Source organism: Zalophus californianus, chromosome 11 (genome assembly GCF_009762305.2).
Source record: "Zalophus californianus isolate mZalCal1 chromosome 11, mZalCal1.pri.v2, whole genome shotgun sequence".
NCBI lineage: Eukaryota > Metazoa > Chordata > Mammalia > Carnivora > Otariidae > Zalophus > Zalophus californianus.
The window spans coordinates 89,263,362-89,407,540 of NC_045605.1; the positions used below are offsets into that span (position 1 = coordinate 89,263,362).

Consider the following 144,179-nt stretch of genomic DNA (forward strand, 5'->3'; position numbering starts at 1 on the left):
GGGAGCCATCTTTAAGAAGAACAGAAAATTATAAATTCACATGTAGGTATAGGACATTGCAAGAGACCAGTGCAACTAAAGAGACCTGAATCTTAAGCATCAGTAGCTTTATGATAAATCTGTCCCTGATTCTGGCAAACTAGAAGCAAAAATAGTTATTTGCACATACATCTGTAATGGAATAAGAGTTGAGACCTTCATTGTTATCCTGGGGTTTAGGTTCTTCCCCCTAAGTTGGGTAAATTGAAACTGTTTGTACATTTTAACAAGAGGAGCTACAAATATCTCTGTTGGGCTAATTGAAGAGGACTCTAAATTTACCATATAGAAAACACCTACCTTCTACATATGAGCAAAATAGAGGAGTATTCCAAAGAAATTTCCTTGAAGAGAATACATGAGACAGGTTTTGTGTACTTTCCTTTCATTCCTATTAGTGAAGGGCAGTGTTTCCTCTTTTCTCAGGCCAAGCGATTTAGGGCCAAATGAAAAACATTCAGAGATTGGGTCATCTACAATGGGGGAGACTTCCACACTGAAAAAATTATGAAGACTGCTTCTGCTAGAGTTAAGTGCAAGAAAAATCTTGAGAGTAAGACTACTTCTTCCCTGCCTGAAAAAGCCCAAAGGAATTAAAGCTAGCTGGCATATCTTCTGATGGTAGGGGCAGAAGAGAAAATTCTACTGGAAATGGTCTTCCCTTTGAGATTTTGGTAAGATGGAGGATGCATGTGTGTTTCTCATGTAAGCTCAGTAGATGGGATTGTCATATTGAAAGGACTCTGGGTGTTGAGGTGAAGGTAACATGGGGGAAGAGACTGGAGAGTTTGAGTGAGGTCAGCCATATAGTACATCACAAATGTCACAATGGTGCAGAGTGAAGGCTCCAGTGAAAAGTCTCCAAGGATCTTCTAATGCACATTCATAGAAAAACCAACATTGAGATCTCTGACTTTACAATCACCAAAGGACTACAACCAGTATTAAGGAAGTAGAAAGACTTTGTTCATTTCCTTCTCATCCCTTTCTCTCTTCTCCCTTACCTCACAAAGTCTGTCAAGTGGAAAGATACCATGCCAAAATCCTTTCTTGTTGCTGGTTCCCCAATATTTGGTCAATCTTGAGCTGGGGTAGGGGAAAAATGTTTGAATTGTGGGAGAGGTTAGTTTTGATTCAGATTATATTAGACTTGTTAAATGCTGAAAAATAATACTCTTCTAACACCCAGAAGTTATCAGAAAAACAGTCTATCTGTCAAAGATATCCAGGAGAGGGAATAGAGAGAGATCTCAGAGTATATTTGAAGGCCCTGGTGGTTAAAAAAGAAAAAAGAAAAAAGAAAAGAAATTGTTCTCTGACTATATCCTACCAAGTTCAGTATATTTACTAAACCTGTTAGACATCCTTATTTACTTCTATAATATGTTTTGTATAGCCATATAGCATTCAATTGCACCCAGTTTTCTTCTCCAGTGAAGCTATGCTCTGTTGTCATGCTGTTATGATAAAAACTCATTATATAAATATATCCTTATAAAAGCTACTATTGGAACGAAAATATGTGAAATTTTAGAGTGTTTTATTCGCTGTGTGAAGCAAATCTTCTAAAAGTCCTTCCATTAAGGAATTGAAGAAGTATACTTTTTCTCTAGTACATTAAGAAATGATTAAATTTGCTGATGACACCAAGTTTCATTTCTTTTCCTTACCTTAGCTGGTGCAAGTTTTGCCATTTTCACCAGAATTATATTGCTGTGAGTCCCCAGAGATTTCAGATACACTGTAGGGTAGGCTTATACATAGAAGGTGGTGTAGGAAAGGGTTATATTTAACAACAACAGAAGAATCTATTTTATGACAGAGGTTCCAAAAATATTTACTACTGTTTATTGTTCTTGTATGTGAACAGCATTATAGAAATGTAGCTTTTTTGGGCACCTGAGTGGCTCAGTTGTTAGGCGTTTGCCTTTGGCTCAGGTCATGATCCCATGGTCCTAGGATCGAGCCCCGCATCAGGCTCCCTGCTCGGCAGGAAGCCTGCTTCTCCCTCTTCCACTCCCCCAGCTTGTGTTCCTGCTCTCGCTATTTCTGTCTCTGTCAAATAAATAAATAAAATCTTAAAAAAAAAGAAATATAGCTTTTTATCAGTTGATATTTTTGATTCTTCATTCATTCAAGGAAAACCAATTATTCAACATTTTGGTTTTCTATTTAAAGTTTCAATTTTTTAAAACACAAAACTCAAAGTGGAATTTATTTTAGTAGTAACCGTTATCCTTTAGTGTCATGAATTTTGTGTGCATTTAAATATTCCAAGGAGAAAGATTTTATTACCATTTTAAAAAAAACTTATATAAAATGTTACCTTATGAGGCATTAGGATGATTTTTACAAAGATGATGTTGATCCACCCACAATACTTTAACTGATACTTTTATGGACCCTTTATTCATTAAAATTTCATTCATGTATATTATCTTACTTTATCCCCATGGCAACTTGCTAGTAGCTGGTTTTAGGTACGTTTTGTACATTTGATATTTGATGGAAGGTTAGATAAATTTCTAAAGGAATGTGTAAGCTATCTGTAACTAGAAAATGTGTAAACTATATGTAACTAGAAAATATGTAAGTTATATGTAACTAGAAAATAATAGAGCTGTTTCGAATACTAAATCCCATGGGCTTCCAAAACCGAATCCCATGCCCTCTCTATTTCACAATCACAAATATACCTGCCCTCGAGAAACTTGCTTTAAATGAGGAATATTAAGCAAGAACACACATTCAAAGCCAGCTATTAAATAAAGGTTATTGAGATTTATACAAAAAGAAAAATCTGGGTAAGTGTTGGTGATCTTTGGTAGTAGGGTGAGAGAAAGTTTCGTAGCATTTAAACTAAGTCTTGACGAATATGTTGATTTCTTAAAAGTGAATAATCAACTAGTAACATTTTCCTGCTACAGAACAGTGAGGAAAAGTCTAAGAAACTTTGTTTTCCCAATCTGTGGATAAAACATTAGAATTTGGACTGTTTAAATTAGCTGGAATTTGCAGGGCATACATTGAAAAAGAGCTGTACAGAGTGAGTACTTCAGAGGTCTCTAAGGTCATTCATTGTGGATCTTGGCCATGAGCTAGGCTATACATACACAAGGTGAGATTCCTTTCTAGCCTCAGCCTGGTAGATATTCCCTGAATGATGAATGATGACGCTAAATGTCCTGCACGGCTGGGACTGGAAGTTGTACCATTCTGAAAGACATTGGTGTTCCAACCCAACCAGAATGGAAAGACCTCACTGAGCACCTTGGACATAAAATGCAGGTCTTAGAAAGGTCCTTAGTAGTGAGGATCCCTTACTACAGTAAGGAAATTCTCTAAGGCCAAGTTCCAAATAGCAATAGGCCTGTATTAACAGAATATAACCAAGCCTGGCAGGATCAAAAGGACCAGTCAGTAATTTAACCAACTGTGGAAAGAGTGAAAATACTTTTTAAAAGTGGCATAAGTTAGGCTCCCTTCAATATATGATGTGATGTGAAGCATAAAATTTTTAAAAATTAGTGGATAACCAAAGAAGCAGGAAAATGTAACTCAGTGCCAATTTTAAAAGTAATAAACATGAATTATGGAATTAGCATACAAAGACTTTAAAGCACTTATTAATATATTTAAAGACCTGAAATAAAAAGTAATTGGTCACAAAGAGTGAACAGATGAGATGGCAAGAGTTTGAATAGTAATAGAAGATAATAAAGAACTAAATAGAAATTCTAGAATTGAAAATTATATCTGAAAAAAATTAAATGATGAGATTATTAGAACCAGAGTCAGGAAAAGAAAGGGGTATTAAACTTGAGACAGATTCAATACAAATTATTCAACCTCCAGAATACAGAAAAAAATGTTGGAAAAAATATGAACCAACCAAACATTGACTCAGTGACCTGTAAGTTAATCTTGAACAGTGTAACCTAGTGTAATTTAAGTCCCAGAAGGAGATGAAAAAGGGAATAGTCAATGAAAATACTTGAAAATCTATTTGCTGACATTTCCCTAAATTAATAAGAAACATTAAGTTATATATGAAAACTTGTTGATTTTTAATCCCAAGAAGGATAAATGCAAAGAAAATCATGTCACAGTGTACCATACTTAAATTGCTGAAAACTGAAAATAGAAAATCTTAAAAGCAGACAGAGAAAAAGAAACATTAGATATAGAAAAGAACAATATTATAAAGGATTACTGGCTTCCCTTCGGAAACAAAGGAGGTAGAAGTCAATGGACAAGCATCTTAAAAAGTGCTGAATGTAAAACAAGAGTCAGCCTAAAATTCTACAAGCAATGAAAATACTCCTTAAGAATAGAAAAAGATATTTCAGATAAAAGACAGCTGAGAAAAATTGTCACTAGCACATCTGTTTTTCATGAAATGAGGAAGTTTTTGAGACTGAAGAGAAATAGCAAATGGAAATTTAGATCTTCCAGATGGAAAGAACACAAGATGGTAAATACGTGGGTAAATAAAATTCATTTTTTCTTCTAATTTTTATAAAGAAAACTGGCTATCTAAATTATATTGCAGAATTTATTTCATAAGCAGATGTAAAATATATTAAATCCATAGCACCAAGAATAGGAGGATAATGAGATTTCACTATTGTCCTATCATTTTATTTGTAATTGCACAGTACTGAATCTAGGAAACCTTGGTAAGTTAAGATACATATCATCACCTCTAGAAAAACAACTAAAAATGTATAAAGAGATACAGCTAAAAAGTCTATAAAGAAGATTAAATAATAAAACTTATTAACTCCAAAAAAGTCAGGAAAGGAGAATGAGAGAAATAAAATCAGGTAGTACCACTGCAGAACCCATTGCAAGTAGTTGAATTAAACCAAACCATATAAATAATGACATTAAATGTAAACAGACTAAACATTCTAAGTAAAAGGCAGAAATGGTCAGACTAGATTAAAAAAAAGCAAGACCCAACTATCCTGTGGTCACAAGAGTTAGTATATACTTTATATACAAAAAAACAATTAGGTAAAATGTAAAAGAATGGAACTACATACTAAGTGAACACTAAACATAAGAAACATGATATGGTTGTATTAATAACAGACAAAGCTGACTTAAAGAGTATAACAAAAGATAAATAGGAACCTATCAGTTACAAATCAGTTAATTCATCAAGAAATATGTAGAGCCTAGGGCCACCTGGGTAGCTCAGTTGGTTAAGCGTCTGCCTTTAGCTCAAGTCATGATCCCAGGGTCCTGGGATCGAGCCCCACATCGGGATCCCTGCTTGGCAGGGAGCCTGCTTCTCCCTTTTCCCCCCGCTCTTGCTCTCTCTCTTTCTCTCTCTCTCAAATAAATAAAAAATCTTAAGAAAAAAAAGAAATATGTAGAGCCTAAATGTCCATAAATCTAATAACAGAACTATAAGCTACATTATATACTATAAGATACATCCGGACAGAATTAGATGGATAAGACCAATGCAGATTTTAACACCCTTTTATTAGTAATGAATAGGGAACTTAGATAAAAATATCAATGGTGATACATAGTGATACTTAGTGACAAATCAAACATGAAATCATATAACTTGATTCAATTTATACAAAGTCAAACTTAATAATTGTAAAACACATGTTCTTTTCAAGTGGGCATGCAAAACAGCAGGATGGACCGTATACTGGACCATAACATGAGTCAAAATACAGTCCAAAGTTATCTGGTCTGCCTGGGACAGTTCTGTGAATAGAACATTAGGCCACTATATAAATATATCAGGTCAATCAAACTGAGGAAAAATTGCCAAGTGTGCTAGGTCTTGATAAGAGACGTACAATCTTTAGGATAGAAATTAAGCTCTGAAGATTCAACAGCTTACCACATCTGAAGATTCAACAGCTTACCACATCAGTCAATTTTTCTAGGGCCCCAGTGGTATGGGGCATGCCAGGATGTCTCCTCCAAAGTAAAAGGACACCTTTCACTAGTTTACAGAGTAGGGGCTAAATTCACAAGTAAGCAAAATAAGTTAGCCATCTGACATCAGCTGTTTTTTTTTTTTTTTTCCCCATTGGTCACCTCAGTGTGGTCACAATGGGTACATGAAAGGAGTAGTCATGATGGCAGGAATGGACGCTATATAAAGACCCGGTAGCATAGGCTTCAAGGCTGAGGTAGCTATGCCTGCTGCTAAATATCTAACTGCCATTAACAGAAACCTGCACTTAGTTCCCAAAATGGTACATTCCCTTAAGGGATGGTCGCTTGATTGCTTTGGAAAAGACAGCGATTCATCTTGATTAGAATCAGCACATATTTTGGGATTGGGTTTTTCTTTTCTTCTCCTGGAGTTTTCCCTAGCACCATTTTCTGAGGATTTATGTTTGCTTCACCTATGAGATTACACATAAAATTGCATTAGACTAACAGACCTGCTTTATAGCTACATTGGTTATCAATTGTGGCATAAAAACCCCAAGTTTAAGTACTGAGTGATAAATGAAAGCAGAAATACAACATACTAAAACCCATAGAATGCAACAAAAGTGGTTCCAAGAGGAAAGTTCATAGCAATACAGGCCTACCTCAAGAAACAAAAAGAAATCTCAGTTTAACTTCACATCTAAAAGAACTATGAAAACATACAAAGCTTAAAACATACACATTTATTACATAATTTCTTTGGATCAAGAGTCCGGGAGTTGCTTAGTTGGATAGTTATGCTGGCTACAGTTATACTCAACATGTCAGCTGGGGCTGCATTCACCTAAAGGATTGATTGTATTTGGAGATCCATTGCCAATTTATCTTACAGACCTGGCAAATAAGTGCTTGTTCTTTGTAGGGGATCCCAATTCTTTGTCACTTGGACCCTGCATAAGGCTGCTTGAGCTTTTTAATTTAAAAAAGTTTTTTATATTTTATTTTATTTTATTTTATTTTATTTTATTTTATTTTATTTTATTTTAATTTATTTAAGGATGACAATTTAATATTTCATCTGGATCTAGAGTGTTTGGGCTGTTTAAGAACTCGACAAATGCTTCCCCTGGAACAAATGGTCTAGTAGAGAGCAAGGTAGATGAAGAATGTTATATGAAATATTTCTGAAAGTCACACACTATCATTTCCACAATCTCCTATTGTTTATAGAAATTAGCCCCATTTGCTGTGACAGAAGACTACACAAAAGGATGTGTACATGGAAATAAGAATCAATATATACACTTTTAGAAGTTGGCCTTCATAAGAGCCAATATGATAAGGAAGTGGCCACATACTATGGGAGCCATTGGTCTGTCACCTACAATATTCCACAGAAGTATAGGTCCACAGTGGTAGAGTGATGGATGGAATGGTCTTTTGAAGGCACAGCTGAAGTTCCCACTTTGAGATCTTATGCTACAAGAATAGTGCTCCATCCCGCCATGATGCAGTGTACACCTTAGTTCAATGGCCTTATGTAGTATTCCCAAATAAGTAGAATACGTGGGTTTGGTTATCAAAGTATACAAGTGGTAGTAGCCCCATTTGTCATCAGTCTCAGTGTTTGGTGAATTTGTACTTCATGTTTCCACAAATCTAGCTTTTCTGAGTCTAGGCTATCTCTTTTGTAAAGACTTTCCTTTCCTTTGACTTGTTTTGGTCAAAAATCAGTTCACTCCATGTGTGGTGCCCTTTCTAGTCTCTCAGATCCATTCAATTGATCCGTGTGTCTATCCTTATACCAGGGATTTTGATTACTGGCTTATGGAGTAAAACTTGAAACCAAATAGTGTAAGTTCTCCATCTTTTTCTTCCACAAATTGGCCATTCTATATCCTATGCATTTTGGTACAAATTTTTAGAATCAACTTGTCAATTTCATCAGCTATCAGTTTGGATTTTATTAAGATTGAACTGAATCTACAGATCAGCTTGGAGAAAATGGACATCTGTCTTAGGTTGGATTCTCTGTGATATGGGCTCTGACACTGATATTTGTACCCACGAGGGTATTGGTGAGTTCTCTTGAGAATAACGATTCTTTAGGGATAGAGAAGCAGGTCTGGACAATGAAATAAATTCACCCATGACACATATTCATCAGAGACCTCAGTCAATTGCATGGGGAGCTCTGAAACAGGAACAGATACTCAGAATTGCCTGTGATAAGTGCCACATCGTACTAGGTCCACATTGTTGCCAAACATTGTGGAAGTTGTCAGAATAATAAATACAAAATAAAATAATATGAATTAGAGCTAATAAGTACTGAGTAGATCTTTGTAACAACAATTTTTTAAAAAACTTTTACTTCCACATTGGTAAAAATAAGTTAATTAACGATTAACTAACCATCATTTAACCAGCTTTGCAATGTATATCTTTTTCAAACTTCTATTTCTTCTATTTCTTTTTTTAGATATCAGTCCTCTTTTTAGCTATTTAAGAACTGACTACTGACACATAAGTTTGCAGCTGCTTATGAGTTTGCATCTTCATTTTCAATGTAAATTTTCTTACTCTGTTTTATCAAGATTCCAGGAGAATAAAATATACCATTTCTTTTCCAAACAGGATAAAAATGTATTGAGTTCAAATGGTTTAGAAGGGATTTACCAGGGAGATAATCACATAGTGTGTTTTACGTTTTGCTATAAATTCTGTGGTCACAGCATATTAGGGCAAAGTGCCTACTCAGCATTAGTAAAAGTTTGATGTTGTCACTTTACTCATTATTATAGAATCTGGTAGATAGAATGTATTTCCCCAGAGAGCAATCCATCCCAAGGATTGCATCATTGATGATTTATTTCCATTTATGGTGGTGGTGGTTGTACCCAGGGCCTGCTTATTTTAACTTATCACAATTGGAGGGGGCATTCTCTTTGCTCCTGTAATTGGAAAATACCCTGTCCCTCATTCTTAAATGCTGAACTCATCCTTCATGAAGTTATCACTTTATCTCTTTTCCTCCAATACTTCTCTCTTGTGAATTCCAATATATTTGTTGATAAATTGCTTTATTCCCTACAAACTGGTTGTAGGCATTGTATACCAGGGATGTTGTTTTCTAATTATTATTCTCTCTGGTGCCTAGGAAAAATACTACAATGTGCTAATGAATTAATCTTATCCAAAGGAGCTAAAAGGAGACAAGATAGAAGAAGAAAAATATAAACTGCTTTGATAGAGTATAGTTTTTTCCCCCAAACAATATGTCAAAAATGCTGGGGTTGATATTTTTAAATTGAGTCTATTATGATAGTAAAATTGGTTTAGAAATATGTGATAGAGGTGGTAGAGAGTCCTGATGGAACGTTGTAGAAAGAAAACTTAATATTTTATGAAGTAACAAATGCAGGATGTATTTTAATGCAGAATATAGCAAACAATATGTATTTATCAAACTATGTTCAAATGTACTCTAATCAAATGATGTAAGCCATTAGGTTAAATATTTTCAGATATCTGAAAATGCAACATCAGCATTTTTTTTTTTTTTTTTTTTTTTTACAGGCAAAGATCTTGTCTATAGCCATTTCATTAAATGCCTAGGGAACAGTTGACTCTTACTAGATTTGCCACACTTTCTCTAGAAGGCTGAATCTCTAGCAGTGGCTGTGTTTCTCCATGAGTAGAACTTCTGGACCCTGACCTTCCTCCATTGTCTTGGCCTCACTGAATTGTAAGAACTATTTTGTCCACTTGCCCCTTCATTCATCAGCATAAAAACAGCTTCTTGCTTTGTCTAACTATGCCTATGTGTTCTCTTAATCTTCCCTACACCTCTGTAATTAGTCTGTAAGTTAATGTCTTTTCAATACTGGCCTTGTGTATCCTTCTGAGACACTAAATCAGAAACCAATTTTACTGTACACTGAAAATTTTCTCCACCCTGAAGGGGATATATTTCTACATTCCATGTTCTCATTTTCTCTAACTTCTCTTTCCCTGAAAATATCACCGTGGAAGCTACTTTTTTATCCAGTTTCATCTCTTATGGAAAGAGACCTCAGGGCCAGAATTTGAATCAGTGTGTCACCTAAAGTTGGAAGACCACAAACTCCAAATTAGCAACATGTCACATATATTGAAACACACTGAAATAAAAGTTGTAGTTACATGAGAGAAGTTCTAATGAATAGGCAAAAGCTCATGGAAACCCCAGAATATGACAACTGAACCTTATCAGTTTCTTCATCTTTGCAAAGATTGCAGGTCTGAGCATTTAAACACCACTGTCTCTGTTACTTATTGCTGTCCATCCTTACCTATGAAATATAAAGCTTTCACTAAACTTAGTAGTTATTAACCATTAAACTTTAAATAACTTAAATATGGGATCTCCTCAAAAAGTTCATTTCTAAAGGAGGTTGGATTTTCTATTCTGCCTTCTACTTAAGCTGTAAGTGTAGCAAGTAGCAAGAGTAACTTGCTTCCCATACTAACCTTTCTGTGGTGACTCTTTTCAAAAGTCACTGTGGATCCACTTAGTTGCTAAAGGGAGCCATAGATTTTCCCTGTCTTCTTGGATTTGTTATTAGCCTTGCTCTTTCACTTTCTTGAAACTATCTCCCCTATTTCCTATCAATTTGCTCATCTTGATTTTATCCTTTCCGCTGCTATCCCCATACACGTCACTTTCTCTTGCTCCAGACCCTTCCACTGCGTAGTTCAGACTGTTTCCAAACTGACACTTTCAACTACTACTTCACCTTGACTTACAATCTCATGGAAATGACTCTCAAATATTTACCATGATTAAATGTTGAACTCTGATTTTGCATTTCTGTCTGTCTGCTGGGCATCCATTTTTGATGCCATCAAATAACTTCAGCGTACACTCATAAGGTAAAAGGATTGCATTGCAGCCTCTCACCACTGAAATACAAACTTCAATCCCTTTCTGACTGCTTAAGTTTCACACATGTAGTACAAAGGTGGAAAAATTACAGCCCATGGGCCAAACCCAGCCTGCCACCTGTTTTTGTATGGCATATGAGCAAAGAATATTTGTTATGTTTCAAATAGTTGAAAAACATTGAGGGGAGAATAATACATCATGACGTGAAGTTTTTTTATGAAATTAAAATTGCATCTACAAGTAATGTTTTATTGGAATATGGCCGTGTTTGTTTACATGTTTGTGGCCCCCTGTGTCCTATAATGTCAGAGTTGAGCAGTGCATCAGAGAGAACATGGGCTGCAAAGCTTAAAATATTTAATATCTGGCCCCTTCTAAAAAAAGTCTGCTGACCCCTGATTTCGTGGATGAAGCCTGCTTCTCCCTCTCTCCCTGCTTGTGTTCCTGCTCTTGCTCTCTGTCAAATAAATGAATAAAATATTTTAAAAAAAGAGTAAACTAATGGAGCTAAATAGAAATCTTAGGTACGCTCTTTGTTAGGTGGAATTTCAGAGAAAGTTACTTAGTACTAATGAGCCTGTTTTTTTCTCTGTGAAATAGATATGCCAACAGCCAAGTTCTTTTATGAGGTTTATTTCATCTCAATCTAAGACTATTACTGTAGGCTTTAAATTACTTTGCCATTTTTTTTTTTTCAAATCAGCCTGGTGAAACAATGACAGATAAACCTATATTATGGTAACATCTCAGGAATATTTCATAACATCTCTGTTGTTCAAGCCTGTTTCAGATTTAAGTGAAAGAATCTCAGCTTGAATTCATTTAGCTAGACAAACATTATATTATATAATTGCATATATTTTTAGAGCTTCCTTTTTAAATTTTATATATACACACACACATGCAGTATATAAATAAGCATATATGGTGTATAACGTATTATCTATATAAAGTGTATTACGCATATGGTGTTATAAAATTGACTCCTTTAAAGTGACGTTAGAAAAATTGCCTTACCATCTATGCTACTTACAAAAATAGACTTCAGTTTATTTAAAGGCCTAAATGTGAAAGTTACAACTATATGATAATAGAAAAATGTAGGAGAACCTCGGCAATTTCCATTCTTATAATTCATGAAACAATTTTATTCTAACTCTCCCCTTGCACCTACATCAGGTCTTTATCAACACAGGAACCACTTTCTGTATGAACAACAATTTTTAGAGCACAGTAATTATGCTACCCTCGAAGTTGTTTTAGATACTTTTTGCATTTTATTCCAAACCATAAGTACCCATTTATCTAAGATGAAGACAGTATTTTAATTTACCCTCCATTTTTAAATTTGTACTTTATTAGCCTCAAATTATTTCTTGTTAGTTTTTGTTTTTCATCCTCCTGAATCTCTTTCTGTATGAATACACACATACACCCATCTGTCTCTCTCTAATGTATATAAAATATACATTCAATGCATATATTAGACATAGTATGAAATAACTTACAGCAGCAAGAAATAACCAATAATAAATTAGATAATTGGTAACATAGATCTTAAAACAATATTTGAGTTAAGATACCTCTCTCTCTAACTCAAAAAAAAAATATTGCTTTGTAATCTCTTCATGTTTCCAATTATCTAATTGATTACTTCTTCCTGTAAGGTACTCCATAATACATGTCTAAAATATTTACTTACCCATATCCGTATGACAGACATTAAGGTTGCCACCAAATCTTTTTCATTACAGTGTTACAGTGACCACATTTGACTTTTCGACTTAGCAATTTTTGTAAGAGTATGTATGCATGTCTGTATTTTTGTGATCTATCCTAAAATTCATACGGCATCTCAAGGGATTACAAAGAGTCAAAACAATCTTGAAAATAGGAACAAAGTTGTAGGTCTCACACTTTATGATTTCAAATTTACTACAAAGCTATAATAATCAAAAATTGTGGTACTGGCACAAAAACATATAGATAAATTGAATAGAAGAGGAAGCCTAGAAATAAACCCTCATATATAAGGCCATGACCATTCAATGTGGAAAGGACAGTCTTTTTAACAAACGGTCCTGGGAACATTCGATATCCATACACAAAAGATGGAAGTTGAATCCTTACACCATATGTAAAAATTAACTCAAAATGGATCTAATATTTACACAATCAGGTTTTTCAGATTAATACAGTTTATTAAACTATTTTTTAAATTAAACTATTTTATGTTTACATGTATAGAAGGTTCACAATATTTACTATATATCACTTGGTATATACATGGATTGATAACTCACTCTCTTGGCCCTCAAAGAGTTTACAGTCCAATAGGGAAGATGTGGGGGAAAAAACCAAACCAATACTAATATCTGTATGTATATTTATCGCATATAGGATATGTAAGGATAGCAGTGGACTTACATCTATGTAAGGTACTATGGATCACAACCAAAAGACAGTTTTAAAAGCATTCTGAAAAAGCATATAGATTATATAATTAATGGTTCTGACATGATATGTTTTAATTTAAAATAAATATGGAGCTAACATAGTTCATGGCAGCTACATAAATTGTATAGTTTTAGGTTTTAGGTTGTTGTTAAATCCCTTATCATCTCACCAGTATAACTTTTGACAAAGGCTATGGAATTCATTCAGAGGATGGAGAATTAATCTTTGGAAAATTTGAATAATATAATGAGTCTATAGGAAAAATATTTAGCTTTTAAATTGTCGTAAGTTAGATGTTTATTTATACTTGCTTAGGCTTTTTTTTTTTAAATTAATGTCCTTTCCCTTTTCCATTTAACTTCTTCACTATAAGAAATGACTACTCTGCCCACTCCCTCTCCCGACACAAAAAAGGCTATTTCCACCTGTACCCATTTTTAATTGAATCTGTTATTGACTTAACCTGCACTTATGTGATTTCTCTTTTGTGTTTTATTCAGTAATTATCAAAGGAATGATTTAAAGATGCAGGTTTTACTGAAATGTGTAAGGATGAGTGTTTTATGTAAAGGGCAGCAATCTTTGTATTTCAGGCTCCTTTTATTATACTAAAATTCAGGATCTATTATTTAAATGAAGTTGACAGACAACCTATTCACCAGCTGGTAATTATAGACTGCGAATTTGGAGTTCTTGTGGCTTGATCTCATTGTATACTGTTTGAATAGAATATATCAAATGAAATGTGGGGAAATGCAAAAGAAATAAAATTGCATACACAATTAAAATACAAAGATGATATTTGCATCTTTTGCTTTCTCAGAACCTATCATGTTTCTTCAATACAAATGTATTGAAGAATTTGTTCAAAGTATTCAGTAGTTTACAAATGATTTAGTGAATCAGAATAAAGGCAATGTTCTCCTCCAAGATACTCTCACCAGCTTCATAAAAGGAAGTTTCAACTCATAGAACTCTTAATAATAGAGTATTGTTTCAACTATATAGCTTTAGATTATATAAAGTTTCTTGGTGAATGTAACCAGTGCTTTTCTCTGCATTATGAAGCCAGGAGTGGGGGTGGGTAATGATATTAAAATCCCTTTATGTTTTACAAAATGTTATTATATACATTTATCAACCATCTTATGTGGGTGTCTGGGCAGGTATTGTTAGTTCTCTGACTCCCAGTTAAAATTTCTTGCACACACTAGATTACCAATCTTTTGCTTCTGAAAAATATAAACTGTGGTAGAATCATTGGAATTATCAAATGGTCTGTAAATATAGGCCTATTTGCCTCCCTAGTTTGTGATTAAAAATACTTCAAAGGGAAAACAGAAAAAATATGCTACTCATCTGCCAAATATATTTATTGAAAAAATAGTATATACAGTGATCAGGTGAACATTTTTAATATTAACCCGGTTTCTGATTATGCAAGGTCTGTCTGAGAAGGAAAACAACTGTTGTCATTTTCCAAGACAGGGTCTGGGAAGATAAGTTGCCACATAGATGTTCCCACAAAGAAATTAACTGGATAAAGCATGAAAGGGAAGAGAAGAGACACAAGGTTAGTGGATTCTTTAAAGTTAATGGGTAAGAGCTGGAGTAAATTCTCCTTCAGAGTTCAAACTAAACCATTCCAAGAGAGTGAGGCAAGACCACCACTTTCTCAGAGCATTTAAGAAGGTCAGAGGCAAGATGATGGAAATGATGATGGGAAGGAGTGTGAGACAAGTGTACTTGTGTTTGGGGACATTAATAGAGCAGGACCTTCGGAGTCACATTGACCTAGGTTTAAATCCTAGACCCGCCACTTTTCAGGAATGTGAGTGTCACAGCAGGTCAGTTTTCAACCAAAGCCAAATCAAACCAAACATAAAATTCTAAAGTGATATACCAGAGCAACATGAAGTTTTCAAGGGAAATATTTACACACAAGTTCAGGGTTCTAGAAAGTCCTCAAGGACATAAACACATTGGGAGAGAGGACAGAGAGAGGATACATGAGGGCTCTTTCTTTGGAGAGAGTTGTGTGTGTTCTGTGAGTCTCTGCCACCCCAAAGCAGAGGTATAAGCGTACCTGTCCCCAACCTCAATTCTGTTGAAACAGGCTTCTATGGGACCCCTTGGAGTGCTTGGTATGTATTTCCTGTAATTGTAGGGGAGTAACACGATGGACTCTTATTGAGGACTATAACGGCAAGAGGCTGTAGCTATCAGCTTGAGACAGGAGAAAGAGACTGAGAGATACTTAGAGTGATGAGTAATGCCAGAGACAAGAAGGGAGAAGTACCAGTATCAGATATGTGTGACTTGGAGAAAAGAGCCAGTGTGAAGTCATTTAAAACACTGACCAAGAGAACACAAAGAGGGATGATGGGACCCCAAGAGAGAAATCCTGAGTAGATAAGTTGCCAAAGGCCAGGGTTTGAAGGAGGGGTGGCAATCCAAAGAAAATCCTTATTCCCATGCAGCAGTGTATCATCAGCTGTTTGGGGCAAGGTGGGGATGTGTTGATTCTGAGTAACATGTGAAGGTGATCGGGGAGGAAAGCACTCTGCGCTGAGCACCTGCCAGGGGAAGGGGTTATCAAGCCTCCCCATAGCAATGTCTTGTTTAACAAGAACTGTCCTCTGCTTTTACCTGTCTTCCCCAACATACCCCATTGTGTACCCCACTCAGGAAACAAACACATTTCTGTTTCCTGAGATTTTTAAAGCCATATGTGTATGTAAACAGTGGGCTGCCCTTTACTCTTTGCTGGCACCAGAAGAGTAAAGACCAGCGCTGGGAGTTGATGCGCCCGTGCCCCCGCGGATGAGAGGCAGCCCTGGGCCCTGGGTGGGCGTGTCCACAGCAGGAGCGCGCTCCCAGGCACAGCTCCGCCCCCGGGAGGCCGGGCCGCGCAGCCGCACTCCTTCTTGTACGCTTGGTGCTGCGCGGGTCGCTGCGTTCCGCCCGCCACGCAGCCTGGACTTGAGATGAGCCGCGGAGCGCTCAGTGCCAGTCTTCGGCTTCAAAAGAAAAATTCTCCAAAGGATTTTGCGGCAGTAGCTGGGCCCCTCAGGGTCACACACTTACTAATCTTGAGCAAAACAGGGAACAATGTTTACTTTAACCCCATGCACCTTCCAGAAAGCCCCACCGTGACTCTCCAGATCAACAAGTACACGCTGGTTGGTGATGTCTCCTCGCTACAGTGACATCACACGTGTGAGCAGCTGTTTACCCACCGTCTCTCCTGGTGCTCAACAGCTTCGGCCCCCACAGCATGCACATGAAGCTCGTGGCCACCATGTGCCAGACGCGGTCCCCCTCCATCAGCGTGCACAAACATTGCCTTCTCATCAGCCACATCTCCACTCCCGGGAGTTGGATTCCCACCATCATAGCATCAGAGTCATTCCTGTGGGTGCAAGTCGTGGGATAATGAACGGTGTTCAGGAGAAATTCCCTGACACGAGCCACCTGCAGGACATCGGTGATCTGCTGGCTACCGGATTTTCAGAGAGTGAGGCGGAGCTCGAAGGTGAGCACGTGACTGAGCTGCCCCAGGCTGTTGCCATAGTGGCTGAGCACCAGGCGGCTCACAGAGATCCCATCTCCGGCGGCGCTGCAGCTCATTGAGATCGAGGAGAGTGGCAGTTTCTGCCCAAGAGGTTGGAGGAACACCAGGCCACCCTCAGGCAAGGAAGAGAAGCTGCAGCTTAAGGCCCAGAGGCAGGCCCAGCAGGCCCAGAACGGTCCAGGGCAAGCACGAATGGTGAGAGGCCATGCCTGGTTGACATGAAGGGCATGGGCAGAGGCCGATGGGACAGTGATGCCCAGGATCCCGGGGGCCCGCGCAGGAAGCAGAGGAGACTGGCCAGCAGTAGCGGGAGGACGAGGAGGGAAAGCGAGAGGAAGGGGTGGGGTGTGCAACTGGATATTTCTGGCAGTTGGCGGGTGAGGAGCTTGATGACAAATTGGTCCTAAAGATGGCCAAGAGGAGAGAGCCCGCCGGGTCCCAAGGTTAGAAGCATCTGGCAAAGTGGAGTCCTCCAAAGACCATTACTAAGAGCATTTTTACACTTTTGTGAGTTTTTTTGTTTTTGCTTTAATCGGTGTCTTTTTATTAGGTGACAGTGCACTTGCTAGTGGGAGGTAAAATGACAGATATGTAGGCAAAGTTAGGGGAGCGCAGAGGTCGGGCATGGGTCCTAATGGCTCTCTATTGACGCAGTGAATTCTCCTGGATGGGACCAATTAAAAAGATAACTTTCCAGGTGCGTTTAACCATGGGACCTAGAATGATCATTATGGGTATTTAAGTTATCAACTCACTATGTGACTCCAAAAGTCTACTGGATCTTAGGATTTAAATCCTGTAGCCCAAACTAGGATCTCTACCAACCAGGGGCTTGCTTTTTGCTCCCATAGAACTTTATAAAATTGAATTTCAGGGTCATGCTTAGTGTTCTATAGAAGGATTTTACTGTAGTTACAAAGTAAATAGGAAATATAATAGAAAATTCAGGTAGAAAAGTGTTAAACTGTATAGTGAGGTAATTTACAAGGAGATAAATTGCTATAGGAAGATTGGGTCTATAAAGCATTTCCAGTAAGCTATGATTAATTGTTTTAGGGATAAATTCCTCTTCTCTTAACAGAGTGGTAGTAGTATGTGTAGAGGTCTTAAAATATATTCGCACTCCCTAAGGGAGATAAATTATACTACGTTTAATATTGAAACAGAAATAGAAAGTAGTAAATCAATAATGAATTTATATAGAAAAATATTTTATTTTCCATTAATTTTTATGGAAGTGTTTGTATGACCTGCGAACATGTTATCCAATTGGAATGACAAGTGTTTGTTTTTGTACTATTTTGTTTTGATTTTTAAATGAACATTAAGAGATGAGAGGATTTTAATATTGATTATGATTAGGAAATCGATTACAATGCTATGTGTATTAGCTAATGTTGAGTCAAATTACCTAAAGTCTTTGTTCAGTTATAATGATATTTAATTATATTGAGGAATTGCTGCTTATCAAATATTTATTGAGAGCCTACTATGTACCTGGCACTGTTGTAGATCCTAAGAAAACAGTAATAAGATACAAAGGGCCTTCCTGATAGAAAAATTGGTATCTATATATTATTCAAAAGTAAGAATAAATTAAGTTTAAAGGGACATAGAGTGGTAGTTTGCTATGTTAGAGAACTCAGGAGAGGTGTCCTTGAGAAGGTGTCTTCTGTCTTGAGTGAAGTGAAGGAATAAGTTATTTGATTATCTGGGGGAAGAATATTTCAAAAAAGTAAACAGGAGGGGCAAATACTTTAAGATACAATTTTTTCTCCAGTTCGGGGAATTGTAAGGTCAGGTTGACTCAGTGATCGAGGAGGATATTGGTAGGAATGAAGCCGGGAACATAGGGGAACCAGATCGTATAGGTATTTGTAGGAGACCACTGAAGGATTTTAGAGCAAGAGTGTAACATAATCTTATTTACATTTTAGAAGCATCTGCTCTGTGAACAACAGTTCATGGGAGGAAAAAGACAGAAGCAGAGAGACCAATTTAACAGTTATTTTAGTTATGTAGGAGAGAATGATGCTATGAGGGACTAGGGAAATTACAGTGGAAGAGGTGAGAAGTGGTCCTTTTTCATATATATTTTGAAGTGTCAAAAACTATGCCAAGTTCTTTATATATAATATCTCACCTCACCTCAAAACAACTGAATGAGGAAGACAGACATTATTTTCATCCCCATTTCCACAGGATGAATCTGTGGATGGAAGATGTCAAGTAACTTTCTCAATGTTGCTGCACTAGTAAATAGTAGAATTAAAAATGATTAAACCTGGACTTGGCTGTCTCTATAAGGTGAGTTTTTGCCTATAACATTACACTGCCTTTTATTTAACCTCATCTACAAAGTAGACCATGGCAATAGGACAGCAATAGAAAAATGACCTCAAATGTCAGGCATCCTTGCAATAAAATGGAACTTTTCTATTGATCTGGTTACTTTGTTGCTCATGGATTTCCTACGCCATCTCTGAATAAAAGCTTTAGTCCTGAACTGGAGATGGGAAGATTCTAGGAATTGCAGACAATAAGCCTATTGATAGAGAAGGAAAAAGAATGTCATATATCCTTCCTGCCCCCAACACTCCACCATGAGAACAAGGAGAAATTTGGTTTTATTTATTTATTCTTTTTAGATTGAAGAATATATTTCCTCGGTGAATTATTTCAATTAATGATCAGTTTGTAAGTATAAATGCACCAAACTTAATGGTGGTTTCTGCCAACTGACTTTAAAAATAATAAATTTACAATTTAAACAAATTTAGAGTTGTACAACCTTCACCCTAATCCAGATTTAGAACATCCTCTCATCCCCCAAATTAATCCCTGCTCCCACACCTAACTTTAGGAAACCATTGATTTTCTTTCATTCCCTATAAATCTGCCTTCTCTACAAAATTCATATAAATAAATCTTACATTGTAGTTTTTTACATTTGGTTTCTGTCACTTATCCTGCTGGCTTTGAGGTCATCCAAGTGGTAGCATATATTGGTAGTTCGTTACTTTTTATGGCTGAATACTGTTACATTGTATACATTGTATATGTCTACCACATTTTGTTTATCTTTGTCAGTTGATAGACATTTGGGTTGTTTCCAGTTTGGGGCTATTAGGAATAATGATGCTGTGAACATTCACACACATGTGGATCTGTCTTTTCATTTTGCTTGGATAGATTCCTAGAAGTGAAATTGCTAGGTTGTATGGTAAATAAATGTTTATATTTTTTAAGAAACATTTTCCAAAGTGGCGGTATCATTTTAATCTTCCCACAGCAGTGCATGATGGTTTTAGTTTTTCAGTATTCTCTTTAACGTGTAATATTATCTGACTTTTTCATGATAGCCATTTTAATGGGTGTATAGTTGTGTCTCTTTATGAGTTTAGCATTTTCCTAATGATTAATAATGTAAGCATATTTTCAAGTGCTTTTATTATTCATATATCTTCTTCTGTCAAGTGTCCATTCAAAGATACAAAATCCTTTGCTGATTTTTAAATTGGGTTGTCTTCTTCTTACTGAATTTAAGGATTATTTATATATTCTGCATATAAGTTCTTTATTAGATACATGATTTTCAAATATTTTTCTCTCAGTCTGTGGCTTGACTTTTCATCTTCATAATGGTATTTTTTTAAGCAGAAACATTTTTAATTTTGATGATCAGTTTATCAATTAATTATTTAATGGATCATGTTGAAGTATAATAATTTTTTTTTGCCAAAGTCAAGATCACAATGACTTTCTTTTCTTATTTTCTAGAAGTTTGATAGTTTAATTCTTTTTTTTTAAAATTTTTTATTGTTATGTTAATCACCATATATTACATCATTAGTTTTTGGTGCAGTGTTCCATGATTCATTGTTTGTTCATAACACCCAGTGCTCCATGCAGAACGTGCCCTCCTCAATACCCATCACCAGGCTAACCCATCCCCCTACCCCCCTCCCCTCTAGAACCCTCAGTTTGTTTTTCAGAGTCCATCATCTCTCATGGTTCGTCTCCCCCTCTGACATACTCCCCTTTTCTTCCTCTCCTATTATCTTCTTCTTTTCCTTTTTTCTTAAAATATGTTGCGTTATTTGTTTCAGAAGTACAGAACTGTGATTCAACAGTCTTGCACAATTCACAGCGCTCACCGTAGCACATTTAATTCTTACATTCATGTCTGTGAGAATACTAGATCCATTAACATGGTTGTCTTTAGATTTATTTAGATCTTCTTAAATTCCTTTCAATAATGCTTTATAGTTTTAAGTGTAAAAGTTATGCACTTCTTTGTATAGTAAATATATTCCTGGGTATTTTATTCTTTTATGCTATCATAATAGAATTACTTTCTTAATTTCATTTTTGTAATATTCACTAATGTAATTGGCTTTAATATATTTATCATCAACAATAATAGTGAATCTTGCAATCTTGATGACTTCATTAATTATTAGTTTTATTGATGTTATTGGATTCCATAGGATTTTCTATGTAGACGATCATGTCAACTGCAAATAAGATAATTTTACTTATTCTTTTCTTTTGTCAGCCATGGTAGGAACCTTTAGTACAAGGTTAATAGATGTGGCAAGAATGCACATACATGTTCCTCATTTTTGGAGGAAAGCATTCTTTTTCACCACTTAGGGTTATGTTAGGTTGGGTATTTTGTAGAGATTATCAGGTTGAATAAGTTGTTTCCTATTATTCATAGTTTGCAGATGTTCTTCATCAGTTTTTAATCATCATAGATTCGTTTTTTGAATTGCTTTTTCTGTGTTTAATGAGATGGTCATGTGTTTTTGTATTTTATTTTATTAATATGGCGTAAAACGTTATTTCTTTTTATTGTTAAGCCAACCTTACATTCCTGAGGTAAATAGCATTTGGTTATTGTTATACACTGCATGTTTGTGTTATCCCCAAATTCATATCTTGAAACCCCCAACGTGATGGTATTTGGAGATGGGGTCTTTGGGAGGTAATTAGGTCATAAGAATGGAGCCTTCATGATGACATTAGTGTCCTCATAAGAAGAGACATGAGAGAGCATTTTTCTTTCCACCATGTCAGGATACAATGAGAAGAATGCCATCTGCAAATCAAATAAAAAGGATTCTCAGCAAGAACCAAATGGACCAGCACCTTGATTTTGGACTTCCCAACCTTCATAACTGTGAGTGGTAAATTTCTGTTTTTTAAGCCACCTAGTCTATGGTATTTTGTTATAAGCAGCCTAACTAAAACAATTATAGTGCATAATAGCTTATTTAATTTACTGACATTTTATCAAGGATTTTACATATATGACCAAGAGGGATATTTTTCTGTTCTCTTTTCTTGGGTTATCTTTGGATTGAATAACAAAGTAATGCTAGTCTTAGAAAATGGGTTGGTAAGTGATTCCTCTTCTTACATTAAAAAAATAATTTGTAAAAAATTTATAATAATTCCTTCCTTTGTTTGATAGAATTCACCCTGAGCTTTTCTTTGTGGGAACATTTTCAATTACCAGTTTCTTTATATTTTATAAGTATATTAAGATTTGCTGTTTCTTCCTAAGTCACTTTTGATCATTTCTTTGTACATTTTCCTGCTTCATCTCAGTTATATAATTTGTTGGTATAAAGTTATTCACAGTAATCCCTTACATATTTTTGTTTCTCTAAGGTCATTAATGATGTTTCCTTTTTTCTTTCTGGCTTTTGGTAATTTGCGTTTTTTGAATTCTTCAAAAAACAAAACTTCAGGTTTCATTGATTTTTCTCAGTTGTTTATCTGCTATTTCATTGATGCCTCTTCTAATACGTTTTAGTTCTTCGCTTCTAGTTGTTTAGAGTTTAGTTGCTCATGAGTATCTAGTTTCTTAAGGTGGAAACTTGGGTTATTATTGAGACCTTTCTTTCTATCCGATATAAGCCAAATGACTATAAATTTCTCTCTAGGCGCTGTTTTAGCTGCATCACATAAATTATGGCATATAGTGTTTTCATTTTCATTAATTTCAGAATATTTTCTGTTTTACCTGTGATTTTTCCTTTGATCCATGTAGTTAGAATAGTGTTGTTTAATAATATTAGGGGATTTTCCATATTTCTTCCTGTTGTTGATTTCTAATGTATTTATTGTAATCAGATCCCCTGACACCAACTCTTTTTGGGTTTCCAGATCCAATTCCAATATGTGCCTGAATGTTCCCCCCTCCCCCCCGCCCTGATACAACACCAAGCAAACATTGGACACCAGTGAAGTATCCAAGAATTCAACTCAGTTGTTACCCTACCTGAGAGAGCATCAGATTCCACAGCTTAAGGGTTCAGTTCTATAAGACTTTCCTCTACCCTGAACCCCCACCCCCTTCAGATGCTAGTTGCAAGCCCTAGGTTGTTATGTGTGTTGACAGACTGGCTACAGATTAGAGGTTCTGACCTCCTCCTCCTTAGGTTCTTTTAATTTGCTAGAGTGGCTCACAGAACTCAGGGAAACACTTCAGTAGTTAAATGAAGAGATGCATAGGGTGATGTATGGAGAAAGGGTACAGAATTTCCATGCGTTCTCCAGATATATCACTCCCCCCTCCCCTCATCTCCACATGTTCACCAACCCAGAGGCTCTCTTAACCAAGTCCCCTTGGGTTTTTGTGGAGGCTTCATTGCATAGTCATGATTGACTAAGTCCTTGGCCATTGGCTAGTTCAACCTCCATCCCCTTCAGGGGACTGAAGGTTTCAACCCTCTAATCACATGGTTGGTCCTTCTGGCAACCAGCCCCTGCCCTTGGGTGGGGTCCAAAAGTCACCTTCATTAATACAAAAAAAAGACACCTGCTTCACTCTCAACACTTAGGAAGTTCCAAGAGTTTTGGGAGCTGTAAGCTAGTAACTGGATGAAGACCAAATACATATGAGAAATATATTTTGGTCATCTGAATGAATACGTATTCCTTAGAAATCACAATATTCTATAAGATAATACACTATGTATGATTTCAGTACTTTTGAAAGTAGTATGACTTGTTTTATTGCCTAGCATATGGTGTATCCTGGAGAATGGTCATAAAAAGAATGTGGATTCTGCTGTTGTTGGGTGGAATTTATTATAGATCTCTGTTAGGTTGATAATGTTGTTCAGGTCTTCTATATGGTTTCTGAGTTTTCTGAGTAGTTCTATCACTTACTGAATAAAGTATCAAACTTTCTCATTATTTTTGTTGAATTGCCTATTTCTCCCTTTAGTTCTGTCCATTTTTTATTTCATATATTTTGGGCCAGTGTTGTTAGGTGCATACATGTTTATAATTGTTATCTTTTCTTGATGTATTGATCCTTTTATCATTATGGAATTACATAACATTTCTTTCCTAATGTCTGTTTTGTGTTATATTAATATAACATTCCAGATCTCTTATGTTTACTGTTGGCATGATAAATCTTTTTGTATAATTTTAATTTAAATCTACTCTTTGTCTCGTCATTTCAGGTAAATATCTTGTAAACAGCTTACAGTTGGTCTTGCTTTTATTTTTCTCCCCCCATATACAATCTGACAATCTGTTCCTGTTGATTGGGGTATTTAGACTATTCCTATTCGAAGTGATTATTGATATAGTTGAATTTATCTTTGTCATTTGTAATTTACCTTCTAGTTTCTAATTTGTTATTTATTTTTTCTCTGTTACTCCAAGGCTGCATCCTTTTGTGCTAAATAAGTATTTTTTAATGTGGAATTTGCATTCATCTGTTGATTTTTCAGTGAATTTATTTGGTCATTTTCTGATGGTTGTTTTAAGGATTATAATATGCATATTAACTTAATCACAAATTACTTCAGATTAATACCAGGCCAATTTTGGTTAAATTATCAAACCTTATTCCAGTATACATTCATTCCCTCTCCCTTCCTTTTGCTGTTATTGTCAAATATGTTCTATTTATATATATTCTGAGTCGAAGCAATACAGTGTTATCACTTTATATAATCTTTTGCCTTCTGTAAAAGTTAAGAATGAAGATAAAAGCATATTTATATATTTATATAAATCTACAGAAAACAGATTTACATTTCTATTGTTTATATTAACTCATATGTTTGCCTTTTCCTGTGATCTAAATTTGCTTCTGTGGATTTCATTTGCAATCTGGTGTCATTTTTGTCAGCCTGAAGAAATACCTTTGATATTTCTTGTAAGGCAGTTCTGCCAGCGAAAATTGTCTTATTTTTCATTTCACCTTATTTTTGTAGAATTGTTTTGCAATGCATAGGATTCTTTGTTGACCATTTACATTTTTTCCACCACTTTGAATATGCCATACCACTACCTTCTGACTTCCATTGTTTCTTTTTTTTTTAATGATTTTATTTATTTATTTGACACAGAGAGAGAGAGAATAAGCGGTGGAGCAACAGGCAGAGGGAGAGGGAGAAACAGGCTTCCCGCTGAGCAAGGAGCCTGGTGTGGGGCTCCATCCTAGGATTCTGGGATCATGACCTGAACCAAAGGCAGACACTTAACTGACTGAGCCACTCAGGCGCCCCTCACCTTCATTTTTTCTGATGAGAAACAATAATATTGATGCTCCTTTGTATGTAATGAATTGTTTTTTCTTGCTGATTTCAAGATTTTGACTTTGCCTTTAAATAGTTTGAATATGATGTCTCTAAATATGGATCTCTTTGTATTTATCCTGCTTAGGTTTTTGAGGTTCTTGGCTGTGTAAATATTATTTTAATCAAATTTGCAAGTTTTTAGACCTATTTTATCAAATATTTTGTTTGCTTCATCTTTTCTTCCCTGTAACAGTGATCAGTCTTAGTCAGGAATATGCTTGTCTCCTAACCACATGATATCAAGCTAGTAGACATGGTATGTTGACCACCCCTGCCTTCACTCACGTACCTCTGAGAAGTCACATCCACTGACAGTGTTGCTGGGCATGGGTGTCACCTGTCACCCCAAATAAAGTAAGCCCCCTTTTCATGCTGTAGAGACTCTGATAGTCCTTGTGTCTTAACCCATCCTGGCAGAACCGCCAAGCCAAGTTGGGAGTGCAGGAGAGAATGGGAGCATGTCCAGGCCAGGATGCCATAGATCTCCACTCTTCTTGCTTAACGTCCAGCTGTTTTTAAGTCATAAGTACTTTGCAGATTGTATTTTACTTTTGATTGATTTCTGGAGGACTGAAGTGGTTTTCTTCGTTTTTGTTTTATGTTTTTGGTCTATTGTTTGGCTATATACTTGCTTTTTGAGAAGAGAATTTGCCATTCTCTTCAATCGGTCATAGCCATAATTCCTGCCACTCTTAAAAAAAAAGAAAAGAAAAAGAAAAAAGAAAGAAAAAACCCCAAAACCAAACAAAACCCACTTTATTTTGGCCAATTAATTAACTGGCTTAGGGTGGGTCTGTGTATCAAAAAATTTTGCCTTCAGACTGCATGACACACTGCTTTCTGAAGTGAAGGGGCTTTCAGTTAGGACATTTTGATATGAAAAGTTGTCTTCTCAGTTTTTTTGTTTGAATACAATGCAAAACTTGTTTAAAATATCAAAAACTCAAGGCTTGCATAATATACTGTGGAAGCATAGATTCTGAGAAAATTTATCTTTAATACATATTAAAGAAGTTATTTATTGTTTTTGTTTTGTTTCCCCTTCCATCTCTTGTAAAGAAGGAGGTTCATGCCAGGCCAAATTGAACCTTCAGCTGCTCAAAACTTTGCTCTGCTTTCCTGACTCCCCATCAGGGGATATCATTACCTACAGCAATTTAATTATGATACTCTTTACTCAAACCCTGCGAGAACTCAGAAGTGGGTTAAATTGGGAAATTTGATAAAAGAACAATATCTTGCTTCAATAAAATGCCTCTTTATTTAATGGGGCAGGATAAAAACTAACATGCATTTTAAATGTCTTCACCTGTGTCACTAATGGCATCATAAGTTGCTTAAATGAAACTATTCTACAGTTCTGGTTGACTCAACTATTTCACTAAACTTGGCTTGGTGGAGCCTTCTCCTAAACTAGAGTATTATGATTGAGAAGCAGTAACAAAAAACAAGCTATTACTTTCTGCCTGAAAATTTATAAGAGATCTAAAAAAAAAGGTGTTTATAAACTTTATAGTTTATCTTTATATCTTTATATAAGATATGGTATATATAAAGATATATACCATATCTTTAAAGTATTTGCATTTATGTTTTGTTTTTATTTAACCGTAAAAGACAGTTTAGCTTTTCTAACTACTTATACCCCAATATGAATTTTTGTTACCTTCCTTTTAGTATCACTTCAGTTTTACCTGGGTTTATACTTGCTAAAGTTATTGGCTAAATGTTCTTTCTTTCTTTCTTTCTTTTTTAAAAAGACGTATTTATTTGAGAGAGAAAGAAAGAGAGAGCAAGCAAGCAGGGGGAGGGGCAGAGGGAGAGAGAGAATCCTCAAGATCCTGAAGCAGACTCCTTGCTGAGCGTGGAGCCTGACAAAGAGCTTGATTCCAGAACCCTGAGATCATGACCTTAGCCAAATCAAGAGTTGGCCACTTAGCTTACTGAGCCACCCAGGTGCTGCTTTGCTACATTTTCTTATCTACTTTGTATATAGGAGTGGCCATGAAACTTAGCTTCAGAGAGGTAAACCAACATTCCAAATTTTACACAGTAATTTCTTGTGGAGCTGGGACACAAAACTGTACCTTCAATGTCTAATAGAAACTTTTGCTGTTAAAATAACTTTCTAAGCCATCCTGTAGGGATAGGTTAATCTCTAGATTAGCCACAGTTAACTTTTAATATGGATTTCATTCTTAGTAGTCGCTGATCCTATAGAATTTTTTCTTTTAGCTCTTTATGAACAAAATGAAAACCATTCTAGGTAAAGAGAGTTTATTCATATACATTTTAAACCTGATCACATTTGGGTGATGTAATAGTGATGATCTACAAATGGCCAAAGAGGACTCACTATTCAAAAGGTCATAGAATTTCCATCCATCATAAGATTAAATAACAGAAAACAAAGGTGCAACTGCATGTAATGGGTCATTCTGAATGCTGGGTATCCAGTAGAATCAATAGACCATTAGTTCGGTTTTGACCCACAAATGAAAGAAAGAAAATTGACAGATCATAGTTTTCTGATCAACCACTGAAGAAAAAAAAGGTGGACTTAGGTTACATATGGCTTCTTTAAAATGATCCAATATCAGGAATCATGAAAGCAGACATTTTTATTTGAAAGTAAATTTGGTGTTGTTATTGCTGTCATTGTGAGCTTAGGTTTCTAGCACTACCCTCTACCTTCAAATCGTGTAGGATGGAGGAAGCTGTTTTGGTGGATGAGAAGTGAGGATGGGCATTAAAAGACATGGGAGTGGAGGCTTCTGGATGGACCAGTAACTTAGTCACTTCAGTGAGGTCACCGAATCTTTTTACTGAACCTGGTTGGATTTTTTTTTTTTTTACCTGAAAAATGAGAAGAGTTTCATAATTCATCAATTCTAATGCCTACTCCTCCTACCCCTATTTTTACCCCCTTTAAATTGGAGCACATCTAACAATAAATACCACCTCCTGAGTGAGGGCATGTTTTCAGTCTTAGTTGTACTTAAAATGATGATCCATCTTTTAGTTGATGGTGCCATTAACCTGATCAAACCACCTCAAATCTTATAGAGAAAATCTATTTAAAAAGTTAAATGCAGGATGCCATTTTAAGACATTATCACAAATACTTAGGAATATTAAAATTACTTCAGCTTTTGGGGCACCCGGGTGGCTCAGTCATTAAGCATCTGCCTTACACTCAGGTCATGATCCCAGGGTCCTGGGATTGAGCCCCGCATTGGGGTCCCTGCTCCGCAGGAAGCCTGCTTCTCCCTCTCCCACTCCCCCTGCTTGTGTTCCCTCTCTCACTGTGTCTCTCTCTGTCAAATAAATAAAATCTTTTAAAAAAATTGCTAAAATTACTTCAGCTTTTAAAAAATGACCCTAAACAAGTACTTAAAAACACAAACATTAAACATGCTATTTGTTTAATAATGCCAGACTGTATTCTTGAAATAAAACTTGATTCTCCATTTGAAAAGGATACACAATCTATTGGTGAGTGGTGTGGAAAGAAAACTGAAAGATCAAAATTAAGACATATTTTGGGGATGCTGATCTTCAAGGACAGAGAAGGAAGTTAATGTCTAGGCAGAAAAAGCAAGTTACCAAGGAAGAGGAAAATTTTAAGTTAAGTTTCTTTTCGCAACAGCATATATCAAAAAACTGCAGCAATGTACATTATCTTTTGCATGAAACAAAATATCACGAATAATTTAAACCCAGCCAAATTGTCTTTATTATTTAAATAAAGCCAAGGGACAGACATTCTCAAAAGGCAAGAATTAAGCAATTATATCACCCATCCATTTTTCTTAAAGGATAACAAATCTTGATAATGAAATCCAGCCCACAGAAGAATTAATTCATAATAAGGAACTTAGGACTGAATATATGTGAAAGGGACTGGCACTGAGCATTTAGTCAATTTTAAATAATGATTATACAAGATAATATATGTTAAGAACACTGACAGTGTAAAATTTCAATATAGTTAAGAAAATTGGAAGGAGAATGAAGTTCTTGCTCATCTTTCATAGCAGAGTCAGTTAGAGTTTAAAGTTGATTAAACTTGTAAAGTGAAGTTAAAAACTATTTCAACCTCAATATTTCTCACGGTTCTTAATTAAATTTTGTATCAAGATATTCTAGTAATACCTTTTACTGTTAAGACACACTTCTTTAAATTTAATAACTATTTTAGTTTAGCTAAAAGTCAGCATTTTTATTACATATGTTAATTTTAATTGAAATTAATCTCAATATTTAATTTTTTAAAGTACAGATAATATGAATTCATGTTCACTAATGTCTTTATAAATAATAATCTTGTGGTTCTATCTACTTAGCCTGATAGAATAATTTACAAGATCACCATATTACACATATAAATAATATAATATATCATACATATAGAACCTCACCATCCTGAATGAAGTACGCTGAACGCTGGCAATTGTTATTTCTCAGTGGTAGGATTTAGAGTGATTTGATACCTTCTTCTTTACTCTTTTTTTATTAAAAAAACCCTAAGAGCATATCTATTTCTACATTTACAAATGACAATAAATTTAAATGGAAGTTTGTATACATTTCTAACTAAATCCTATTCACCATTCACAGGCTGCACCATGCTTTTTTGCAATCTGCTCCTGCCTTGTGTGGCTATACCCTTTTGAATGCTGCTGGTCTTAGCTGCATTTTTCAGTTTCTTTACTCAGTCTTGAGGAGTCCATACTAAGATGTGGACAATCTCTTGCTTTGCATTCTTCAAGTTACTACTCCTAAAGGGCAACTAAAAATGCCTTTTAAAAAATCCAGCATTAGTTTATCAACTGGAACATCAGTTTTGCATAGTCGTTAAGATCATGTCCTTTGAGGTCACATAACTCTTGGTCACTCAGGGCACTGCCAATTACAAAGTATGTGACCTTGAGCTACCTAGCATCACTCAGACACATTTTTCATTTCTATAATATTGACTTAATGAAAGTATCAAGCTCACAGGGTTATTTTAAAGATTACATTATGTAGCATTTGCAAAGCACTTAGCATAATGACACACATGTAGAGCTTAGTCGGCAAAAGCCATACAAATAATCAATTGCCATTGTCCTAAATTCGGCAGAGGAGATATACAGGACACTGTGGGAGGACATGGCAGGTCCGAACCTGATCAGGAAGTTCAGCAAATATTTCCAATGCTCCGAATCATCCATCCACAACAGCATTTCCACAAATTATCTAGTGTAGTAGGAGACCTCTGTGAATTTCTGATGATGGTAAGGAAAAATGGTTTCCCTTATTACATTAGATTAGAAATCTGTTTTCTGTTCTTACAAAAAAAGAAAAATCAGAAGACACCATGTGAATTTGGAGGAATCACTTGCCTGAGAGTAGCTCATTAGGTAATGAGATGTCAAAGAATCTTACCTGTATCATAACTTTTATGATAACTTTAAGCATAAAAGTGCTTTCCCCCTTTTTAAAATTTTTAATAAGAAGTGAAAGAATTTGGGGGCGCCTGGGTGGCTCAGATGGTTAAGCCACTGCCTTCAGCTCAGGTCATGATCCCGGGGTCATGGGATTGAGCCCCACATCGGGCTCCTGGCTCAGCGAGGAGCCTGCTTCTCCCTCTGCCTCTCTCCCTGCTCATGCTTTCTCTCTTTGTATCTCTGTGTCTCAAATGAATAAATAAAATCTTAAAAAATAAGAAGTGAAAGAATTTGAAAGAGAACTGAAATATACCCTGAAAAGTTTAATCTACTACCCAAAGGAAAAAGATTACCAAAAATTATTGGCATCACAAACAAACAACATACATACTGCGCTGAAGATACTGATATTTTTAATTGTAAATCCTGAGGGCTTTTGAGGTATCAGTGAGTTTTATTTTCCTGACCCAGAAACCTGTATTCAATATACTTTCTGAACTATACCTTATGTACAACAGAGACCCTTCTACCAACTAACATATTAGGAAACACTTACAGTTGTGTTAATAACACCAAATGCATCCTCCTTAGCCCAGGACTAAAATGCCTGCTCCTTCCTCTTGTTGGAAAAATCTTTCTGCTCTGCCTGTGCCACAGAGGGTCAAAGAGGTATTTCAGAGGCTCTGCAGGTTCCTTCCTAGACAACTATCTGGGAATGGCTGTTAGAATGTGAGTGGAGAGCACAGCAGATCCTCCCAGGCATTCACGGCTTTAGAAGGGTTGTCCTAAGCCCCATACTTTAGAAAGTCTAAATTGTGTCAAAGTGACAAAATGTTGACTTAGGAAGTGAGGTGGTTGGAGAAAGGTAAGGGGTTGAACAAAGGAGATACTTAAATAATTTGAAAAATCTGGAAGTCCTTTCCACCAAAGCACCACTAAATCTGTGGGGCAAACAGAGTTAGTCCAGCACCTTTTCAGACCTCAGACCATCCTATGTTTTGTTTTGTTTGCTTTTGTCTTCAAATCTTTGTTTAATGACAGCTTGAAGGTAACCACCCCAGCACACATATGTTGGGGGGAAATGAGGGGCCATAGTGGCTATTGCTCAGAGCATCCTTATGTAAGGAATGAAGAGAGTAGCTGCACCTGGGATGACAAGTATTTCTTGGAGTACCCCTCTGTGCGCACACAGGTTGATGGGTATAGCAACCGACCATATATATGTGAAAATTTTCAGAACTAGTTTGAATCTATCTTATAAATATGTTGAAAGAGCAAAAATATCATGAAGAGTCAGTTTATATCCACCCTCCACCCGCCCCAGATGGCACCATCGCTGTAATTGCTTCTCTTGCAAAACGTTTTCTAAGTGCCAAGTTATGCAGGGAATGAAGCGTTACCTAGCAATATGGCCAACTTTCAATTATCCATGGCAATGGGAGACAGAGATAGTAGAGATAATTAAAATTCACAGACTGTCCCCAAACTTGAGTTTAATCATTTACATCTTTCTCCTCTTGCACTAAGCTTGTTGGAAGCACTACCTAGAGATGATGTCTTTTGATTTCGGGTTTCATCTCTTTTCATGTCGCTTGTTCTCCAAACAGGGAAAACAACAGAAAGCTTTATTTAATCTTTCTATCTTCAGGGCCTAATAACAAATTTGGATCATAGTGGATGTTAAAAAATATCGAACTGTTAGACTGGAATGAAATGGCTGCAGTTTGGTATTGTGGAGTGAAAGGATCCGTCTAATTCCTGAAGTGGGAGCTGGATATGGTCTTTCCTTATTTCTGCAGGTGAGATCAGCCAGAGTTTCATAGTATTCAAAGAATGCAAATAGCTTTCCTTCTCAAATTATTATACTTAAACTCATTCATTCAGTCATTCACAAATGTTAAGTGTTTACAATGTGCTGGTCTTTGTTCTGAGTATTGGACATTCCCCGAAGAACAGGGTAGTTAAGGTTCTTCCCTTCATGGAGCTTAGATTCTAGTTGGAGAAGCCAGATTAAAAGCAAATTAAAAATATATATATATTAGTGGAATGTGTTAGTGCTGTGAAGAAAATACAAGGAGACACAATACTGTGTAATTTGGGCTGGGAAGCATTCTAATCATGCTTCTAATCATAGCATGATTAGAAATTCCTCTCTGTTGATATATAAGATAGACCCCACTATGCCAGAGAAAGAGCATTCCAGGTAAAAAGGATTTAAGCAGAGAAAGAATTTTAATCTTAGAACAAATATCCAGTAGTATAAAATCTCAACTCTTACATCACTTCTTCAAATGGATCAGCTGGGAGCCAAGAGAGTTATCCTTCTTTCCTGATTCTCAAATAGGAAGCTTTAAAATGCTAATCCCTAGGTCTAAACAAGTGATTCTTCACTGTATTTAGGTCATAGATCTCATTTGCGTCTCTAATTGAATGTGTGGCACACATACATGCAAGGTGCATTCTTTTTAAAGTAATTCTGGACTTCAGTGACAACAGGTCATTTAATTGTTGGAAACTTAGGATATTTTATTCAGTCATTTATTGAATGCCACTTTTTATTCGGTACTGTTCTCAGGCACTAAGGTTAAACACAAAGACCTACTTCTCATGGAGCTTTGTCTATAGCATAATTTTTAGGTGGCTTTACAAATGCCTGTGACCTTATTTTCTGCTCACTTCTTTTCAGGCCAAACATTTTAGTGATTGCCACTGCCAGGAGCCTGCTAATATGAGAGATAAATATAGTGTTCTTCTAACTTTGAGCAGTTATCTTGCTATTTTATTGTCTTGCCAAGAAAGCTGTACTCATCTCTATAATTCTGGTATTCAAATTAAGGTAACTGAGTCATACCCCCTCCTTGAGATTGTTGAAGTAAGATAATGTATGCTTTTCGTCCCTCTGAGCAGAAACAAGTTTATCATGGAGGCCACCAACTAGTGACTCTCCAGTGGTTTTCATGAAATTCTTTTCTTTTTTCTTCATTTGCCTCTAGTCACATATCCTAGCACATATGAGAGTTGGGGCTTCACCAGAGCGCAGAGAACAGTGGTAAGATGATGCTTTTAACCCTGAGGAGTCTGAGTTGATGATCTGGAGGAAGTTCCTCCATTTCCACAGTAGGGGGCAGACCTGAAGCCTGGCTTTGAGAACCAGGTGGAAAAGTCCACAGCCCTGCCCTGTTTGTTCATAGGCAAAAGACAGAGGCCCACCACTCTCACTGGTGGCAATTGGAGAGCTTCCTCAGGATGAAGGGTATCTCTACTCCTTTGCAGACATGGAGTGGGCTGCAGAGGCCTTGATGAGGACGTACCCGGGATGAAATTCAGTTTTTATTGTCACTTCCCCGTGTGTACCATCGTGTTGAAGGTCTGTGGAGAGGAGACTGGTTAGCACCATCAGCACCTGGAGTTTTTATGATTGAACAGATCTAATTTTGAAGCTCATGTACTGTAGACATAAATTCTCAAAGTGATTGCTACTCATCAAGTCCAATTTATCTCATCATAAAAATTGTATAAGCTAAAATATTAATAGCAATTTTCTAGGTTTGGGCCTGTCTCCTCCCAGTTGATGATTTACTCACCACCAATAGATTCAGTATACTTTTTTTTTTCATTTGACCACTTTACTAAGAAATAATTGATGTATAATAACCTGCACACATATAAAGTGTACAGTTTGGTAAGTTCTGTCATAGGTATATCGCTGTGGAACCATCACCACCATCAAGATAATGAATGACTCATCCTCAAAAGTTTACTGATGCCCCTTTGAAATCAGTCCCTCCTGTCACACCTCCCATCAGGCAACCATTGATCTATCTGCCTCCTGTAACTACAGATTAGTTGGCAATTTCTAGAATATATAGAAGGAATCATATAAGTATGTACCTTTTTTTTTTTTTCTTTTTGGTCTAACTTCTTTCACTCAACATGATTATCTTGAGAAACCTTGATGGGTTGCTAAATGTATCAATAGATTTTCATTTTTTATTACTGAAATATAATTTACATGCCATCAAATTTACTCCTCTTAAAATATACAATTCAGTGATTTTTTTAGTGTATTCAAAAGATTGTACACTTTCTAATTCCAGAACTCCATTGTCTAATTCCAGAACGATTTTATCTCCCCCACAAAAAAATCCTATACCCATTAGCAGTCACTCCCATTTTCTCTTCCCCCAAGTCTCTGGCAACCATTAATTTACTTTCTGTCTTATGGACTTGCTTATTCCAGAAATTTTACATAAATGGATAACACAATATTTGGTCTTTTGTGTGTGGCTTCTTTCAGTTAGCATAGTTTTTTCAAGGTTCATCCTTGTGGTATTTATCAGTGTTTAATTCCTTTTTATGGCTGGGTAGTACTCCATCCTATGGATATGTTACATTATATTTATCCATTCATCAGTTGATTGTCACTTAGGGTTGTTTTCACTTTGGGGCTATTGTGAATAATCCTACTATGAACATTCCTGTACAAATTTTTGCATGAAAATATGCTTCTGTTTGTCTTGGGTATACATCTAGGAGTGGAGTTTCTCAGTCATATGGTAATCCTATGTTTAACCTTTGAAGAACTGTCAAACTATTTTTCAGGTGGCTGTACCATTTCACATTCCCATCAGCGATACATAAGGGTTTCAATTTTTCTATATCTTTGCCAACTTTTTATTGTTTTTTTTTTTTTGATTATAGCTATCCTAGTGGATGTGAAGTGGCATCTTTTTGTTTTTACTTATAATTCCCTAATGACTAATGGTGTTGAGCATCTTTCCATATGCTTATTGGCCATTTATGTATTCTTGGGAGAAATGTATATTCAAATTCTTTGTCCACTTTTTGAGTTTTTTTTTTTTCATTTTGGAGCTTTTTATATGTTCTGGATACAAGACTCTTATCAGATATATGATTTGCAAGTTTTAACTCCCATTTGGTGGATTGTCCTTTCACTTTCTTGATAGTGACCTTTGAGGCAGAAAGGTTTTTAAATTTGATGGAGTCCAACTTGGCCTGTTTTTTTTCCTTGGTTAGCTTGTGCTTTAGGTGCAATATCTAAGAACCCATTGCCTAATTCTTGGTCATGAACATTTACCATGAACATTTACATGTATTTTGTTCTAAGAGTTTTAAAGTTTTATCTTTTACATTTAGGTTTTTGATTGACTTTGAGTTAATTTTGGTTATGTTGGGAAGATGTCCAACTTAATTTGCCTGTGGATACCCAGTTATCCCAACATCATTTGTTGAAGAGACTATTCTCTCCTCATCAAATTGTCTTGGGGCCCTTGTCAAAAATCATTTAACTATGCATATATGGTTTTATTTCTGAAATCTCAAATCTATTCCATTGATGTATATGTCAGTTCTTATGCCAGTACCCTAGTTTTGATTATGAAAAATGAACATCGAATTATGATCAATTGGTTGGTACAATAGCCAAAACAAATGGAACAGCAAGAAAAGTATTAAGCAAATGAATGGCTATTCAGAATATTCAAAAGTATTTTTCCTTGAGGAATTAAAATGCATTGTTGGCTGAGAGTCAGAAAAGAGAAAGTTATGAGAATGTGTTTGGAGTCTAATTCTACTTACAATTTTATTTTATTATAAAGTTCCACCTTTTGATGTCTAAACTGTAATGTGCTTCAAAAACAGACATGTCAGATGCTGAGGTTATTAATGGACCTTTAACTTACTCATGGGTTATAGGTTCACCACGTTAGTCACAATCCAGTGGGCAAACACAGAGATACTTTCACCACTGGAATTAATCAGCTTCTCAGAGATAATGAGTTGTATTCCATTTCCACATACCATAAATCAAACTAAAATGATGATGAAGAAACACTGATTTGTTTACGGTAGTGTTCTGTTGGGGAAGATGTGGCAGAGGATGGCAGGAAGCAGCCACATCTGAATTTTTATACATGTTCTCTTCAGCTTTTTTGGGGGGGGCACTGTTGAAATAGAGCATGATAATTAAGTTCATGGGAGCTGGCTAAGATCGGGCAGCCAATTCACAGGTGTGGGAAACATCTGAGTCAACCCCTTGCAGTGGTGAGGGTGCCAAAGTGAACACCTGGCTGCGCATAGGAGTTGCTTTGTCTGCCAAAATCGTTGCTGTAATGATCAGCAGAATGAACAGCAATCCAAAGACTGAGCACAACTGAACACAGAATGAAAAGAGGACCCTGAGGATAAGAAATTCAAGATTGGGAGCTAAAGGTTGGAGCAAATGCTATTTAAATGCAGCAAACAAAATAACTTTTTTGATTACTGTTGTCAAGGATTTTGGGCCTTGGAGAATCGTTGATACTTCATTAAAAAAAACATTCCAAATTCTTGTGATAATACAGTGCTTTGTTTATAATATTATAGTAGCAAGAAATTTTAAAGATCATTTAGGTTAAATGGATTGTCTGATATTTGAATATCCCTATAGCTAGGAACTGAGCTACGCATGGGTGCATGGAGGTGAATGTATAGTGTTCACTTTCAGAGAATTCATAATGCAGATAAACTGTTGATATAGCCCATTTTGGTAAGTTACAGTAGTAAATGTATTACAGTTCTATACAGATTCTGTTATAAGGGGCAAATATAGGAAGCAAAGTTAAATTAGAGAGCATAGAATGCCAAGCAGGGCTTTGCACAGGAGAATATCAATTGTGAAGGACAGAGTATTTAGGTAGAAGGTGGGGGAGGCATACAATAATATAGCATGTTCAGGCAACTATATGAAGATATTCCATTTGTGGGCATAGCACCTTTGCATATGTTTTTTAAGTCCTGTCTCTCTTTTGGCTGTTCTTTCTACATCAGCTGAATAGGGCCAACTTTCTAGAATTTCCACTATGTAGCCATATTTAGATCACTCCCTAGGATTATAGTGCTTCAATTTATAGAATTACACTTGGTGAGTATGGTGGATTATATTATCTAATAAAAATTCTTCCTTTCCTCTCTGCCCTTGCTTCACTTAAAGTGGAATATTCATCTCCATTCCATTTATGTTGGGCTTGACTTTATGACTTACACTGACCAATGGAATTTAGAAGGAAAGGATACGATGCCAGTTTTGAGTCATGTCCTTAAAGAAGCAGGTTGCCACTCATCTCTCTGAAGCTCCTCTGATCCATTATGAGATAAAAAAATCTGCCAAATCACGAGCATGAAATAAAATGTTGTAAGCTACTGAGATTTTATGGTTGTTTTTATACAATTAGTACTGTAGCAAAAGCTAATAAAGCAACTGTGTTCATTGTTAAAAGCTATTGCAAACTAGTTATTGTTGCTTCAGATGAGGAATATGAATTTCAGTTTTTGAAGCAACCTATTACTATAAAGATTACAGGATTAAAAACCAAATACAATGAAAACATCTAAAGAGTGGAATAATTGCTGCAAAATAAGATCATGCCATGGTCTTGTGGGACAGAGCCTTTCAATGGCAATATGAGGGTAATGTAGAGGATTAAAATTTAAAAAGGTAATAAGTAAAATTAATAGGATGAGGGACCCACACAATATTGGGCTTTGCAATAAAATTTTTGTGGTGATATATGACAGAAGCCTAATTCAAAATACTTTTCCTGGCTACACTATATCAATTTTTAACACCTCTTTACCTTCAGCAGCACCCATTATCCTATTCTGCTTCATTTTCTTTTTCTGAGCATGTGTCCTACCTAACACACTTTAAATAATTACTTACATATATATTTTTAACTATCTCTCCACTAGCGTATGAGCTCCACAAAGTCAGGGCTTGGTCTGTTTTGTTTGTAGCTGTGTTTTTATTATCTACAATAGTGGCCAAGCAAATCATATGTAATGAATATATATCTACTGGAAATAAAAAAAGAATAAATGGCTGAAGCAAAAAGGAAATTACATGTTCAGCTAGAAAAGATGCACTTTACCTAATCAAAGAAAAAAATTACAAAGAAATAAATTCCTCAGAGGAATCAGAAAATGATTAATGCCTCTAGAATACCCTCTCTTTGTCCTTTTTTTTCCCCAATACCACGTATCTCTGCCTCTTTGTTGTGTATGTGTATGTGAGCACATGCACATGTGTGTGTATGCATGTGCATGTGTTGGTCTTATTTGCTCCTACTGTAGATGGTCTTCCTCCATGCAAGTAGAAAATATGGCCACTAGTGTTTGAGAAATACATGATCTCATTGCAACCTCAGAAGGAAAGAGAATGCTTCTTCCTCCTGGACATCTTCTGTCAGTCCCTAGCAAGGCATATGTTTTTAGGTCATTTGTTCACTCTTTGTAAGAATTGCTAAAATGGGAGAACAGGTAGTGTTATTGGAAGGCCTGAAACACATTCCCATCAATGAAGTTGGCAGGGTGAGGTGGACAGGTATGTTTAGTAGTATATAGATTGGAGCTGTAGCCAAGTGAATGAGGGCAAGGTAATTCTCTAAGTGAAAGGAAATATGCTGCCTGAGCACTATGGGTTCAACTCCACTTATAGGTGAAGGGAGATTCTGCAACCTATATCATGGGTAACTAATTTTAATCAATAAATATGCCATTTCTCACTCAACCTGGGTATGGCCCTGGAATCTTATCTTATTGAGGCTTGATATGGACTCAGAATTCATTTCTGTGTAGACTTTCATACATCTCTACAATTTGATTGATTTTAGACCTTCGTATGAAGCCCATTTTGTATTAGGTCCTAAATAATTGCAGACTACCAGAAAAATGTACAAATAATGAGTTTGGAAATAAATGAAGTGTCATGGCTAATAGATCTGTCATAGAAGAGGTAATTCTACTCTAGTCCAAGGAATGGGGGTATGTGTCAGCTCTGCTCCGAGGTCGACAGATATGGGTAATATACCAGGTGGGATGTTGTTATTTCTAAGAGCCACAAGGAGTAAAACTCTTCCTGAGGATGATAATGTGAAAAGTGAGCAAGAAGGGGTTGCTTAGCAGCCACAGCTTGAACAAGAGTACCTATTCAGATCAAGATCTAGAGATTTAAGAACAACCTTGGTAAAATTGAAGGTGAAATCAGGGAATCCAGGGATCCACAGAAGAGAAGGAATTGGAAGATCGATAGGATATTGAGTAAATTCCCATGAAATTGCTGTGGCACAGTCTGGTTGATCTTTTAGAAACTCCAACTCAGGGCTTGTGGAGAAGCAGCTGAATCAGACATAGAATCCCCTTCTATTCATATTGGTCTAAGTCAGTATATTTAGGTAGCAATTTTCATCACACAACCTCAGTTAAAATAATGTTTTTCTATTTTTCAACTTCCAGTAAATACACCATTTGCATGATGGGTTTGATTCAAATGATTATTTTTTTGGATGTCAGCTGAGGCCACTTCCAAGGCCCCATCCCAGTCACTATCATTACCATTTAATACCTACTCATTGCTTGAATCATTTTCCTTGGGAGCTCTTTTCACAACCTCTATTTCCCAGCCCCCAAAGAAGGAGTCCACTTGAGAAATGGGTTTCTCTTCATTCTGGTTCACCACCATCACTTTAGCCCATATAAATTACCTATACTAGCAAGTCAATTTTAATTCAATAGTACATAAATATTATCTTCTTCCTTTGTAAAATTCAGAGCTTGTTATTTTTTCCAAGTGGCAAGCAACAGTGAATGTAATCTGGACAAATGTAATTGTCCTAAAGGGCTCTGAGGGTATGCGGTGACCTACATTAGTAGAAATGTTTCATCTATTGAAATTCACTGATCTGTTTCAATACATCAGTTTGTGGGGCTCCTGTTGGCCATAAGCCTTTATGTTTCATGTTAAACACCATATAAAAGATGCTGGTGGATTGGACTCTAAAACATTTATATGCATCAGTTAGTTAATAAACTTATATAGAATGAATCATTAATTTCTTCAAAATAGATGGTTTTTATAGTTATATTTTACTTAACAGGTAGGACTTTCTCCTGGTTTGCAGGTTTTATCTCTCATTAGTTAAATTTTTTTTCCAAGAAAAAAAAAAAAACAACAAGCAAAGCAGCATTCTGTCTCTTTTCCCTCTTCCTAAAGCAGAGGAAATTTGAGTTAAACATTTTTTTTCTGGCAGTGAGTATATATAGTGTAAAGATTGAGTTACCTTTGGCTTAGATCCTTGCCCTGAGGGTTATAACAAATCTAGATTTTGTGGTCATTTGAGAGAAGGCTCTGCCTGGCCAGATTAGCATGAGGGTTGTGGGCTGGAGATGATTTTGTTAACTGTTTTTAGCACCAATTAATCATGTGAAGTTGATAGATCTGTGTCTCACCAGTGTACTGAGTGTATTCAAATGCCCTGACCTTATATTAATGATGTGGTTGGATTTGGTCAGTGGTTGCTCCAAATCCAAATTTTGTAGAAAAAGTTAGCAAAAATATTTGCCACTACTTTCCCACATACTTTGCACTCAGAATCTAATATAGGCATACCTTGGAGATACTGTGGGTTTGATTCCAGACCACTACAATAAAGCGACTCAAATGAATTTTTTGGTTTCTCAGGGCATATAAAAGTTATGTTTACACTATACTGTGCCCTCTTTAGTGTGCAATGACATGTCTAAGAAACATATAAACCTTAATTAAAAAATACTTTTATTGCTAAAAAGTGCTAATCATCTGAGCTCTTAGTGAGTTACAGTCTTTTTGCTGGTGGAGGGTCTTCCTTCAGTGTTGATGGCTGCTGACTGATCAGGTTGGTGGTTGCTGAAGGTCTGGGTGGCTGTGGCATTTTTTAAAATTAGACAGCAATGAGGTTTGCCATGTTGATTAACTTTTTTTTCACAAATGATTTTTCTGGATCATGCAAGACTCTTTGCTAGCATTTTATCCACAGAACTTCCAAAATTGGAGCCAATCCACTCAAACCCTGCTGTTACCTTATCAAATAACTTTATATTTTGTTGTCATTTTACCAGTGTTCACGGCATCTTCACCAGGAGTAGATTCCATCTCAGGAAACCACTTTGCTCATCTATAAGAAACAACTCCTCTATTTAAGTTTTATCATGGGATTGCAGGAATTTAGTCACATCTTCAGGATCCACTTCTAATTCCAATTCTCTTGCCATTTCCAGCACATCTGCAGTGACTTCTTCCTCTGAAGTCTTGAACACTTCAAAGTCATCTATGAGGGCAGGAATCACTTTCTTCCAAGCTCCTGTTCATGTTGGTATTTGGATCTCTTTCCATGAATCCACAAATGTTTTTTGTTTTTTTTTAAAGATTTTCATTTATTTATTTGAGAGAGAATGAGAGAGAGAGAGAGAGCATGAGAGGGGGGAGGGTCAGAGGGAGAAGCAGACTCCCCGCTGAGCGAATCCACAAATGTTCTTAATAGCATCTAGAATGTTTCTCAGAAGGTTTTTAATTTACTTTGCCCAATCTGTCACCACCATCTATAGCAGCTCTAGCCTTACAAAATGTATTTGTTTAAAGATTTATTTATTTATTTAAGAGAGAGGAAGCAGGGGGAGGGGCAGAAGGAGAGAAACAGACTCCCTGCTGAGCATGGAGCATGACTCAGGGCTTGATCTCACAACCCCGAGATCATGACCTGAGCTGAAATCAAGAGTCCAACACTTAACTGACTGAGCCACCCAGGTGCCCCTCAAAATGTATTTCTTTCTTTTTCTCTTTTTTAATTATAAGCAACTAATGAATCATTGAACACTACATCAAAAACTATTGATATATTATATGTTGGCTAATTGAACATAGAAAAAGATATATATTTCCATATTCCTAAATAAAATTCCTACACTGCTAAAAAAAATCAAAATGTATTTCTTAAGTAAAAGACGTGAAGGCCGAAATTACTCCTTGATCCATGGGCTGCAGAATGGATGTTGTGTTAGCAATTGTGAAAACTACATTAATCTCTTTGTCCATCTCCATCAGAGCTCTTGGGTGACCAGGTGCATTGTCAATGAGTCATATTTTGAAAATAATCTTTTTTTTTTTCTGTGCAGGAGGTCTCAACAGGGGGCCTAAAATATTAAATAAACCATGTTATAAACAGATGCGCTGTTACCCAGACTTTGTTGTTGTTCCATTTATAGAGCATAGGCAGAGTGGATTTACCATAAGTCTTAAGGTCCCTAAGATTTTCAGAATGGTCAGGGAGCATTGGCTTCAGTTGAGTCACCAGCCCTGAACAAGAGAACCTATTTTTTGAAGCTTTGAAGTCAAGCATTTACTTCTCCTCTCTAGCTATGAAAATCCAAATGACACCTTCTCTCAATATAAGACTGTTTTGCCTGCTTTGAAAATTATTGTTTAGTGTAGCCACCTTCGTTAATTATCTTTGCTAGATCTTCTGGAAAACTTGCTGCTTTACCTTACACTTTTATGTTATGGAGAAGGCTGCTTAAACCTCATGAACCATTTTCTGCTAGCGTCAAACTTTTTTTCTGCAGCTTCCTTACCTCTCCCAGCCTTCACAGAATTGAAGAGTTAGGGCCTTGCTCTGGATGAGGCTTTGGCTTAAGGGAATATTATGGCTGGTTTGATCTTCTATCCAGATGACTAAAAGTTTCCCCATATCAGTAATAAGGCTGTTTCACTTTCTTATTGTTCATGTGTTTACTGGAGTAGCACTTTTAATTTCCTTCAAGAATTTTTCCTTTGCCCTCACAACTTGGCTAGCTGTTTGGTACAAGAGACCTCATTTTGGCCTCTTTTGGCTTTTGACATGCCGCCTTCTGTAAGGTTAATCATTTCTAGCTTTTGATTTAAAGTGAGAGATTGGCAACTCTTCCTTTCATTTGAACACCTAGAAGCCATTGTAGAGTTATTAATTGGCCTAATTTTCAATATTGTGTCTCAGGGAATAAGGAGGCCTGAGGAGAGGGTGGGAGATGGAAATGGTTGGTTGTTAGAGCAGTCAGAACATGTACAACATGTATTGACTAAGTTTGCCATCTTGTATGGGCAGTTTGTGGTGCCCCAAAGCAACTACAATAGTGACATCAAAGACCACTGATCAAGATCACTGGAACAAATATAATAATAATGAAAAAGTTTGAAATATTGTGATAATTATCAAAATGGGACACATAGACACAAAATGACCAAATACTGTTAAAAAATGGTACCAATAGATTCGCTTGATGCAGGGTTGCCAGAAACCTTCAGTCTGTAAAAAACACAGTATTTGCAGAGCACATTAAGGGAAAGTGCAATGAAATAAGGTATGCCTGTACCTGGGCTATCAAGATCATTGGTAGCAGTTTCTGTTTTTGCTTTTATTTTTCTCTCTCTCTTTTTTTAGATTCTCTGAAAGAGTATTCTACACATATCAAGTTTGTTGGAAGTATGGCTTGGGCTTCTCCTCATCCTTCTGTTTTGTAGTGTTATTAGATAAGAATATATTACAAAATAGTGAGTCTAATGGGGCAAAATGTGAGCTTGATTACTGGCTATACTGGATTGGGTGGAAGGGGGAGCATTTGTTTTTCTTGCTTCAAATCCAAACCCTGGGATATATAACTTTGTCTGTTGATTTAGTCAGTGGTAGGGAGGAACACTGGAAGAGCTAGAACATAGAGCATGCCTAACACGCCTAGCGTGCCCAGGTGGAAACAGGTTTGGGAGGGCCAGAGGCAACAGGCTGGATTATACATTAAGACTGAATCTAGCAGGACTCCACGCACTGGGAATATGGAGCTTTTAGATTAGCGTTCTTCTTCCCATGAGGAAATGCCAGAAAAGGGAGAATAAATAGAAGAACCAAGATTTTTTTACCCAGTGTTATCACACTGTAGGTGATAAGAGGAAATATCCTGAAATCTTCAGGGAAATGGCTGTGTTGACTCTTTCTGTTTACATATAGGTAAGCCCTGGCATAAAACTGAATGCAGACAAAAAATAAGGATAAATTTGAGATTACACGACTTAAAGATATGCTGTTCTTATCTAAAAGTAAAATCCATAATGTTTGGTACTGATATTTGGGTTAGCTGTATTGATTTTTGAGCCATAAAAGGTAATACTTCTGCATAATTGGTGTTCTTAAGTAGTATAAAATATATGTGTGTACAACAACTCTTTAGAAATCTTTGCCTAAATTAGTATTTCATGGCTATTTGTTCAGGGTAAACCTCAGAAAACATACCTTCACATTTGAGTACAACTTTTTTTTTTTGTCACCACCATTACTGAAGTTGGAAGTAGAAAATGAAGGAGTTGCATCACTCTACTATGTTACATTGTGCTTCTAATAATTCTCATTTTTGATATAAATATATTTTTAGGTTTGAGATACAACTCAGGGCAAACATACTCAAAGGTAGTAGCTGTTTATTTTTATATTTAGTGGGAATCACATATCTGAGAATTGTTATCAGCTTTGGATCTTTTCCCTAGAAAAATACACATTACATACATACATACGGAAAATTCAACATATGTTTTTATAGCGTTTATGGATAATCCAGGAGCTCACTCCCATTCCTCAGTTTTAGAGTCCCTAATTGGAGACAGATCTTCACTCAATGAGTTATGTGAGTGGTTAGTGCAGTGGAAAGAAATAATCATTTCTCTGAGTTTCTTAACCATCTGAAAGAGAGCATTTACTTATCTCTGCCTTCTTCTATATCATGTATTTTGGAAAACAGAAAGAGTTATGACCTGGAATAAATGTATTGTAATAATTTTATAGATTTAAGCATGAGGTAGTGTTATCCAAAGGTTCAAATGTAGTGCTTTGTACTGTTTGTTATCCTGAACTACACTGTGGGCTTTTAGGATTATTGCAGTAATGAAGGACTATTTGGCTGAGGATTTGCTTGTTTCTTATGTGACTTTCAGTGAAACCCAATACAAGAAAAGATTCCCAAATTATCATATAATAAAAGCTACATTACATATATCATTATAATGTATTATTAACATATATAATACATATGTATGATATATATTTGTGTGGGCATATACATAAATATAAGAAAAAATATATGTGTGCGTGTATGCATGTGTACATATATGTATATGTGTGTATGTGTATATGTACATATACATATATGTATATAATATATATGGAGACAGGGAGAGGGAGAGAGAAGAAGCATGTATTTAAAATCTTCCTATACAGCTTTCTAAAAAGGGAGGCAAATACACCATTACCTAGTCCAAGAGATTGAGGAATTTTTTTTTATATCCTTCTCTATGGCAGCAAGGAAGTACTTTATTGGCAGTTCTTCTCAAAAGCATATCAAAACATTAAATGCATATAAAATGACATGCAGCAAGCCAATTTCATATATTGCCTCTACTTCTCCACAGCTGAGCTCCCAGCCTCTCTCATTTACATTGTTCCCAAACAAAGCCTTCCTAGCCTTAATCTTGTGGAAATGGCTGCAAGAAGGTATGCCTGTAATGAGACTGAGCCATATGTAGGAGTCTTTTCTCTTACGGCTCATTCCACACACCATCAGTGGGCTTTGTCTGGTGCATATGGTTGAGGGGGAAGTTAGTTCAAGAAGTTGCACTGAAAGCTGAATTCCCCCTTGCAGTACTGAAGGCAGTTACCTTCTTGACTTTTATTTGGGGGCATTTTCTTAACAGGAAGAAAAACCCCTGAAGTTGTCTTTGTCCTTTTTTGCTAAAAAACATTACTAACAATTATATTTGCTTTTTTTTAAAGATTTTTATTATTTATTTATTTGACAGAGAGAAAGAGACAGAGAGAGCAGGAACACAAGCAGGGGGAGTGGGAGAGGGAGAAGCAGGCTTCCCGCTGAGCAGGGAGCCTGATGTGGGACTCCATCCCAGGACCCTGGGATCATGACCTGAGCCGAAGGCAGACACCTAACAACTGAGCCACCCAGGCGCCCCTATATTTGCTCTTATCCTTTATTTTGTTGAACCGAGCTGGTCCAAAAATGAAACCAATGTTGATTTGAGGAGTATGCTCTTCATTGGCTTCTGAATCCAATTGTCCATACTTTACTGCCTTCCTTTAACACAGTATCCCCACTGTGGAGGAACTACTTGAAGTCCGCTTCTCTCCCTGTTCTATATCAAAGTCCAGGCCAGATCCTGACAACATTTGTGGATGAGGAGATACAATTCCATAGTGGATTCAAGTAGATTTATTGAGGTCCACTTATGTGCTAGCTACTGTATAAGGCATTTAAATTATGCTTTCTTATTTAATCTTTAAGATATCCCTATGGAGTAAGTAGGCTAACAGTAGTTTATAGATGAGAAAACTGAAGTTCAGAAGGGCAAAGTAACTTTTCCAAGATTACACAAATAATAAGTAGCAGAGTTGGAATTTGGACTTGGTTTTTCAGGTCTTTTACTTCCCAAAGACAATACTCAGAGGACTTAGAATTCAGGAAACAGCTCCAGTCCAGCTCTGACCTTGTAGCCTACTTCTATAATTTGGAATTTCTGCCTCATTCCTGAGACAAAGCCACCACATTTCACTCTATTCCTGGTAAAGATTTTGCTTGAACATTTGTTTGAATAACATGCCCAGATTTTATAATGCCTGCCCTTGTTCCCAGAATTTTTCTTCTGCATGCCTTTACTGAAAGGTGTGCTATAGATCTCTTCCTGCTGGTATAGATCTCTTAATAGTGTTTGGTCATAAGCCTTCTATCACTAGGATACCAGATTATCTCTTGCTGGACAAGCCCATTTTCAATAATTAACCTAGATTACTATTTACTGTCAGCCATAGCATTCTTTGGCATTCCAGAATTTCCAGCTACCTGACTGAGATGTTTTGTTTATGTAGCCAGTGGAATAAACTATGGGGTAAGTAGGTGAATTTGTGAAAAAACAAAAACAAAAACAAATAAAACAGCTATAACAAAACAACCTCACATACCCTTCACTGTTTGAGATTGAATATTAAGTTTAAATGTCTGGATTTTTCCTTATCAATATTTCTTCAACTTTTAAATCTTTCTCAGATTTCTTAAAAATTATCTATAACTGCAGAAGTGGTTTGTATGTTCTATACAAATCTAATATAAAATTTGCTTTTGGAAAAAAATCTCGAGTTGTTACATTGTCCTTTCCTCTGGTAAGTTATTAACAATATTTGTTTTTGTTTTGTTTTGAAAGGACCATACTTTCTTGGGTGAGTTTGAGTACAAAAATGGACTGATTTTACTAATGGTAATGCTCAGTAAACATTTATTAAATTAAATATTGTATACTCAAGATAGCCACTAGATTTTATCCAAATCAACTCATACCAGTTGGTACTGGCTGCTTGTTTCACAGGTTTGAAAGGAATTGAATGAACCCTCTTCAGGTTTATTGGGGAAAATGAGGATCATGATTGATCAGTGGTGGATACCATGGAAGTGGAGGGGGAAGGGAAGGTAGTATCATATAACCTCAAATTTGCTCAGCACTATGCTTTACTTACCTTAGAAGACTTGCTCCCATTGCTTAGTCTGCAGTGTCTTCTCTCCTTTAGTGCATTGCCCTGATTATAGTTCTAGCCTCTCTGAATTTTCCTGTTGTATTGTTGTTAATCCATAAGTGTCCACTGAGTCATTAGTCATAGCACCAACTTGACAATTCTGAGGTAACTTTTTTGTCTACACTGAGGAAAACCCAGTATCATTATATGATATTCAACGGTTGGACAAACCATTTAGTACTTGATAGGAACCAATAGAAATGGCAAGAACCAACAAAGGTCATAGCAGAGATGCCATGCCCTTGATTTTGACTGTACAAAACCATTCATACGCCTTGGGTAAGGCCCTTGCTGTTCCAAATATAATCTATAGTTACAGTTTAATCTCCTCATTCATCTTTATGCATATCTTAAGTACTAAACAAATTAAATTTGCTGCTTCCAGAAGCTGCCTTTTTATTTACTTATTTTTAATCAGGATTTTTGTATGGGCTGGTTTCAAAGTTGGGTCCACACAAGGCCCTTTTTGTGGGACTGGGCCTATGTTAGGTCCATCTCACAATCAGGTAAATGGTTCTTCACTGTCTTTGGACTTTCGAGTTGAATTTTGGGGGTTCTAATCATAGCTCTACTAATATATGAATGCATGAGAATTATTTAACTTGTCTGAATCTCTATTAAATTATCTTTAAAATGGCTACGATATACTGCACAAAGCAATTTACACATTTAATACAATCCCCCTCAAAATACCACCAGCATAGTTCAGAGCCAGAACAAACAATCCTAAAGTTTGTATGAAACCACAAAAGACCCTGAATAGTCAAAGCAATTCTGAAAAAGAAAAAACTAGAGGCATCGTGATTCTGGATTTTAAGCTGTATTACAAAGCTGTAGTCATCAAGACGGTATGGTACTGGCACAAAAACAGACACATAGATCAATGGAACAGAATAGAGAGCCCAGAAATGAACCCACAACTATATGGTCAATTAATCTTCAACAAAATAGTAAAGAATATTCAATGGAAAAACAATAGACACTTCAACAAGTAGTGTTGAACATACAACAACATACAGTAGAATGAAACTGGACCACTTTCTTACACCATACACAAAAAGAAGTTCAAAATGGATAAAAGACCTTAATGTGAGAGAGGAAACCATCAAAATCCTAGAGGAGAACACAGGCAGCAACATCTTCGACCTTCGCTGTAGAAACTTCTTATTAGACATGTCGCCGGAGGCAAGGGAAACAAAAGCAAAAATGAACTATTAGGACTTCATTAGGATGAAAACTGCACAGCAAAGAAAACAATGGGAGAAGATATTTGCAAATGACATATCTCATAGAGGGTTAATATCCAAAATCTACAAAGAACTTATCAAACTCAACACCTAAAAACCGAATAACCCAGGTAAGAAATGGGCAGAAGACATGAATAGAAGACATTCAGATGGCTAAGAGACACATAAGAAGATGCTCAACATCACTCATCATCAGGGAAAAACAAATCAAAACCATAATGAGATACCATCTCACAGCTGTCAGGATGGCTAAAATTAACAACATGAGAAACAACAGATGTTGGCAAGGATGTGGAGAAGGGAACTCTCTTGCACTGTTGGTGGGAATGCAAACTGGTGCAGCCACTGTGGAAAACAGTACGGAGGTTCCTCAGAAATTTAAAAATAGAACTACCCTATGATCCAGCAAGTACACTACTAAGTATTTACCCAAAGGATATAAAAATACAGATTCAGAGGGATACCTGCGCCCTGATGTTTATAGCAGCATTATTAACAATAGCCAAAGTATGGAGAGAGCCCAAATGTCTATCGACTGATGAATAGATAAAGAAGAGTGGTATATATATATATATACAATGGAATATTGTTCAGCCATCAAAAAGAATGAAATCTCGCCATTTCCAATGACATGGATGGAGCTAAAGTATACTATGCTAAGTGAAATGAATCAGTCAGAGAAAGACAAATACCATATGATCTCATTTATATGTGAAATTTAACAGAAAACAGATGAACATAGGGGACGGGGGAAAGAATAAAAGGAGAGAGGGAAACAAGCCATAAGAGACTCTTAAGGATTGACAACAAACTGAGGGTTGGTAGAGGGGAGGTGGGTGAGGGATGGGCTAGGTGGGTGATGGGTATTAAGGAGAGCACTTGTTGTGATGACCACTGGGTACTGTATGTAAATGATAAATCACTGAATCCTACTCCAGAAAACAATATTGCACTGCATGTTAACTACCTAAAATTTAAATTGGGGCACCTGGGTGGCTCAGTCATTGAGCGTCTGCCTTTGGCTCAGGTCATGATCCCAGGTTCCTGGGATCGAGTCCCGCATTGGGCTCCCTGCTCCGCGGGAAGCCTGCTTCTCCCTCTCCCACTCCCCCTGCTTGTGTTCCTGCTCTCACTATCTCTCTGTCAAATAAATAAAATCTTAAAAAAAAAATTTAAATTGAAGAAAATGGCTACAATAACAATTATCACATAGATTTGTCATAATAAGTGAGCTAAGGTATGTTAATACACTTAGCACATAGCATGCAGTCATTAATGATTTATAATGTAAGTGCAATTTTTATTAGTGAATTAATTCTGTGGGTGAGACTGAGATTTCTGAAATGCAACTGATTATAAGACCAAAAGGTGGATAACTTCAGGTATAAATGGTGAAATGTACTTTATACTCTCAATTTATTTAATGTATTCAACTTTGGGGGTATTTTATGAATAAAACCAGTAAAACCAACTTCTGAGTCTTTATATAACTAATTCTCTTAAAGGCATTATTTTTCATGCATTATGTAACATTTCATTATTGAGGTTCTTATATTACTTTCTAAGTCTCAACTCAGCATCTGACAAATACCATTGCTTTGGTACTTCCTCTCTGCTGAGCACTATCTACTAGGATCCCAATACGTGTCAACTCTATTCTTCATAACTTTATAAGAGAGATTTTATTATGTCAACATTACAGATAAGGGAACTAAGGCTCAGAGTTGTTAAAGTTACTGGTACAGTTAGAAAAGAATTTCAGATTGATTTAGTTTTGATTCAAAACCTTATATTCAGTGCACTACCCAAAGTTAAGCAAGAGGGTTTCCAGCTCTGCCAGGTAGTCACTCATTAATAAAACTAGTGCAGGTATGATCATTATGAGAAAATCATTGTGAAGCATAGCAAGTTTATTTAAAGTTTCACATATTGACTCTCCTATCACATTCTCATTAGCAATAATTAGCATCATTATGATTGCTATGAGTCCATCAAAACACATTGTAGTTTAGCTCATTTATTTGAGGGCAGATTGTGGCTGCACAAGCGAGTGGACTGAGCCCAAAATAAGTCTTTTGTTTTCATAACTATCCAATTAACTTAAAATAGACCTAAAACAGGTAACCTCTCCCTACAACAAACATAACAACATGAACAAAGGGACAATATACCCTTAACATTGACTGTTAAGTATTAAATTACTGTAATGTTTTGGGAAACCAATCGTAGTGTTTGGATTCGCATATTTCCCATTTCATAGGAAGAAGCTAATGTAATATATAAACATTGTAAATCAAGGTTTTAATTAAGTTAAATGTATGTATGTATATGTATATATATTTTTAGAAGTTAAATATATGTTATATATGTGTGGATATGTATACACATCCATACGTATTCACAGTCGCTTTCTGTCTTTAATGTTTCTCAGTTTTTATGGTGAAGCAACAGCCTCACTGAATTATCTCCCAACTCATGCTTCAGAGAATTAATCCATGATTGGAGAACAACAATCATAATTACTCAAATGGCTTTGAACAACCAATGCATTGGAATTGGAAATTGACAAAGTCAAAGAGAGCTCTAATAATTGCAATTAGGAGGAAGGAATGGTATCAGCAGATGCTACACTAACAGAATTCAAGTTAGTCCAATTATTGGTGGCACATTATACCTGTAAGCAAATTATAGTGCTTGTTGCAAGAAATTTGGAAAATTGCTCACGGTGAATCTGTTATTCATTTGGCTTTTCTGGGATGAGCATCAGGCTGGTAAAGCTGACTCTGCAACTGTAGAAGATACTTTTTTGCCAGTTATAATCTCCCATAATTGAAATAAAATTAATAACTCATCTTAGCCAAGTGTTGGGTTATTTTGGTTGCTGTGAGGAGGAACTACTTTGAAATTTAAAGCACTGTCTTAGTTTAACAAATTGTTGATGTCTATATATTGGGCATTTTTTTCCCCTTTCAGTGTGTCTTAACACAGAAGATGAGTAAGATATCACCTTCTTCCATATACCCAAATTTAAAAAAATGAACCCCAAACTGCCAATTATGATTAATATCCTTAATCACATTAGTCTCTACAATATTATTTTACCTTGAGGGAAGGTATTAAAGATAAGTCTAAGTTGGACCTAATTAACAGTAGTAATAGTTAAAAATTCCTTAAATAATCCTTTTTAATCTTTTCAGCCCTGTAAAATAAATATTTTATTAATTTCACTTTAAAGATGACAAGATGAAGCTTAGAAAAGTTGAGTGCTTTGCCCAAGCTAAAAACTGAAAGAATAAATATTTAAGCACCCAGACTAGTGTTTGCTCTTAGTCATTACATTATACTGCTTTTTTGAGGAGAGTCTGACTGTAATAACCCATAAAAGCTGTTATGATATATACATTTAATAGACATTCATTTAATATCTTAGGTGTTCCAGGCATAATAACAACAAATAATACAACAGTTTAAAGACATGACTTCTTTTAAGAGCACTTGTCTGAGAGATAACATGTGTATGAGAGATAACATGTGCCCAAATATAAGAATAGTCATGAATGCCAAGATACAGAAAAAGTATGATAAGAGGTCAGATGTGAGAGCTAATATTGCTAGGCATAGTATAGTTAAAGGCTATAATAGAAATGGGAAAACCCAGATACAGTGTGTAGTGAAGTACCTGTGTTTGGAATTTCGCCTTTGTTTTTTAGTAATGTGTCTTTCATTGATAAAATTGTTCTGACAGGGGTGCCTGGGTGGTGTAGTCAGTTAAGCATCTGCCTTCAGCTCAGGTCATGATTTTGGGGTCCTGGGAGAGAGCCCCGCATTGGACTCTCTGCTCAGTTCGGAGTCTGCTTCTCCCTCTCTCCCCTCTGATCTCTCTCACTTTCGCTCTCTCTCAAATAAAATCTTAAAAAAAATAAAATTGTTCTGACATTTTGTAGTTATTGTTTAATAGAGCACTTGGTTTTCTGCTCAGGATGTTGCCACCTGATTGCTACTCTAATTACCAATTGTATTGATTACATTTGTCAAAGGCAACCTTACTATGAATGTCTTTTCTTTAATAAGTGATGGATGAATACTTACATAGCACTTACTGAGGTTTAGTAAATTCCGCACTTTGCTTTTATTTCTCTTTAAAATGTAGCCACAGTAGAAATGTTCACTGTATGGTTAAACAAAGTCTATCAGGAATTGTCCCCCATGAATTGAAAAATACTCATAGTCTCAGAATTCTCTTAAATAGAATTGTTGATTTGTGTGTTTTGAGACCTGTATTGGTTGATTAGAATAAGGCCATTTCAAAGTTGGTGTTAAGATTTCGTCCCATAGTAGAAGTTGGATTCCATATAGTGTAACTGAAAGGCTACTAGGAAGAAATTTCTTTTTTTTAATATTTTATTTATTTATGAGAGATAGAGAGCACGAGCAGAGAGAGGGGCAGAGGGACAAGCAGAATCCTGCTGAGCAGGGAGCCCGATGCGGGACTCGATCCCAGGATCCTGGGATCATGACCTGAGCCAAAGGCAGACGCTTAACCGACTGAGCCAACCAGGTGCCCCTAGGAAGACATTTCTACCCATAAAATACCCCAAGCTTTCACACTTGCTGAAATTCTTCAATAACATTCATCCATCTGAATTAAGCATTGCCCCTGACTGTAACCTCTTTTAAAACGTGGGATTTTCTGAAGAGCCTCTCAATTAAGACCCACCTGATTTAGTCAGCAAATTCTTTAATATCCTAATGAACATCGAGGGGCAGGAATAGAGAGATAAGTACATAATATCTATATATAGATGATACATCATATATATAATATAAGGCATGATTCCTGTTACCCTCTTAATCCTCTTATATTCTATGGAACATTATGATTAGTAAATAATATTTGGCATCCATTAAATTCCATTAAAAATTCAACCATATGTAATCTCAGTATAATGTGATATGTCAAGCAAAATGTAACTACAGTCATAAAAATAAGAATTAATTCCAGATGGAATAAAGATGGAATATGGCAATTTTGGAAGGAAGAGATAACATGGAATATTAAAGAGAGAAGGTGAAATCTGAATTTGGACTTTGAAAAATGACCACAATAGGATCTAGAGTTTTCTGGGGATTCTTTGAAAGCTAATCAGATGAGAGACCAAACTGGTAGTACTAGGATTCTATTGAATTGTTCTGAATCCCAATTCTAAGTCACGTAATGCATAATCCATTAGTAATCTGCTGTGTGATTCTATGTAACTAGTTTCTTCATTAGTACTTTTGCAACCTTGCCAAAGAATCAATCCTAACCTGATTATCCTTGAACTTTCCCCCTTTCATCTATATTTTGTCAATGAAAATAATGGCATGAATATCGGATAATATAAATACAGTTTGGATCTCACAGTATGTCTGTGTCATCCAGTAGAGCAGATATTCACATAAGGAGAAAATACTCTAAATCAACTATAGAATTTTCTGCAGTAATGGAAATGTTCTGTGATTTGCACTATCCAGTATGGTAGTCTGGCTACTGAGCATTTGAAATCTGGCTAGTATGAATGAGGAACTGAATTTTTAATTATATTTCATTTTAGTTAACTTAAATTTAAATAGCCACACATGGTGTATTGGACAGTGCAGTTCCAGGAGGAGCAAAAAGTAGGCCCAGAGGAAAAGATTCATGTGTATTCAGAAATCAGATAATAATTTGTAAATGCTAGAGCATAGATGAATGCTATAGTGTATTTGAATATGAAGCTGGATAATAGCCTACGGTAAATTGGGAAAGATTTCCAATAGCAAGCCAAGCTGCAAGGTTGGCCAGGGACATTGAAGCCTGACTGACATGATGAAATCTCTTTTAGGACAATCTTGTTGGCATATGAGAGAATAATACAAGATAGGCGACAGGAAGTAGATATGGGATGAATGTTACAAAGAGACAAATGTAATGAAATTATAAATTAGAATTGTGACTATAGAACATAGAATGAAATAGTTAAATTTAAAAAATATTATAAGAGTAGAATTGACATAACTTATGATGGTCTGGGGTGTGTGTGTGTGTGTGTGTGTGTGTGTGTGTGTGTGTGTGTGTTGGTGAGTAGGGGAAAGAATATAATCATGAAGATAATTTGGAGATTACTAGCTTAGGTAATTAACAGATGATAATAATGTGGGAGCTAGAGGGAAATCCGGTTTGAGAGAGTATCCTAACAGTTAACTATTACAATAATGCTGTCTAGCAATCAGCAGGCAACTCTGTGGCTTTAAACACACATTTGTCATTTCTCATAGGTTTACAGGTTGATTGGGTTTTGGCTGAGCATTTCTTAGAGATAAGGAATGATAATATTACTTAGGGATATTAGCTGGTTATCAGAAATTTTTTTTTTACTAATTAAGAAAACTCTCAACTTGGTTGACTGTCTCTGTGACACATATCTCAACCTCTAGCTGGCAAATCTAAACATACTCTGATGGAAAACCAAAGGGAGTATCAAGTACTTTTTAATCCTCTGTTTGTGATAAGTTTGCTAGTGGCCTTTTGGCCACAGTAACTCATGTAACCAAACCCAGAGTCCACATAGGAGGGTGGTACCACAAAGAACATGAATAGAGAAAGACATGAAAACTTAGAGGCACAAATAGAATCACTTTACCAATATCTTCTCTCTGATTCATGTCTTTTCCACATGTAAATAATCCATATGCATATCCCATTTCCCTTTAATAATCTATATACTCATTGATCATTATATTAGACTGAGAGTCCAGGAACTCATGCTTTACATGAGGTCCATATAGTTTAGTTCGTCATCATCCAGAGATCTATACATTAGAAAGACAAGTTATTCTCCTCCCCGCCACCAAGTCTTTACATACTCATAACATAATCAGGTAAGTACAGGATAACTGCAATAGTCCATTTCATTTAAAATGTAGGGTGGGATATGGACTCTGAGAAACAAACTGAGGGTTCTAGAGGGGAGGGGGTGGGGGGTTGGGTTAGCCTGGTGATGGGTATTAAAGAGGGCACGTTCCACGTGGAGCACTGGGTGTTATGCACAAACAATGAATCATGGAACCCTACATCAAAAACTAACGATGTAATGTATGTAATGATATAATGTAAAAAAGACAACTAAAAAATAAAATGTAGGGTGGGGGACACATAGCAGTCACTGCTTCATAAAAACTGTAGAATCCAGTTGGAACAATGTTACAAATTCCCGCTACCCCAAGTGTGGGCGGGTTGGTGTTTCTTGATTAGACCAAGATTTGCTCCTTGGGATTGGCTCTCTAGACTATTGTTCTCTATTGTTCTATGTGAGTAAACTCTCTTTTCCATTATTTTTCACAGCTTAATGGCTCTGCACATTGGGATGTCTTTCCAGGTCTATTACCTTCACTTTTTAACTCCTGAAAAGATCATTGAAAAGTATACCCTTTCAGCTACTTTCTCAGCCTGATCTTGCACATAGAAAGGTATATGTCCCAAAATCTTTTGAAAGGCCTTGAAATATATTTTGAAATGCATAGATTCTTTTTAACTCTAGGCCAATGGCACTTTCACCAACATTGAAAAAGTATTGTGGGTTATCTAAAAAATAACAAATATTGTGGCTATCTAAAACACTTTTTTGATTCCATTTTGTGCTTGAAGTGTCACATCAAGAATTTTTTATTGAGGCATGCCTGTCTCTCCAGACTTATTCAGTGATATTTTGTGTGTCACTGTCTGCAGTGGGATAATGCCTTTCTGACTTTAAGAAATCCTTTTACTTAGTTAGGTGAGTCTCTCTTGATTTGATCTTTGCTCTTAGGTATTTTACTTTGAGAATTGTTTTCCCAGTTGAGAATTTGGAGACAAGAGACAATTTTATGCTCTCTCCTGAAAATACTGGTTCATCTATCTCATATACATAAACAACTCAGAAAAGCCAACACACTTTCCACTTTGTGCCTGGAAACCCCTGTTGCTCAATTCTGAAATTTTATTAGGTACATTTTACATCTTCCAACTTACTGCAAGTGACAATTACACCAGTTGTTTTGCCATTATAAAACATTTTTTAGCAGCATTCTCAGTATTGTTCTAGTCTTTGTTCAATGCCCATTCGAGAAGCCAATGAAACATGTTACTGTTTTTTGTTATGGTACTATTTACTGTCCAATGCTTCATTGCTTAGATCCTTAAATAATGGTGATTTACTAATGTTCATGAATCTACAAATGATATTCGTATGGCTTGTCTGACCATTTCTTTTGGCCTCAGCTTGGGATGCATATGTGAATGTTTCCTTGCTGTTGGCTGATGGCGTAAGATTACTGGGATGAGTGTACTTAATCCATGCCTATCAGCCTGCAGAAAGTGGACCTCATATTCCTAGGTGTCCAAGAATGGAAGTAGAAATATGCAAACACTTTTTTGGGACTTTTTTGCATCAAGTTTTCTGTTTTCCCATTGGCCAGAGCAAATCACATCACTTAATAAGTCCAAAATCCATGTGAGAGAGTATTAAAAATGCATGGGTACCAGGAGATATGGAAATTGTGTGTATCAGTGCAGTCAGTCTATCACAGAGAGCACAGAATGAGTTTGGTTTTGTATAAGAGAGGAGGCGAAGACGCCAAAGCAATATCATTGAGGTTCTTTATTCTAGGCTGTAAAGTCTGTATCTGTACTGAGGGGAATGAGAAAATAGTGAAGCATTTTAAGCAGAGGATCAATATGATACGGTTTTTCCCCCTGACAAATCACTCTGCAGCACTGTATAGGGATTTATGAAGATTATGGCTCAGAAGCAAGGGGACCAGTTAGAAGAATATTGTCTTAATTCAGGTGATAAATCATAAGTGCCCAGTAAATTAATAACAGTAGGAATAGAGGAAGTACTGCAGGATATTTGACCAGGGGAGAGAGGAATTAAAATTTGAAATCAGTACTTTTCTCTTACTATTTCAAAGAAGTGAAAGAAAAAAAAATAATGATGCCACTAATCCGAAGATAAGGTTGAAAATTTTTTCATTAAAAATGATCCCCAATTCCCTTCTTTTAATTTACAATTCTTATTTCAGACAGGTTTAGAATCTCCTCTAGATTCACAGTCTCAGTCTCAGGTAATTGACTGTAAGAAATTTGTTGATCCCCTCATTTGAAAAAGCTAACATAGCTTTCAGGAAAGGAAGCCTGTTGTGTTTTGAGTGTTATTCCAAACAAAAGTTCCTCTAAGCTTTGATTATTAATTTTTATCTTCCCCTATTAAATCACACTTTAGGATATGGACTTAATTCAGTGGTGTGCTGGAGCCGGCTCACATTGACCTGAGTCATCTTCGCTGTTGCTTCTGTGCAGTTTGTACCAGGCACAGAGTGAGACGCACACTTCTCTCTTGGCACTTAGTGTTGCAGGTGTTGAAAAAGAAAATGGTCATTTGTCTCACTGAGGTTGAACTGACTCTCCTGAAGTGGTTTTATTATCCAGGGTAAATGTCTTAGGGAATGTTTGCCAAATTGAAACATAATACTGCAAAGAAAAAGATACAGATGTAGGGATCCGAAGGGGTATGTGCACCCCGATGTTTATAGCAGCAATGTCCACAATAGCCAAACTGTGGAAAGAGCCAAGATGTCCATCGACAGATGAATGGATAAAGAAGAAGTGATATATATATATATATATATATACACACACACAATGGAATATTATGCAGCCATCAAAAGGAATGAGATCTTGCCATTTGCAATGACATGGATGGAACTGGAGGGTGTTATGCTGAGTGAAATAAGTCAATCAGAGAAAGACATGTATCATATGATCTCACTGATATGAGGAATTCTTAATCTCAGGAAACAAACTGAGAGTTGCTGGAGTGCTGGGGGGTGGGAGGGATGGGGTGGCTGGGTGATGGACATTGGGGAGGGTATGTGCTATGGTGAGTGCTGTGAATTGTGTAAGACTGATGAATCACAGACCTGCACCCCTGAAACAAATAATACATTATATGTTAAAAAAAAAAAAGAAGAAAAAAGCAGGAAGGGAAAAATGAAGGGGGGAAATCGGAGGGGGAGACGAACCATGAGAGACTATGGACTCTGAGAAACAAACTGAGGGTTCTAGAGGGGAGGGGAGAGGGCATGGGTTAGCCTGGGGGGATGGGTTGTGTATAACTGGGTGTTATACGCAAACAATGAACCATGGAACACTACATCAAAAACTAATGATGTAATGTATGGTGATTAACATAACATAATAAAAAAATGTTTAACCTTAAAAAAGAAAGAAAGAAAGAATAATATAATGAGATATTTATGAAATAGTTCAAGAAAGATGCACACACACATACATAAATATGTTTGTTTGTTTTTTGAATAGACTCCATGCCCAGTGTGGAGGCCAATGTGGGGCTTGAGCTCACAACCCTGAGATCAAGACCTGAGCTGAGATCAGGAGTCAGATGCTTAACTGACTGAACCACGCAGGTGCCCCTGGGTTTTGTTTTTTTTTTAAATTAGGAATTTTATCCATTCTTTAACAAGTACAATAACTTGTGTGGTTGGGGGAGAAAGAAGTTAAACTCTTTTGGACATGATTTTGAAAGCAAAGTAGTTCAAGGAAAAGGCAGCCTGACTGAATGTCAAATATTGAGTGGGGGCCAATTCAGAATTAATTCTAAAAAAGCAAATTCTAGAGGAAAGCAAAGATAACCTCTTTAAAAATATTATAAGGAGTAACTCATCATAGGTAACTCCAGTACCTACCTTAAGTTGCCTATAGTAAAATGCTTTATAGGCCTGTTTGTAGAATTTTTGCAACAGACTTAGTTCAGATTGTCTCCCTGTATGTATTGTTTGAAGTTATGAATTTGGATGCACCCATTCAAGAAACACTTTTAAGAAAATCCCTATCCTGGAACATAACAGAGAATCTTTACCTTGGTATCTAATGAAATAATTGATATTCAGATAATAATTGACCAAGGCAAATCAACAGTAAAATTTAAAAATAAGTAAATTTATTGGGTAAATACATATCTACTGTGATTCTCAGCCTGTTTATATTAAATGCCTTTTGCATCTAGTTTTATGTTTATTTTTCATTTTACATTCTGCTCACTCCTTTATAGTCTTCTCACCTGTGAATAAAATTTATAATGCTGTGCTGAATCTCCACTGATGAGGTTAAAGACATGAGACATAGCCTTTAGTCTTTGCAGTACAGGAATGGGCAGTGTAAGGCAAGGATTGCCTTTGATGCACAGTGTCCATGGAGAGAGGAGCAAGGGGTGATGATTGTCTCCCTTGTTAAATGTTTCTCTGTTTCTCATGCATTTGCCTTTTCCTTGTTAATCATGAGCCTGGGTAAACTGAGTTTCTTCACTCTAGAAAGGAGCAACTTCCTTTGGTTTTATCTCAGGCTAGGGCAAGACTTAGGAGCTTCACACCTGTGCCTCTTCCTAGGACACCAATCTAGAAGAGAAGTATCTAGCCAGACTCATTGAAAAAGGATTCCATGAGACTCAGGTGGTCCCACCAGCTCTTGGTCATGTTACCACATTTAAAATTGTAGTTGGAAGAGAGAAAGGATAGTATCAGAGGAGGAGACATGGCAATAGACCCATCACTAAACGGTGGTATGATGGATTAAAAATGGCCACAGTTCTTTCACCACTTCTAGAATCTAGACTGAAATCTGCTGAAAGTAGATCTTAAGAGTTCTTACCAAAAACAAACAAAACTATGTGAGGTGATAGGTATGTTAATTAACTTGATTGTGGAAATCATTTCACAATGTATACATCCTGTTGTACACTTTAAATATATACACTATTTGCCAGATTATGCCTCATTGAACCAACTGGATGATAGAACTGGCCTGTGAACTCCTGTGATCTGGTTCCAGAGTCCATGCTTTTGGACTACCACACTGTTACTGCCTTTCAACCAAGCTGCCTGCAAATGTTAGAGGGATTTGTCTTCCCATGGAATGCCTTTGAGAAGGCCTTGTGAAGACTTCTGAGCAGATAGAGGACACAGCCTTCTCATTATATTATAGTCATGCTGTGTATGAGAAAATTAGGGAGACATTTTTCATTAAATCTCTGGTGTGATTGCATTGCTACTTAAATTGCAATCTGAAAATGAAAGAGCATTTCTTTAGTCATTAAAATCACACCAAAAACTGATGTGGAAAGGAGGATTACTATGCAGTGGGTGGCAAAAAGGGGCTGATTTAGTAATGACATAATTTGTGTTTGCATGCTTAAGCTCTCTCTCTCAAGCATCCTTGAATATAGTAGATGTGAGCCTGTTAATCAATTGTGTTTGTAAAAAAAAAACAAAAACCAAAAAAAAAAAAAACAAAAAAAACCTTACACCACTTACTCTTCTCTACGAATAATTCATATCCTTGGTGCAATTGATATCCCATAGTGATCCCTAGTAGTGTGTGCATATTGCCAAATGTTAAGAAAGCTTTAAAAATAACTAAAATGTACCATGAAAGTAATTTAATAGAACTCATATTGTGATCCTAGGTTCTTGATTGACTTTTATCATCTTTGTTTGCTCAGTCAAGAGCCTGCCGTCACCATGAAATTAACAATGTTCAACCCTATTAAATGAAGCTTAAAAAGTTATGGAGTCTGAATGTTACACTAATACCATTTTATAACTAAAACCTTGTAATTCATTTCCTTTGAAACTGTCTTATAAATAATCTCAAATTTGCATTTATTTAAGCAGTCATTTGATATGAGGGGTTTTTTTTCTTTCTTTTTTTTTCTTTTTGGCTTCTAGACTATGAGATTAAGTCCAATAATTTTAAACTGAAATGTAAAAATCTAATTGTAGTCTTTCTGATTCTATCGTTTGGAACTTACTATAGTATTTCAGGATTAGTGAATTTGTTTCATATTTTCATTAATTATGAGTGGAAAGAAAAAAGATAAACAGTGTTTCCATGATTGAATTCTAGCCCCAGCTATGCATGGTTTTGTTGGGGGAAATATTTTTTGTAAAATCTCTTGTTGCTCCCAAATCATGTAACAATAATATAGAACTTTTGAAAATGAATAAGTGATCCAAGGAGAATAGTCTACCTTTGAATAGATAGAGATGTAAAAAACTAATAACAACCAACATTTATTGAGTACTTGCTGTGTGCCAGGTATGATTTAAATACTTTACATACACTTCTGATCCAATTGTTCAACAACCCAAGCTAATGTTTATTAATATTGGAAATCCACTCTGGATCCCTTTACTCTTTGGATTCTACTTCTACTTACCATCCTGAAGGAAGAGAACCAGTTATCTGTAATGGCCCTCATAGTCTAAATTTGATCCATAAGCACTGGGAAGGGAAAAAAAAATCTGTCATTCTGTTTCCTAGATTTGCAGAGAACTTATAGGCAGGAGAGGACACTGGGTTGTTAGAGAAAACCCTAACCTATAGCATGTCACTGTTCTTATTAAGCATGGATGATGGATTTAAGTGTATCATGTGTTTCTCCATTCTTTCTTTTGGCTTTATTCAGTAACTTTTTAAAAGAAAAATACAGCCATAAAAGTGGTAATAGCTCATAATGTGATTATAGTAGTGAGAAATTAGAAATGACTTTTAAATGGAGAAATTATTACATATGTTTAAAATTAAAGAAATATTACTTAGATATGAAGACTGCTTATAGTGCCCAAACCATATTTTCTATAAATATTAAGAGGGAAAGGCTGAAATGTAAACTCAGTATGAACATTGAACTATATAAAATTACCTTTGTAACAACACAAGTTGAAAAATTAGAATTTTTTTTTTTTTAAGATAATGGAACTTTGGATAACTTTATTTCTTTGAGAACTTACTTACAAATGTAAAAGTAAAAATCTGACGGAAGAATTACTTCAAAAATTAGCAATGACATCTTGTGCATGAATTTTCTCTCTTCTGTGTCTACTAAAAATAAAGCAAATGGTTTCTAACCGGAATGTATTTTTGAGTGTACAAATACACAATTACTCATTTAAATCTAAAGTTTTATTTTTAATGAGTCACTTGCTGTAGTACATCAATCAAAGAAAGCATCCTTCGGGTTTCCAAGGTGGTTAGCACTGTGTGGAACACATCTCTATTTCCTTAGAATAATTTTAGCTTAAATTGGAACTTGCACTGCTCAGGGTTCAATATAGTCCAGAGCACAGAATTCGTTACTTCCTAGTAAAAGTTCCTGTCCATTCATAATTGCCCCAAGATATAGTAGGTGATTTCCCTAGTCAATTTCGAACTTTCTGTCTTGGTTAGTTGTAGCACTGTGTGTTGTTCAAAACCTCTATATAATACCACCTTAAAAGTTTTATGAGAAAATGTGGTATTCCTCTAGGAAAACAAAGTAGAACAAGTATCAATATTCTGGCACAACTATGAGGCAAAGGAATATTTAAAAAAATCAGAAAAAGAAAATCACTTAAATCTGTTACTCAAACATTACCTTAGGGAGTGGCTCAGTTGAGACAGTAAGTAGCCTGTGTCTCCAGCGTCTCCATCCCCTGCAATTATAGCACATTTAGAAATCAACAGAAACCTTGAAGTGTCAGAGATACACTGTGCCCTCTACATCTGCAGTTACAGAGATGCTGCCAGGGTGTTTGAGGCTTCAGCAAACTTACCCTCATTCCACAAGGTGGGGTTGTTTCTGTGTGAAATAAAAGAGCAAGAGGCTCAACCTGAGATAGGTTCTTACCCTATTTCTAGAACAAAAAATCTATTTTGTCATTAAAGAAGAAGAAAAGACAATTTTGTGAATGTATAAGATGGAAGTTCTTGGTGAACTTTATTTTATTTATTTTTAATTCTAAGCAATGCTTTATCCAGATTTGAAATTGAGATGATTCTGTTCCTGACCCAATAATTAAATAACATGAGTAATATTTGTTAATTCAACAAATAGTTATTGATTTTCTCCTATATGCCAGGACTGCCTTTCACAGCTTGAATATAGGGAACTGAACAAATCAGTAAAAAGCAATCACAACAAAAGTCTTGATGGAGCTTATATTCTCTCAGGGCTGTGGAGGGCCCTCTGAGTTGAAGATGGAACACACAAAACAAACACATAACCCAATCAGATAGCATACTAGATGATAATATGTTCTAGGGAGAAAGTAAAAAGAATGGAGGATGCCCAGGGTTGGGGGTAGGGTATTGTTACAATTGAATGATTTGATCTCTGAATACTCCCCTGAAAAGGGGATACAGCTTGCTAATGGACTGGATGTGGGAGTAAGATAAATCATGATTCCCAGATCACAAAACTTATTATATTGTCAGATTTTTTTTCCAAGTCCATAAAAAGTGCTCCTAGAAGTTTAGCTTTTGGCCTGTATATCTGGTTTGGGATCAGTATAGGCTATCCAAGACAGCTTGTATGCACTTGAGCTTCATCATAGAGTAATTAGCAGTTTTTCCATTTAAACACCTAAAATAATGGTACTTCCTATGATCAGTGGTATCTTAAGACTCTGAAATGCCAGTAGTATTATCCCTAATATCTGATAGTCCTTAACTTATTCTCATAGGACATTTGGTTTTATGTTTTGCATAGATGTGAGATTATTACAACATAAAGGTGGAAAACTATATTTCTAAAAGTGGAACTAGTTTTTGTGAAGATTTTCAAATGAAGAGAGGAAGAAAGCTCACGGTTATTGAATATTTTTGTCCAGTCCTGGGGTTGGTGTTTCCATTCTAAGTATCTAATTTAATTATCACAGTAATTTAGAAAGAGGAGAAAGCTGTGATTCTGTCCATTTTGCATGGGCAATGAGATTGAAGGGGTTACGAATCTTGTTCAAAGTCATTCAGCACATATGAGGTATGGAGCAAAGACCTAGCCTTGGTCCTTTGTCTCCAAGGCCTACGCCTTTTACACGTCCCAGAAAAAAAACAAAGGAGATTCATCAGGAAGACTTTTTAAAAAGAAATTATAAATGACTGTTAAAGAGTACAGACTTGGAAGCCAAGCACTACCATTTGTGTCTCAGCTCTTCGACCTGGTAGTTTTGTGACATTGAGCAAGTTCCTTAGCTAACCTGTGCTTTGAGTTTCTCATCCATAGAAGGGGGAAATATTAGTAGCTAGCACATGGAGATGTTGTAAGGATTCAATGAATTCAACGAAAGAACAAATTGGTGGAATGAGCAACTGGTTCTCCCTTTTTCCTAGTCACTCAGACTTGTCCTTTCTCCTTATGTCTGGACCTGGACTGATAAAGATTCCCATGAGGAGTGATCTTGCTGCAAATTGGACAGCATCTCTGAGAACTCAGTTCCATACTCGAAATGGCAGTATCAGCCTGTGTTCAGAAACTGATGGACATAGAGGGTTTCTGGTCCAGCTGTGACAGTAGCAGAGGCAACGATAAAAGAGACAGCAGGATGGAACGTCCACTTGATCTGTGGTTCATAGGTCAACAGTGGCGAGATTTTCTGCATAACTGCCCTCTTATCTTCTTCTGTCTCACAGTGCTTTCACCACTTGTTTGTTTCACTAATGAGACTGATTATGCTACTGGAACTGATGGAGGCCCACATGATTCCAAATTGAAGAGATTGGAAATGACACAGATTGAGTGCTGGTAAAACTGGTCCACTTAACTTGTGTTTAAATACCTGTTGTGTGGCTTGGGTATTTGAGTATCTATGATGTGAATAGGTATGATGTGTACCTATTACATGAACCAGATCTTGAAATATTGAAGGAAATAATGCCTCGAAGACAACAGAATAAAATATTACATAATGATAACATGGAGTGCCTTAAAATAAGTGCCAAAAGACACATAAGTTCTGTGTGGTGTGGTTCAAAGGACAATTATCATGTCTGGCTTATGGAATCATGTGAGACATTATGGGGAAGATGTGTTTGAAATGGGTCTTGAAGAATGATGCCATCTAGACAAATAGATAGGGAGAGAAGGTACTGAGCTCCTTCCTCATCCTCCCCTCAGTATATGTAGCTTACTTGGGGGTGGAAATTGTAGTAGCTGGCTTGCAGTATCATTGGAAAATTTACTGAATTCATGTTTCAACATCAGAGGTGTAGACAAGATAACATTTTGAGGGAAGCTCACAAGATCAATTTTTACAAAGATTTTTATTGGTTAAGATCTTTTCCACATTGCAACATATTTACATAGTTCTTCCCCATTAAAGCTTTGTTTTCTTACAACCACACATGTATCATAATAGTTGGCATGATGTTATTAAGAGAAAGCATGAACCTGCAATTAAAATCTTTATTCACAGTTTGGAAGTAGAATTTCTCAGGAGTCACAGTTGTTAACCTCATTGGCCTGGACAAGTAAACTGATCAGTTTCTTCATTGTTGGGAAACTCTGACATTTTGCCAATAATGATATTGGTCAGTTTCATAAACTTAATTTCCAATGTCCAGTATCAGTACTTTAAGCCTTCCTAGAAAATGTAGGGAAAAAAAAATAATCCAGCTCTGTGAATGTACATGAATTAGAATGAAAAGACTCAAAATCATCTTTAGATAAAAAATACATGTAGGCGATGACCAAAGATACAGGATGAAAACCAGTTCTTAGAAGAGTGCTATAAACATAAATGAAACAAACTGATGTGAAATGAAGGCCAAAACAGCACTGAAATATCCATTGACCACAGACTGCTGCTCTTTTGTGTGTGTCTCTCAATGCCTTTCCATGGATTTGTTGTTGAACATGAACTTGGGTTTGGCAGGCTGCCCATGTGGAAAAATCCAGCGTGGAATTGGAACTGCTGATCTCAGTCTCTGATGAGAGGTCAAAGCTAGAAATGTAGTTGTGAAAATCCCTCACACAGATATGATAGTACAACTATGGGAGTGTTTGGCATAAAAGGTTAGAACAGTGATTATTAATCCTAAGGATTACCCCAGCACTGTATTATAAAAACACAGATCACAGATTGTATACTTGACCACTTGGATCAGAATCTTTTATCTCCATGTACACATGTATAAATTGTTTTAATTCAGGAAAGGTCTTTCAAAAATAACCACAAATTTGAAAACAGAAGCCATTTTTCTTTTTATATGTATTAAACAAATCCAAAAGTATTTCTGTGCTCTATAGCTTATGCATTATTAGAATCAAAGAAATGTTGCATTAGAAGTGCTTTTATATCTACAGTATTAATTAATTCTTTAACTTGTGCCAAATAATTAATTTTTATATAAGCATTTCTTCATTCTGTTTTACCAAGTATCCATTAACTGTAGTCTCTACAACTGCTAATATTTCATAATTAATGCATAATTCATAAACAAATAGCTTAACATGGAACCTTGTTTATTAACAAGTAGCCCCACAAAGGAACTAATCTCTCAACAGTACAAAAGAGTGTTTTTAAGAATTGGAGATCTAGGGGCACCTGGGTGGCTCAGTGGGTTAAGCGTCTGCATTCAGCTCAGGTCATGATCTTGGGGTCCCTTCTCCCTCTGACCCTCCTCCTGCTCATGCTCTTGCTGTCTGAAATAAATAAAATCTTTATAAAGAATGTGATAGTCCCATTTCTTCCTTACACATTCTGAACGTGGAGATAGCCACATCCTCTAAATTGTAGATGGTTGTGCTCAGATGAAAGTAAGGCCCACTTGTTTTGCCACTTTCCATAATCAAGGTTCTTGCTGAAGTGTCCAGGTTTGCATGTTCTTCTTGAGCTTCCCCTCCATTAAGGTAATGACTGTGCCTTTGGTGTAATCATAGATTTTGAAGGATTGTGCTGTGAACTAGGCCAAGCGAATACTACTTTCTACTAAACTCCAGGAAGTAGTTCCCCTCCACAAATGCATTTTAAATTATATATTTTGAGGGGCGCCTGGGTGGCTCAGTCGTTAAGCGTCTGCCTTCGGCTCAGGTCATGATCCCAGGGTCCTGGGATCGAGCCCCGCAGCGGGCTCCCTGCTCTGCTGGAAGCCTGCTTCTCCCTCTCCCACTCCCCCTGCTTGTGTTCCCTCTCTCGCTGTGTCTCTCTCTGTCAAATAAATAAATAAAGTCTTTAAAAAAATAAATTATATATTTTGATATTTAACTCCTTTCGTATATAGCCTATCACCTGCCCTTTTGCCCTAAGAAATTTTCAAGATGGGGCTTTCATTGCCCTCAAGAAACGTTATAAAATTCTTTTTATGTTATGGCATCAGCTCAGCCTGTTTCATTTGCAATCCTGCTATAAAATATAGTCTCACACTCAGAGTTCTAATTATTGTAAGTAAAAAGAGAACATGTGTGTGTGTGTGAGAGAGACAAAGAGAAGCTATACCCTAAATCTATGATTATACATGATTGTATAAAAAATTTTAGAGATCAAAAATTTAATAGCTCTAAAGAAAGAAAGGTACTATGGAGGTGAAGCATTTCTAAAGCAAAAGGCTGATAATACTATAGGACAGAGTGAATAAGAAAATTGTACACCTGGGCAAGTGATAACAATTGTCTTGGTACTGATGAAAATATGTGGAATTACTCTTAGCACACCAGGATTTGCCCTACTGCTTTATTTTTATTTTTCCACTTATATAAAACTTTTAAAGAGAAAAAAAACCCTAAAAACATATAATGACATAAAATATATGTTAGAAATTCTGGCAATGCGCTGTCAAGAAATCGAAAAGCAAGTTGAAAATTATTTTTTTAAAATTTGTTCTTTCAGCGAATACTTAATGAGTTCTTATTTTGAGCTGAATGCTGTTCTAGATGCTTTGTGGCAGTCAAGATAGACTCAGTCACTATTTTCATGACATTTACTTTGTGGAGATAGAAATACATAAGAGTCAAGTAATTTTCATAAGGTCTGACGAGTGTTAGGAGAAGAGACATAGAAGGTGCAGAGGGAACTTGTAACAGCGTTGGGGTACAATAACCATTCTGTGCAGGTGATGAAGCTGGAGGGATATCTGGTCAACAGGAAGACACAGCCAAGGTTGTGAGGTCTAAGAAAAGCTGTGGGGTTCCAGAGAGGGATGGAAGTTCCAAACACCTGGCAGGTGGAAGCACTGGACGTGGTGCTGGACACTGGAAGATCATCACAAGGAGGTGAAAGCGGGAAAGAAGGACAGGGCCCCCATAGAGGCACCCTGACAACTGGGAAGCCACTGAAGGATTTTAAGCAGAAGAATGAGCTGGTTAGATTTTTGAAGCTACTCTGCGTGCTATGATGGAGGAGTTGGGGTGAATCACATGGAGACTGTAGGGAGGTGAGAGAGTGGGTAGCTTAGACCAAGCAGAAGTCAGGAGGTTGGAGCTGTCATTAGTTACGTCCTGCTCTGTTAGCCTGAGAAACTTATCAATGGGCAGAGGCCTCATGTTATATTTCAAGAACGTGTATGTCTTCTTCCGGAATTCCTTCTCCCATAAGAAGTCCATTCAGTTCAATGGGTTCCCCAAAATTATTTTAACTACTATTTGGCTTTGAGCACTATTTCATCATTTTGTATTTTAGGAGTAGATTATGAGCTAAAAATGGTAAAACTAGTTTGTGTTTACTACTTACCAAGTCTTTTGTAGATAGTCTCCAAAATCTCTTTAGAATATATGAGTAAGAGGGCACCTGGGTGGCTCAGTTGGTTAAGCATCTGCTTTTGGCTTAGGTCATGATCCCAGGGTCCTGGGATCTAGGCCTGTGTCAGGCTCCCTGCTCAGTGGGGAGTCTGCTTCTCCCTCTGCCCCTCCCCTGCTCATGCTTGCTAGCTCTCTCTCTGTCTCTCTCTGAAATAAATAAATAAAATCTTTAAAAAAGAATATATATAAGAAGTATTCTTAGTTCCTGTATTTGAGGACTCAGCCATTGTTGAAGTAGGAAATCTCCCACTTAAACATAATAAGGTATATTAACATAACAGGTTGTCTGTTCTGGTTACTACTGTTGCTTGTGTAAGACCTTCATCTAAGTACATTCCGGTTAACATAGGAATGTAAAAGTCGATGAAGTACTTTTTATTTTCCAAATGTGGCTGTACAGTATCTCCCATCCCTTGTCCTTTTTGAACTTTACTACTCTACCATCCACATGTGGTCCCCAATTACCCTCTTCTTGGAATCTGAGCTGGCTTGAAGTTAGTTTGTAAACAGTTCAATTTGGCAGAAGTGATGCAACATGATTCTCAAGACCTGGTCATAAAAGGCAACACGATTTCTGGCTTGTTAGCTGGGAAGCATAACTTTGGAGCCCTGAGAAATGATGTAAAGACTATCTTGAGGGGACCATGCTGTGAGGAAATGCAGGCCTCATGAAAAAGCCATGTGAAGTATTCTGCTCAACTGCTCTGGTTCTGGTTCCAGCCAGTAGCTAGCACTGGCTATCAGACACGTTTACACAGTCCTAGCCCCCTGTGTTCAAGTCACCTCAGCCTTTGCACCTTTCCAGCTGAGGCTTCAGATGAGGGACAGACACAGATCGTTCTTGCTATACTTTATTCATTACAGACACACAGAATCCATGAGCCTAATTTTTTTAATCATTATTTTGGGGTGGTTTTGTTACACAGCAATAGTAACTGGAACAGTTAATGTGATTCCCAAACATTGTGTTTACAGAGGAGAGTTAATATGAACCAATAATATTTAAAAGAGGAATGCTGTCTTATGGAAATTAGGATTTAATTTAAAAAATACAATGGTCAGGAATATCAAGTCCTTTGGTTTTTCTATTGTTTGTGTAATTGGGTCAAGGTGAGATTAGAAATATGAGAGAGAGAGAGATTATTGGCACTAAATAAACTTATTTGAATTTAGCCTTTTCAAAAAAAAAAAAACAGGAAAAACTCTCTACTTCTTAGAATTTCATTATAAGACCATCCTTAGTTTTCAAGGTTTTTCATTTGTTTTGCTGGACTTTGCATCAAAGAGGGAAAAAATGATAAAACACTAGATAACAAATAGATGCTTTTATAATGCTGTGAAAGATAAGAATAAATAAGTTCTAGGATCTGAGAAACTCACTGAATTGTTCATCATAAAATGCACTCAGTTAATTTTTCATCTCTTTTTTTATTTCTAGATTTTAAAGGAACATAATTATATGTGTGTTGTGTTAAGACTTAATCAAAAGGGAGAGAAGCAGAGAGTCACATAATTTTAACAATCCAAATTGTATTCTTTTCCAGAAGCTGAGGAGCTCTTTAGACTTTATCTAACATTCTGTGTGCTATCCTGCCATGACACTGAGGTCTGTAGCTTCTAGTTACTTAATGCCACTTAAAATCATCAGGCTTATGTTGTGTCCCTTTCTCATTGCATGAAGATTTACAAACAGGAGATAAGATCAGTCAAAATTATGCATATCAATTCAGCAATGATAGATGAATCTAGGCACTTTCCTGTTTACAAAGGAATGAAATACATTTTTGATCAGAGAAAGTTGAGAGGTTGCTTGTGTTTCTTGTTGCTCATAGCTATTGAGTAAGATTATGTAATTATTTAAATACTGTACAGATTTTTACAAAGCCTATGCATGTCAAACATGCAAATTTAGTTCATTGGAAGCATTACAAAATTCTGTTAGTCTGGTATAAATATAGTGCTGATGAAAGATTGCCAACATGGATAATGAAAGAATATTTTCCTACAGAACCATGTGTTCAAGTGGCCATTTAATAAATATTCCTCTTTACACTACTATAATGCGTTGGTGATGGTTTCTCTGCCAAGTTTTTCGGTTATGCTGTATCTCTAATCTGGAAGACTTTCTATTCAAAATGATAGAAAAATTGTAATAATTAAAAATAAAACAATAATTAAAAACTGCCTTATTGAAATGCATTAAAAACCATGGAAATTCAATTGTTTTCATAACTATTATGAAATGCTTCCAAGAAATACTGTGAAAAATAAGACAATATGATAAGCATTGCAGGAGGTAAAAGAAAAATTCATCTGATATTGTTCCTGACCTCAAGGCTATATAAATATTTTTATATAGAACAGGAAGTGTGATGGGTGTTAATAACCATAAAACAAGGAAACAGAAGAGTGGACACCTCCACAGGCTTCTCATCTTTTTTGTTCTGTTCTGAGATCACTTCTGTCTGTTCTACACACAACAGCAGAAAGACCTTAAAGCACAAAAAAGTTAACGTCTTACCATATTGGGACCCTGTCAGTGGCATTCTGCCTCATTCAGAGTAAAATCCAAATGTCTGATAGAACCTCCAAAACCGTATGTAACCTGGTCTCTGGCTGCTTTGTTGACGCTATCTTAGGCCATTCTTTCCCTTCTTTACTCTTGAGTTACACTTTGTTTTTGGTGTTCCTTAAACATTTCCGCCATGGTCTTGCCTCAGCCTGGGTAAAGTGCTTCTCTAGGGTTTCCCATGGCAACATTGTCTCTTAGTTGAGGTCTCTGTATTACCCTTGGAGAAGGGGATTGTGTAGGCCACACAACTCACGTCTCATGACTCAGATGTTCTTCCTCATTGTGAATTAATGAAGTCAGTTTAAAATGAACAAGTGGGGAGCGCCTGGGTGGCTCAGTCATTGGGCATCTGCCTTCAGCTCAGGTCACGGTCCCAGGGTCCTGGGATCGAGCCCCGCGTCGGGCTCCCCGCTCCGTGGGAAGCCTGCTTCTCCCTCTCCCACTCCCCCTTGCTTGCGTTCTGCTTCTCACTGTGTCTCTCTCTGTCAAATAAATAAATAAATAAATAAATAAATAAATAAATAAATAAATAAATAAATAAAATCTTTAATAAATAAATAAATAAAATGAACAAGTGGGAAACAATCACAAAAGGTGGGAGACGAATAGGTGGGATTGGATAGTCCCACCACGCCGAAAGTATTGGTAGTACGGGTCCAGGGGGGTAGTTGCAGACATCTGGATTTCAGTGTCCTTGGCACCAAGGATTGGAGCTCCTTGTGTAACCGAACCAATGTGAGCTTGCTCCTTCGTGAGTCAGAAAACTGCACCAGGTTGAGTTTTTGCAGCAATTAGGAGGATTGTGGGAGTGGCTTCTAATGCCATGACTCCCTGAGCAAGGGTGAATGGGTTCCTTTATTTAGGGTTAGGATGAATATTTAGACAGGTAACCCTTGTCATCATATGTAGAGGAGGGCATATGGACACACTTGTACCTTAAGGAAACATGCTTGTACATACATTGTGTTATGTAAATGAGGCTCGTGCTGCTTCGTCTTTTTTTTTTTTTTAAAGATTTTGTTTATTTATTTGACAGAGAGACAGCAAGAGAGGGAACACAAGCAGGGGGAGTGGGGGAGGGAGAAGCAGGCTTCCCGCCGAGCAGGGAGCCCGATGCGGGGCTCGATCCCAGGACCCTGGGATCGTGACCTGAGCCAAAGGCAGACGCTTAACGACTGAGCCACCCAGGTGCCCCTCGTTCTTCTTCTTGGGTGGAGATTTTAGTATTATAAATGAGGTAAAGGTAGTTGTTGGTCATTCTAGAAGTCACTCCGCAGTCCGTCTGTGCAGGTGTGAATCGAGGCTTACACTCAAACTGCTCTGGGTGGTCTGGGCTGGCTTGAGGTTTTGTCAGGGTAGTGACTATGCTGGAGTGCTTGCATTTTCCTGAGTTAAGAGAGAAGTTGGAAAGAAGAGCTCAAAGAAAATGTGGGATAGAGGTCAGTGAGTAGAAGCAGGTGGGCAGTAAAGGTCAAATCTTGGAGAGTAGCTGGTGGCACTTGTCCTAGTGAAGTTTACTTTCTAAAGAACAGGGTATAAGACTTTAAGGCTCTGCCTAGTGACCCAGTTGTAGGTAAGAATAATTTTATATATCCATACATGCATCTCCATCTATATTCATATCTATCTATCATCAGACATAAAGTTCTTAACCTGTTCAATGAACTCTAGTGCCTCATTAATATCAAATGGAAATGATGATATATGTATTTTCTCATAAAATCATCATCCATTGAATAAGTACTTGATAAGCACCCCCCATGGCCTCTAAAGCATTGGTCAACTGTTGTGTGACAATCTAATGTGAGTGGGGTTGAGCTCAAATAAAATTCCCTGAGCGCTTGCTTTGAGTTTGGGTGCATACTTTTGATAGCGCAGCCATTATTCATGTGTCAACAATAAGCAATTACTGTTGGTTTGGCACAGCTTAAGGTAAAATCCTTAAAGACAAAATAAAAGAAATCAATTTATGGAAAACCACTACAGGGTTTATAAGAATGATAATTTAATCATTTAGGAGATGATATTAATGATGAAGACCATAAAGATGGTGGTGATGATAATTAACACATATTATTAAGTATTTATTATGACCTATGTACTTTTAAATAAAAGGTACTTAATTCTCAAACAATCCTGTACTATAGATACCATTATCCCCCTTTCACTGATGAGAAAGAACGAAGTGCACAAAGAAGTTAAATAACTTGACTAAAGTTGCAAAGCTGATGATTGACAGAGCCAGGACTTGAATTAAGGTTGTCTCTCTCCAGCTTCTAGAAATTCTGACAGTGAGATTTATTCTGAACTATCAACATGATAACATGTTTATGAAGGTAAGTGAAATTGGGATATATAGAATACATTTTTGATATTGATAAGAATATTTACCAGTGACTGTGTTATTCCCAATAGTTTAATTGGGAACACTGTTAGTTCTGAGTGTGACTGATTGTACAGAGAATAGTGGTGATGAGGACAAAGGTAGAACATGGAGACATGATTGGCTGACCTAAGTAATTTCCAGTTCCAATTACCATGAATTTTTGAACTGTCAGGAAAAGAATTCTTGTTTGAACTAGCTGATTTTGAGCAAATCACTCTTCGGGAACTGATCCTAAAAGATAGTCTCAATCATTCTTGGAGGCAGAGGGACTGATGCTGTTTGACATATTGCTGGCATGTTCCAAATCCACATGCCTGTCAGGATTTTGAAAGACATAAAAGTAGTTTTCAGCTATTCAAATTGGGGGCTTGGGGGAGACTCTGAGTCTCACAATTGGAAAAGAAATAAATTGTGACATGTGTTTACTACTCAAATCCTCTCTCAAAATTGGCATGTCAGATTTGCAGGAGAGAGTGGACCCTTCATGTCATTTCCAGTAATAGTAGGGAAGAGCATTTCAGATCTGCAGCACTGAACAACACAGAAGGGGTGGGAGATACTGCTGTACAGATTGGGTGTCAAGATTAAAAGGTAGGGAGGCAGTGCCGGAAAAGTAATCATATTTTTATAAATGTGTCCTGTTTCTACTTTTGTTACTTCAGATGCTTTTTAACTCTGAAGCTACAGCAGGCATTTCACCAAAGAGTTAAACAGGTTCAGAGTGAGTCCCAAGTAATTAACCAATATGAAGTCTTCTTCATTATTTTATCTTAAAAAGTATTACTGCATCTTCACATTGTGAATGATACAAATACCACAGAGACATGTAATACACAGAGTATACATACGCTGCTATTTTTAGTTATACTCTTTGAAGTAACCACGTATTAGCAATTTCAAGTTTATCCTTGCAGTTTTCATTCTGTATTTCGCATATGTATGTATACATACACAAGGTTTTGTGGCTTTGTGAACACTGCTTTTTTAAAAAAAAAATTTTTATTTTAACAATGTGTCATAGACGTCTCTCCATGTCATTCTTTTCAAAGGCAAGTTGGAGTTTAAAGATAAGCATGCAGCATAAATTTATTTAACCAATTATATATTAATGAGTATTTGATTTGTTTCTAATTTTTTTGTTGGTACTTTTGTTCTTCAACACAATGCTTTAGAAACTCCACATCTGGCCATGGTTGGGTAACTGGTTCCAAATTTACCCTTCTGCCATAAGGAACTATACAACTGCCCAAAGTGTATGACACAGCTCTCCTCAGGCCTTGGACAACAGGCAATGCAATATGGTGATCCTTGGGAGAAGTCCCTACCTGTGTCCTGACCTGATGCCTGATGGCACTTTTCTGGAATACTGTGTAGTGGGCTAAATCCCAGAAGAGCAAGGAGGTCTTGCTGAATTGGGACATTCTAGACCACTGGAACACCTGGAATTTGGAAAGCAGGGAAGTCTAAGGGAAGAAGCTGTGCAGGGAGGCGGGGACCAGAAACCTGGTGGGTTGCCTGAGGATCATTGTGCAAGTGCTGAGCTAACAGAAGACACAGCTCCAAGAGACCCAGCAGAGAGGGGCTGCTATGGAGCTGAGGGCTGAACGGTGGTATCCAAGGTAGGGAAGTGCTGGGGGGCGCTGGAATTTCACCCCAGCCATTATAGGGAAGCCTTGCTTACTGAGCACCTAAGACATTCAGTTAAGACTCTAGAAAGGATACACCTTATCAGTAAAGACCAAACTGTTGAGTAAAGTCCAAAAACGGAAACAAAATAGACCAGCCATGACAAAACATAAAGCCAAGGGCATCTGCCAGTCACTTTGTTCTGACAGGCAGATCAAAAGTCAACATCCTCTAAAAAAAGCAACACAATCTGGACTCCCTATGGCATATCATCCACGATTTTCAGCATAAAAATGTTTATGTTGTTTTTCTAGACATATAAAGAAGTAAGTTTCATCCATTATCATAAAATGTGTTCGATATAAATAGGCTGTGAGATGGCCCAGGTATTTGCAATTATCAGATATGTCCATCCGCCTTTCTTCCTTCCTTCCTTCCTTCCTTCCTTCCTTCCTTCCTTCCTTCCTTCCTTCCTTCCTTCCTTCCTTCCTTCCTTCTTTCCTTCCTTCCTTCCTTCTCTCCTTCCTTTCTACTCGTACACGTACTTTAAAACAGATATTGTAAATACATTCAGGGGCTTGCAGAAACAGATGCAATGAGTGAATAGATAGGAAATATTAGCAAAGAAATGGAAACTATGTAGAAAAAAGAACTGCTTAGGACTGATTTAAAAGGCACATTAATAGGTATTATAGAGAGCTGAAATTTTGCAAAAATAAAGGAACAATGATGTGTGGAACAATATTACTCTCTCTAGCATATCTGTAATGGGAATATTACTATGAGAGAAGGGGGGGACAGGAAAAAATGAAGAAGTAATGCCCCCAAATGTCCCAAAGTAGTTGAAAATATCAAACTTCACAGCCAAAAGTGTCAGAAAAATACTAAGCAGGATAAATACAAAGAAAACAAAATGACACCTAGGTGACATATGTAACAATGGAATGCTTTAACGATATTCAACTTTGTCAAAGTATTTTAATACTTTACTTTTTATTTTGATTTCAGTGGAAATAAATACTTGATTCTTCTCATTTTGCAGCATACTATGTAGAGGTGTCTCTGTGGGAAGCAATTCACCCTCTTGTATAAGGAGGCAATATACCTTTGTAAAATATACTTTTGTAGGTCCAATCTGGCATCAAGAGGTCTGTGTGATTCCAAGTCTATTAAGGAGTGTTCTTTCCCAGGCAGCTGGAAACAAAAATCTGGTGTTAGGAATATCTGGCTATTAATCGAAAGTCATGCCTCATGAACAACAACAAAAGAATACCATAGAGAAATACAAATGCAGCAGTTTCAAATAGGAATGCCAAAAAGACTGTGCTAAACATTTTAAAAGCAAGTTTAGGTTTTCAAATGACATTATTTTTGAGCCCTAAAATGAAAAATTAGGCAAAACAACTTTGTGGTTAGTGATTCAATTCTGGAAAAATGTGTAGCCATTGGCACATTAAACATTGTATATCCTCCTATTTTCCTATTCTTTCCCCCTTCTTATGATATTCCTAATAGACTATATCAGACCTTTAAATTCTGTTACTCATGGAAAATCATTATTTTTAAAAATGATACCCATGTTTTTATTTCTCTATGCTCCGTTTTGGGTGATTTCCTTAGACACCAAATTCAGTTTAATAATTCTTTCTTTGGCTTTGTGGAATTTGCTCTTTAACCTATAAACTGAGTTTTTATTCCAAGTCACTCTATTTCACATGCATGAAAATTTTATTTGATTCCTCTGTAAATATGTGCCTATTCTGGTTAATATTATTTGATTATTTTGATTTTGTTTCCTACTCTGTATGTTTTTAATTATTTTAAGAAGATTTTTAAATAAGTTTGTTCAGGTGCCTTATTATTTTAGATTCCTTTCTTGAATGTTTGCATTATTTACTATCACTCATGAAAATTCATTTATTCATGTGGTTTGCAATTATTTTAGTTTTCATTCATAACTGGCAAGAATGTTATCCTTTGTGGGAGTCCCACAAAGGATAACTTTCGGCTTTGAAAGTGGATCCTATAGGAACAGCTTTTTATTTCAATCAGATCAATAGAAGTTTTGACAGTTTGATACCAGATTTTGTCAATTTCTCAGCAACATTCTCTCTCACTTCCTAGTGTGAATTTGTACCTCACATCCATATGTGGTATTTGGTTTTGTGTTTTTACCTGCAGTCTAGAAAAAGCAACGCTTACAGAAGAGGACTTACATGCTATTATTTTAAGGGAACTATGATGTGGAGAGTAGCAGTAATATGGGACAAGGGGAGTGTGAATAGAATAGAGAGTTGATGTGCACATGGGTTATCTGGCTGCTAAGTGTGACTTATAGTTTCATCCTTTGGATCATATCTCTGAGCAGCCTTGTAAATTGCCAATCAGTAGCATTGCTGTGTCTTAGGCAGGGCTAGGAGGGAGAGAAAAAGGAGAAAGAAATTTGTCTGGGATCTACTGGATTCTGTCCTCCATTGGTAAAGAGTTCAGGCTATACCCGTGAACTTCCCTGCACTTCAAGGTTTCATTTGCATGGGTGTCCAGAAGGATTCCTCATGTTTGAGGAAGACCCAGGACAGAGGCAGGAAGCATACAGCATGCAGGCAGGTAAGGGGTATTGTGTGGTGAGGTGGGGAGTCTTAGTTAGGTCTTGTCTGGGTACTCAAGAGCCACCAGGAGTACAAACATGTTGGTCATTTTGACTCTTACGAATCTCTGGTTAGCGGCACCTGGGTGGCTCAGCCGTTTAGTGTCTGCCTTCGGCTCAGGTCATGATCCCAGGGTCCTGGGATCAAGCCCTGCACTGGGCTCCCTGCTCTTCAGGAAACCTGCTTCTGCCTCTCCCACTCCCCCTACTTGTATTCCCTCTCTCGCTGTGTCTGTCAAATAAATAAATAAAATCTTAAAAAAAAAAAAATCTCTTGTTAGCCTGGATCTGGACCCTGAAAAGAGTCTGAGTAATCATCAGACCTGGTTTGATCAAAAGACAAGTATGTGATCCTGGAAATTACATAATGCAATGTAGTATATTTTGGTTTCATTTTCCTGTGGAGTACATTTTTTCTTTCCTTTTCTCTTGATAACTGATCATCTTTCTCAGTTTATATACATGGATGGGTAGACACATGTCTAGTTCCTTTATTTTCATGGAAGTAGTAGCTATTTTATCTTCCAGGTTTTATGCAGAATGTCAAAATTCCAAGTATCCTGCTTCATCTCATGCACAGGTATATTTGGCAAGCTATTGTAATGATCCAAGTGAGAGAGAATCACATATATATGTATGTAAAACTTTCTTCCTCACAGGGGATGATTGACTAAGAAATGTAAAGTGAGATATGTATGATTTTTAAAAAACTGTGGAAGACTATGTACATCTTGTTCTTATATTGGTGTTTATTAATTTATGAAGTTTCAAAGAGAAGAGAAATTTATATTTTTAACACACCTCAGTTCCAGTGACAATGTCTTAGTGTATAATTTTAGGCATTATCTCACCCAGTTTCTAGTACACAAATGTTCTTGCTCTATGGGTAATGTCACTCAGATATTTTGGATGCTTTTAAAGTCATCTGAAGAAAAATGCATAAATAATCTAGACAATGTTATTTATTTAAAAAGATTTTGTCTAGTTTCTATGTTTAAAAGTTTAGCTATGTTTCCTTCATGTGGATATCATTGCAGATAGATCTGCTTCTGTTTTGTGTCAGAATTGGAATGCTTCCACAACTATATAAATTGTACAGCTTCCAACATTATGGGCTGAAAAAGTTTATAAGTTTCTAAAGTGTGAATCAGCTAAATTAATATTAAAATATTTAAAATAGTATATTTGATGTGGAAATAGGACACAAAGTTTAGTAATTATTTTTATTAACTATGTCACGGCAGATAGCTAGAAAAGCTAGAAAAGACAAGAGTAGTTCTATTTACCATTAAGCTAGAGCTAAAACACAAAGGAGGAGTAGATTGATTGACCTTCAAATAATAACAATAAAATGATTTTCTATTTAATTGCCTCCTTCACATCTGGGTTAGTTCTATAAGCACTATAGGTCATCAAAATTCTTTGTATTTTTTTTTCTCCTTATTTAACCACATTGATGCCTTTGCAAAGTAGCCCAAGGGAGAAGGTCTTCCACTGGTAGTCTGGGATGAATGAGCAATTATGATTAATAAATCCCAGATTATTGCACATTACATAGACAGTTGCCTTTCTGAGATTTTTAGGCAGTAAAGGACTTAAAAGCCCATGGACAGCAATTAAAACATAAGAAAATAATATTTCCTGACTAGAGAATTATAAGAAGACATGCCAGAATGCAAACCCAAATTTAGAAACTTGGAAAAATAATTGCAGGCAACCAAATCTTGTTTGGCTTAGTGTACATATGGCTAGGGTTTTTCTACCTTGCGACGACGTTTGGACTTTCAGATGAAGCTTTCCCATTTCACCTCTTCTGCTCACCCCTCTTGCCATGGTCTCACAGAATCTTTCAGTATCCAGTTCTTTGTAAGGGAAAAATAAGTTTGTTTTTAGGATTTTTAGTTGATGAGACTTGAACATTTGCTCAGTAGCTTTTAAGTTAAAGGGAGAGAGTGAGCAGAACTACCAACCCAAACTCTTCCGTTTAGAATATAGAGAATACAGCATTCTATGGGAAGAAATAGATGATCTTTGTGGTTACATTATTTATGAGACAGTAACTTTTCCTGTATAATAGGAATAAAAATTAAGTAGCACTATAAAACTGGTTATGTGTTGACCCAGCAGTGACACTTCTATCCCGACAGATACGGCACAAATGAGTACTCAACAGTGTGAATACACTTAGTATACATGTAGTGAATACACAGTGCTCAGCTGTATATTTAAAAATGATTAAGATGGTAAATTTTATGTTGTGTGTATTTTATCACAATTTAAAAAGAACCACATTAATGCATTTATTATCCTACACCATTTTTGAGGGCCAGGAATGCAAAAGCAACATAACTGAATGTTTCTGGCTTTGGGTCTGCCGTGAGGCTGTGGTTAAGCTATCCGCTCAGGTTGCAGCCATGCAAAAGCTTGACTGGGGCTGGAGGATTCATTTTCTTTTACTTAATTTTTTTTTTTTTTAATTTGAGGATGGTTGACACACATTCACTAGTTTCAGGTTTATAACAATAGTGATTCAACTTCTCTATACAGTATGTCATGCTCACCACAAGTGTAGCTACCATCTGTCACCATACAACACTATTAGAGTATCATTGACTATATTCCCTTTGCTGTGCCTTTTATTCTCATGAATTACGTGTTCCATAACTGGAAACCTGGGTTTCCCGCTCCCTCTCACTTATTTTGCTCATCCTGTACCTCTTTCCCTCTGACAACCATCCATTTGTTTTCTATTATTTATAGGTCTCCTTTTGTTTTTTGTTTGTTTATTCATTTTATATTTTAGATTCCACATATGGGTGAAATCACATGGTATTTGTCTTTCTCAGACTGACTTATTTCTGTTAGCATAATACACTCTAGGTCCATCAATGTTGCAAATGGGAAGATCTCATCTTTTTTATGGCTGTGTAATATTCGTGTGTGTGTGTGTGTGTGTGTGTGTGTGTGTGTGTGTGTGTGTGTGTGTATACATACATCACACTTTCCTTGACCTGGAGAATCCACATTTTTTTTTTTTTCCTGGAGGATCCATTTTCAAGATGACTCACTCATCTGGCTGTTGACAGGAGACCTCGTTTTCTCCTGATTCTTGGTAAAAGGCCTCAGTTTCCTAGTCTTTGACCTTTTCACTGGGCTTCCTGTCCTTATGGCATGGCATTGACTCCTGGAACAAGAGTTCAGGAGTGAGGCAGAAGCTACCGTGAGTTTTTTGACCTAGCCTCAGTAGTGATGTACATTCTCTTGTGCTATATTCTAATCCACAGACCGAACCTCATGGACTCTGAGAAGAGACTGCGTAAGAGTGAGAATATCAGGAGATAGGGATCATTTGGGCTCATCTTGGATGCTGGCTATGAGACCATTCAAAACTGACATTTGTTTCTTTTTCTTGCGACACAGTATATTATATTGGATTAACTTATCCATCAAAATATTTCTGAAAACTGTGTAAGATACAAAGATCATTTTTGAGGCTAGGAGAAGGCAAACAAGGAAGTCAGAATTTGAGAGGCCAGGATACCTGAGAGAGTCCACATGCTTCACTGAGACCCACCTTTACCTGCTTTTTCTGCTGAGAGCATTTGCTGATTTGTGGCACTGAGCACAGAGGACAAGCAAGCAGCAGTGACAGTTTTCTGGGGCTGGGGAAAGGAAAATTGGAGTTTGGGGTTGCATGCTCAACCAAGGACCCGCATCTACTCAGTTTTATAGCTGTAGGTATTGGAGCAGACAGTAAGACTTGAGGATGTTGGCCTGCATTATATATACTCTGTCTCCTCGTCTCTTTTACTTCCTAGCCCCTGGCATTTGATGAATATGATTTGGTGAACTTTTTATATCAGACTGGAAATATATGAGAATTAATTTTGTGATTAGAAAAAAACAATAAATTTTACATTGAAATCAAACCCCAGGTAATAATAATAGTAATCATAATAATAAATACTCTAATTGTTATGTTGGCCTTTTCCTGTGTACTCCATTGGTGGCCTCAGAAGGAGAGGGATTGAGGCATGTAAGATTAAGCTAGTTCTGGTCCATATATTGTCTTTATTTATAGAAATAAGACTTTGGCTTATTTTATCAGGGCAACAATAATGCATGTGTTTTCACCTAATTTGGAAAGTATACTTGATATTGCTTTATTTATATCCTATATATAATGGTTGATTTAAAATTCACTTTGCACAGTTATACACACGCTCTTTGTATAGTTATATACACGAAATCATGCATATAATAATAACACATAATATACACAAAATAGTTATACACACGCTCTTTGTATAGTTATATACACGAAATCATGCATATAATAATAACACATAATATACGCAAAATAGTTATATAAATATATAACTAATATTATATATGCTTGTTATGTGTGTTTATGTATGTATATGTACTTGATTTTATTTATTTATTTATGTGCTTACTTTGGGCAGACACTTCCAGTGCTTTATAGACATTACATCAGTTAATCTCTAGAGACATCGCTGTGAGGTAAATATATCACTCAAAGTCAGGCTTACCTGCTATAACACATTGAAAACATATGTAGAATGATATGTCTAATATACTAGTTCTAAGAAAGTATTCCATGTCAGCAAGTGTTTTCATTTCATATAGCATGAAGGGACCTAATTCATTCTGTTTTTTTCTATTCCTCGAGGTATCGTCCTCACTTACATAAAAAAGGTTGATGACTTAAAATTCAGGTTTTAGCTGGATTAAGAAAAAGTAAACTGCAAGAGGAACATGAAAGAATACTCTTAATCTTACAGATGTAGGCCTAGAAGTAGCTCTCATCACTTTTACTCCCATTTCAATGGTGGTAACATCTAAATACAATGGGCTTGAGAATATAGTCCCGGTTATTTGTGGAAAACTAGCAGTCTTCCTTATTATAGATATGATAGAGATGCTGGTTGTTTCTCAATATATTCTTCCCTTTTACTGTGGTGATACAATCCCTACTTTTTGTCTTCAGGGAAGTCCATCTAAAGTGGATGCCATATTTTCCAGCCTTTTTTTGCAGCTGGATATGGCCCCATGTCTAATTCTCGCCAGTGGGACATAAGCCCTTTGTGCCATATATCTGCTTTTTTTAGAGTCAACATCTGTTTACCCTTTCTTTACCTCTCCATATTCCTTCCTTCCTTCCTTCCTTCCTTCCATCCTTCCTTCCTTCCTTCCTTCCTTCCTTCCTTCCTTCCTTCCTTCCTTCCTTCTTGGTCACATCAAAATGCTGCTTTCTCTGATCTCAGAGATAGAGGCCATGACAGATAGAACAAGTTCAAAGGATTCTGGTCCCTTGATGCCATTCCCATCTTCTTGCTCAGTGTTTTATATGAAAGAGCATAAACTTAAGTTTTGCTTAGGTCTTTGTTACTGTTTGGATTTCTGTCACTAGAAGCAAATATAATCCTAACTGATGTAATTTGATATTATTATCATTATTTATTTATTTTTTTTAAGAGAGAAAGAGAGGGGAGGGAGGGGCAGAGGGAGAGGAAGAGAGAATCTTAACCAGGCTTCATGCCCAGCACAGAGCCCGACACAGGGCTTGATCTTGCAACCCTAAGATCATGACCTGAGCCAAAACCAAGAGTCAGACACTTAACCGACTGAGCCACCTAGGCGCCCCTATCCTTATTCTAATGACAAATGTATGGCCAGTGAGGTAAATGATCTTGATTTAGGATATAAACCCAATTTGTCTTGCTCCAGATTCAGTGCTTTTGCCCCTGTACACGTAAGCCAAGACACAGATGAAAACAAATCACAATTTTTTTAGTACCAATGGGAATATACATATGTCTCTTGAGGCGAGAATTTTAGTAAGCTGTTTAGTCAAATCACTGTGCGCTGAACCAACTTTTTATGTCAGTGTGTCAAAACAGTGCTAGCTTTCCTTTCCTTAGCAAGCCTCATCCAGGTAGCTCTTTGTAAAAGCTCTAGAATTCTGAGCCTCAGAGGAAGAAATAAAGAAGAAAGTTGGATTTGTTGAGTTAAAATTAAACACCAGATAAAAGTAAACAGGGAAGTGTCATCAGTTGAGAGAATAAACATTGTATTTATTCTAGTCTGTGTCTCCAGTGCCTTAGAATGGAAGGATACAAATTGAATCTCCTCTCTCTTTATTTTCCTTTCTGGACAACAAATGTTGTGAACATTAAATCAGTCAGAGTGCTTGTGGGGAGATAGGTTAGCCGATCCTTCCCAATGATTGACATCTTTGAGTTGCAGAGAATTGACTGAGGTAGAGATGATCTAGTCTTTTGACCTTGAGGCTGTTGTATTGATAGTGTCATGGGGTTTGCACTGGTTACAAGTTGCTGACTGAACCTGCTTTTTTTCCTCCCATATGAACTAGGATTATGCATTAAATGGGGGAAAAATGAAAGCTTAAGCTGCAGTAATAGCCTTTTCTCCTAATAACAACATTAATATTCTTAATGTGTTCTGAGATGCACATTAGGCGTGTAGTTACTGATTAAGCCATTATTATAAAATATTCTCTTATAGAAAATAAAAAAAGATAATATTGCAGGGATTCACTTTGGCAGTGTGGAAAGAACATAGAAAGATAAAGATATGAGTTCTAGACTCAGCTCTGCTACTAAATCACAGGGTGACCTTGAAGAAGGAAATCACCTGAACTTTCTGAATCTCATTTTCCACATCTATAAAAATAAGAGCTAAACAACCTCTGAGGGGTCTTTCAACTGTAAAATTAAAAGGGGAAGAATCTGGACTTTCATTATCTCAATTCTAATATAAACCCTTTCTTGTGCTAATTTCTGGGAGCAGGAATCACTCTCAATAGAACTACTTTTATCAGTATTTTACCATATGGAGTTATTTTTGATTGAGGGAACACAATTTGACGTCTAGTCTTTTCAGTTTTTATAACACCAAACCATGTAATAATAACCAGAATGGATTACCACAATATCTGCTAAGAGTTTTCTGCACTTTTTGAGAAATTGAAGGTAATTATTTGTTTGAACTTCGACTATCATATAAATTCTGTGTCGACAGCAAGGAAAATTAGTCCCCAATTTTTGAAGTGGATTATGTTTTAAGCATGCATTTCTAAACTTTCCTCCTTGGTAATTATGTTGTGAATGATTGCTATTATTTTAGAGACTAAGTCACGTAGATACAAGGAGTGAAACAGCAACATTGTCAAATGTAGGACTCTTAAAATTCTAGGGATGCAGTTTTATTTTATGACTGCTCCATTTCCTGATTCTGTAGACCTTCTTGGACTCTATGACATAGGGCTTAATACTATGAATTACTTGAGTATAATTTAACCAAAACAAATGTCCCCATCACCCAGTTTATAAACATTTGTATTTTGCTAGTTTTAGGTCTCTTTTTTTTCTTTATTATAACTTTACTAATAAGGCTGAAGCTTCCTTTTTACTCCTTATGCTTCTTATTCCCTTTCTTACCTCCTAAATATAAACCCCATCCTAAAAGTATTATGAATTACTCATATCTACAAACAATATATATACACTAGCTTTTAAATTTTTTCTTTAAGATTATCTTTTTGGATGTATCCTTCTAATTATTATTATTTAGTGAGTAGAAGCTGGGGATGCTGCTAAACATTCTATATTCCACAGGACAGTCCCCATGACGAAGAATAATTAGGGCCAAAATACCCCCAAATACTGTTGATATGGAGAAACCTGATTAACTAATTTAAGCATTTTTATCTCATTGTATTAATTGAGTTAAGTTGAATTGAGGTCCTAAGTGTGTATAGTTAGGGGGGGGAAAGCAGGCATTCTATACTGTCTTGCTTTTCTCAAGTTGAGAAACACAGTGCCTCTAACTTGTGAAGGAAGAAAAAAAAATTATGTGACAACATTATATTGGTGAGCTCCTCTCCAAATATATCTTGGAGAGCATTCTGAACTTTAAGCTTGGAATGCTTTTCCCCCCATCCCACTCTCTTGGTTTTATCAAGAAAGTTGGGGTTTTACATTTAACTTTCTGTAAGTATCTATTTTAACTTAATTGTCAAAATGTGTTAATCACTTAACAGACAGAAATAATGTCTTCTTACATAGTAGTGACTGTTCTATTTTTTCTTCTTTGTGTTAACATCTGGATGTTTGAGGAACTAGTTCCTAATTTAGAGAAATGCTGGTTAGTTTCACTACTCGAACACAATTTTTAAAAATTATTATTTTATTGAAGTATAATTTACATACCATAAAATTCACTCATTTTAAGCGTACAATGCAGTGAATTTTAGTAAACTTACCAAGTTGTGCTATCACCAGAATCCAGTTTTAGAATATTTTCATCGTTCTAATAAGATCACTCATATCTGTTTATGGTTAATTCCTATCCTCCACCTCCCACCACACTTAGGTTAGACAATTGCTAATCTCTTTTCTGTCTCCATAGATTTACCTTTTTCAAACATTCTTCATAAATGGAATCATACAATAGGTGGTCTTTTGTGCCTGGCTTCTTTCCCAAACAGATTTTATTTCTTTTCACAATAAAGTCCAGAAACTTCTGTAATGGTTTTAGTATGAGTCCTTGGTGGAAGGCACTGAGTTTTAGGGCAAGGTTTTTAATTGTAATGGTTTAATGAGCTGAACTTGGATTGAGATCACTGAATAATAATTGGAAGCCACATGTTAGAATTAGTTGAGAGCACAACTGTGTTCTCATTTATGTAGATCATAGTTTTCTGGAAAATTAAAAAAAAACAGCAACATATTTTCATTCTTGTCTTATTGAAAGTGTCGTGGAACCTAACCTTATTCACTGCCCATGTTGAATGCTTATAATATGACATCAGTGTATCTTGTGCCTTCTGCTATGTAAAGAAACATGGAATCATTTTCAATACATTTGGTATTTCATTTTAATACATTTCAAAACATTCATTCAGGGCGCCTGGGTGGCTCAGTTGGTTGAGCGACTGCCTTCGGCTCGGGTCGTGATCCTGGAGTCCCGGGATCGAGTCCCACATCGGGCTCCCTGCTCGGCGGGGAGTCTGCTTCTCCCTCTGACCCTCTTCCCTCTCGTGCTTTCTATCTGTCATTCTCTCTCTCTCAAATAAATAAAATCTTAAAAAAAAAAAAAACATTCATTCATGGTGAAAGTGTTTCATAAACTATTAAGCATCTTGAAGCTGGCTATAGGACAAAACATGAAAGACATTACCTTTTAGTGTAAGTAACATTACATTTACATATTTGCATATTTTGCTACTATAGAGGTAAACATTATTTATGTTTTTTAAAGAGTCTATCCTAATATGATTATTATTGTCTTTTTTCCTTGGATTAAAATCAAGAAATATCAAATCAACAAAACAAAGTTGAAATACAGCAAAACGCAAAGCACATGTCAAGTCTTACATAGTATTGGGAGTCCTTTATTCAGTTATTCCCAATCACAAGAATATTTTAGGATGCCTGAAAAGAGAATATCAAAGATTGTAACTCCTGAGGAACATATAGGATTCTAAATTCAGTACAAAAATCTTCCTATTTCAAACTATTCTTAGGAAAAAGAATATAGAATTTTGTTCTGCTATTAAGCATACTGATTCACATAAAATTTGAAAAAAATAAAAACTTTTTGGACTTAAAATATTCTGCTAATGCACGTTTTAGTTGATACTTTTTAAAAAAAATATGAGTACAATTTATATACAACAAAATGCAGAGGTCTTAGGTGATAAGTTTAAAGAGTTGTAACAATTGTTTCACTGCAATGATCACAATAAACAACATATACAAGAATTTCATCATTCTAGAAAGTTCTTTTGTGTTCCTTCCTCTGTTTGTTTCCCTCACTTAGATTTTCATTTCTATATGTGAGTTTTTCCTGTTTTGTAATTTTATATAAATGAGATTATATAATAGTCTTTTATGACAAGTTTCGTTCATTCAGTATAATTTGAATGTTTATATAATTTGATAAAGATTTGTGTAATCATTGTATTATATATACATCCATCTATGTTTATTCATATATATTTTTTTCTTTTTATTTTGTTGTCAAGTGGTATGGATACAGAAAATTTTGTTTATTGATTCTCAGTGGCTGGGCATTTGAGTTATTTTTAGTTTTGTTTGTTATGAATAAAGTTGATACAAATATTCTTATATAATCTCTCTTTTTATTTTTTTATTTTTATTTATTTTTATTTTTTATTGTTATGTTAATCACCATACATTACATCATTAGTTTTTGATGTAGTGTTCCATGATTCATTGTTTGTGCATAACAACCCAGTGCTCCACGCAGAATGTGCCCTCTTTAATACCCATCACCAGGCTAACACATCCCCCCACCCTCCTCCCCTCTAGAACCCTCAGTTTGTTTTTCAGAGTCCATCGTCTCATGGTTCAACTCCCCTTCTGATTTACCCCCTTCATTCTTCCCCTCCTGCTATCTTCTTCTTTTTCTTTTTTCTTAACATATGTTGCATTATTTGTTTCAGAAGTACAGATCTGTGATTCAACAGTCTTGCACAATTCACAGCGCTCACCATAGCACATACCCTCCCCAATGTCTATCACCCAGCCACCCCATCCCTCCCACCCCCCACCACTCCAGCAACACTTAGTTTGTTTCCTGAGATTAAGAATTCCTCATATCAGTGAGGTCATATGATACATGTCTTTCTCTGATTGATTTATTTCACTCAGCATAACACCCTCCAGTTCCATCCACATTGTTGCAAATGGCAAGATCTCATTCCTTTAATGGCTGCATAATATTCCATTGTGTATATATACCACTTCTTCTTTATCCATTCATCTGTCGATGGACATCATGGCTCTTTCCACAGTTTGGCTATTGTGGACATTCCTGCTATAAACATTGGGGTGCATGTACCCCTTCGGATCCCTACATTTGTATCTTTGTGGTAAATACCCAGTAGTGCAATTGCTGGATCGTATGGTAGCTCTATTTTCCACTGTTTGAGGAACCTCCATACTGTTTTCCAGAGGGGTTGCACCAGCTTGCATTCCCACCAAGAGTGTAGGAGGGTTCCCCTTTCTCCGCATCCGGCCAACATCTGTCGTTTCCTGACTTGTTAATTTTAGCCATTCTGACGGGTGTGAGGTGGTATCTCATTGAGGTTTTGATTTGGATTTCCCTGATGCCGAGCGATATTGAACACTTTTTCATGTGTCTGTTGGCCATTTGGATGTCTTCTTTGGAAAAATGTCTGTTCATGGCTTCTGCCCATTTCTTGATTGGATCATTTGTTCTTTGAGTGTTGAGTTTGATAAGTTCTTTATAGATTTTGGATACTAGCCCTTTATCTGATATGTCATTTGCAAATAGTTTCTCCCATTCTGTCGGTTGTCTTTTGGTTTTGTGGACTGTTTCTTTTGCTGTGCAAAAGCTTTTTATCTTGATGAAATCCCAATAGTTCATTTTTGCCCTTGCTTCCCTTGCCTTTGGCGATGTTTCTAGGAAAAAGTTGCTGTGGCTGAGGTCGAAGAGGTTGCTGCCTGTGTTCTTCTTTAGGATTTTGAGGGACTCCTGTCTCACGTTTAGGTCTTTCAACCATTTGGCGTCTGTTTTTGTGTGTGGTGTAAGGAAATGGTCCAGTTTCATTCTTCTGCATGTGGCTGTCCAATTTTTCCAACACCATTTGTTGAAGAGACTGTCTTTTTTCCATTGGACATTCTTTCCTGCTTTGTCAAAGATTAGTTGACCATAGAGTTGAGGGTCCATTTCTGGGCTCTTGATTCTGTTCCATTGATTGATGTGTCTGTGTTTGTGCCAGTACCATACTGTCTTGATGATGACAGCCTTGTAATAGAGTTGGAAGTCAGGAATTGTGATGCCGCCAGCTTTGCTTTTCTTTTTCAAGATTCCTCTGGCTATTCAGGGTCTCTTCTGGTTCCATACAAATTTTAGGATTATTTGTTCCATTTCTTTGAAAAAAGTGGATGGTATTTTGATGGGGATTGCATATTGAATGTGTAGATTGCTCTAGATAGCACTGACATCTTCACAATGTTTGTTCTTCCAATCCATGAGCATGGAACGTTTTTCCATTTCTTTGTGTCTTCTTCAAATTCTTTCATGAGTATTTTATAGTTTTCTGAGTACAGATCCTTTGCCTCTTTGGTTAAATTTATTCCTAGGTATCTAATGGTTTTGGGTGCAATTGTAAATGGGATCGACTCCTTGATTTGTCTCTCTTCTGTCTTGTTGTTGGTGTATAGGGATGCCACTATTTCTGTGCATTGATTTTATATCCTGCTACTTGACTGAATTCCTGTATGAGTTCTAGCAGTTTTGGGGTGGAGTCTTTTGGGTTTTCCACATACAGTATCATATCATCTGCAAAGAGTGAGAGTTTGACTTCTCTTTGCTGATTTGGATGCCTTTGATTTCATTTTGTTGTCTGATTGCTGTGGCTAGGACTTCTAATACTATGTTGAATAGCAGTGGTGATAGTGGACATCCCTGCCGCGTTCCTGATCTTAGGGGAAAAGCTCTCAGCTTTTCCTCTTTGAGAATGATATTCGCTGTAGGTTTTTCATAGATGGCTTTTATGATATTGAGGTATGTACCTTCTATCCCTATACTCTGAAGAGTTTTGATCAAGAGGAGATGCTGTACTTTGTTAAATGCTTTTTCTGCATCTATTGAGAGGATCATATGATTTTTGTTCTTTCTTTTGTTAATGTATTGTATCACGTTGATGGATTTGCAGATGTTGAACCAACCTTGCAGCCCAGGGATAAATCCCACTTGGTCATGGTGAATAATCCTTTTAATGGACTGTTGGATCCTGTTGGCTAGTATTTTGGTGAGAATTTTTGCATCCATGTTCATCAAGGATATTGGTCTGTAATTCTCCTTTTTGATGGGTTCTTTGTCCGGTTTTGGGATCAAGGTAATGGTGGCCTCATAAAACGAGTTTGGAAGTTTTCCTTCCATTTCTATTTTTTGGAACAGTTTCAGGAGAATAGGTATTAATTCTTCTTGAAATGTCTGATAGAATTCCCCTGGGAAGCCATCTGGACCTGGGCTTTTGTTTGTGGGGAGATTTTTGATGACTGCTTCAATTTTCTTAGTGGTTATAGGTCTGTTCAGGTTTTCTATTTCTTCCTGGTTCAATTTTGGTAGTTGATACATCTCTAGGAATGCACCCGTTTCTTCCAGGTTATCTAATTTGCTGGCATAGAGTTGCTCATAATATGTTCTTATAACTGTTTGTATTTCTTTGGTGTTGGTCGTGATCACTCCTCTTTCATGATTTTGTTGATTTGGGTCATTTCTCTTTTCTTTTTGATCAGTCTGGCCAGGGGTTTATCAATCTTGTTAATTCTTTCAAAGAACCAGCTCCTAGTTTCGTTGATCTGTTCTACTGTACTTTTGGTTTCTATTTCATTGCTTTCTGCTCTGATCTTTATCATTTCTCTTCTCCTGCTGGGTTTAGGCTTTATTTGCTGTTCTTTCTCCAGCTCCTTTAGGTGTAGGGTTAGGTTGTGTATTTGAGACCTTTCTTGTTTCTTGAAAAAGGCTTGTATTGCTATATACTTTCCTCTCAGGACTGCCTTTGCTGTATCCCAAAGATTTTGAACAGTTGTGTTTTCATTTTCATTGGTTTCCATGAATTTTTTTAATTCTTCTTTAATTTCCTGGTTGACCCATTCATTCTCTAGTAGGATGCTCTTTAGCCTCCATGTATTTGAGTTCTTTCTGACTTTCCTCTTGTGATTGAGTTCTAGTTTCAAACATTGTGGTTTGAAAATATGGAGGGAATAATCCCAATCTTTTGGTACCGGTTGAGACCTGATTTGTGACCTAGGATGTGATCAATTCTGGAGAATGTTCCATTGGCACTAGAGAAGAATGTGTATTCCATTGCTTTGGGATGGAATGTTCTGAATATGTCTGTGAAGTCCGTTTGGTCCAGTGTTTTATTTAAAGTCTTTATTTCCTTGTTGATCTTTTGCTTAGATGATCTGTCCATTTCAGTCACAGGGGTGTTAAAGTCCCCCACTATTATTGTATTGTTGTCAATGTGTTTCTTTACTTTTGTTATTAATTGCCTTATAAAATTGGCTGCTCCCATGTTAGGGGCATAGATATTTACTATTGTTAGATCTTCTTGTTGGATAGACCCTTTAAGTAGGATATAGTGTCCTTCCTCTTCTCTTATTACAGTCTCTGTTTTAAAATCCAATTTGTCTGATATAAGGATTGCCACCCCAGCTTTCTTTTGGTGTCCATTAGCATGGTAAATTGTTTTCCACCCTGTCACTTTCAATCTGGGGGTGTCTTTGGGTCTAAAATGGGTCTCCTGCAGACAGCATTTTGATGGGTCTTGTTTTTTAATCCATCTGATAGCCTGTGTCTTTTGATTGGGGCATTGAGCCCATTTACATTCAGGGTAACTATTGAAAGGTATGAATTTAGTGCCATTTTATTGCCTGTAGGTGACTGTTACTGTATATTGTCTGTGTTCCTTTCTGATCTATGCTGCTTTTAGTGTCTCTCTTTGCTTAGAGGACCCCTTTCAATATTTCTTGGAGGGCTGGTTTCGTGTTTGCAAATTCGTTTAGTTTTTGTTTGTTCTGGAAGCTTTTTATCTCTCCTTCAATTTTCAATGACAGCCTAGCTGGATATAGTATTCTTGGCTGCATATTTTTCTCGTTTAGTGCTCTGAAGATCTCATGCCAGTCCTTTCAGGCCTGCCAGGTCTCTGTGGATAGGTCTGTTGCCAATCTAATATTTCTACCATTGTAGGTTACATACTCTTCTCCTGAGCTGCTTTCAAGATTTTCTCTTTGTCTCTGAGACTCATAGGTAGTACTATTAAATGTCAGGGTTTTGACCTATTTTTATTGATTTTAAGTGGGGTTCTCTGTGCCTCCTGGATTTTGATGCCCGTTTTCTTCCTCACATTAGGGGAGTTCTCTGCTATAATTTGCTCCAATATACCTTCTGCCCCTCTCTCTCTTTCTTCTTCTTCTGGGATCCCAATTATTCTAATGTTGTTTCGTCTTATCGTATCACTTATCTCTCGAATTCTGCCCTCGTGATCCTGTAGTTGTTTCTCTCTCTTTTTCTCAGCGTCTTTATTTTCCATCATTTGGTCTTCTATATCGCTGATTCTCTCTTCTGCCTCATTTATTCTAGCAGGTAGTGCCCCCATTTTTGATTGCACCTCATTAATAGCCTTTTTGATTTCGAGTTGTTTAGATTTTAGTTCTTTTATTTCTCCAGAAAGCGTTTCTTTAATAACTTCCATGCTTTTTTCAAGCCCAGCTAGTATCTTTAAAGTCATGATTCTGAACTCTAGGTCTGACATCGTACTAATGTCCGTACTGAGTAGGTCCCTGGCTGATGGTACTACCTGTTCTTCTTTTTGTTGAGGTGATATTTTTTGTCTTGTCATTTTGTCCAGAGGAGAATAGATGAATGAGAGAACAAAATGCTAACAGGTTAACAATGTCCCCAGCAAATATACTCTATACAAATCAGTAAAGACCTGAAACCAGGGGAAAAGAAAGGGAAAGAAAGAACAAAGAGAAAAAAAAGAAAAAAAAAGATAAAAACAAAAACGATACAAAAAAAGCAGAATATGATCAAATATGATCAGGCTAGTACATAGATCAGTGCCACGCACTAGATTTTGGGTGTATTTTGGTCTGTTAGAAAAAATGCCTCCTAAAATTTTAAAGGAAGAAAGACATATATGTACAAAATAAGGGTTGATACAATGAAGGGATGGAAGATGATTGTAAAGATGAAAATTATAAAAGCTATTATAAAAGGAATTGATAAGATAAGTTGTTTGAAAAAAGAAAGAAGATTTAAAAAAAAAGTGAAAAGGGAGAGAACGTGATCAGGCAGGAGACTAGAACAAAGCCATACACTAGTGATTTAGGGTATATTTTGATCTGTTAGAAGAAACTGTATCTCAAAATTTTAAAGAGAGAACAACTTATATATATATGCCAAAAATAAGGGTAACTCTTATGAAGGGATACAATATGACTCTAAAAATCAAAAATAAAAAATGTTTTTTTAAAATAGGGATGATAAGATGTTGGTTGAAAAAGGGAAAAAGAGAAATTAAAAAAAAACAGTTAAAAAAATTAACTTTGAAAAACTAGTGAATCATTGTATGAAAAGCCATGAATTCTATGTGCAGTATCCCCCTAGCGCTGGAGTTCTCCCGTTCTCCTTGATCGGTAAACTTGGTCTTGGCTTGCTGGCTGTTCCTGATCTTCTGGGGGAGGGGCCTGTTGCCGTGGTTCCCAAATGTCTTTGCCGGAGGCGGAATTGCCCCACCCTAGTCGGTCTGGGCTAAGGAAGCTGCTCCGGTTTGCTCTCAGGAGCTTTTGTTCCCTGCAAGCTCTCGGTGCAGCTTTGGAGGACCAGGGTGACAATGGTGGCCTCCCAATCTCCACCCTGAGGAGCTTAGAACTCAGGGCCTCACTCCTCAGTGCGCCCCCAGAGAAAAGCAGTTACTCCCGTCTCCCTGGTCTTCGGCTGCACTGCGTGCTCACCCGGCCTGTGACGGAGCGTTTGTATCTCTGGCACCCGACCCTGTGTGGAGTCTCCAAACCCGGCAGATCCCTGCGGTGCGCTCCCGCGCCACTCCTCCCCGGGGAGGAAGGGGAGTCTCCCCAGCTCTGCCGCTTGTTGGGTCCCTGCTGGCGGAGCAGTGGCCCGACTGGGCCGTGGATCACAGTTTATGGCAACACTGAGCTGAAAGCCTGCACCTCGGCTCCGTCTCTGCAGCGGCTTCCCCGCTCCAGTACGTGGGAGCTCTGCTGCACTCAGGCACCCCAGGTTTTTCTGTGACCCCGAGGGTCCTGAGACCACACTGTCCCCTGAGGGTTCCACCCCCCGCTTAGCTACTGGAGTGACGTCCCTCAGCGGAGCCGACTTCTAAAAGTTCCAATTTTGTGCTCCGCGGCTCTATCACTTGCCAGAAGTGGCCGACTGAGTCCCCCTCCCCCGCCATCTATCCTCCCGAATATCGCCTCGGATTCACTTCTCCACACGTCCTACCTTCCAGTAAGTGGTTGCTTCTCTGTTCAGAGAGTTGTTGCTACTCTCTTCTTCGAGCTCCTGTTGAGTTCGTAGGTGTTCAGAATGGTTTGATCCCTATCCAGCTGAATTCCTGATACCAGATGAAATCCAGGTCTCCTACTTCTCTGCCATCTTGCTCTGCCCCATAATCTCTTTTTTTAAAAAAGGATTTATTTAGTAATTTTAGAGAGAGAGAGCATGCACACTTGTGCAAGGTGGGGGGAGGCAGAGTGAGAGAGAGAAAGAGAATCCTCAAGCGGACTCTCCACTGAGCACAGAACCAGATGCTGGGCTCCATCTCAGGACCCTGAGATAATGGCCTCAGCTGAAATCAATGGTCGGTGCCCAACTGACTGAACCACCCATGCTCCCCTATAATCTTTTTATGGATATATGTTTTAAATTTTCTTAGATAAATACCTTGGATTAGAATTGTTTGGTTACAGTTCACCAAAGTGATTAAAACAATTTAAACACCCATTGGCAATGTATGCAAGTCCCAGGTGCTCTGTATTCTGCTAGTGTCTAAAACTGTTAGTCATTTTTAATTGAGTCATTTTTATGGGTTTGAAATGTTATCTAATTGAGGATTACATTTTTATTTCCCTGATGACAATTCATATATTTCCTTTTGTAAAACAGCTTTTCAAGTCTATTCTACCTTTTCCTTTCCTTTAATGAGTTGTCTCTTTAATTGTTGAGTTTTAGGAGGTTTAAAAAAATGCTGAATATGTATCCTTTTCAGTCTGTGACTTGTTATTCATGTTGTTAAATGTTGTTTGAAGAAAGAAGATTTTAATTCTGTGGAATCCAATTTGTTGTTTTCTTTCATGATTAGTGCTTTTCCTACTCTAAGAAGGCTTTGCCTAAACCACGGATTGGTGGAACTCTCCTATATTTTCTTTCAGAAATAATTCTGAGTTTTAGATTTAGGTCTTTGGGTCATCTCCAGTTAGTTATTACATATTAAGTGGGGTAGGGGCCCAGGTTTATTTTTCCCCAATTTTAATATCTAGTTGTTCCAGGTCTAACCATGAGAGACGATGGACTCTGAAAAACAAACTGAGGGTTCTAGAGGGGAGGGGGTGGGGGGATGGGTTAGCCTGGTGATGGGTATTAAAGAGGGCACGTTCTTCGTGGAGCACTGGGTATTATGCACAAACAATGAATCATGGAACACTACATCAAAAACTAATGATGTGTAATGTATGGTGATTAACATAACAATAAAAAATAAAAAAGACATTCCTTATGCAACTGAATTGACTTGGTTCCTTAGTTGAAAATCATTAAACACACACACACACAAACACACACACACTTATGTATATATACTTTTTCCTTTGTCCTCATCATCTACTTATCTGTATTTATGCTGGTAACTCATATGTTAATTACCTTACCTTTATGGTAAAGATATCTTGGAATCAGATAGTATATAGTCTGTATTTTTGACTTTTCTAGATTTTTATCACTTTCATATAAATTTTAGCATTAATTTGAAAATTTCTTTTAAAAAGCCTGCTGAGATTTTGATTAGGATGATGGCATTGCTCCTATAGATCAGTTTGGGGAGAATGGATATCTTAACAATATGAAGTTTTTTAATCATGAACATAGTACATTCCTTCATTTATTAACTTTAATTTCTCCCAGCAATGTTTTATAGTTTTCATCATGACATTTTTGCACATATTTTCTTAGTTTTATTCCTGGAAATTTTTTTTTCTTATGTTATGAATATGTTTTGTTTTTAAAATCTCATGTTCTAATATTTTAATGCTATCACATAGAAATGTAAATGATTTTTGTTTATTAGCTTTGTATTTCTACACATTTTTTCAGTAATTTATTATAGATTCTTTAGTAGTTTTCTAGTAAATAATTCTAATATATCCAAGCAATGACACTTTTACTTCCATCTTTCCAGCATTAGGCATTATTTTCTAGTTCTCCCCATATCGTGACATCTAGGGTCTCCAGTAGTGTTAACTAAAAATTGTGATAGTGAAATCCTTGTTATTTCTTGGTCTTACTGAACAAATCTTTAACTTTTCATCATTAACTATAATATTATATATAGGTTTTTAATAGATGCCTTTATCAGATTGAGGGTGTCTTCCATATAGCTTTTTTCTAAGATTTTTATTAAAATATGAAATTTATAAAATATTTTTATGCATCTAAAATGACTATACAATTTTATCCTTTATTCTTCTAATGTGATAAATTCCATTGATTTATTTTTAAATATTAAAATTTTTTCCTTGGATAAATCCCACTTTCTCATATTTTATTTATGATTTTTATGCATTTCTGAACTAAATTTGCCAATATTTTATTAAGAAATTTCACAGCTATCTTTATTAGAGACATTGGTATGTAATTTCTTTTTAAAATATCTTTGCTAGGTTTTAGTTATTGGGGATATGTTGGCACATGAAAGGATTTTTGGAAAGTGATTTACTTTCTATTTCTTGGAAAAGTTATTGTAACATTTATACTATTTATTCCTTTAAGTTTGATAGAATTGATCATTGAACCTGTCTAGATCAGTAATTTTCTTTGCTAGAATTTTTTTTTATCCACAAGTTTTTAAGTAAATATAGATAGAGATTTTTAATTTCTTCTGGTGTCATACTGTTATATTTTCTCAAAAAATTTGTGCATTTCTTTTAAATTGTCAACTTTATTGGCATAAAGTTCATAATATCTACATATTTAATTTCTCTAAGATCTGTGGTGTTATCTAATTTATAACTAATGTTGGTAGTTTGTGTTTTCTCTATTTCTTCTGGGTAAGTCTTGCTAGGGGTGAAATGACTTTTATTATCATTTTAAAGAACCAGCTTTCCCAACAAAGAAAAGTCCAGGACCAGATGGTTTCACTGGTGCATTATACCAAACATGTAAATTATTAACACCAATCCTTATTTCTACAAGTGTGTATTAGGCAGTCTTGCATATTATTACTAAATGTTTTCTCTACTTGTTAACTAATTACTTGGAAATAGATGAGATAAATGTTTCAGTATGATTTTGGAATGGTCTGTTTTCTCTCTTTTTTTTCTGTTGATTTTGGTTATATATTTGGAAGATCTGCTATTAGGCACTATATTATTTTTGCTAGAGCTGCCATAACAAAATACCACAAACTGGGTGGTTTTTGTCACAGTTCTGGAAGCTGGAAGTTCAAGATCAGTGTTCTGGCAACATTGGATTTCTGTGAGGGCTTTTTCCTTAGTTTGCAGAAGGCCACTCACTCCCTCTTCACATGGTAGTTTCTCTCTGCCTCCACACCCCTAGAGTCTCTTCCTCTTCTTATAAAGATGCCAGTCATATTAGATTAGAGCCCCATCCTAATGACCTCATTTTCACCCAATGAACTCTTTAAAGACCTTATCTCCAAGCTGGAGGTTGGGACTTTTCAGTGTGGAATTTCACTGGGGTGGTGGGGACACAATTCAGCCCATAGCAGGTGCATATACATTAAAGATTGCTAATCCTCTTGTTGAATTGATCCTTTTTTTTTTTAAATTTATTTATTTGACAGAGAGAGAGAGACAGCAAGAGAAGGAACCCAAGCAGGTGGAGTGGGAGAGGGAGAAGCAGGCCTCCCGCAGAACAGGGAGCCCGATGCGGGGCTCGATCCCAGGACCCTGGGATCATGACCTGAGCCGAAGGCAGATGCTTAATGACTGAGCCTCCCAGGTGCCCCAAACTGATCCTTTGTTATTATAAATGTACCTCATTATCTGTGGAAATACCTTTTGTCTTGAAGTCTATTTTGTCTAATAATGATCTAGCAAAGCCAGACTTCTTATTCTTAGTGTTTGCATGGTATCCTTTCCATCTTTTTTTTTTTTAGACTGTGTATGTTTTTATATTTAAAGTGTATTTCATGTGAGCAGTGCATAGTAGGGTCTTGACTTTTTCATCTAGGGGGCTAATCTCTGCTTTTTCATTAGAATACTGACCTTTTAGCATGTGATATTTCTTGTTTCTCTTTTCTGTTTTTCCTGCCTTTTAAAACATGAAACAAGTATTGTAGTATTTCTTTTATGTTCCTTTTTCATTTGTAGCTGTCCTTTCTTGTACTGTTTTTAATGGATACTCCAGAGGAACACTGTCTAATACAACTTTCTGCAATGCTCAGAATGTTCTATAACTCTGCTGTTCAAGACAGTAACTAATAGTTACATTTGACTACTGAGCATTTGAACAATAGCTAGTGTTACTAAGGAATTAAATTCTTAATTATTTTAATTTTAATTAATTTTATGTTTAAACAGTATGGCTACTAGTTATCATATTTTTCACTGTAGCTCTAGGAAACTACAGTAAACATCTTTAAGTCATCATAGTCTGGCTTCGAATAGTGTACTATGTCATAAACTTTCTGTATCTTATAACAGTGTGATTCCATATACCGCCTCCCACAATTTGCATTTTATTGTCATGTTATAAATCATAAACCATATATGAATTATATATCCACAATAATTGAATGGTTATTGTCTTCACTTAATGTAATCAGTAGTTCTATATAATATAAAAGTACATAGATATAATACTATATGTAACTATATATATTAAAATTTTTAAATATAATTTTAAAAGGTCTTTCTTATTCACCCATATTCTCTTTTTCTATTGCTCTTCATTTCTTTCTTCAGGGACAAGTTGTAGCTGGTACTATTCCCTACAGTCTGAAGAACTTTTTCTAGGATTTCTTGTAGTGTAGGTCTTTTTAAGAGAATTCTCTCAGATTTTGCTAATCTGAAAATGTCATATTTTTCTCTTACTTGAAGGTATCAATGATGCATATAGCATTCTAGGTAGACAAGTTTTTTTTTCCTTTCCTTTTAACACTTTAATGATATTTTTCCATTATCTTCTGCCTTCATTTTTTTCTACGTGAATCATGTTATCATTCTATATTAGCAATCTATTGCTGCATAAAAGTGTTACTACAAATTTTTTTTTTTTTTTTTTAAAGGTTTTATTTATTTATTTGAGAGAGAGAGAATGAGAGATAGAGAGCACGAGAGGGAAGAGGGTCAGAGGGAGAAGCAGACTCCCTGCCGAGCAGGGAGCCCAATGTGGGACTCGATCCCGGGACTCCAGGACCATGACCCGAGCCGAAGGCAGTCGCTCAACCAACTGAGCCACCCAGGCGCCCCAAAGTGTTACTACAAATTTAATGCCTTATAACAATACAACTTTTTTTTAACGATTTTATTTATTTATTTGAGAGAGAGAGAGCAGGTGAGAGAGCAGGAGCCAGAGGGAGAGGGAGAAAGCAGACCCTGGCTTAGCAGGGAGCCCCATGCTGGTCTCTATCCTAGGACCCCAGTGTCATAACCTGAGCCGAAGGCAGACAATCAGCTGAGCCACCAAGGCACCCTAGGATAACACAACTTCGTATCTCACAGTTTCTGTGGGGCAGGATCTTCTGCTTTAAGATCTTTCACGTAACTGCCAGCAGGATGTTTGCCCTGATCAAGATCTCATCGGAGGTTCAGCTGGGGACCTTCCATTCTGAACTAATGAGGTTCCTTTCCTTCTGTGTTTTTATGTTGAAGGCCTCAGGTTTTTTCTGGCTGTTGGCTGGATGCTATGCTCAGTTTTTTTGCATGTGGTCTTCTCAATATGCCTGTCTCTCAGAGTTTTGTAGCAATACAAACATTATAATCTCATGTAACATAATCACAAAATCTAATCATGTACACATTCATATCTGTCATCTTTTCCTTATTCTCTTGGTTAGAAGCAAGTTACAAGCTCTCCCCACACTCAAGGAGGGAGGGATTAGGCAATTGCGTAATTAAGAGGATATGGGGATCATGTCAGTCAAATTAGTTTGTTGACTACATATTTTCCTATTGTTGTTTCCCTGTGTATAATTTGTCTTTTGCCACTATATAATCTAGGTTTCTCTTCATCTTTGATTTTTTTTAGTGTTGTGACCATGTGTCTTAATTTCATTTAGTTAGCTGAGCTAATTAGATTTGTGGGTTATAGTCTTTCATTAATTTTAGAAAATTCTGTCATTTTAAGATATTTCTTCTGCTCTATTCTTTTTTTTAAAGATTTTTAATTATTTGAGAGAGAGAGAGAGAGCACAAACTGGCAGGGGGCAGAGGGAGAAGGCGAAGCAGACTCCCCAGGATCCTGGGATTGAGCCTTGCTCCGAAGGCAGACGATTAACAGACTGAATCATCCAGGCGCCCCTCTATTCTTCTTTCTTGACTATGAGTCACTTTCTCTTGCTTTTTCTTGTCTCCAGTTCTTTAGTTTGTGACACCTGTTCTGTATATAAGAATGTTAGAGACTGAAATAAGTGATATTTATCTCCAGAAAAGAATACATTCCTTTTTCATCAGGCCACTAATGTTTGCTCTCATTGGGTCTGGGCTGTATTATAGCATTATTTAACTTGGAGTCATCACTGGTTTCAAATGTTATGAGGACAGCATCTGGCCTAACTCTCTCCAATCCAGACTCTGGTTCTCTGAGCTTGAGAGATTTATCTTCACCTTTCTTTGTGTTCCAAGCCTTTAGCAGCCAATCCAGAGTACTTCATGAAGACTGAGTTCCTGAGAAGATTTTCTCTCAGATTTCCGGCCATACCAACAGTTTTTGGCAGCCACTTCCTTGCCCCCATGAAAGTTTGGAGTGCTATGGAGGGATCTCCCTTAGCTCTTTTCTTCTGTCGTCAAATTTAAGCATATTCCCCACATATACGTGTCAAAGACTTGTGTGAAAATGTTGACCACTGGATTCAGAGTCACAGTGTGTGAGACTCTGGGAATCTAATCCATTATTCTGGCCCCCTCGTGGCCATGAGGGGGAAAGTCTAGTGTTTTGTTAGAGCCTCTGTTGGTGGTAGATTTCTCCTCTATGTCGTGATCTAGGAAGAGCCACGAAGGACTCATCACTTACTAGAATTTAGTTTTAAGGATTCTTTGTATCTTTAGCTATATAATCGTTTTAAAGAACTATGATGCATTTTATCAGGCTTTTTCTGTTGTGACTTTCTTCATGTTAAGCAGAAGCTGAAATGCCATAAACTTTTAATATTAGACCACGTTTTCTCAAACTCAGCATTTTGAGTCTAATAATTTTTTTGTTGTGGCAAGCGGTCCCTTGTAGTGTGTGTGGTAGCATCCCTAACCTCTACCCACTGGATGTCACTACCCACCTGACTGCAGTTGTGACAACCAAACTATCTCCAGACATTGCCAAATGATTGCTGAGGGGAAGAGAACCTCTGGTTGAGAACCTCTGAATTAGGCACGTGAAACATAAATTCTCAATAAATCCGTCAAAGAAAAGATTACCTACTCATATAAATCTTGATGTAGTGGATAGTGCATGGGCTTGGAAATCATTCAGCAATAAATGACAATTCCAGTTCCCACCTTTCAAAGCTGTGTGAGTTAGAACAAGTGACCTAATCTTCCTGTACCTCAGTTTCCTCATCTTTAAAGTATTTTATAAGGATATTATGAGTATTTTTACGGCAGCAGTTTTGTTACAATGCCCCGTAAAATTCCTTTTTTTTTTAAGATTTTATTTTTATTTTTCGACAGAGAGAGAGAGAGAGAGAGAGAGAGGGAGAACGCAAGCAGGGGGAGTGGGAAAAGCAGGTTTCCTGCTGAGCAGGGAGCCTGATGTGGGACTTGATCCCAGGACCCTGGGATCAGGACCTGAGCCGAAGGCAGACTCTTAATAACTGAGCTACCCAGGTGCCCGCCCCGTAAAATTCTTAAACATAGGAAGAGTTTAGAAAATTCTTGTCTCTCTAGAATGTTTCTCCATATCACAGCCTCTAGAAGTTTGATGGCAATGATCAGGGAAGGCAAAGCAATAAAGTAGACCAGGACTAGGGAGAGAGGCAAAGCTACAGATAAATGCACACAGAAATGTAAAACTGCTAAGACATATAATAACTCCATGCGGTAGAAAGTTTCCTTTTTATGTTTTAGTTGTCACTGATACTCTTTACTCTGTTTACAAATATATTTCGCTCCCTGTGATCTCATTTGTGAATTGTGAAATATCCTTGTTCATTTTGTTTTAAAACTGTGAGCTTTTAAAAAATTGTTTCATTTTTCTGTGTATATTATGAGAGGAACTGAAAAATAGGTGAGCAGATTTCCTAGCTACTATTGGCTGATACTCCAAAATGCAGGCCTGTCTCCCTTCTTACAGAGATCAGGATTTCTTCATTCAAGAGTTCTTGGAAGTTATACTAAAAACAGAGTTTTGAGAAAACGGATTCTTTAACTTAGGCCATTTTGGATTCTACTTAGGAAAACACACAAAATCACCAAATCAAAGGACCTAGTTAGGTTTTATAACTTTGGTCAACTCACTCAGTCTTTTTGTACCTCAGTTTTCTCATCTATAAATATTGTGTATGTATCTCAAGGCCCATAAGAATATGAAATGGTAAATAATTTAGCATCATTTACAGCTTTTTACATGACTTATTAACCTTTAAGGATTCTATTCTGAATGCTATTGACACAGTACATCACCAAAGAAAAATTTAATAGGTTGTAGCATTTTTCTGGAATTGATACATATTAAATTGATTAAGTAATAACCTCTAATTATTGTCCAGATATTTCACAAAGTAGCATATTGGGACATTATGTGTAAAGGAGTCACACTGGGGTGTTATTTCTATATTACATATTTTAAAAATCCAAATTATTTTGACCCCATACCATATCTTCCTCTAACATCCTCTTTATTTGTCTGTATCTATTTTAGCAACTTTATTTACATCCTTTGTCTTCTCTGCCAATTTTCCCATCCTTAAGAGGTTCATACCCAGCACTCTACAATCCTGATTTTCATGACTGATTACCATGTTGCCAAACAACTGATCATATTGATCATGTTGCCTTATCATATCAATGCCCTGATGTTTTACACCACAGAAGGTATAGGATTCAAAGCTGAAGGGAATAGTTCAAGAAGAAGAAAAAATAATGGTATAAAAACAATAATAAGGAGCAAGGAGCACACATGAGCATATCTTTGTACCACTGTGCAAGGTAGAACACAGGAAACATCTTCAACTCAAGTGGTGGAGGAAAATTCCATGGACAATTAGGGAAGACCCATGTTTCAGTTTATACAAGATAATGAATTGAATATCTGAGAAGTGGTTAAGGATACTGGGCAAGTTTAAGATGACATAGTTAAGTGAATATCAGTTAGAAAAAATCTGATAAGTCATTTAGAAATCCATGCTTTAATTTCCCAACCTATAAAATGGAAATTATACTTGCTTACATCTTTCCTCATGGGCTTATTGTTGGGGGTGAGGAGAAACACTTGACATAAATATATTTTGTAAATTTTAAAGCATTAGATACTTATAGCATTATTATTAATACTTTTTAAGCTCATTTAATTAATCCAAGCAGTAGATCATTGGTTTTTTGACTTTTGAATTCTGTAAACCAGGATGTATGCATGTGTGTGTGTTAATTTGCTATTGATATACGTTTGCTAAATCCTTCTTTTTCTTTTTTTTAATCATTATTTTTCAAGTGAAAAAGATATACTTCTAGAATTTTTGAAAAAAATAAAAATGGTGAGAAGGACAGAAAGGACAATCTTAAAACTAAATGTATTAGCTTTATGAAAAATTCCTTTACCATTCATCTCAGGCCGGTGAAATCTTCACCATGGAACATAAGACCAAAAATCATTGTTTAGGAGCACTGCTTTAGATGCTGCCTTTAAGAAGTATAAAAGTTTTATTGTTTCAGGTACCTAGTATCACAGAAGATGATTTTGTAAATTCAGAGAACACTGAAATATCATTAAAAAGTGACTTTAGTCATGACCTCTAAAATGCCACATGCCCTGAACTTTGGATGCAGACCTACTGTCAAATTACCACTTTAAATACTGGTTTATTTGGCCAGTTGAAGTGTGAAAATACTCAGAGTTAACACATATACTTCTGCTTCTGTAGTAAATAATAAAAAGAAAATCTGCTCAGATTCTACCTGAATCTGCTTACATTTGGCTCTGTCTCTGACTTAGCCAAGAAATTATGAGCTTTTGGAAGAATAGAACCATATCTCAGTCTTTTTTGCTTTTCACAATAACAACTAAGGCTTTTTTTTTTTTTCATATAAAAAAGGTACCGATGAGTGTTGTAGAGGCCAAAGTGCATTTGGTTAATTATCCCTTTCCATTTCTGGACATTGTATCCAAGTAATGGCTTAAATGTATAAAATACGTTTAAAAGCACAAAAGGTATTTATCATATAAAGTACATATAACAGGCCACCACTTAGTTAACAGCTAGCTGTTACTGCTTTTATGATTGCTATTATTGCATTTCATAATGGCAAGTGAGATTTATCATCTTTCATATGTTGATCAACTGATATTATTCTTCCATGAATAATCTAATAAACCCATTAGAGAAATATTTGAACTAGTATTTTTCTATAATGCCTACTTGTTAAGATTTTTTTTAATGTTTTATTTATTTATTCATGAGAGTCAGAGAGAGAGAGAGAGAGAGAGAGAGGCAGAGGGAGAAGCAGGCTCCCCGCCTAGCAGGGAGCCTGATGCGGGACTCAATCCCAGGACCCTGGGATCATGACCTGAGCCGAAGGCAGCTGCTTAACTGACTGAGCCACCCAGGTGCCCCAAGATTGTTTTTTTTTTAATCATGAGTAAGTGTTGGCTTTTATCAAATGCTTTCTAGCACCTTTTAAAATCCTAGCTTGTCTTTTTAAATACATCCAGATAGTTAAATATATTTTTATATTCTTAAAAATACTTTACATTTACATTATTGCAATGAGCCCCAGTTGGTTGTGATGTTTTTGTACATTACTTTATCTAATTAACTCATTTACTTAGGATATTTTATATCAATATTCATAAATAAGATTATAATTTTCCTTTATCAAACTGTGTTTGCCTGGGTTTGGTGTGAAGTTTATACCAGCCGCATTAAGTACATGTGAATACATTTTCTGCTTTTATATGTCTTAGCAAAGATTTTATAAAATAGACCATTAAAATTATCCCTTCCATGAGGGTTTAAAAAAACTAATTTTAAAACCTTGTGGATATAGAGTGTGTTTCACAGATGATATGTATAGATGTGGATAGAGATAGTACAAATACATCTAGAGAGCGAGAGAAATGACAGGTAGGTAGAAAGGTAGATTTACTTACTACTGTAGTGACTGGCAAAATACAGCTTGCCAGACAAATCTGACCTGTAATCTACTCCTGTAAATAAAGTTTTATTGGAATACAGTCATACTCATTCATTTACATGTTGTCTATGACTGTTTTCATACTACAATAGGAGCTTTGAAGGTGCAATAGAGACCATAAGGTCCAAAGTATTCCAAAAATATTTACTCTCTTGTCCTTTTACAGAAAAATTTTGTTCACTCCTAGATTACAGAATCAATATATTTCAGTGTTGTATGTTTATTCAGAATTTCTATTTAGTATAGAGTCAACTTGACAGTGTTTTTCATTACATCTAATTTTTCAATAAATATTTAATGAGTCTTTTCTAAGCACCAGATACTTTCCTAGACAGTGTAGGTATAACAATGGACAAAGCAAAGCAAAACAAAACCTTGCCCTTTTTGACTTTCCATTCTAGACTAGAGATAGTTAAAATATACTAATAAATGAATGCAGTAGCTTCAGGTAATGATCAGTGCTAGTAAGAGCACAATGGAAGTGCATAAAATGATGTTTTTGATAATGTGTGAGGGAAAGGTCTCTTTGAGGAAGTTACATTTGAACAAACATGGAGTAAAAGGAGTAAATCTTTTGACTGTCTTGGGGAAGAACAATACAGGAAAAGGAAACGTCAAATGCAGAGTTCCTGATAGAGAAACATACTCGTATTTATTGTACTGAAAGAACAGCAAGGAAACAAGTGTGGCTGGAACAGAGTGACCGAGATGTAGAATGTCAGAAGATGAAGTCGGAAAGTAACCAAGGGGCCAGTGTCAAGATTCATTTGTCTATGAATGGTGGGATGCTATTGGTAAGTTTTGAGCAGGGTTGTGACATAACATAAAACTCATTTTTAAATGAACAATATTGATCTTGTGTGGAGAACAAACCTTTAAAGAAATAAGGAAACTAAGTAGGAGGTTATTGTCCAGAATTGTCCTCAATGGAAAAGCTGGTAGTTGGGCCAAGGTGCTAGCAATGACAAAGTTACACAAATTTTCATTTGAGATATATCTCAATCATGAGATTTACTCATGGAATAGATGTGCATTATGAAATAGAGCAAAGATCATGACAACATTTTTTGTTCTGAAAAACTGGGTGATTTTAATGAGATTTGTTGTGATAGAGAATACTAAAAGAGAAACATATTTAAGGTTGGGGGAAATTATGAATTTTGTTTGAACATGTTAACTTTATGATGGTTATTTAATGTCCAGATGAAGGAATGTAGTAGACAATGAAATAGAAAATCTGGAATCCAGGGAATTAGTCTGGGCTAGATAGAGTCTAGAGATTCATTAGATTATACATTGTACTTAAAGTCAACAGTCTGGATATGATCATTTTTTGTAGGATATACTCCTGAATTCTAGAGTATTCCAACACCTAGAGGTCAGGGAGAGGAGAAAGAACCATTAAAAGATACTGAGAAAGAGTGAGGTAAGAAGAGAAATAGAAGTAGAAATCCATCTTATGGAAGCAAAGGAAAGAAAGAATTTCAAAAAGGAAATAGTGATTGGCTATGTCATATGCTATCAGTACACCTAGGTGAGGATTGAAAATGACACTGGAGAGGTGCCTGGGTGGCTCAGTCGGTTAAGACTCTTGGTTTTGGCTCAGGTCATGATCTCAGGGTTGTTTGATCGAGCCCCATGTCAGTTCCATGCTCAGCACAGAGTCTACTTGAGTTTCTTTCCCTCTCCCTCTCCCCCTCCGTCTCTGGTCCTCCTTCCCCCACCCCTGCTAGCTCTCTTGCTCGCTCTCTGAAATAAGTAAGTAAGTAAATAAATAAATTAATTAATTAAATTAAATTAAAAAAGAAAATGACATTGGATTTCGCAGCTTGGAGGTTATTGTTGTCTGTGATGGCAAAGTTTTGTTGCATGAAATGGACAGCATAGTGTTGAAGAAGGATCAAGAAAAATGCTAGGTGAAGAAATTAGGCAGTACATGTTCTTATAATTTTAAAACTTCAGTTGTATATGTACCTATTTCCCTCTTTTGAAAAAGTGATTTCATTCAATTTTTCTCCTTGATTTATTTGTCTTTCCATAGGATATCTCTGTTGTATTTTCTAAGAACCAACTTTTGTTCTGGTATGTATAATTAATGGCCTATTTATGTAAAAAAGAAAGGATATGCTCTCCTTTTGTATGTTTTTCACTTCACAGACATTTTGGGTAAGGGAGCAAAGGTTGAGAAATTTTTTATTCCTACAGCAATAGACCTGTGTATTTTGACTTTTCTTTTCTACCCACACGTATGCAACATCCATCATGTGAATGACCCCTTAGTGAAAATGGATCTTCTGCTTACTTGGTTTTGATCTTTTAGACCCTCTCCTGAAATAATTTATGCAACTAGAAGCTTTTAATGATTAAAATTATCATCTGCCCAGATATATGAACAATATATCATGGCACTCTTCTATAATTACTTAACACAGATTCTTAACCTGGAGAAGCATGGATTTATTGTTGTTGTGTTTATGATATAGGAGTCAGTTTACATGTGATTAGATTCATAACATATCTACACTTTCAATAAAATTCCTTAGTAATTAAAATTATATAATATAAAATATTTTGAGAAATAAAGTAATTAATACTTTATTTTATCTTTCTTTTCTTTTCTTTTCTTTTTTTTTTTTTTAAGTAGGCTCCATGCCCAATGTGGGGCTTGATTTTATGTCCCTGAGATCAAGAGTGGAATGCTCTACCGACTGAGCTAACTAGGTGCCCCTAATTTATCTTGTCTATATACGATAATTAGAGGTGTTCATTTTAACCAATATATCTTTTGATTTAAGTAAAAAAAAAATTAAAAATAAAAAGGGAGGGAAAGAGAGAGAGATAGACAGAGTCCTGATTCTGCCCGTGAAGAATTAATTGCTGTAGGAACAGTAGTCTCATCAAAACAGAACAAAAAGCCCTTATAACAGTACACCAAATATTGGCAATATCTGTTTCCAGACATTAGACAAAAACAATGCAGGACTATATTCCTGAAAAGAAAAGAAACAAATATTATGAGCCCTATGATTATAAAGTTTACTGTGTGGAAGTCATTTCCATGCTGTAGGTGTGAAACAGAGTCCCATATGGAGCTCTGTAGTCTTGCTTAATCAGGAACAGGGATAGGAATTTGGGGGGAGTAAGACAGCTAGAATTTGCGGAGCAGAGTAAAGGAAAGAAAGGAACCGTGCATAGAGCAAACTCGAGATTTTCAGGGTGGACTCCCTTGCGTTGACTTTTTTTTTTTCTTTTCTGAAAACACTGATAGAACTGACTTGCTGAGCCATTTATTTAGCATCCTGTAGAGCCCTTGAGTATAGAAAAATTCAATAGAACTGAATCTTCAGAGTTTGTATAGCTTGAATTTAGAGTGTGTTAAATTCACCTCCATGTATTATTATCTTGTTGCATAAGAGTAAACCATGAAAAGCATCACTGCATCTTGTGAATGATCACTTCAGAAGAGTACCTATTATGTTTCCCAATGACATTTTCATTACCTCTAGGTAATTTCTTTTAGCATTTGGAAACCACAGGATCAATTTCTCTCTCTGCAAATTGATAGGCTCTTTCTTATCAAATAATAAGAAATATATAATCCATTTTGGTCCTTTTTTCCCCTTTCTTTATAAGCTGCTTGGATGAGAGGCATTCTTGGTGTGATCTGTGTGGACCCTGAGGTCCTGCATGAGAAGGGGACAAGGAAGAAGGGCACAGTGCAGATTATCCTCTGCTTCAACTATCATTTTATCAATGGAAATTCATTTTTCAGATAGGATTTTTTTTTAAAACAACTTTTCTATTAGAGTATTAGAAACCACTGACTTTAAATTCAGCTGTAAGTTGATTAACCCCATTTTCTTAAGTTTTTGGTCAAAGTGGTGGTTGGAAGTAATATAATCCAAATCAAGATATGAATTACATCTTTTCCCTTAGTCTCTGTGACCTCTGATGATTTATTTAACATTTGTATTATCCAGTTTTCCCATCATAAATGAGAATATTTACCTCCTAAAGTTATTATAAGGCAATAATGAGAAGACATGGTTGGTACTCAGCAAGGATGCTAAAACAGTAGCTCCTTGTATAAATTTGGCCAGTGGTTCTCAACCCTGGTACAGATTAGGATCATCAGGGGAGCTTGTAAAATTCAATACTGAGTATATTCCTTCAGATATTCTTTTATAATTGTTCTGAGGAGAAGCTTGGGGAATGGGAGTTTTAAAACCCTCCAGGCAATTTTAATCTCTAGAGAAGTTTAAGAACAACTATGTTAGGTACACTGTTTTCAAGAGAAAGAAATTTACTCTGGATCTTTGTGTCAAAAAGGAAATTCATTGGAAGCATATGATATGGCTCACAGAGTTGAAATAAAACAGTAGGGTGCTACCTTTGGGTAGACCCAGTGATCCAGGTGCATGAGCTTAACAGCTGTCTCTTCAGAGGATAACTAAGCCCTGGGATATTTTTTTTAAACATTTGTCTCTAAACTTCAGTGTTTGAGTTTACAAACTTGAGAGAAAGATAGAGACTATAATTAAACTGGCTTGGGCCATATGCTCTCCTCTTGGCTAGGAAAAAGTAGGATACTTTGGTAGATTTAAAGAACAGAATGCATAGTGATGGAAAGGTAATTCCTCAAATGGGAAATGTTTTTATAAGAAGAAAATGAGAATTGAAGTATTGATTGAATAATGCCAATCAATCAATCAATACATACAAACACACATACACATTACTATTATCTCTACTATAACGACCCTCCTCTCTTTCTTAAGAGTTTTTAATTATATAACTATACATCTATATTTATTGGTTACTAGTTCATAGCTCTTGGGAATAGTCCAGATAACCCCCATGTGACTGCATTATAAACAGGTGTTAATAATAAAGCAGTGAACATCAGGATAGTAGCTCTCTAGGGACTCAGTAACTGCATAGACTCTCTGTTCTGAGTGCTGTTATTCTCAGTGCTTGAATGATAGATAATCTAGATTATAATCCCCATTTCTATGGCAATGAACTTTGGGATATCCATGATTCATTTCTGTTACAGTCTGTGTCCTGAAGTATTAGTAAAAGATGATATTAGTTTGATGCTCCAGGAATTTTGGGACAGCAATATTTTATCGAGGAAGGCACACAAACCATAGCAAGTGTACCAAAGCCGGGTAATCATGGATATAAACCTCTTGTAGCAGATATTCGAGGCAAACAAACAAACAAACAAAACCCCCCAAGAACCAGTAACGGTGGCCTGATTTATCCAGATATGTAAAAGGGCAAACTTGAAATAAGTTTGCAAATCCTTAAAAGATAAAAAACACAGTGGTGGCCACTATTTTTAGGCCTAGAAAGAGTGAAGTCATTATGCCCTTAGAAATACAAGTAAAATTAAAACTACAAGGAACCCCTAATTGTCTACAAAATACTTCCTGACCTTGGCATTATTTGATCAAAAGAAGTAAAGAGGAGAAAATAAAAATCTGACTGCAAAATCAATTTGGGAAAATCTCTTAGTCATATCATGCTGTGGTTATTTAACAAATACCAGTGACAATATAGCTAGTAATTAAACCAGGTAATGTTTTCATCTTTCATACAGCATACAAATGCAAAAGGAACATTTGTAATTAACAATATGCAGGATATTCTATTATAAGGCAAATAGATGTTGTTTTGCATGAGAATAAATGATGTCAGTTTTATAACCCTAGATTTTATTTCACATATATTCTTTTCAAAGATAAAAAGATAAAAGATCTCATAGATAAAGATAAAGATAAAATAGATAAAAATCATATAGATTAGGAACAATTAAAATAGACATGGCATATATTCAGAGTAACAGAGTTAATAATCAGTCATATTTGGAATAGTGAATAGAATTAGTAGTGGAATAGTATCAGGAGAGATTAAAGTTAAGAGACCAGAAAGCATGGGGTGGGGAGTATTATAGTCAGGAAAAAATTGGCTCTGAATCAGATTTGAGGCCAACTCAATAAATAATTCTCTGTGTTGTAAAAGCCATACATGAGTATACTCATACGTAATTGTGTAACAAACCTGGAATAGGTCACATAATTCATGAAAGTCATTGGAATTTTCAATTAAAAGGATTTGTTAGAGCCCTTCTGCCGTGATCAGAGGTGCACCCTCTTATTCTGAGACATCAACATATATATTAGCTCCCTGAACTTTTTCCAAGTTGTGGAGTACATGTGTGTGTACTTTTGCATAAACAAAAAACTTAAAAAATGTAATTTATATTCTAACTGGAATGACAGCCACTCTATATATTAATTTTAGGAGATTTTATATTCAGTGATTTATTTTCAAATCCAAACCAAAAAATATTTGAGTGTCAGATACTATGTTAATCAGAGGGAAAGAAAAAACAACAACAAAAAAGGAAAACTAAAATGTAATCTCCACTTTCCTGTGTTCATGTTAACATTAAGTTAAACTACAGCACAAGGAATATTGAAACAAGCTTGTTGTAGGCAGGAAGGGCAGCAGGGAGAAGATGAGACTTTCCCTCCGTCAGGGGTTGGCAAACATTTTCTGTAAAGAGTCAGACAGTAAAAATATTTTAGTCTTTGTGGGTCATGTTGTTTTGGTCTCAAGTACTCAACTCTGCTTTGTGGGGGTCGAATAGCTATCAATGATACAAAAACAAATGGGCATGACTGAGTTCCAATAAAACTGTGTTGACAAAACTATGGGTGGGGTGGGGTGGGATAGATTTGGCTCACTGGCCATACTTTGCAGATCCCCGATCTTGATCTTGAAGAACCAGATGGAATTAAGCAGCTGGAGAAGAATGTAACTATCACATCAGGTAGAGGAAATAGAATACTCTAAAGCGTAAAGTAGCATGATGTGTTTTGTGAATGGTGAAGAGCCATTGAGTGTCTAATCCCATGTTACATAGCTGGAGGACAAATTAACAGATTGCCTTTTCAATCAATATAACAACTGTTCTTACTGATGAGGCAGAAGTCCATGTTAAGTGGTGAAACCAGGATTCAAAGAGTCAAACACAGGCTTGACTTCAAAATCCTGCTATTTGCACCATAGCTTGCTTCTTTGGTCAGAAAAATATATGCGTATTAAATACTAAATACTTAGTAAGTACAAGTTCCACCTTTTATATAGGAATTGCATTTGGTGGATCCAAAAGTAATTAGCATGTATGGTGAGCTCCACTTGCTTAGAATGCTGAAGAAAAATTTTTTTACCTGTGATTGCATGGTTAGGACCATCTAATTAATCTTCCCTGAAACACCAGCTAATTATGAATTAGAGGTTGCCAAACAGACTGAATTTGAAGTAGAGTCACTTTCTGATTTTCTTTTGCTCAACATTGTAGTGGCGATTCTGCTTTCATTCACATATCATTGGCTATAAGTGGAAATGAATCTATTTCCTTTAACACTTTCTCATTGCAATGCCACACAAACATATGTTCTTGTGGGAGTCTCAATTAATTACAAGAGAAACTATGAAGCACCTTCTGTGCTTCCTCTAGAAAAGTAAAATGCTATCAATCATTTTTGCCTGTTGCCTTGAGAAAATCAGTGATGTGCTATTTAGGCTAAAAGATGGGAATGTTATGAAGCCTCTATATTAAAAATAAATAGGCAAGATCATCATCAAGGGCTTTCAAATTGCAGGCAGTATAAACGTACAAAATGGGGTAAAGGAATGACTTCTAAACATATGTTATTCATATGTTGAAACATTTTGTAAGATCAATGTTCTGTGTCAAAAGTGAAATCTGGAGCCTGGTTATACTTCATTAGGTCCATTAACTGTGATGACAACATCTTAATAAAAATTATTCTCATATGAGTTCTCAAGAAGAGAATTAAACACTTTTCAAAAAAGATGAAAAAAAAAAAATAATGGACTGCATGGTTTCCAGTTTTGTGATCATTAATAAGCCACATATCTTTTGTGCTGTTAAATCACCTCTAATTAGTCTGAAGATTACAAGAAGTATACTCCTTACCATTGATCTTTCCACCATGTAAAAAACCTCTCCACACAGAATCATAGTGCTACAAAGGACTTGAATATTAGTACATTCTACATCTTCATTTTGCAGAGAGGGGAAATTAGAGGACCAAGAAGTAGTCATATAGGTAGTTAACAGCAGAGACAAAATTACCAGAGTCCTAATTTAGTACCCTTTACACTCTCACATATTTCTTTGCTCTCCTTTCTTTGAAGGGTATTTTGAACTTGGATATGCGCTGCTCTAGCATGTAAGTTTGATTTCATATCAGTGTTAATGTCTTAATTTTATAACTTATTTTACCAAATTAACCTACTTTAAATTAGTCTTAATATATAATATTGTCTTTTCTTCCCCTGTAGACATTAAAATCCCAACTCTAGAAATCAGATACTATTCCCTTGATCTCTGAGTCACTGCTTTGTACGATCAAATTGAATATGGGATGGGCATTATTCATATGTGTATAGCATCATTGTTTTAACTTTGATAAACTTTAATTTTGAAAGTTTAACTTTGATCCCTAACAATGTCTAGATATGTCAGACAGTTGAGTCTACTGTCTAAATCAAATACATATAATGATCTGTTGTTCCTCGCCTGGTCAGCAACCTCCAGTTGCCTGCAGAAATAAATTTATACTTTAAAAACTACTCAGACCTACCTTTCCAGTTTTTTTTTTCTCTTTCTGCCTCTCTTCCCCAACAACTACTACTTACTCTTCTTTTTTTTTTTTTTAAAGAATTTTTATTTATTTATTTATTTGACAGAGAGAGCGAGCATAAGCAGGTGGAGTGGCAAGGAGAGGGAGAAGCAGGCTTCCCGCTGAGCAAGAAGTCAGATGTGGGGCTCGATCCCAGGACCCTGGAATCATAATCTGAGCCAAAGGCAGTTGCTTAACCAACTGAGCCACCCTGGCACCCCTCACTCTTCTTTTCCTATCTTTGTTTAAGCTGATATCTCCATTTGCATTATTCTCCTCAGCATCTTCTCTACACATTTTGCATGGCTCAGCAATAAAAATTTTAGTGTCTGATCAACCAGCTATGATTTTTCCTAGGTTCGTTGCCCCTTCAAAACCACACATTATGATGTATCCAGAATTTGTTCAATGTAATATTAATACTAAGATTCTCCTTCTAGTAGCTTTAGCTGATTAGATCTTTGAATTATGTAGATTGGGGTATCAGAATCACAGGGGACATTATGAGAATGTTCTTTCAACATGGTGTCCCTATTTAGCCTTAAGGACAGAGCAAAATTTCTGCAGAAAGTGTTTAGAATTGCTAATATTACAATAGAGTATCCATACTATGTTCCCAATATTACAATATATTGTAAATTGTCTTTTTTTTCTATTTCATCCCTTCTATGTCTATGTATTGTTATATACAAATCAAATTATGAGTAGAACAAAAGAAAGGATTTTCTGTTATTTTATCTTCCAGAATTGTATCCAAAAGGGTTGTTGGTACTTTGACTAGATCTCCTAAAATCCATAGTAAACAGAGAGCTAGAGATGCCTGGATACTTTCTCCTTCCTTCTGTAGACTTCTCCAGTGACTAACCACTCTGGTAGTACAATGTTGGATGGGATATCTATAACAGCTTACACTCTAGTTCCCCCTTGGTCATTATAGGATCAGGCTACATCTGTATTGCAGGGACATTGCTTGAAATGGCTACCTTATTTGGCTTCTGTTTCATTGCTATGGTGTTCCCTACTTTCTCTTTAACATATCACTTGACTCACTGTCTGTTTTGAAGAAACTAGTCTGAAGTACTGCCTTTCTAAAGAGAAATAAGGCATGCATCTTTTCAGGATTTCTTAAGACTTAGTCCTATTGGGGACACCTGGGTGGCTCAGTCGTTAAGCGTCTGCCTTCGGCTCAGGTCATGATCCCAGGGTCCTGGGATCGAGCCCCGCATAGGGCTCCCTGCTCAGTGAGAAGTCTGCTTCCCCCTCTCCCACTCCCCCTGCTTGTGTTCCCTCTCTCACTGTGTCTCTCTCTCTGTCAAATAAAATTAAAAAAATAAAATAAAATGAAGGCAAATAATCATTTATCTCATTAAAAAAAAAAAAAGACTTTGTCCTATTATGCTATCAGTTACCACAACAGCCCATGGGAAAGGTTGGAAATTCATGGAATGTGAAATTTATTTCAAGTGAATTCATAGGAATGAAACACACTATGGAATTTCCCTCCTTTCCCCATGAGGCAGGAGATGAACATACTCCCCATCTCCGAGGCAGGGGAAAGGACAGCAAAAGAACTCCTTACAGAGACTGGGAGGGGGCTTTTCACAAGAGGAGACTTACACATTGTACTATAAATGTTCTGAAATATAGGATCTCAAAGACTCCACAGTGTTGTTTCCTGAACACAGATTTGTAATAGTTCTGGATACAGTTTGATGTGAATATAAATTTGGGTCAAAGATGCTGGTTAGTGTGTGCCTCTACCCTGTGGAAGTCTTGGTGGAGGGGGTCTGTCTGGAGAGCTTCTGATGGCAGAAGTTGGAGAAAGGCTACCCTTGTACTAATTGGTAGGGCCAGGGTGTGTAAATTTCCCCATTGCCAAAGTGGGCATGACAGAAAGGTAGCTGAGCCTGAGTCATCTGGAAAGGACCCCACACAAGATAGCTTCTGGCTGTGTTCACTGAGGGGCACAGTGGGAGGCAGTACCCAAGGAAAAGTTGTAAGAAATGTGTGGGGATTTCTTTTTTTGTGTGTGTGTGTGTGGGGATTTCTATTGACCAGGTCAGTTGAGTGGTGCAAAGAACATACTTTTCAGTGGGGAAGATCCCAGAAGATGCTTCAAAGTGACTTATTTGGCATGACAGAGGGTATGTGATAGCTATGAAAGACCTGTAATGAGGGGCGCCTGGGTGGCTCAGTTGTTAAGTGTCTGCCTTCGGCTCAGGTCATGATCCCAGGGTCCTGGGATCGAGCCCCACATTGGGCTCCCTGCTCCGCGGGAAGCCTGCTTCTCCCTCTCCCACTCCCCCTGCTTGTGTTCCCTCTCTTGCTGTGTCTCTCTCTGTCAAATAAAGAAAGTCTTAAAAAAAAAAAAAAAAAAAAGAAAGACCTCTAATGAGCTGGTGGTAATTTGAGAAAATTTTGCTAATTAAATAAAACTTTAAGTCTCTTTTCCTGCCCCCAAATTGGAAGTGCTATTAGGACAAAAAGAAGTTGGGTAAAGGAGAGAGAAGGAATGGACCATACCCACCTTCCCAGCTTTGGTCAGACATGAGCTTAGGGAGTAGGAAAAAGCTTGGAACTGAATGAAAGAGTAAAAATAATTTTATTTTACTAACTGAAAATAAAAGAATTATAATGCCTGAGAACCATAGCGCTTTTGTCATTAGAAGACGAACAACCCCATCCAAGTTATTGTCTAGTAAAGAGCAAAGGATATCTGACAAAGTACAGTTGAAGGCAGAGGTGGAAAAATACTGGCTTGTTACCTGATCCTACCTGATCATATTGACTTTTTTCATGAACCATTTACAATCTCTAATATTGTCTTTTCCGGAGTACCCAGGACAAAAACCAATAATAAATGGAACTCTGTTTTTACTTTCAGAGACCATAGAATCTAATGTAAAAAAAAAAAAAATTATGAGAGAGGGAAGTTACTAGGGAAAAGAGCAGTTTTAAAGTTACCAATAGGACACCGGTTTTAAAGAGGTGGGGAGATTCTCCCACCCCAGTTCTTTTGCATGGTCATTGAGTTGTCTTCTGACTCTTCCTAGCTGAAGATGAGAGTCTTTCTTTATAAGACAGAAAGCTGATTAAAGCTATAGTTACTTGTTTAATTGTTGTATTTCCGCTTATTAAGTTGTAAGACACCTGAAATGCATAACGTATCTGATAGCTTTTTATAGAGCAAGTCCTCAACAAATACTTGTTGGGTTGAGTTGAAAACAAGCACCCTGGCTAAGATTTGGAATCTAGTCTCAAATGAGCTTCATTTGACTACTGGTATAACTGCTATTATGGAATTGTATGCTTTTTGGTTAAACTAAAAGCTGTGTTCTATATACGCAGATGTTCTAGCACAAGTAAGGGTGTACATTCTTGCATTTAGACATAAGTAGACAGACTGCTGTCAGTCTGAACAATGTCATAGATAGATCTGATGCTATGGAACTCATTTTGCTTCTGTAAAAACTACCATAAGTGCTGCTCTTGTTAATTTTGAACTTGTGAGTCAGAACAACCATAGTCCAAAGAGAGCAGAAGCCAGTGCTAACAATTTTTAAATACATATCTATAACCATATCAAGTAATAAATATAATTTACTTTGTAGTTGCAGTACACCAGTATCACGCCAGGACTTCACACGCTTTATCTCACTGAATCTTCAGGGGAGGAACTGAGTAACACTGAAGTTGCATTCCATCACGCCTAAGGATTAGACAGAGGTCAATTGTTGCCTCCTCCTTTATTCCAGTTCTGTGCTTCCCAGCTTGCTACACATTTCCCCACTCACTCAGTTCATGCACTGCACCCACTTCTACAATTTTGTGTTCAACACCTGGTTCCTGTGGTTATTTGCTTTTTTATAAGGCTCTACTCCGGAGGGTATTTACTGGAAGAAACTTTCCACTGCAACTAGTAGTTACAGTCAGTCCCACTCCCTGAGGTACAGGAACATGACATAGAGCTTTAGCCCTGCGCCAAATGACAGCATGGCTATCACCCATCTGAGAGCATGAAACACTGTTGTCACATCATGAGTAACCTGCCACAGATCTCAGCATTCTCTCTTGCCTTCCATGTAGAGGTGTAGCTACAAGGGATATTGTTTTCTTTCGCATCATTCTTTGTGTCTCTTGGGAAGTCTTTATGGGTGCGAACATGTGCACACAGCATACATTTTTCCTATTCTCACACTTGTGCTTTCTTGTCTTCTCACACCTAAATATTGATGTATTAATTTGTCCTGTAATCAAAAGCTCTTCTTCCCTTGCTTACAGTGTACAATGAGGTCAAGTACCCATTTAATCTTTTTTATGCTATATCGTTTCTGCTCACATCCCTCTTAGTGCTCAGCCAAAGGTGCTCTCTAAGCAAATAACCTGGATGACTTTTCGTATCATTCTTTTTTTTTAAGATTTATTTATTTATTTGAGAGAGAGCATGAGCAGGGGGTGGGGCAGAGGTAGAGGGAGAGAGAGAACCTCAAGTAGACTCCCTGCTGAGCACAGAGCACAGCGTGGGTCTTGATCTCACAACCCTGAGATCATGACCTGAGCTGAAACCAGGAGTCAGATGCTTAACTGACTGAGCCATCCAGGTGCCCCTTGCATCATTGTAAGTCTGTTTCTTAGGGTTTTTATACAAGCCCTTGATATAGGGTCAAGCATTTGCCTTTATGGACCTGATTCCCTTCAATCTTTGTTGTCATGTGTCTGAACTCTGTCAATTATTCCTCTTCTGTATTTCAAGTTAATTTCCATATAACCAGAATAAGCAACATTTATTTCAAGGATGGAAAATCCTCGATGAACTACATAATCATCTTCCCCCTTAAGCAGTAGTTGTTTCTAATCATGTCAACATAGCAATAGTAAGGAAGAGGCTAAAATAACAAAATTATAATCAGTAACTAAAATGGAATGCCAGAAACATCTGAGGCCTCTACATCAACACATTTGTGTATTTGGTATCTAAATTGTGCTGATGGAACCAGAAAGTTACATTTGTTTACTTGCACAATTCTGAGTCCAGAAGAATTTAGTTACTGTCATTACATATGTCAGGAATACTGATCTATTATGAAGGAAGACTGATCTTTTTTTTTTTACCAAGCTCTGGAAGATTTCCTAAACATGAGGCTTTTGAACAACTCTAAAACACTTCCAGTGATATCTTTTACAACATTGATTACATATGCCTCTTGGAATTAAAAAGGGAATTGAATTATTTGTTTTGCAAAAGGTCAGATGAGTAGATTTTCAATATGATCAATTATTTTGAATTCAGCCTTTCATTCTGTGAACATCTACTGAGTCCATACCAAGACTTAGACATGGGGATACATGATTGAGCAAGAAAACAAAAGTCCTTGCCAATATGGAGCTTAGTTTCTGGTGGATAAGAAAGATGTTAAATAAGTTATTGGAGCAAAATTTGGTTTATGGATGTAGTAGGTATAGTAGGGATTCTAGGCATGATTCGTTGTTTTTTTTTTTACTTTTTTACTTGTATGAGTTTGTTACTCATAACACATAACTGATAACTGATGTTGATACACTTTTTCTAGGATGCCATTATAAAAAACATTTTATTTTAATATGACGACATTTCAATGCGGTAGGAATTATAAAGTCACAAATTTTCACAGCCCTGAGAATACTTTTTTGTTAGTTATCCATCAATCATTATGAAATATTAGTTGATCCTCCAGGATATATTTCTGTTCTGGATTATAAGATTTTAAGAATATGTTATACAGCTGGAGGTAAAAGGAGGCTAATTTATAACTCAAATGCCAAGTAGGCATTTCAACCTTCTCCTGTAAATGAACTTACGTCTCCCTTATATTTATTAGTGACAAGCCATACTTTGCTGTGGAATTGAATCACATAATAGACATCAATCATTTGTTCTTTGCTGACTGGAAGAGAGACTCTCCTGTATCTAATACTCAAATTCTTTGCTTGGCATTTTGCAGTGGATAGTAAAAGCAGTAGTGGTTCTATTCAAATAGTTAAACATTGAATTCTCCTATGATCTCTGCTCTTTGTGCAAGTGTTTCCACTACCAAAGCATGAGAAATAAATGTATTTAGATTTGTGAGGAAGATCAACACAATGATTAGTGGCACAAAACTATAAAGTAGTGATACATCACCGCATAGATTTGGGCCCCTAGCCATACAATACAGACAAATCTGGTAAGTTTTATAAGACCATGTAGAACAACCATGTTTCTTAAGCTATTTAGCCCTAAAAATCTGCAGATAAAAGAACAATTCATGGCATCTGCTAACATAGGAGGGTATGCAGAGAAGTGCAGTATAAATGAGGTCACATTTGTCCCCAGGGCTACATACTCTCTGCCAAGTGGCAGAAGAAAGAGGCTTCCTTCCCTGTGGGAATAAATGTGGCCCTTCGATCTATGGAGGGAAACAGCAGTAGATAGATGGCACAGAGAGACAGAGAGAGATAAGGAGAAAAAGAAACACTGTCTGCTGAACGTGCTTACTTCCCTGCCACAGGCCAGTGGAGACGAGCACTGGAGTAAGATGCAGAGAGCCTCCTTTGTGTATGAGATCTTTGAAAGTGCAGTGACCCTATGCTCAAGCGAACAGGGCCCAGTCAGGATCTGGGGTTGAACAACAGAGGCTGACGGTGTCTCCTTTTGGTGATGATTTAGAGAGAGGCAGAGGTGGTGATAAGAGATTGCTTCCTTAACTGTGCATTGCCATGCTAGGAAGTAACAGAAGCGTGATGTGGTCCTGGAACGTCCCTGGAAAGAGGGATAGTGACTGTCTTCTGGTATGACATCCTAGCTTTGTTACTGGGGAGAGAGATCAAGTAATGTTGAAAGTGTTAGAAGTCACCAAGGCCTTTATATTTTTATGTGTAAGTGTGGTGTGTGTGTAACAATGAAATAAGTGATCATATTCCCACATGCTGCCTAAACTTAGGTTCTCACATAATGACCTTCTTCAGAAAAGATTATTTTTTCAAAGAGTTAGGCACTAGAGTTCTTGCATTTGTTCCCATGACTATATGGGTAAGAAAGAATGTCTCATAGTGGCAAAAATATGTGAAGATTTATGAACAACACCATTAATTTCAAAACTATTTGTAATAGTAAAAGTCTAAAAATAAACCAAATATATATCCAGAAGGACTTCGTTGAATAAAAAATAGCTCATCCACACAATGAAGTTCCATGCAGCTATAACAAAAGGAATGAGGGACATCTCTATGTATTTCTGATACATATTATTGTATGTATTGAATGATTACCAGGAACTCTTGTTAAATAAAGCAAAGAGAAGACAGTATGTGTGCTAACCTATGTTTTTATCCAATTATGGAAGAAATGAATACATCTATGTATTTATATATTTTTAATGGACAGGTAAGCCTTGCAATATAAAAGTTATTACCCAAACGGAAAACAAAAATAGGATAGGGGGCACTGGGAAACGGATTTTTTTTCACTGTATCTTCCTTTTTGGATTCTACTTCAGAATGCTGTGAAAGTTGTACCTCATTATAAAATTAACTTACATTAAAACTCACTAAAATCAAAAGTAATGAAATAAATGAACCTGAAGATGCAGTTGGTAGAATAAAATTCAGATAATAAAAGGATTCATCAGCTAATTGAATAGTCTCCCACTAACCAAAATTGGGACCATTTCAACATCAATTGGGATAATAATTGCAATCAATTAAAACACATCATATGCTTCCTCTCGTGAGTGGGAGTAAAGAAGACATAAAAAGTAACCATGAGCTGATAAACTTTAAAGCTGAATAATGAGGGCATGGTGTTTCAATATACTATTCTCTTTGCTCTTTTATATGTTTGAGATTTTCCGCAATCAAACCAAAAAGAAAAGAAAAGAAAGGCCATTTGCATTTGCCAGGAAAACCAATGCTAAATTTATATCACGATGTTCTATTACAAAGCACTGTGTATTAACCACAAGTGATTTCTCACCTACACAGAAGTGGTCTGTCAAGCGGATTTCTTTCCTATTTTGTTTCCACAAATCATTACAAGAGATAAACTGTTAATTTAAGCTATTTACAATGTTAGAATTGTTCTGTTTCCAAACGCAGAAATGCAAAGCATAACTTGCTGAATACATGCACTGCATGTATTTGTAAAAGATGAATCAAGAGTAGGAAAGCACTTTCTTGAGGCTGTTTTGTGAGGTGATTAAGAGGATGGCCCCTAGAATTACAGTAGCCGGGATAGTAACCACTAGCTACCTGAGGCTTTTGAAGTTTAAATTAATTAAAATTAAATACAGTCAAAAGAGTTCAGTTCCTCAGTCACACTTGCCACATTGTAAGTGTTCAGTTGCCACATGTAGAGAGTCGTTACCTTATGGCAGAAATTGCTGTGAACATTTCTGTCATCACTGATGATGATGACCAGCCAGAGCCGGTCTAGAGGTCATCTCCCTGTATTCAAATATCATCTAAGCTTATTATTGACTATGTGAACTTTCTGCCCTTCAGTTTCCTCATCTTTTGAATGCTAAAAATGCAGTAGTAGAGCTTACCTCTAGAATGGCAGTGAGGATTGAAGTTAAAGCACTGAGAAGACTACTTGTATAATGCGAACACTCAATAAACACTGTTTCTTTGATAGAAACTATCCCTTGAAATAGCTATTAGAAGGACTAGACAGGGATGCCTGGGTGACTCAGTTGGTTATGCATCTGCCTTTGGCTCAGGTCATGGTCTTGGCGTCCTGGGATCGAGCGCCTCCTTGGGCTCCCTGCTCAGCGGGCAGCCTGCTTCTCCTTCTCCCTCTGCCTGCCGCTCCCCCTGCTTGTTCTATCTCTCAAATAAATAAATAGTCTTTTTTTTTTTTTAAAGAAGGATTAGACAGCCTTATCTCTGATTACATTGCACACATAACCTTTTGGTAAGTGAAGCATTCTGCATATGGCTTAACTAATTTTCAAATGTTGACAAAATCAGACAGAGCTCTAAATATAGATTTAAAAAGTTGAAGAAATCCACAGTTCACTTTTCTTAGATTTTCATGGTGCATCATTTTGCTTAGCTTTTACGGATGAAACTGTCTCTAGTATTCAGACCACAGATTCTTTCTGTCTGGAGAATCTGGAAGATATTTAATCAGTATGTTAGGCTCCTCAAAGATGTCCATGCTGTAATCTGAGAACCTGTGACTTGTGTCAAATAAGATGGAGGTAGAAGCAGGTGTGATTTGAAGCGTGAAAGGGACTCAATCAGCTGTTGTTAGCTTTGAAAACAGGGGAAGGGGCCACTAGTCATGGCACACAGAAGACCTCAAAAGTCTGGATATGGGCTTTGTCTGGCAGCCAGCAAGATAACAGGGATTTCAATTCTGTAACCCCAAGAAATGAGCAAGGGATTAGATTTTCCCCTAGAGTCTCCAGAAAGGCACTCAGCCCTGCTACCACCTTGATCTTACCCCATTGATACCCATGCCAATATTTCGACCTGTGGAACTATAAAATCAGGAATTTGTATTATTGTAAGCTGCTAAGTTTTTGATAATTTATGGTGGCAACAAAGGAAACTAATATAATCAGGATAATTGTAAATGCATTTAAAAACTGGCAAAGCAAAAGCCTTAAACTGTTTAATAGGTTCCTGCCATGTTACCATGACAGCAGAATGTAAGTACTTCTCAGTTAAGATCCATATGAAGGGGCACCTGGGTGGCTCAGTCAGTTAAGCATCTGCCTTTGGCTCGGGTCATGATCCCAGGGTCCTGGGATCAAGCCCCACATCGGGCTCCCTGCTCAGCGGGGAGCCTGCTTCTCCCCCTCCTGCTCTCCCTGCTTGTGCTCTCTCTCTCTGAAATAAATAAATAAAAATCTTAAATAAAAAAGGTTCCACATGAGGATAAAACTTGATAAAAATATTGAGACTGAAGAGAGACCGTATTCATATCCTAAGGGAAAGTCATAATATGAAGATGTATGAATTGAGAATAAAGAATCTTGATTGGTATATTCTCTGACAAGAAAAACTAAGTGACTTTTGACAGAGGTAGAATAGTCTTTCAATGCACATCACAATTTGATCCCAACTCTAGATGTGGGAACTAAGCATACAAAAGACAACTGTTCCTTATTTCATGGCAAATGAATCTGGTTGGTCAGAAATGTCACCTAATCCCCATCAGATAATTTCTTTCCATCATCACTTAAGGAGATCCATGACATTTTAATATACCTATAAAATTATTTTAATTGAGTCTAAAAAAGAAAATTTTGCTGGTTTTGCCTTTAAAAATAGATTTTATTTTACCTGTATAAAAATAAACACTGACATTGAAAAATTTTGCATTTATATACGTGTAAGATAATCTAAGCACTTTTACTTGAATAAACCATATAATCCTTACTACAGCTATATTAAGTGGGCCACTTCAAAAAATACATATTGACAGTTGTGTGACAGTTTTTCATTGCTTATTTCATTCATATTTTCATAATAGTGCACAATATTCTTAGAAAAATATCCATAAATTTCTCAAGCAAAACAGAAGACAGAAAAAAAGTAAGAATTGCCTGGGATAAATGTTGAAGATGCTTCTGTTAAAATGTAAAATTCTGTTAAAAACGTAAAAATGCTCTGTGATGTTAGAGTTAGGAGCGGGAGTATGAATAGAGTAATGGAATTAGGTTTCTCTTCCACATTATGTTACCAGAGAAACAGAATTTATTATCATATTGTGATAGGTTATGTCCCAAATTAACTCTTCCAAACAGGAGGACCTATGAAATATAATGGTAAGTACAGTGTATAAATTTGGATACATTCTTTTGTTTTATTCTTCCACCACCTAAGAATCTCTTGTCTAACTGAATTGTCAACTTCCTCACCTTTACCTCCATTTATGTGAAATTTTGATTTCTTAAAAATGTCCCTTGCAATTGGGGAATAATTTCCACATGGGACACAATAATTCAGGAGTTTATTTCATTATCTTCAATATGACTATTCCTAGCACTCCATAAAATAGAGACTGTGTTTCCAGTTTGGGCTGTAAGCAATCGTGTGTGTATACATGTATACATACACATACACAGAACATGTATGCAGTGCTGCAGGTGTACTTCTAAAAGAAATGTGTTTTTTTTTTTTTGAATTTGCTCAAATTGTAATTTGGAAGCAAGTTGTTCAGTTGCAGTGTTTGCAAGAATTTTCCTGATCATATTTTTGATATTTGATATTTGCTGCTGTGGTTTTTTTTTTTTCCTACAACTTGGAAAATATTCTTTATTTTAATAAACTTAATTCACTATTTTTTACCTGTTAAGGACTTTTGAGAGATAACATTGAAGTCATGGTCTAAAGACAAATGCAAAAGAGTTTCATAGAAGAGAATTAGGAATGGATGGCATATATAAGTCTAGTGGTAGTTTGTGAGCAAGTATGTGGGAATGAGAGAAGAGGGGGAATTATGAAGTGAACTGATGGTTGTGTGTACTTGTTGGGCATTATTGAAAGCACATTAGGAAATCATCAGCGGTTACTGATTTACCTTGTTTTATATCATATTTTTGGTAATTTATCAGAGTGTGTTTTTTGTTTTGTTTTGTTTGTTACCAGTTAGTCCAGGGAATTATAAATTCCTTGAGCTCACAAAGCTTTTACATAATAAAGTCTTTCTGATCTCAAACTGTATCCCCTGCACCACACTCTCAAGGGAATGATGGTACCAGCTAAAAGAATTCAGCTAAAATCTCATGTGCTGTACTACAAAGTAATCCTGGGAAGATGTAAAGCCATATAACTTAGAGCATTATAATGGCTGGTAGTAGAAACTGACTCTTCTTATTTTTTCCTATGTAGAGGCTTTAATTTGTTCTAATTTTTTATAATCAAAACTCGATTGAAAAGTATAAGTCTCATATAATGCTCTGGGCTTTTGCAGGTTTTGTTTACCTAAATGGTCCTTCCTCATAGGGTGAAATAGAAGAAGTATCAATAAAGTATCAGATTCCATTGACATAAGATACAGTATTCCTTATTTGAAACAAGGAGAGATGATTCTAGTATGGGAAGTCATAGTCCAAATTCAAGAGTCAAATTCTGCCTCCCTGATAAAATGAAGACGCTAGGGATTAGTATCTAAACTAGCACTTGTACAGGGAGACGGTCAGGTGCAGGGGAAAGTAGATCTGGAACAACTAGGAAAGGCCTCACTGCCTGTGACATTTAGAGCAGCATATCTGACAGGTATGAATCCCAACTAAGCTATTTATTATGTGAATCTATCTCAGTTATTTATTTCTCCCATCCAAGGATAATAATGGCACCTGCTTTATTGGATTGTTGTAAAGGATAAATGAGAGAATAGCTTTAAAGCAATACATAGTTTCTGTTACATAACATGGACTCATTAAATGCTGGCATCCCCTGCTTAGGCTTTTTGTGTGTGTGTGTGTGTGTGTGTGTGTGTGTGTGTGTGTGTGTGTGTGTGTTCACAAGTGGGAATGGGGGAAGAAATAGATAGTACTGTAGCAATCTAAGTGCTGATTTGCAGACTAGGAGTTCCCGAGCCCAGCACTTGGGTTTCACTGTGTAATTCTGCCAAATATAGTCATTCCAATGTAGTAATAAATTGAACTTTCATATGAACGCGATTATACAACTTTATGGTTCATTTCCTGTGACATCTATGGCACAAGTGAACGGTAACAGTATCATATGGGATGGAGACATGTGAAAGCAGGGATGTGAATGCTGTCAGAAAGTGCCTAGAACCCAGATTTATTTGAAGGAAATACCTGCAACTTTGGAGTTACATTTTGCAATAACCATACTGATTTGGTATAATCCTTATTAAAATCAAGAGCACCTGACATCTTCATTAATCTAATAAAGCCTAAGTACGGATATTTGTACAGTTTCCGTTAGCCTTTGGAAGTGGTAAAAATAACATGTAACCCATGTGTCTTTGGGAGACATCAGGCTGTAACCACTGTTCTAAAGTCAATAGCCACTGTTGATAATAATCTAATCCGCTCAGGTTGAAAGGAAAAGGAAGTACTATTTTTGCTCTGGTGGCCTGGAGTAAAGAATGTGTCCCTCCACATTTGATGTTTGTTCCAAAGCCCGAGTGTGGTAATAAGGAATGACTCAGAGCTGCCTCCTCTTTGCCATTAGAACTGAAAGCATCCCGATTAAATTGGAGAAGAGTGCTGTACTTTTCATTACAATAGGGACTGCTCTTGCCAAAAGGAAATTTTCCTTAATTAATGAGCAAGTACTCCTTTCAGGTACTACACAATGAGGTCATTGCAGTACAACTTTTCCTGCAAAGAGCAGTCAGCCTCTGACTCGGGTTGAGAGGAGGAGGCAGTTTAGAGTAATTGCTGAGGTGATAGGCATTGGCGTCAGAGCACCTTGCCATGAAATATTGGTTGTTAGTGAATTTTTCAATAATCTTGAGCGTGTTATTTCACATCTTGGTTTCCTCTTCTGTAAAAGTGCATATGCCAGTTCCTATCTCATAGATTTATTGTTACAATAAAACAAGGTAAGTATGATAAAGGACTTAGCACAGTGCTTAGAATTTAGTGGGGTGCTTAGTAAGTGGTAGCATTTTCTGAACATTTTTATTATTAGTCTTTATTTGATTTAATAATGGAAGCTATGATTTTCTCATGAAATATGGGTCCAAGAGAAAAATGATCAAAACATACTTCGTTATTTATTATGAGTTGATGTCAAACACTACCTTCTGCTTGGACCCCCAAACTGTAGTTTCATAAAAATTACAGCCTGACTAGTAGGGATGACAAATTAGTTTTTTCTCACAAAATGTTGAAAAGCAGTCTGAGGCAACATCTAGACACATTGAAATCATGTGCCATAATTAATAGTGATATCTACCAGAGGGGAAAGAATGGAACCTGAAGCTACATATGCCACCCACTTTCTGTAGCTGACCTAGACCAGCACAGCCTCCCCTCTTACTCAAATGAAAGCAACTGGAAAATTGGCTCTGTTTCTCAAACGTCCATTGACTGATGAATGGATAAAGATGTGGTGTGTGTGTATGTATGTATGTATATGTGTGTGTGTGTGTGTGTGTGTGCGCGCACGCATATATATATACCTATATACATAAAATGAAATATTACTCAGCCTTAAAAAGAATGAAATCTTGCCATTTCATGGATGGAGCTAGAGAGTATTATGCTAAGCCAAATTAATCAGTCAGAGAAAGACAAATACCATATGATTTCACTTGTGTGAAATTTAAGAAACAAAAGGAACATAGAGGGGAAAAGAGAGGAAAATCAAGAAACAGACTCTTTATAGAGAACGAACTGATGACCATCAGAGGGGAGGTGGGTGAGAGAATGGTGAAAATAGGTGGTGAGGATTAAGGAGGGCACTTGTGATGAGCACTGGGTGATGTGTGGAAGTCTTGAATCACTGTATTGTACACCTGAGACTAATATTACACTGTGTGTTAACTAACTGGAATTTAAATAAAAGTTTTATGAAAGGAGAATTGGCTCTGTTTAATTAATATTAACATGTCACTTACCTCTGATAATTGCTAAGTCACCAGCTCTTTCAATTTTAGGGGAATTATTTCAGGTGATTGATGTGTGTGGTATAAGCCAAATAAAACATTAAAAAATTGTTCAACCAATATTTCTTCATCACTTTTTAAATACATTTTGAGTAATCAGCTTTTTTAAATGCTGGGGAAATGATGATAACATTAACCTTATTGCTTCAGCATCTCAATATCACAGCTCATTCAGAGGGGAACAATTTGCAAAGTTTAGAAACCCAGGTGGTTCGTACTTGATTTTCAAACTAATTGTTTTTCTCACATCAGAAGACTAGAGTTTCATTAATGTTGGATAGACCCAATAGATAAAAGTATAAAACTGATATGTATTTACCTGCTTTTCCTAGTTAGACATTAATTAGTTGTAAAACAGATCAATTTCACATTTAAAAAAGAAACCTGTGTTTGTCTTTATTCAAGATACATACATGGTCTATAATCCTAATCCACAGATATTTCCCATTTCTGTATTTATTTATAGAAAAACAAAAGTGAAATTTGTTATCCTCCCCCCCAACCTCCCCATTTTGTTTTTTCCTTCAACAGGCAACATGTTTTAATAGTATCTTGAGTTTCTTTCAGGAAAAAAATGCAGAGGGACACATTTATTTGTTTTTTAGCTACCAATATTAATAATATAGGTACTCTTCTGTACTTTATTACATGATCCTTTATTATAAAAATACAAGGGATTTTTCACACAAAACAAATGTAGGAAAATGCAGAATTGAGCTGGAACAAGGGACTTCCTTTCTCTTTTATAGGGTATATATATTTTTTCTTTGCTTCTGGGGGCTCTGTTTTCATACTTTTCTCTGTTGACCCACTTTAACTTCTTAGATATATAGCGTGGCAGAAAGTAGCTCCACCACTCACAGCTTCTAAAATCAAAACCCAATTCCTTGTTCAAATTGTGATAGAAAATAATCTTATTGCTTTTGCCTCACCTCTGGCTTGGTTCTTCTGCCATTATTCACCATTTGAAGTTCAATCAGATGCCCATCTCAGGGATGGAGGGCTTGGGGAGAGGGGTCATCAGAGCAATAGATTTTTTTTTTTCTAGATGGGTATAAACAGAATCCTCCTCCTACAAATCTCATTCTCTGTACATAGTATTTTTCCTTCTTGCCCTTCAATTTCTGTCTGTGAACATGGTCATTCCTTCAAATTACTTCAAATATTACTTCAAAATACATATTTTGTGTTTAGGTATCTTTGCTTTTCTATTAATTGTTTTTAATCTTGCATCCGTAAACTTATAATTTTCCCTGAATATTCATGTATTCATCTTCTGTCCATTCTGTTCTGTACTCTGAATTTCTTTTTTTCTTTCTTTTTTTTATGATTATGTTAATCACCATACATTACATCATTAGTTTTTGGTGTAGTGTTCCATGAGTCATTGTTTGTGCATAACACCCTGTGCTCCACGCAGAACGTGCCCTCTTTAATACCCATCACCAGGCTAACCCATCCCCCACCCCCCTCCCCTCTAGAACCCTCAGTTTGTTTTTCAGAGTCCATCGTCTCTCATGGTTGGTCTCCCCCTCCGATTTCCTCCCTTCATTCTTCCCCTTCTGCTATCTTCTTCTTCTTCTTCTTCTTTTTTTTTTAACATATAATGTATTATTTGTTTCAGAGGTACAGATCTGTGATTCAACAGTCTCGTGCATTTCACAGCTCTCACCATAGCACATACACTCCCCCATAAATTTCTTTTTTAAAAATTTCTTTATTATGTTATGTTAATCACCATACATTACATCATTAGTTTTTGCTGTAGTGTTCCATGATTCATTGTTTGTGCGTAACACCCAGTGCTCCATGCAGAGCGTGCCCTCCTTAACACCCATCACCAGGCTAACCCATCCCCCTACCCCTCCCCTCTAGAACCCTCAGTTTGTTTCTCGGAGTCCATTGTCTCTCGTGGTTGATCTCCCCCTCCGGTTTCCCCCTCTTCATTTTTCCCTTCCTACTATCTTCTTCTTCTTCTTCTTTTTTTTTTTTTAACATAAAATGTATTATTTGTTTCAGAGGTACAGGTACTCTGAATTTCTTAAGAACTCTCTACTTTTTCGGGTGCCTGGGTGGCTCAGTTGGTTAAGCGACTGCCTTCGGCTCAGGTCATGATCCTGGAGTCCCGGGATCGAGTCCCACATCGGGCTTCCTGCTCAGCAGGGAGTCTGCTTCTCCCTCTGACCCTCTTCCCTCTCGTGCTTTCTATCTCTCATTCTCTCTCTCTCTGAAATAAATAAATAAATCTTAAATAAAAAAAAAGAACTCTCTACTTTTTCTTTCTATACACACCACACCCCTGACACACACACACACACACACACACACACACACACACACACACACACACACACACACACACACACACACACACTACAACCTTGCTTCCAGGAGCAAAAGAATGATAAACCAACTGAAAATGCAAATACAGTTTATAGTAATTATAATGTATAATTGATAAAGGAGTATGTGTATGTGAGTTCTAATTTTTATTTTTATTTTTTAAAAGATATTTACTTATTTGACAGAGAGAGAGAAAGCACAGGACAGAACAAGCAGGGGGAGCTGCAGAAGGAGAGGAGAAGCAGGCTCCCCGCTGAGCAGGGAGCCCGATGCGGGGCTCATCCCAGGACCCTGGGATCAAGACCTGAGGGGAAAGAAAGCAGACACTTAACTGACTGAGCCACCCAGGCTCCCCGAGATGTGATTTTTAAAAAAAATCTCTTATTCTACAGTTTTCCCAATACCTAGGTTCTACAGTTTCTCTCCTAACCAACTTTTAAATTCTGCTAAATGGGGCCGCCTGAGTGGCTCAGGCGTTAAGCTTCTGCCTTCGGCTCAGGTCGTTATCCCAGGGTCCTGGGATCGAGCCCCGCATCGGGCTCCCTGCTCCGCGGGGAGCCTGCTTCTCCCTCTCCCACTCCCCCTGCTTGTGTTCCCTCTCTCGCTGTCTCTTTCTCTGTCAAACAAATAAATAAAATCTTTAAAAAAAATTCTGCTAAATGAGGTTGAAGTGAATAATAAACCTGTGATTCCAGAAAACTATGTTAATTATGTTACAAAATTATAATAGAAATAAAATTACCTATAAAAAGGAAAGTGATTGATTATGGTATAAGCCTCAACTTATAGCAGAAGTCCTTGAAGAACAAACCTGACCCCTGGATTCTGAGTCCTTTGAATAGTGATAGCAGTGACATATGGCTTGTGACTTGATCGGTTGTGTCTCTAGGAAACACAGTATTAAAGAAAGGATATGAGCCATGACATAGCAATAAGTCACTGCAGCCTGAGGCCGAAACTTCAATATGTAAATCTGTAAACTCTTTAATATGTCTAGATAATAAAACTGGAATTACACACAAAGCAATCATTTGGAGTGGCCATTTTCGGACAGCTGAAGGACACTAAAGTGTATTTGAGTTTGAGAAATATGCATCGCACTGATTTTGGTGGATTGGAATTGTCAGTAATCCACTTTGTAACAGATTGTTCAAATGCTTTTCCTAAAAGTTTGCAGATGCTGGGGTTGCCTATGCGTGTGTCTTAACTAGACAACTTTCTTTTCTTTCTTCCTTATTGAGATATAACAGACATATAACATTGTATAAGCTTCAGGTACAACCCTTTGTACAAAAGCGTTGATTTGCTACCTTTATATACTGTAGTGATTACTGTCTTAGAGTTTGCCACTGTCTCTATCACACAGGCGGCTTTCCAAAGTATTACATAAAGATGACGAAAGGTACCTGACTCAGTCAATAGTCCTGACCTAAATTCCAACCTTGAGAAGACAGAGGAGAACAGGGCAACTATCCACGTTCTTTCTGCCACCTTGAAAAGGTGCTGCTCTCTGGAACTTTTATACAACCTCAGAAGAAATCTAGGGCATAGAAAAAATCATTTGGTTTCCTAATTAAAACTGACCACCAACCAGTCCTGCAATAGGGATGCAAATTAGGGAAGTAATTTTTATTGGGTAGTTTTGTAAGTTTGTATATACTCTTCTGTACCTGTTAGATGATTAAAAAAATAAAAATCAGTTGTATCTATTTCTAAATTTATGTGTGTAGATATTTCTCTATTTTATTTGGTGCATCATTAATGTATTCCGCCAGCTGTTAAGAGTAACTTTTAGTTTCTCATGGTCTTGCGCTTTTCATTTTTCATAAATTAAAAACAATACCTTCTGCTCAACAGTTGGGATAAAAGGACTAAGGAGATAGTATTTTTAAAGAACACACAGTTTTGTAGGGTGGGCTAATGTTTAATACACATATGTTCAAGTAAGGAAGTATTTACCAGGTAAATGCAGTGTGATATTAAAAGTGTTGAAGAAGAGTCCAGTATAGACACTAACCAGTAAGTGGAGATGTTGGTCTTAGAGTGACGGATTGGGAAATATAATGTGATCTACCACAGTGTCCATTCTTGAGACTTGAACGCTGTCAGAAATTGTTACGCTTTCTTATATATTGTCTCCCTATTTTCCACAGCTACTATTTCAAACCTTCTCCGCTAACACCTCTTACCATAAACTATATCCTATATCTATTTTGGCAAACAACCTTCTTATTTCCTTAAGGCCGGAAAAAGATTAATTAAATTTCCTACTTCAGATTCTAAAATTTATCTAAATCCCCACTATCTAATCTAAATCCTTGTTAACTTTCTAGTCTAACCCAGCAAGTAAGGCAACAGCCCTCCCCAAGGCCTGAGGAATCCTGTTACTTGTTGCCTCCTTTGAAATATTGCTCTATCGGTTATCCCTCTGTTATGTCTCCAACTTCTCCTTTTGACTGATTCTTTCCACCCAGTGCAGATACCCAGTACTTGTCTAGCTTTGTTATATATGTTTGCTAACTTAATATTCAAAATAATCTCATGAGGCAGGTATTGTCATTATGAAGCAGGTGCATCATTAATCCCAATTTATAGATGAGGTGATTAAGGCACAGAGATGTTAAGGAAATTATTTATTAATGAGAAATTCAACAAAACTCATGTTCATCTGTAAATATAGTGCACTCTCACCAAACTCTTCAGTGGTGGATTTTATACCTCAATTTCCTCCCAAACCACTCATTTTAAAAGGGAGGAGGGGGTTAAGAGAGAAAGGGAATGAATGAATGAATGAATGGATGACTGAATATGTTGTTCTGGAAAAAGACTTTTTTTTTTTTTAAAGATTTGTATTCATTTATTTGTCAGAGAGAGAGCGCACAAGCAGAGGGAGTGGCAGGCAGAGGCAGAGGGAGAAGCAATTTCCCCGCTGAGCAAGGAGCCCGAAGCAGGTTTAGATGCCAGGACCTGAGCCGAAGGAAGACGCTTAACCAACTGAGCCACCCAGGCATCCCTGGAATAAAACTTCTAAACTACTTAGGACAGTACATAAAATAATAATGAAAAGAGATTTAGTAGTAAAATTATTGGAAAATAAATTCCTATTCAATACATACTGGACCTGGCTAACATTTGAAAAAATTGAATAAAATATATATGTATACATACTAATACATAGTATTTAATAGATTACTCAAAATACATACCAAAATGAATTAATAATTTAATTAGGCATTTTTCAATTTTTAATTGAAATGAAATTAGTGACTTTTAAAAAATGTGGTGTAAGGAGGAACTTTCTCATCCTGACATTAAAACCAGAAACCATAGGGGCACATGGGTGGCTCAGTTGCTTAAGCATCTCACTCTTGATTTCAGCTCAGGTCATGATCTCAGAGTCATGAGATCAAGCCTGACCCTTGGGCTCCAGGCTCAGTGGGGAGTCTGCTTGAGATTCTCTCCCTCTCCACCTGCCCTTCCCCCCACTTGCTCTCTCTTTCTCAAATAAATACATCTTAAAAAAAAAAAAACCAGAAACCATAAAAGCAATAAATTTAACTACAAAGTGTAACATGGAAGTTTATGTATGCGGAAACAAAATTAATTCTCCTTAAAACCTACATAGATACTGATTGAAAATTAGAAATTCAGTGTGTAGCTGATCTTAGAAAAACAGGATACAAATTCCAGGGGCCAAAACCAAGAGAATGCTAAGCTGAAGCTGAGCTTTGCTGATCTCAGTGACTTGACACAAAGGCATATGTTTTAATGGCTATTAAAAAACTAAACTTTGGGCAATTTAGAAAAAGTATTGAACTGAGATCCCTCATAAAGCTGGAGTCCTGCAGAGCTAAAATTCTGGTGAAACTGGATAGACCCCATGAAAATGTGTATGTCTCAACAAGGGTTTGGGTGTAAAAGTCTCTTTGAGATAAATGGAGCTACTAATAGACCTTTCCATAGCATGTGTAAATGCTGTATGTGTACAACATTGGGAAACTCCAGGTTCAGGAAATAAAGAAGCTCCACATTGGTGTCAGCATGCCAAAAGCAAGAGGAAATTCCTTCTACACATGTTGAGATAACCCATTTTTCATAGGGTTCTACAACAACAACAAAAATCCAGTTGAACATGAGACTATAGTACAAAGTTAAAACATTTGAGAAAATAACAAACAGCAGACAATAGCTCCAAAGAGTTCAAATATGGAATTAGTAATAAAATGTAAATAGAATTAAGTTTTAATAAACCTTACTTTAGACAGTTTTTGAATTACAGAAAAATTGTGGAAATAGTATAGAGTTCTATATTATCAATGTATCCGGCACCTACTGCTAATTATTAGCATCTTTAATTAATACAGTATGTTTTTTTACAGTTAAATTCATATTGATATTTTTAACAACAGGGCATCACTTATTAAGATTTCCTTAGTCTTTACCTGATGTCTTTTTCCTGTTCTAGGATCCCATCCAGGATACCACATTGCATTAATAGTCATGTCTCCTTAGGCTGCTCTTGGCTCAGGAAACTAGGAATAGTTCTAGAAGGGAGCTTGTATAACACAATAACACACATTTCCAAAAACCTTACAGTTGACATCAAACTTAATGGTGAAACATTGGACAGTTGGCTGTTGTGAATACTGTTGCTGTTGCTGTGAACATTTGTGTACACATTATTTTATTGTTGTTCTGTTCTATTTTGAGTACCTGCTTTCAGTTCTTTTGGGTATATACCCAGAGATGGAATTGCTTGATCATAGAGTAATTCTATTTAACTTATTTGGGAATCACCAAACTTTTCAGCATCATCTGTATACCATTTTAGATTTCCACCAGTATTGTATGAGAGTTCCAACTTCTCCACACCCTTGCCAACACTTGCTACTTTTCATGTTGCTATTATTATTATTGCCTTCTTAGTTGTTATTAAGTGGTGTCTCATTGATTTACATTTCAATAATGACTAGTGATGTTTGAACATCTTTTCCTGTCCTTCTTGACCATCCTTAATCTTTGGTGAAATGCCTATCCAAGTCCTTTGCCAATTTTTTAATTGGTTGTCTTTCTTTTTGTTGTTGAGTTGTTAAGGTTGTTGATATATTCTGGACACTTGACCCTTAACAAATATATGAATTGCAAATATTTTCTCCCAAACTATGAGCTGTATTTTTCTTGATAGTATCCTTTGCTTAATACAAAAATACTAGTTTTGAGAATGTCCAATTTATGACTTAAATTTTTTTGCTGGTGCTTTTGATGTCATATGTAAGAATTCATTGTTAAATCCAAAGTCATGGAGATTTACTCTTCTGTATTTTCTTCTAAGGTGCTTATAGTTTTAGCTCTTAAATTTAGGTCTTTGATCCATTTTACATTCATTTTTTTATGTAGTATGTAGTGAGGGTCTAATTTTATTCTTTGCATGTAGCTATCTAATTATTGCAGCACCATTTGTTGGACAGACCTTTTTCCACATTGGATTGTCTTAGCACCTTTGTTGATAATCAGTTGACCATAGATAATTGGTTTATTTCTGGACTCTCAAGTACATTTAATTCATCTATACATCTGACTTTATGCTGGTGTCTCATTCTCTTGATTACTTTAGCTTTGTAAGTAAGTTTTATTGAGTTTTGAAGTCTGGAATTGCGAGTCCTACACATTTGTTTTTCAGGATTGTTTTGATGTTCTGAGTCTTTTGTGATTCCATAGAAATTTTAGGATCATCTTTTCTGAGTGTGCAAAAAAGGGCATTTGGGATTTTGGTAGGGATTACATTTAATCTGTCCATTGCCAGGGAGATTATAGCCTTCTTAACAATTTATTTAGGTCTTTATTTTTTTTCAACAGTGTTTTGTAATTTCCAGTATATAAGTCTTACAGTTCTTTGGTTAATATTTTCCCTAAATTTCTTATTTTTTTCAAAGTTTTTATTTAAATTGCAGTTAGTTAACATACAGTGTTATCTAGTTTCAAGTGTACAGTATAGTGATTCAACACTTCCATACACAAGTGCTCATCACGAGTGCATTCCTTAATCCCCATCATCTGTTTCACCCATCCCCCACCTACCTCCCCTCTGGTAACCATCAGTTTGTTCTCTATAGTTAAGAGTCTGTTTTTTGGTTTACTTCTCTGTCTCTCTTTTCCCCACTTTGCTCATTTGCTTTGTTTCTTAAATTCCACAAATGAGTGAAATCATATGGTATTTATCTTTGACTTATTTTACTTAGCATAATACTCTCTAGCTCCATCCAGTCATTGCAAATGACAAGATTTAATTTTTTTTTGTGGTTGAGTAATATTCCAGTGTGTGTGTGTGTATATACCATTTCTTTGTCCATTCATCAGTTGATGGACACCAGGGCTGTTTCCATAATTTGGCTATTGCAGATAATGGTGCCATAAACTCTTATTGTTTTTTGTTGCTATTCTAATCATAACTTCCTTTCAGATTATTCATTGATAGTGTATAGAAATAAAATTTATTTTCATAAGTTGATTATCCTGTAACTTTTCTAAATTTGTTTACTAATTTGACTAGTTTTTTGAGGGGATTATTTAGGATTTTCTATATATAAAATCATGTCATCTATCAATATGGATGTTTACTTTTTTTTCCGTATGGATGCTTTTATTTCTCTTTTTTTGCTTAATTCATCTGGCTAGGACTTTCAGCACAATGTTGAATATTAGTGGGGAAAGAAAGCATTTTTATCTCATTGTTGATCTTAGTGGAAGGCTTTCAGTCCTTCATCACTAAGTAAGATATTCACTGTGGATTTTTCATAAGTGAACTTTATCATGTTGAAGAAGTTGCCTTCTGTTCCTAGTGTACTGAGTTTTTTTTAATCATGAAAACAGTGTATGATTTTGTAAAATACTTTTTCAGCGTCAATTAAGGTGATCTTTCCCTTCATTCTATTAGTGTGGTGTTTTACATTAATTAATTTTTTTGTTGCATTCCTGAGATAAATCCCACTTGGTTATGAAGCCTGAGCTGTTTAATATGCTGTTGGATTCATTTTGCTATCACATTACTAGGATATTTTCATCTATATTCATAAGGAATCTTGGTCTCTAGTTTTCTTTTCCTGTGATGCCTTGTCTGGCCTGGTGTCACAGTAACACTCACCGCAGAGTATGAATTGTGAAGTATTTCTTCTGCTTCTGTTTTTTGGAAGAGTTTGAAAAGGACTGTCATTAGTTCTTCTTTAAATGTTTAGTACAGGGGTGCCTGGGTGGTTCAGTCATTAAATCGTCTGCCTTCAGCTCAGGTCATGATCCCAGGGTCCTGGGATCAAGCCCTGCATTGGGCTCCCTGCTCCGCGGAGAGCCTGCTTCTCCCTCTCCCACTCCCCCTGCTTGTGTTCCTGCTCTCGCTGTCTCTCTCTGTCAAATAAATAAATAAAATATTAAAAAAAATAAATGTTTAGTACAGTTCACCAGTGAATCCATCTAGTTCTGGGCTTCTCTTTGTTGGGATGTTTCTGATTACTGATTTAATCTCTTGACTCCCTTCAGGTCTGTTCAGATTTTCTATTTTCTTGAGTTAGTTTTGATAGATTGTATGATTCTCTGAATCTGTCTGTTTCACCTAGGTCATGAAGATGTTGGCATACAGTTGTTCATACTTTTTTCTTATAACCCTTTTTGTTCCTTTAAGGTTGGCAGTAATGTCACCACTTTGAATTCTTTTATCAATAATAGTTTTTCTTGGTGAGTCTAGCTGAAGTTTGATCAATGTATTGATCATTTCGAAGAACCAACTTTTGATTTTGCTTTTTTATTTTCTATTATATTTATCTCTGCTTTTTTTCCTCCTTTAATTTCCACCTTCATGTTTGCTAGTGTTGGGAGTCTGCTTTCCTTTTCCTAGTTTCCAAAGATAGGAAATTGGCTTATTGATTTGAGGTCTTTATTCTCTCAATATAGTCATTTATGGTTATAAATTTCTGTGTACTGCTTTCACTGAATCCAATGAGTTTTGATATGTTTTTGTTTTTATTTTCCTCAGAGTATTTTCTAATTTCTCTTTTGATTTCATCTTTGACCCTTGACCCATTGGTTGTTTAAAAGTATGTTGTGTGATTTCCATTTATTTGTGATTTTCTTCTCTTACTGATTTTTGTGTTTTTATTTGTTGGTTTAATGAATTTTCTGAGGTAATTGTGTAAAGTGTTCATTGTTTGTCATGTGTAGTCACTGAATATTGTGTTAGCTTATTGGTCAATTAGTGATTGGCAAAGATTTCCTTATACATTTGGAACTAAACCAAACCAAACCAACAAAGCAAACAAAGCTTTCCCAGTTTTTGCAAATTGGCACTGTGTTGGGGTTTTCCTTTAGTGTTGTGCCTTAGTGTTCACTTCTTACTTGTGTGGACACAGCAAGTCAGTTAAGAGTTGAGAAATTAGGATTTCTTTGGTCTTTTTGGAACATGCATCTAGTCCTGGCAAGCATGTGACCTTCTAGATTTCTTAGAATGTAAAGGAACTTTTCAAATGCCTTATTTTTCCAAATGTTTCCTCCCCACTACCTCTTTCTTCCCAGGCTTTTCAGTCTGTCTATTATTTGCATGACTGTGATCTTTGTCCTGGATAGCACCTGCTGGTTCACAACCTCTTTGGGAGGTTTCTGGTGTGTTCTGAAACCTGCTTCTATACATGGAAGGTAGGCAGAGACCAAAGAAAGAGGCAAACCGCTCCAGATTGGTAGATGACAGTTTTAATGAGCAAGGGAACTTACTTAAGAAGCTCGGGTGACCTCAAGAAGAGTAGTTTTTGCATCTGCCCACCAAATCTTAAAAATTTATATAGAGGCCTTCACTGGATTCAGTCACATATACCATCTAGATAGTCTCAGTACCACATTTCTATCTCAAGACTTTATCCTTTGGGAAGCTTCTGGGAATGGGAAAGAAAAGCAGAATACACATTCCAGGGTTGAAAGAAGGAGTGGGGAGCCTCTAATGGCCCCAGGTCCAGCTCATGACCAGTGGTCACATCTTCTTAATGACCTCCCCCAAAAGCAACATCTAATATATTTGCCATTCTATGCTTATGGCAAATGACACCTGGAAATGTTCCTCAGCCTTGGACAAGTTCTGAGGTGGGTGAAAAAAAGCCAAGTCCTGAGCCAGGTCTTCATGGAGCCACCAGATAGGTTGAAACATGCTAATATAATTTTGAGAAGAAGGTTATATTGCTTCCTGTGGTACTGGCAGCCTACACCAGGAATTCAGGATCCTTTATTGAAGACTGCTGCAGAGCTGAGGAGTGGGGAGAGTGGTAATAGGGTAAGTCAACATGTCCCAGAGTCCTTTTACTGAAATTCAGCATTTTTTTCTTAAATATTCCATTCATGATGCTTTTCTTACTAGATGACAGAATTCCAAAACAGCTGATTTTGGCAGTTTTTGCCAGTTTAATTGTTACTTTTGGGGAGTGAACATCTTTGGACTTCTTTACTTTTTTTTGTCAAATGTCCTCCTTCACATTTGAAGCATATTTTTCCTGGATATAGAATTAAAGGTTGATTTTTTTCCCCCAGCATTTTAAATATTTCACTCCATTCTCATTTTGCTTGCATGGTTTTTGATGAGAAGTCTCCTGGAGTTCTTATTCTTGTTCCTCTGTAGATGAAGTGATCTCTCTCTCTTTTTCTCTTTCACATGTACATGTACTTCTTTTAAGATTTTCTCTTGGTCTTTGTTTTTTTGCAGATTGAATATGATATACATAGGTGTAGATTTTTGGCATTTATCCTGCTTGGTGATGACATCAGACCCATTATATATTCATTGATTGACTCATTGCCCAGAGCCAGGGAACTACAAAATTTATTTGGGCTTTTATGCCATAAATTATAATTATGATAATTATCCAGATAATTCAAACTCAACCAGTAAGTTGCATTTCTCTTTAAAGTAATTATGTGTCTTTTGCCAATTTTATGTGTTATCTATGATATCTATATTTTTCTATCCTATTTAAAATTTGATAAAATATGGGGTGCCTGTGTGGCTCAGTAGGTTAAGGATCCAACTCTTGGCTTCTGCTCAGGTCATGATCTCATGGGTCATGGGATCTTGAACTGTCCCCCTCCCACTCTGGCTCCATGCTCAGTGGGGAGTCTGCTCCAGGATTTTCTCCCTCTGCCCCTCCCCCTACTCACACTCACTCTCTCTCTCTCAAATAAATAAATAAGTCTTTAAAAAAAGAAAATAAAATTTGATAAAGCACAAAAGGTTTAACTTGTTATTTAAATCATATAGTGTCAAAATGTTTAAGACGTCGTTTTCCAAGTTTGATGATGTTAGCAGGCCATTCTGTGACATGCACTGAAAATTTAGACTTCTAATCTTATATACATAAATGTAATAATAGCAGTGATTACTATCTAAGGATGCTTAGAATTTAATTCTATTTCTTTTCAGATGTAGTTGCTATGGAATCACAAAAGCAGCACTTATTGAAATTCATCACTTTTCTAAAGTAAACGTCATCAGTATAATGACAATGGAATCCAAACCTTTTGATGTGTCATACTTAGATGTTACACAATTTTTTTACTCAAAGGAAGATGCAGTGCAATTCTTGA

General features: G+C 36.5%; 1 pseudogene; it reads left to right on the plus strand.

Moving 5' to 3' along the window:
• Nucleotides 1-16,162: 16,162 nt before the first annotated feature.
• On the plus strand, nt 16,163-71,922 carry LOC113913601 (annotated as a pseudogene).
• Nucleotides 71,923-144,179: the final 72,257 nt, after the last annotated feature.